Source organism: Argopecten irradians, chromosome 10 (genome assembly GCF_041381155.1).
Source record: "Argopecten irradians isolate NY chromosome 10, Ai_NY, whole genome shotgun sequence".
In the NCBI taxonomy this organism is placed as follows: Eukaryota; Metazoa; Mollusca; class Bivalvia; order Pectinida; family Pectinidae; genus Argopecten; species Argopecten irradians.
In genome coordinates, this window is record NC_091143.1 from 402,096 (window position 1) to 546,274 (window position 144,179).

Below are 144,179 nucleotides of genomic sequence, written 5' to 3' on the forward strand. Positions count from 1 at the left end.
ATGGTTCACGCTGGGTGGATATATAGTTAAAAAATAAACAAATCAGTCTAACAGAGTTATCAAATACATTATCAAATTAAACGTTTAGTCAACTTTGTTGCACAGATCATATAAAGTCATTTACAATTTAGATGGAGTAAATGCAACAAAAATGCAATAGAATCAGAAATGTATATATAATGTATATAATATATCTATATATGTATATTTAACCCTGTTTATTTCTAGATGCTTATGTCGTTATTATACTGTGGATAATTATGTATTTAAGAGATCTACATTGTTTTTCTTTCGTTATTCTTATCAAGATTTTAAACCTATTTTTTTTCATTGCACTTTGCGCACCAAGGACGTTATAAATCCTTGTTTCGCACTTACCCAAAGTATCAAACGGCACTTCGACTGGGGCAATGACGTATATGAGAAGGATAAGTCACATTGAGTTTTGGGCAAAGACAGCGCAGGCGCTTTTGTGTTTGTGCACTGACCGTGACGTTGGGCGACGACTGATTTCCTTTGATATCCGCCGTCGCAGCCTTTGATGTAGCATGGGGGTGCGAGGGTTACCGTCTTACTTACTGAAGCGTGCTGCCATTTCATGAGCGGTCGTATTTTTTAAACGATAGTTTAAGACATTTCTTCTAAATCTTCCGTCTTTAAAGCAAGTTATACAGTAAACGTTGTGAAATTTAATTTACTTTACATTGGCGTTTCGTTTGACTCGAGAAGACAAGTATTTGTTGAGAAAAACGGTTTTTATTCCCGGTTCATAAGCGTCTCGCGTGGTGTTTAGTAGTGTAAAGAGACAGACACGAATCCTTCTCACTTATAAATCCTTGGACTGGGGCAACTCAAACGGCAGAAGCAGAAACCCCGGATCGTTTTCCTGACGATGTTTCTCCATTTAGTTTTTCAAGCGTCCAAGTGATATAGAGTAACATGGCTACCGCCGAAGACGATTGCGAGAATGACCTTACAGAATTTTGTAATTATCCTATTGAGGACGAAGTGGTTGAATCAGAGAGGAGATCTATGTGTTCGAGATGCGGGTAAGATGTTCATCGTTTCATACTTCGATAACGTCTGTACATGTACTGTATGTGTTGTACGATATAGAGTCAGTGAAGAGGGTTCGATCATACAGTAACGTGCCAAAAGTCTTCGTAATTTTTATTTTTCCCTATATATTCTATGTAATTTTACATGTTTTCTTTTATTTTTCCTGATCTCATCTATTGGCAGATTTTAACCAATTTTGGCATACTTGTAGAAAATTATCTACACTTTCAGCTCAAAATATTTGTATAATTTTCCGATATTTTGTTTTCAAAATATATTTTTTTTTGTGCACCACTTAAACTTTTGACGTCATTTTCTTCTTTATTCTTACCAAAATGGCAACGATAAAGTTATGAAATATGGTTTTCTCAAAAGTGCATAAAGGAAAATTATGTAAATATTATGAGCTGAAAGGGTAGATAATTTTCTACAATAATGCCAAATTTGATTAAAATCCACGCCTAGATGAGATCAGGAAAAATCTAAGAAAAAATGTAAAAGATACATAGAATACATAGGGAAAAATAAAAAATACAAAGACTTTTGGCACAAGGCTGTACATGTATCAGGTCGGGGAAAACCACCAACTTGCGTATTATACACAAACTAGAGTATTATACCCCAATTGGAGTATGGATTTGTTCCTAAAAATAGCCTAAATCGCTGAAATCTCAACTTTTGCTATACTTTTCAAAAAATCGCATTAATATATGCCAAGATAAAGTACATATTACTGAAATTTATGCAGCAGAAGCGTTTGTTACTTCTCAAAGTATTGCATCTATTTTCAATACTTTCCGACATGCACATAAATATGATTTTGCATTTGTATTCTGTTTCAAAGTTAAATGAATGTGATTTGTGAAAATATTTGGGAAAAATTCATTTTAGAGCATTTTTATCTATTTTTAGTAACAAATTGGGGTATAATACTCCAGTTTGCGTTTAATACGCAAGTTAGTGGTTTTCCCCAACCTGTGTATCTGTCTATAGGCCGACTGCAGCTGGCCCACTGTACTGACAGTTTTACCTTCAGAATATCATACATTTGTATGGACAGGTCAGGGAGCTCGAGAAAGTCCTGATTCAACCAAAATAGTGGAATAAACCACCTTCTAAATACATCTATATGATTCTTTCAGAAGAGGTAGAGTGAGGCACAGGGACTTGTAACAGTTTTGGGACACTCCAGTATATGCAGGATAGTCCTGCATTTGAGTACGTAACAGTCCTGTATATGAGGGATAATTTTGTAACGCAAATGCAGGATTCTGTGAAATGAAAACGGATTAAGTTGTTTTAAACATGTCTATCAAAAAAGGGCATCATAATTTTCACATGGCAACATCACTTATACAACTTTCCACATTATTACTCAAATGGAAACAAATTTCATTATCTAAATGTTTGTACAAGTCACAAACAAAATCACCTCTATTGCTTACTATGGGGTTAAAAATAGAACACAGGTAAAATTCAATCAATCATGACATTTGTACTAAATTCCCCTAATGGCTATACACTGGAGAGCACCTAAATTGTCATTTTGTGACAAAGTGAGATAATAGAATTCAATAGTTCAGACACAAAAACATGGAGTCTTCCATCAGTTATATGTCTATCTAAAGGTTATGATGCCCTTTTTTGATACACATTTTTTTAAAACAACTTTATCCATTTTCATTTCACAAAATCCTGCATTTGCGTAATAAATGTATCCCTCAAATACAGGACTATTACTCAAATGTAAGACTATCCTGCATATACGGGAGTGTCCCCAACCTGTTGTAACATAGGTTGCAGAGCCTATATATATATTAAAGTAAAGCACCTAATCTATCATTTTTAGCTCACCTGGTCCGAAGGACCAAGGTGAGCTTATGCCATACCGTGGCGTCCGGCGTCCGTCGTCCGTCGTCCGTCGTCCGTCCGTCGTCCGTCCGTCCGTCCGTCCGTCAACAATCGACTTCTTCTCCATAACCGCTGGTCGGATTTCAACAAAATTTGGCTGGTAGCATCCTTATGGGCTACTAACTGAAAATTGTACAAATGATGGGTCTGACCCCCCAGGGGCCTGAGGGGCGGGGCCAAAAGGGGTCAATTTGGCTATTTCCATATAAACGACTTCTTCTCTGAAACCAAGCATGGGATAGCACCCATAATGCAATGGTAGCATCCTTATAGGGTGGGGATTCAAAATTGTACAAATGATGGGGCTGACCCCCCGGGGGCCTGAGGGGCGGGGTCAAATGGGGTCCATTTGGCTATTTCCATATAAACGACTTCTTCTCTGAAACCAAGCATGGGATAGCACCCATAATGCAATGGTAGCATCCTTATAGGGTGGGGATTCAAAATTGTACAAATGATGGGGCTGACCCCCCGGGGGCCTGAGGGGCGGGGTCAAATGGGGTCAATTTGGCTATTTCCATATAAACGACTTCTTCTCTGAAACTAAGCATAAAATAGCACTCATAATGCAATGGTAGTATCGTTATAGGGTAGGGATTAAAAATTGTACAAATGATGTGGCTGACCCCCCAGGGGCCTGAGGGGTGGGGTCAAAAGGGGTCAATTTGGCTATTTCCATATAAACGACTTCTTCTCTGAAACCAAGCATGGGATAGCACCCATAATGCAATAGTAGCATCCTTATAGGGTGGGGATTCAAAATTGTACAAATGATGGGGCTGACCCCCAGGGGGCCTGAGGGGCGGGGTCAAAAGGGGCCAATTTGGCTATTTCCATATAAACGACTTCTTCTCTGAAACTAAGCATGGTATAGCACCCATAATGCAATGGTAGCATATTTATAGGGTGGGGATTCAAAATTGTGCAAATGATGGGGCTGACCCCAAGGGGGCCTGAGGGGCGGGGTCGAAAGTGGCCAATTTGGCTATTTCCATATAAACGACTTCTTCTCTGAAACTAAGCACGGTATAGCACCCATAATACAATGGTAGTATCCTTATAGTGTGGGAATTCAAAATTGTGCACATGATAGGGCTGACCCCCGGGGGGCCTGAGGGGCGGGGTCAAAAGTGGTCAATTTCCATATAAATGACTTTTTGTCTGCAACTAAACATGGGATTACGCTCATAATGCAATGGTAACATCCTTATAGGGTTTGGATTCAAAATTTTGCAAATGATGGGGATGACCCCCCGGGGGCCTGAAGGGTGGGGTCAAAAGGGGTCAATTTAGCTATTTCCATATAAACGACTTCTTCTCTGCAACTAAGAATGGAAGAGCACTTATAATGCAATGGTAGCATCCTTATAGGGTTGGGATTTGAAATTGTACAAATGATAGGGCTGACCCCCGGGGCCTTAGACGGCAATAGATGCGAGGTCAAAAGGTCAATTAGGCTACTATTTTCATATAAATTACTTTGTCTCTGAACCTATGTATTGGATAGCATATTTGTATGGTATCAATAGCATCATTGTATGGTTGTGATTCAAAATTAAACTTTGGGAGTCAATTTTGCTTATTTTTCTAATTGTCTGAGTCTTGTGATAATTACTAACAAAAAACCAGGTGAGCGATACAGGCCCTCTGGGCCTCTTGTTTTGTTTGTTTTATAAACAATTACCAAATGAAATAGTTGTATAATAATTATATACATGCATTGTTGAATGCAGTTTATATGACAGATAAAATGAAGAGTTATGCTATCAGACGATTTTTCCTTATTGATGTACATATTCCTTTTTGTATTGGTAATATTGTGTGCATTGAATTACTGCAAGAAACCATTTTTTCATGACAATCATAGCCTTGCTGAATTGCTGATATTGAATACATAAAAACAATATAGCCTAGAATATACTTTTACTCTTCACTTTAAAGCAAGACAATGCAAGTTAAAAAATATATGCATTTGAGATTAAAAAAATTATGATAAAGTTTTCTTTCTTCAAAATTCGTTCCGAGACTAGCCTACCCCTTGCGTTTCAAAGGAAGGGCAGTCACCATTTTCTTTTAACTTTGCTTGGATACAAAATGTACAACACGCCTTCCAACCCCTATATAAAGTGTGTGAATCACACACATACATGCAATCAGTTGAACGATCGCTGTTCAAGGTGTAATAACTAACACCTGACCAGCTCTAGATCTACTGTACAATATTCCCAAGATGACTTTTTATGTGTAACCTGCGGCTGTGCCTTAAGAATAAAATGATTAGAATGTTCAATGTTTTCTCAAATAAACTTTCCATAAAAAAATCATAGATCTATATATATCAGTTGAATAAAAAGTAATGAATGAACTCATACCTTCTTTCCACGTGCAAGATCCCTTTTGATTATAATGTAAACAAACTTGAAAATTCTAATAGCAGAAAATATTGTCAAACTAAAAGTAAACACTGCACTCACCTGACAAGGTTTCATTAAAGTAATATTGTCAGCTAGATCCTAAAATATGTCAATTACAAGCTAATAAAACACTGATAAATATACACTAGATTTCACATGTACATGTACACTTGTGTGTCTTCGGTAGTTCAAGGATTTATAAGCGAGAAGGATTCGTGACTGTCTCTTTACAATACTAAACACCACGCGAGACGCCTATGAACCGGGAATAAAAACCGTTTTTCTCAACAAATACTTGTCTTATCGAGTCAAACGAAACACCAATGTAAAGTTTATTAAATTTCACAACGCTTATAACTTGTTTTAAGGACGGATAATTTAGAGAATATGTCTTAAATTTTCGTTAAAAAAAATATGACAGCTCATGAAACGACGGCCCGCTTCAGAAAGTAAGACGGTAACCCTCGCACCCGCAAGCTACATCAAAGGCTGCGCCGGCAGATATCAAAGGAAAATCAGTCGTCGCTCAACGTCACGGTCAGTGCACAAACACAAAAGCGCCTGCCTTGTACTCCCCCAAAACCCAGTGTGACTTATCCTTCTCATATACGTCCTTGGGTAGTTTATATATAAAGTGTCACTTGTGCGAAACAGTTGGGCACGTGCACGTGGCCAGTTGAGTACATGTACATTGGGTAAGATAGTATACGTGGAGATGTGTTGATGGATTATTTTTGGATTTCTATTCACTTGTGTGGAAAGTTCATTTTGTGAAACATCTAAATGACAGCCTTCAGCTTTGAGGAGTTGACATGTTTTCTTGCTAAAACAAGCCACACAGCTTTATAGGTAAGACCTTTGTTTACGTATAAGTAGGTGATACACAGTGAACAACAGCTAGGTGAATATATATGTATACATGACTGAGCGCACGTGTGTCAATTAATTCAAGCGCTTTATATAGGGGTCGGTGAGCGCGTCTGAATACTGGTAGAGAGAAAAACAAAAATGGCTGACCTCAACAGGGGAATGTCTCATTAAACGTTTTTGAAATACAAGACTTATTATATTTATTTATTTTTTTTAAATCTAATTGAATACTTTTTAACTTGCATTGTCAGCTTTAAGCAAATTAAAACATGTGACTGCGAGTGCAACTACAACGTCATTCTCCCTTGCCAGCAGGTGGAATATTCTAAAGCTATCACTGTTCACTATACCTTTCAAGGGTTTACTTTTTATGAATGTTTTTAGTAATGATTTTTAAAATGTTATTATTTTGTAATCTCCTATAAGTGTGACTTTGAATATGTCTTACACAACATAGGATCCCAAATCTTGTTGTGACTTGTGGGTTTTGATTTACTGAGAATTTTTTTCACCTAAAACATTGATTTATATTTTACTGAGACATCTCTAACAATAAGTATTATTTTTGAGGTTTTTCATGTCTCTGACAACTGTTAAAAATGATGGAGGGGGAGACAAAATTTAATTATTTCTATCCCAAAATTGCATTTCATATAGATTAGATTTGACACATCTGCTAAACAATATATTTTACATATGTTTTAATGTAAAGTCCAGTTTGCAAAAGCATGCAATATACAAATAAATACGTAATGCTGTGTATGTTGTAGCCGCCCCATAACTGTTTGTTGGTGTCCTTATCTACCTAAAGAGCGACTGGATGTGAAAACAAATATCTACATTCTACAACATCCATACGAGGTATTTCTTTTGATGATATTCTACCAATTAAATGTTATACATGTATATAAATAGAAAATCTCCAAGGAATGTCAAATTTAAAATACCTAACTGCATAAAGAATAGGAGTTAATATACTGTATTTATTATAGTGTTGTGTTGGCAAACTTTGTGAAAACATGGAACAGTTAATTATTCTTTTGTAACACAGATAGAAGTCAGCACAATTCAAATGTGACATTTGAATAATTGGTAGTTTATATACATGAATGAAAGCTGATTATAACAGGTTCGTAAGGATCATGTAAATGTGTTCTCCAATCTCTCAACAATTTAGACATTGATAGTAGACCTAGAGTAATTCTCATTTTGTATGTTGTAGGATGAGTAGACATTGACAGTAGACCTAGAGTAATTATCATTTTGTATGTTGTAGGATGAGTAGACATTGACAGTAGACTTAGAGTAATTCTCATTTCGTATGTTGTAGGATGAGTAAACATTGACAGTAGACCTAGAGTAATTCTCATTTTGTATGTTGTAGGATGAGTAGACATTGACAGTAGACCTAGAGTAATTCTCATTTTGTATGTTGTAGGATGAGTAAACATTGACAGTAGACTTAGAGTAATTCTCATTTTGTATGTTGTAGGATGAGTAGACATTGACAGTAGACCTAGATTAATTCTTATTTTGTATGTTGTAGGATGAGTAAACATTGACAGTAGACTTAGAGTAATTCTCATTTTGTATGTTGTAGGATGAGTAGACATTGACAGTAGACCTAGAGGAATTCTCATTTCGTATGTTGTAGGATGAGTAAACATTGACAGTAGACCTAGAGTAATTTTCATTTAGTATGTTGTAGGATGAGTGGACATTGATAGTAGACTTAGAGTAATTCTTGTTGGATGAGTAGACATTGACAGTAGACCTAGAGTAATTCTCATTTCGTATGTTGTAGGATGAGTAGACATTGACAGTAGACCTAGAGTAATTTTCATTTAGTATGTTGTAGGATGAGTAGACATTGATAGTAGACTTAGAGTAATTCTTGTAGGATGAGTAGACATTGACAGTAGACTTAGAGTAATTCTCATTTCGTATGTTGTAGGATGAGTAGACATTGACAGTAGACTTAGAGTAATTCTCATTTCGTATGTTGTAGGATGAGTAGATATTGACAGTAGACCTAGAGTAATTTTCATTTCGTATGTTGTAGGATGAGTAGACATTGAAAGTAGGCTTAGAATAATTTTCATTTTGTATGTTGTAGGATGAGTAGACATTGACAGTAGACTTAGAGTAATTCTCATTTGGTATGTTGTAGGATGAGTAGACATTGACAGTAGACTTAGAGTAATTCTCATTTCGTATGTTGTAGGATGAGCAGACATTGTCAGTAGACCTACAGTAATTCTCATTTCGTATGTTGTAGGATGAGTAGACATTGACAGTAGACTTAGAGTAATTCTCATTTGGTATGTTGTAGGATGAGTAGACATTGACAGTAGACCTAGAGTAATTTTCATTTCGTATGTTTTAGGATGAGTAGACATTGACAGTAGACCTAGAGGAATTCTCATTTCATATGTTGTAGGATGCGTAGACATTGAAAGTAGACCTAGAGGAATTCTCATTTCGTATGTTAAAGGATGAGTAGACATTGACAGTAGACCTAGAGGAATTCTCATTTCGTATGTTGTAGGATGAGTAGACATTGACAGTAGACCTAGAGGAATTCTCATTTCATATGTTGTAGGATGAGTAGACATTGAAAGTAGACCTAGGGTAATTCTCATTTCGTATGTTAAAGGATGAGTAGACATTGACAGTAGACCTAGAGTAATTTTCATTTCGTATGTTGTAGGATGAGTAGACATTGACAGTAGACTTAGAGTAATTCTCATTTCGTATGTTGTAGGATGAGTAGACATTGACAGTAGACTTAGAGTAATTCTCATTTGGTATGTTGTAGGATGAGTAGACATTGACAGTAGACCTAGAGTAATTTTCATTTCGTATGTTTTAGGATGAGTAGACATTGACAGTAGACCTAGAGGAATTCTCATTTCATATGTTGTAGGATGCGTAGACATTGAAAGTAGACCTAGAGGAATTCTCATTTCGTATGTTAAAGGATGAGTAGACATTGACAGTAGACCTAGAGGAATTCTCATTTCGTATGTTGTAGGATGAGTAGACATTGACAGTAGACCTAGAGGAATTCTCATTTCATATGTTGTAGGATGAGTAGACATTGAAAGTAGACCTAGGGTAATTCTCATTTCGTATGTTAAAGGATGAGTAGACATTGACAGTAGACCTAGAGTAATTTTCATTTCGTATGTTGTAGGATGAGTAGACATTGACAGTAGATTTAGAGTAATTCTCATTTCGTATGTTGTAGGATGAGTAGACATTGACAGTAGACCTACAGTAATTCTCATTTCGTATGTTGTAGGATGAGTAGACATTGACAGTAGACTTAGAGTTATTTTCATTTTGTATGTTGTAGGATGAGTAGACATTGACAGTAGACCTAGATTAATTCTTATTTCGTATGTTGTAGGATGAGTAGACATTGACAGTAGACCTAGAGTAATTCTCATTTCGTATGTTGTAGGATGAGTAGACATTGACAGTAGACCTAGAGGAATTCTCATTTCATATGTTGTAGGATGAGTAGACATTGAAAGTAGACCTAGGGTAATTCTCATTTCGTATGTTAAAGGATGAGTAGACATTGACAGTAGACTTAGAGTAATTTTCATTTTGTATGTTGTAGGATGAGTAGATATTGACAGTAGACCTAGAGTAATTTTCATTTCGTATGTTGTAGGACGAGTAGACATTGACAGTAGACTTAGAGTAATTTCCATTTCGTATGTTGTAGGATGAGTAGACATTAACAGTAGACCTAGGGTAATTCTCATTTCGTATGTTGTAGGATGAGTAGACATTGACAGTAGACTTAGAGTAATTTTCATTTTGTATGTTGTAGGATGAGTAGATATTGACAGTAGACCTAGAGGAATTCTCATTTCGTATGCTGTAGGATAAGTAGACATTGACAGTAGACCTAGGGTAATTCTCATTTCGTATGTTAAAGGATGAGTAGACATTGACAGTAGACCTAGAGTAATTTTCATTTCATATGTTGTAGGATGAGTAGACATTGACAGTAGACCTAGAGTAATTTTCATTTCGTATGTTGTAGGATGAGTAGACATTGACAGTAGACCTAGAGTAATTCTCTTTTTGTATGTTTTAGGATGAGTAGACATTGACAGTAGACCTAGAGTAATTTTCATTTCGTATGTTGTAGGATGAGTTACACAAAGGCTACACTACCACTAATATTTAGTACAAATACATGTATATTAAATACAATATTCATTTTAAACTATGAAAAGGGACATCTTGTCCTAACGTTTTGTCGATTGTGTTTATTGTTAAATATCGTTCAGTCAGGACGTCATACTGTACTGTCATAATATTAATAAAGCTGCTGTTTTATTTAGCACACACCTGATGGATATAAAGATTTGACAATGTAACTGTATCCTGTTCATGATCAGTCAGAAACATGCAGTCTAGGTTTGTACCTATGATGTAGCAGTATTTGTAATACATTATCTATTATTATTTAGTCACCTTGACAACTGAAGACAACTCCTGTAATACAAAATGTACATTGTTTATTATCATTCAGACATCCAGACGACTTAAGACAACTCCTGTAATACAAAATGTACATTGTTTATTATCATTCAGACATCCAGACGACTTAAGACAACTCCTGTAATACATTGTTTATTATCATTCAGACATCCAGACGACTTAAGACAACTCCTGTAATACATTGTTTATTATCATTCAGACATCCAGACGACTGAAGACAACTCCTGTAATACAAAATGTACATTGTTTATTATCATTCAGACATCCAGACGACTTAAGACAACTCCTGTAATACAAAATGTACATTGTTTATTATCATTCAGACATCCAGACGACTGAAGACAACTCCTGTAATACATTGTTTATTATCATTCAGACATCCAGACGACTTAAGACAACTCCTGTAATACAAAATGTACATTGTTTATTATCATTCAGACATCCAGACGACTGAAGACAACTCCTGTAATACATTGTTTATTATCATTCAGACATCCAGACGACTTAAGACAACTCCTGTAATACAAAATGTACATTGTTTATTATCATTCAGACATCCAGACGACTGAAGACAACTCCTGTAATACATTGTTTATTATCATTCAGACATCCAGACGACTTAAGACAACTCCTGTAATACAAAATGTACATTGTTTATTATCATTCAGACATCCAGACGACTGAAGACAGCTCCTATGTTATGTCAAGGACTGGTTCCTGGAAAATGTCGCATCTTTGTGGGCAAGAAGTTCTCTGAACATAGGTAAAAACAATTTTTTTTTAAAATTATTCAATTACAGAATTAAAGATATTAAATTGTATAATGACATAATTAAAATATATAGGATCTTCAATGAGTGTTCATTTCATATGAGATTTTATGAAAAGAGTCTAAGAAGTCAATTTATTGTTTTTTGTCTGACGTTACAATGGATTGCCATCCAATGGCAATATTGCTGCAGGTTATATTACACAAGTGACATACACAAAAATATTACACGGGCGAAATCACTGGATATCAAGGGGATTATGAGATAAATACCGGTAGATTTATTACAAAATAAAATGATAGCTTTTGAAGGCAGATCCCCCTCTTGAACTGCATATACAGTACTTGAAGCGTGTAACGTTCCCTCGAAACGAGCGCGAATGCAAAACGCAAACGAAATGTTAAACGAAAAAGAACAAAAATGAATAGCGTAAAACGAAAAACGTGTTTCTTCAAGCGCTAAACGAATAACACAAATGGAAAACGAAAAACGTAAACAAAGTTAAAGCGTGACCGGAAGGCCAGAATGTGATCATAAATGTCGATCGGGACTCTGGTAGCTTAGTGATCCGGATTCTGAAAGCGATGTCTATTTCACGTTCGCATATGAAAAATATATCTTGTCTTAGAAAATATGTAATTGTTATAAATATATTACCAATAAGCATGTGATTACGTATATATATTCAAGCATTTCTACATTTTTAGGGTGAGCGTACTCTCGCTCTATTGTTTTCCTTGTCGGATGTGGAGTCTGTGTACATCCGCTATGCGCAGGTTCCAACTGCGCACGTGATACCGGAAGTCACTGTCTTATACCGTTTAATAGATTTTGCTGTGATTTAGTGACACCAACCTTTCAAAAATAAGAAAAAACTATCAGCGATTTTCTCCTGTAAATACGACATTAAACAGTGCTAACCACGTTCATTTTGTGTAAACTTCAAGGGGCGTACAAACTCTTGCATCGATCACGATATTCTAAGCATCTGATCGAATTTGGAAACCTCCGGAACAATACAATGCGAAATAGGTTTATGTAGTCAATAAAAGAAAGTGACGAAACGGATAACTTTTAGTACCAGTCAAAGACATTACAGTGTTACTCAGCAGATTATATTTAAGTTATTTCACATCATCCTAGGTCGTAAGTATTTCACATCATCCTAGGTCCTAATTATATAAGTATACATATACATTGCACTATCGCTTCCTAACCCAAGTGACCATAGACTGTATTTGCTATGGTTCTAATAAATATTTATAAAATCACCCAGCCTTGCGTAAGAGAAACAGAATTAAAAAACATTATACAATATCAGTCCGGGTGCCTGAGCACTAGATCTAATGTACGCAGAACGGCATTCAAGCATGACCTAGGTATTAAGTCACAACGTGCACGCATACCAAAAATACAATGATCAATCATATCATTGACGAATACGTGTATAAATACAGAAATACAGTTGAATGTATCAACTGTCAGTTCATGTTGTACGATTATGTATATATATACGTCAATTATGATTTAATATCTATTGACTTTGGTCCGTTCTTAATTTTTCATAAAATATGTAAAAAAAATATTCATTTTAAATACTATATTAAGCGATGGTTGAGATATTATTAATTGTGTTATTTTATTATCAAAATAGTGTGTATCACTAGAAAATAATGTGATCCAATGCTTACAGTGCTGAGTCGAATATGATTTTTAATACAATGCGACTAGCGTTTGTATTAATGCTATCCGGTTTACCATGATGTGTAGAACTGAGTAGGACATGCCCTATAATGACATCTAGTGGTGACCTCTTAAACCATTCCATTCATAAACTTCCATTCATAAAATCCCTATTTATTGAACAATATTCCTTTTGGCCAATCAAAATGTTGCATTCCCTTTACTGCAGTATGCTGTCATGGGAAGCTTGCCTTATGATTGGTGGAATTGACACAGCCTCTGTATAATATACACACACATACTCCCTAACTGTGTCTACATCTGTATACATGTACATACAATCAACATCTGGTTGTGACTCCTCCTTCGGACCAATCAAAATGTGGCATTCCCATTACTGCATTTGTGTGTATGCAGTCATGGGAAGCCTGCTTTCTGATTAGTGGAATTCACACAGCCTCTGTGTAGAATATACACACACCTACTCTACATGTGTACACACTCCTATGTCCAACTTACATAAACACTGTTAATGACAATACAAATTGGAATTACTTAAGGCTTACAGATCTAGATCTCAGAGTTAAAAGTAAACTTATCTGAGTTTCTTTCTGTGTACATTATAGTTATGTTTTAAAATGATTATTGATAAGGCTGCCCTCATGTGTGCATGGTTTCACAATACATACATAACTGTGCAACACAAAAGTCAAGAGTGTAGGACAAAAACTCATTTTTGATGAATATAAGACTTAAATGCTTTCTTTATTTTGAAATTGTTTAATTTATGTAGGAATTTTTATTAAGAAGAATTTCAAACAAATTATATACATTAGTTGAATATTCTTGAAATAATTGATATCAAAGTCGGTCACCCTACCACCAGACATTAGACTGCTGATAGATATGCAAAAAGCCTTCAATCAAACTTAATTTTCCAGGACCTACAGTATCTGTTTTCTGGAGAATGGTGCATCTGCCTAACAGCTTGATGTTTTTATATGGATTGGTCAAATATTCATCAAGAATTAATTATTTTTTTCACAAAACCAGAGTGGTGTATCAAATGTCATATAATCAACAGGACTTGATGGCAGTACTGAATTCATCAAATTCATTTAATTTCATTCTAATTTTTCTGTATCTGCATGCTGCGTTGTATTTGCAGTACTTTGAGTACTTTGATTTTATAATGTATGCACCAGTGAGTTATTATGACCAGCAGAACGACGTCCTGTGGTGTGAGTTCACACCTGTCTGTAATCCTTCATTCCACTTTATCGAGCCCTGCGAGTGTGTTTAACAAGTGTACATGTACAATGTACCTATCAACCTGGAGCAGAAAGGTATACAAATGATCCTTACTATTAAACAATGTGTGTACGTTACATGTACCAAATTTAATTAATGTCTTGATACAAAAGGAATTTTTTTTTTAAATTTTATTTGTGTATGTTTGCTATAATGTCTAGAACATGTAAATTTATTGGCCTACACCTTCAATGGACTCCACTTTTAGTTAATTAGCCAACACATGCACAGTCAACCATTCCTTATCCAATATCAATGAATAAAATCCAGTAAATGAATTGGAACGCAAACACACGCAAATGCAAAAGAACGAAAGCTCAAACGAATCAAAACACAAACGAACGAAAACGCGAAATGCAAACGAAAAACGGTCGACCAAACAAAACGCAAACGAAACTAAACGAAAGAAACGCAAACGAATCTGGAACGCGTTTGAGGGAATGTTAGACGCATTCAGTACTGTAGCAGTTATTATCATCAGTGCCATTACTCATGATGACAGTCAACACCCATGTGTGGAGTGGATCGTTGGCACCAGTGATTTGGAAATAAAGAAGTAAATATTTTGGTGTTTTAGGTATCCTGAAGTTAATGAGATTCTGAAAGCTGCCAACACTCTCCTCCTTTACCCTGGAGATGATGCTACAGACATCCAGAATCTTCCCCTCCAATACCACACTTATAACCTGGTGATGTTGGACGGCACCTGGGCACAGGCAAAGAATATTTATTGTGCAAACAAAATACTGTCCTACCCAAGAAAGGTGTGATAAATCTTTTACTATCTTAAATGTCCATAACAGGGCCTTAGAATTAAATCTGCTACTCATTTAACTTCAATAAATTGTATTATGTACATTGTACATGTATAAAACATATATACATATAAGTGTAAGATACCAGACTGGGTCTATATAAATACTGCAAAATATTCTCATATTATGTCAAAGATGTATAGCTTATCTTTATTAATTTTAAAATAAAAAAAGATTTATGTAATACAAAGAAACATATAAAATCTTAAAATGTTGTAGGTAATACAAAGAACCATATACAATCTTAAAAGGTCGTATGTAATGCAGAGAAACACATACAATCTTAAAAGGTTGTATGTAATACAAAGACACACATACAATCTTAAAATGTTGTATATAATACAAAGAACCACATATAATCTTTAAAGGTTTTACGTAATACAGAGAAACACATACAATCTTAAAATGTTGTATGTAATACAAAGAACCATATACAATCTTAAAAGGTTTTGTGTAATACAAAGTCACACATACAATCTTAAAAGGTTGTATGTGTTACAAAGAACCCCATACAATCTTAAAAGGTTGTATGTAATACAGAGAAACACATACAATCTTAAAAGGTTGTATGTAATACATAGAAACACATACAATCTTAAAAGGTTGTATGTAAAACATACAATCTCAAAATCTCAAAATGTTGTTTGTAATACAAAGAAACACAATCTAAATCTGATTCTGTTTTCCAGGTACAGATTAATGATCTAATTAATGATCTGTCTGTCTGATATTGTAGGTACAGATAAATGATCTAATTAACGATCTGTATGATATTGTAGGTACAGATAAATGATCTAAATAATGATCTGTCTGATATTGTAGGTACAGATAAATGATCTAATTAACGATCTGTCTAATGATCTAATTAACAATCTGTATGATATTATAGGTACAGATAAATGATCTAATTAACGATGTGTTTGATATGGTAGGTACAGATAAATTATTTAATTAACGATATGTCTGATATTATACGTACAGACAAATGATCTAATTAACGATCTTTCTGATATTGTAGGTACAGATAAATTATCTTATTAACGATCTTTCTGATATTTTAGGTACAGATAAATGATCTAATTAAGGATCTGTCTGATATTGTAGGTACAGATAAATGATCTAATTAACGATCTTTCTGATATTATAGGTACAGATAAATGATCTTATTAATGATCTGTCTAATGATCTAATTAACGATCTGTATGATATTATAGGTACAGATAAATGATCTAATTAACGATGTGTTTGATATGGTAGGTACAGATAAATTATTTAATTAAAGATGCTCCATCGCCGACACAATATAAATGATATTCATTATTTGAACAATAATAAGTGTTTAATCGTATATACATAAGTCTAATTAACACAAAAAATAATATAAAACAATTTATTTTGCCTTTGGGTCATGCGCAATCAGTACTTCATTTCATATAGTATATAGTGCCACGGAATTTTTTCGGGATGCAATTAATTATTTTCTTATATTTTTAACTTGAAGCAAAATTAGAAGCTCAAACTTTTCAAGGGCGGTAATGGTGTAAAGTAAGTAACTTTTGTAACTGAAGAAAAGTACTAAATCGTCTGCTGCTGTTTTTGATAGTGAAAAAATACTATTTGTCAGCGGTGGAGCATCTTTAACGATATGTCTGATATTATACGTACAGACAAATGATCTAATTAACGATCTTTCTGATATTGTAGGTACAGATAAATTATCTTATTAACGATCTTTCTGATATTATAGGTACAGATAAATTATCTAATGAACAATATGTCTGATATTGTAGGTACAAATAAATTATCTAATTAACGATCTGTCTGTCGATATTGTAGGTACAGATAAATGACAACCCTATCAGTAAGTATGTGATCCGGACACAGCCCACAGACTCTGCTCTCTCTACGCTGGAATCTGCTGCTGTAGCTATATCAGTGTTGGAAAATCGACCCGATATATTTGAGGTAACTAAATATCCGAGCTTTCTCTAAAAATGTCTTCGTTTGGTATTTTTAAAACCAACATGCTATATTTGACAAGAATACAGAGTAAAAATATTTGATGAATTAAAATTTTGGATTAGTTAAAGGATTTCTATGATTTCTAGGTCATCTAAAGGGTCAGGATGACCTATTGTCACCATGCTTCATCTGTTGTCGTGCGCCATCAGCTGTCCGCCATGCGTAGACTTTTCATTCAAACGATTTTTTCTCAACAACCGAGGATGAATGTTCAAATGAATGACCTTGATCTCCATTCAAGATCACAGGGGTCAAAAAGGCAAAAGTCTTTAAACAACTTCTTATCAAGAACCAAAAGGCCCAGGGTACTCATATTGGGCTTGTGACATATGATGGGATGAAGGGCTAATAAGTTTGTTCAAATGAATGACCTTGATCTCCATTCAAGATCACAGCGGTCAAATAGGCTAAAATCTTTAAACAACTTCTTGTGAAAAACCAAGAGGCCTACAGACCTGATATTTGGCCTGTGACATGCTGGGATGAATGGCTACGAAATTTGTTCAAATGAATGACCTTGACATTCATTCAAGGTCACAGGGGTTAAAAAGGCTAAAATCTTATAACGATTTCTCAAGAACCAAAAGGCCAAGTGTACTCATATTGGGCTTGTGACATGCTGGGATGAAGGGCTAATAAGTTTGTTCAAATGAATGACCTTGATCTCTTTTCAAGGTCACAGGGGTCAGATAGGCTAAAATCTTTAAACAACTTCTTGTGAAAAACCAAGAGGCCTACAGACCTGATATTTGGCCAGTGACATGCTGGAATGAAGGGCTACCAAGTTTGTTTAAATGAATGACCTTGATTCTCATTCAAAGTCACGGGGGTCAAAAGGCTAAAATCTTTAAACGACTTCTTCTCAAGTACCAAAAGGCCCAGGGTACTAATATTGGGCCTGTGACATGCTGGGATGAAAGGCTACCAAGTTTGTTCAATGGAAAGATCTTGATCTTCATTCAAGATCACTGGGATCAAATAGGCTAAAATCTTTAAAGGACTTTTGTAAATAACTTAGAGGCTAGAGAATGGATATTGGACTTGTAGCATGGTGAGGATCAAGAGACCTTCATTCATGGTCTAATTTATCAAATATATCAGATCCTGAACTTCTTCTATTAAAAGAGTTCTTTTGTTATATTGCTTTAATTGTTTCTCATAACTATTTTCTTTAAGGTGTTGCTTTGTGCCAATAGTCAGATGATTGTTAAAGCCCATGGGCCTCTTGTTAAGATCATATGATCATCCAACATCAAAACTTCCATTAATTCATTTAGAGCTTTATTTGGTTTAAAAAAATGGCTGTGATGTCAAATACTGTAATAGCTTGAGGTATAGTTGGAGCAAAGTCTACTATTATCACCTTCTGCGATGGAATACATGTAGTTACCTTTTGCTGTGAAATAGTTTGTGAACTATTCCACGGAAAAAGGTGACTATACTATCACAGTGCTACAGCTCCAAAGATGATATTTTCTATATACTGATTTATTACAGTCGGGTGCGGAGCGGAGAAATATCCAACTCTACACTTCAAAACCTAGGCCTAAAATGAATATACAAGTAATACAAAATGATAATATACCAAATATACAGGAACAAACATGTAAACAGCACTTAGTCTAAACGTGATATACAATCGTCGCTAATTAACTGACGCAAGCGTTACCGGTATTGAGAACTGCTAAGAAGGATTAGCTAAAAGAAACACAGTTAAATACGTTAAAGCAATACATCACAATAAAGGAGCGGCTATTATTTTCAAAATGAAGCTTTGTATTTTACTTCTAAACATAGAATATTAAGTATGTTCGAGTAGATTAAAACAAATAAATAACATCACAAATGTCCGAATAGGAACCTGTCATAAACCGTGTGACAATTTCACAGCTAAAAGTGAATGTAAAGACTGGTGAACAGGATCCAGGATTGACAATATTAAGATTAAATTCCATGAGATAATGCTGAAATGCCAAAATGAAATTACAGATTCTTGACATGATTTTCCCTTATTTCGTATATCCAAATCACTTCATATTCCATAAAAATGGCATCTTTTACAATGAAAACAAATTATACAAGGAATACTTTCAAAAACACTCTTTTGCCACATGATTTCACTTTTTTTGTGTATATGTACTGGTAGTATTATGATCCAAAATATTGGGGAATAATTTCTTGTTTTTTTTTTCTCTCTAAATTTTGATTAGCTCCCTCTAAGGCCTGTGCTGCATGGGAAAAGATGTTTGCCCAAATCACTTGAAATATATATACAAAAATCATCACTATTGTTAGTCCAGTAAAGATAGGGTTTTACCCCAAAATAATTGCAACAGAATTTTTTCTTTGTTTTTCATACAGATCTGACTTTGTTTTATACAAGAAGAAAAGTCGCCACAAATAAAAATTTGGGAAAGTGTTTTTCTTGACCCCTAAAAAATCAGAAAAATATGGATATTTGCATAATTTGTCAACTTTGAAGCCAAATATAAACTTACATGGTTATTATGAGATACTAAAAAAATAATGTTTGACAAGAACGTTATAAGGGCAGTACAGATTGCCAAAAACAAAAGTTGAAATCAACACAGGGAAAAAGTATGACAGCATGAAATTTGAATAATTATGTCCTTGCAACAGCCAAATATACTTTTGTTGGATTGTTCAGATAAAAAATTGTTATTATCAACAATACCATTGATACTCATTTTGGTGGAATATTTTTAAAGTAAAACATTTTACTTTCACTACCTGTGATAATATGGTTGCTCAAAGTTGGTCTTTTGGCCTTTTCCAAGGACATTTTGAAGTCCAAATTGAATAATGTCTTTTTCATTCAAGAATTATTCAGTAAGTACCGTCTCAAGTGTTTAGATAGTTATAAATTCAGATTCTATGTAGGCTATACTCGCCCAAAATAGACTACTATATCAAGATATCACCAAATATAAAAGACGCGAGGTCGATTAAATCCTCATTTAGTGCCAATTTGACTAAACATCTCTAATTGGCTAAGTCCTTAAGTTGAAATGTCAAAAATGTGAATATCTATTCTGTGACTAATCAGATTGCAAAATCCTTTGGCAGATATTACCACCATAATGGAGCGCTCTTTATAAAATGAGATTGAAGTTTCTTTTTGATCAAATATTTGCATACATGTAGGTCAGTTTTTCATTTTTCCATAATGTAACTGGATGGGGGTTATATAATTTTCAACGAGATAAAGGAATAAGATAAAAGTTCAAGTTCAATTTTTTTGCTGAAAATCATCACAGTTCTGATTTATTTACTGGCAAAATTTTATGACAAACGAATAAAGCATATTCGAAAAATTAAGATTTTTGTATTGCAGATTTATGGACTTTGACATATTTTGGTATTAGCCAAATTAACGTGAAGGAAGTTTTTAGGTCATCTGACCGAAGGTCAGGATGACCTATTGTCATCGTGTTTCGTCCGTCGTCGTGCGCCGTCCGCCGTCCGCCGTGCGCCGTCCGCCGTGCGCCGTCCGCCGTGCGTCGTGCGTAAGACTATTTATACAAAAGCCTACTCCTCCTTAACCCTTGAGCGGATTACATCCATATTTGGTGTGAAACATCATTGGGGAAGGACAATCATATTTTATATAAATGAGCCTGGTCCGACCCCTTGGGGCTGAGGGGTGGGGCCCCAAAAGGGCAAATTTTCTTAATTTAAGCTTTAAAATCCTACTTCTCTTTCATCCTTGAATGGATTTCATCCATATTTGGTGTGAAACATCATTGGGGAAGGACATTTATATTTTATATAAATGAGCCTGGTCCGACCCCTAGGGGCTGAGGGATGGGGCCCAAAAAAGGGCAAATTTTCTTAATTTTAGCTTTAAAAATCTTACTCCTCCTTCATCCTTGGATGGATTTCATCTATATTTGGTGTAAAACATCGTTGGGGAAGGACAATCATTATTTTATATAAATGAGCCTGGTCCGACCCCTAGGGGCAGAGGGGCGGGGCTCCAAAAGAGGAAATTTTCTTAATTTAAGCTTTAAAATCCTACTCCTCCTTCATCCTTGAATAGATTTCATCCATATTTGGTGTGAAACATCATTGGGGAAGGACAATCATATTTTATATAAATGAGCCTGGTCCGACCCCTTGGGGCTGAGGGGTGGGGCCCCAAAAGGGCAAATTTTCTTAGTTTTAGCTTTAAAATCCTACTCCTCCTCCATCCTTGGATGGATTTCATCCATATTTGGTGTGAAACATCATTGGGGTCCTCCTTCATCCTTGGATGGATTTCATCCATATATGGTGTGAAACATCATTTGGGAAGGACAATCATATTTTATATAAATGAAATAGATCCGACCACTATGGGCAGAGGGGCGGGGCCCCAAAAGGGCAAATTTTCTTAATTTAAGCTTTAAAATCCTACTCCTCTTTCATCCTTGGATGGATTTCATCCATATTTGGTGTGAAACATCATTGGAGAAGGACATTCATATTTTATATAAATGAGCCTGGTCCGACCCCTAGGGGCTGAGGGATTGGGCCCAAAAAACGGCAAATTTTCTTAATTTTAGCTTTAAAATCCTACTCCTCCTTCATCCTTGGATGGATTTCATCCATATTTGGTGTGAAACATCGTTGGGGAAGAAGGACAATCATATTTTATATAAATGAGCCTGGTCCGACCCCTAGGGGCAGAGGGGCGGGGCTCCAAAAGGGGAAATTTTCTTAATTTAAGCTTTAAAATCCTACTCCTCCTTCATCCTTGAATGGATTTCATCCATATTTGGTGTGAAACATCATTGGGGAAGGACAATCATATTTTATATAAATGAAATAGATCCGATCACTATGGGCAGAGGGGCGGGGCTCCAAAAGGTCAAATTTTCTTAATTTAAGCTAGATCCTACTCCTCCTTCATCCTTGGATGGATTTTATCCATATTTAGTGTAAAACATCATTGGGGAAGGACAATCATATTTTATATAAATGAGCCTGGTCCGACCCCTAGGCCGAACAACATGCAAACATTTTCATTAAGTCTTTGGTTTTCCAAGATGGCCGCTGGCCCACTTCCTGTTTTCAGGTTTCAGTCTCCAATCTCAAGGAAAATTGGTCTATAGGGGTTTTAATTGATTCTGAAGGGGAACTTTAGGTGAGGACAATCATATTTTATAAAGGACCGAGCTAAGACCCATGGGGTAGTATGGCGGATGTCCAAAATGGAAGCTTTGCTGAAATTTGGCTTTAAAATCCGTAAATGGGTTACAACCATATGTGGATGAAGGGCTACCAAGTTTGTTCAATGAATGACATTTACCTATTTCAGAAACTTACATATTCAACTAAGGAGTTCCTTGTATTGTTTATATTAATCGTTAACCAATACTTTATACTGTGACTTTGTTGTTTTGTGCAATGAGTCAGATGACCGTTAAGGCCCATGGGCCTCTTGTTACTACTAAATAAGATGTGCATATTTATACCGTTTTTACAACAAATGATAAAAATAACAAGTACAAAATATGCAAAAAAGGATATAGCATATATGGAAGCATTTGCTTTTTTATTTTCTGAAATATTAACTACCAAATTGGGTGTTTTGCCAAAAATCTAAGTATAAAAACACTTCAAATTGGCACGATCAGTCAACTTGACATGTTAATATTTAGGTTTTTTCTAGCCAATATATTATCGATCATGCATTAATATCAAAGAAAATGTAATTCTTTAAGGCATAAAGCATAAACTGATATAGTTCAGGGTAAGATTTTAAAAATGTTTGTATCTAAAAAGAACAAAAACGGTAATGCTAGCTAAATTCAAAAGGTTTTGAGCCGTTTTCATCCTTCTTTATTTCTTAGATTGACTGAAATTATTGTATCATTCAACTGATTTGTACTAACCTAAAGTTTGTCTTACTATATACCCGAATTCATATTTCAAGTATTGCAAAAATAGCAGATATTGTACTTTAAAAGTGGTCAAAAGTGTAATTTCTATATATTTTCTTATTTTTCGGGTGTTGAAAAAACGACTTTCCGAACATATGTTTTTTAAGGACTTTTTTTCATGGTAAAATAGTAAGATCCTCCAACATAAAAAGCAGAAAACAAATTCTGTTGCAATTATTTAGAGGTTAGGCATCTATTTTTCGTATTTTTACTGGACTATGTGTTCAAATCTGTATACAGAGCTGCATATTTATGGTCCTCCATGTTGAACAGTGAAAACTAAACTGAGTAAATGATTCACATGTGAGTACCATATAGTAGTGGGGGAGGAGAAACAGGTTCCCATGTACCCCTCTGGCAGTTTTTCGAAACATGGTTTTTTAGGACCGGTATGATGTCTAGTTTCATTTTATGCTTGTTGCCATTGACAACTAATGTCCCATGGGGTTCATATGGCGGCCATCTTGGATTTCAGTCATCAAAAATGGCCAAAATCACACCTTCGCATATACGCGCATATATAGAGAACCAGACAACACAAAAAGACAAATAAACACATTTTTTAATATGATTGAAACATGCTGAATACGATAAAATCATAATTATGACTTTACGTCTTCTCAATTTTGTGAAATGGCGAAAAAATCATGAATTTTTCAGCTTTTTCACTGAAAAAATCGATAAACTACATAATTTTCACCACAAGAAAAAAAATTATTGAAAAAAAACACCTGTAGCGGTCATTTCGAATTGGAACTAACCTTTGTCTAAACATATGTGTACTATGAAAATATAGATCACATGACTGAGGTAGAAAATAGATAGGGACCCCCCCCCCCCCAAAAAAAAAAAAAAAAAAAAAAATCAAAAATACATATATCTTTTTAAATTAATGAACTGGTTGATACTGATCGTTCCAGCACGATACTTTTGAATAATTGTTCAATTTTATTCTGTTTAGACAGAAGTCTGATCTGAATGATAAATGTGAGACGCTATGAAGAGGACGGCAAAGAGAAAACGGGTTCGCCATTCAAGCGAATCGGAATCGCCTGCTGAACTTTGTGTTTTGCACCGTAAAACTGGATCTAGTGGACATTTTATATCATTCCAATCTGCGAAGCGCGATCCCAACGAACAACTACGTCATTTACTTGGCATTCGTGATCGAAGACTGAAGGAGGATGTTGGTTCGCCTGGTCGTATGGAGGCTATCTGTGATCTTTTTACCGGAAACACTGGGATGGTGTCGATTTAGATAACACTGGCTATCACAGGAACTGTTATTTACATTTCACATCGAAGTTAGATCGACTGAAAACAAGTGTATTAGATGAACCTTCTGCATCACAGGCATATTCGCTCCGGAATCAAAAATCTACATCAAGCACTGGTAGCCTTTTCTCCAAAGAATGCATTTTCTGTGACAAGTTTGAAATTAAAATACACGGAAAAACCACCAGGACCATCAGATTTCAAACATGGAAAAACAAAGAGCCTGCATGGAAACGCATTGAACATATGGCTAACGTCCTTGGAAAAGAATATCTTGTCCGTAAAATCAAGGGGGAGGACTTGTTTGCCAAAGAGGCTCGATATCATGATGCATGTCGTAATGCATTGAACTTGGAATACTATCACCATACCCGTGTAGAAATTGTAGATGCAGAATATATTAAAAACAGGAACGCGCATAGAAACGCTTACGGCGTTATCAAAGAGTACGTACAAAAAGAAATTATAAATGACTGCCAAGTTTTGAAACTCAGTTCACTGCGTTACATGTATGTTCTCGAGATGCAAAATCAGAGCGAACCAAGTCCTGGATATAGAGCCGAAAAGCTTATGAACAAATTACAAAAGGATGAAACTCTTGGCAATTTCTTAGCCTTTTCTAAAGTTACACTGAAAAGTAGAGGATCATTTTCCTTCTTTCTGGTCTACAACACTAGTATCACACTGCAAGATGCCATGGCATGTGCCTATCAAGTTAGAACGTCTGATTATATGAAGGTGTCTGCTACTTCCCTCCGTTGTATCATCAGAGAGGCATTCATGGATTCAGAAGCTCTTCCGTGGCCACCGACTGCAGATGATATGAGACATCAAGGAGAAAACCTGTTACCCGATGAACTCATAAGATTCCTTACTCTAGTTTTGACCGGTTCCGAATCCTGTCAGCATGAAAGGGCTCATCGATATGTTCTATCCATAGGCCAAGATATCTGTAGAATAGCCACGGATAGCGAATGGAAACTCCCTAAACACATTCTGCTTTGCGCCACTATCCGTCATTTGTATCGCAGCAAAGGTCTGACCACCATTCTCCAGAGACTTGGCCACTGTGAATCGTATGACTTTGGACTGGAACTTGAGACGGCCGTCGCTAAAGCTACCGACGCAGTTTCGACAAACATCACACCATCTATAGTGACAGGAGATGCAAACGAAGTTTTCCATAGTGAATGGGATAATCTGAACAAGATAACAACAAATGTACATGAATCTAACATTATCAACAGTGCGGGCGGCATCATAATCCAGGAGACAAAACCCGACGTAGATGTAAGCCACCATAGGACTCTACCAACCTTCAACAGGACCAAAGAACGGCGCCTTACATCGGACACAACAGAGACTCTCCCGGCAATGAACTTGGGTATAAGAGTGGGCCCAAAGTTTCCAGCAGAGGCATCATTCACAACTCCAGTGGAAAATAACGACGCATTCAAGAAAGGTCTTCATGTTTACTATATCTGGATGCTCAGCAGGTAAGGTTGTTCCGCTCACGAAAGTGACAGTAATTAGTTTTAAAATGTCCTAAACACTACAGGTCCTATTTTCATTATTTCAGGGCGATGTCCAGTCAAGACAAGCAAACGATTCCAGGCCTTGGGGGTTTCATATCATGCACCGGTGTTCCTCCTCAAAGGAAACCCACCATAAACTATTATGTACCAATTAATCAGCCCATCACACAATACGAAGTTGTGCAAGAACTACTGCGGAAATCCGAGGAAGCATCAGCAGAAGTTAGACAAACATACACAATCAACACATTTGACCTAAGTGTTTGTATGAAAGCGCTCCCACTACTCTGGAAATTTCCGGACAGATACAGCAATCATCTGGTCCTCATTGGCCAATTCCACACTGCCATGAACTATATGGGGATGCTAACTAATCATAAGTGTCGCGGTTCAGGGTACTCAGAAATTCTCCTGGAGGCCCAGTTGGTCACGAGTGGATGTCTGAAGAGCGTGTTAAGTGGAAAAGCATATGCCAAAGCTCTATTTTGTCTGAAAACTGTCTGTGAATCCCTTGAGCGTCTCTTGTTGGAACGCTTCATCCAGGAGGAAGAAATCCAGCTCACCCCTGAGGCGCTCCTGAATCTTATCTCGTCATGTGATCAAGAAAATCTCGACCTAGCACTTCGGGATGAGTCCACACACAATGTCATTAGTCGTTTGTTGGAGTATCAGGACAAAGTGCGACAGGGACATCTCGGCAAGACGGCAGTCTTCTGGTTATCAGTCATGGATCATAGTTGACTGGTGTTTATGCTTCTTCTCTCAGTGAAAACAAACAACCTGGCCCTTTTCCACAAGTGCAACGGAGACATGGCACCCTTATTCTTCGCATACGACGGACACAACTATTCCAGGTAGCATCGAAAGGAAAATGTTGTCAATTATTTTGATATTTATGTACTTTCTGTATTTGTATAAATTACGTTCACTTCTTAATTCAGGTATATGACCTGGTTCGAGATTTTCCTCACTAACCTGGAAGTGACACATCCTGGAGCCACAGATCTCATCAGGAAAGACGCCATCGCTGTCGCCCGATCCCTTATCCCAGGAGCCCTCAGCGCTGTTGACAAGACAATGGAGGAAACTTTCATGCGGGTTGCTAAGTCTTCAGGTAGGCAAAGTACATCAGAACAGCTAATGCTATGTTTCATAATTACTATTAATAAAAACATCACTATGAAAATTTGTCTCAACAGGAGGCTTGTTTGGGATCAATTTTCCGGCCTATCAGCGTTGGTGTCGAACGACCTCTGCCCGGGCAGAGTACTATCAAGCCCTTTTGGAGATGTGTGGACTCATCGACGATCCCGAGAGTCCGAAGTCGGGACAGCATCATGACCTAGACCAAGCACAGATTCAGAAGAGTGAAGACGCCGTCAAGCGCACAATTACTGCCATACAGAGTTTCACAAATCCCTTCCAAATGGTTGACAAGGACCGCCTATACTCGCTCGCGTCCGGTGCCCCTGTACCCGAGAAAGTTGAAGTCGATGTTCTGAACGCCGAGATTGTTGGGCATAATGCTAAGGTGAACTTTATCAGAGATCGCATTAAAGGCGGATGTGATACAAGCTACTTCGACCCCATCAAGAAAAGCAAACTCTTGACAATGGAGGCAAACAACAAGATAGTGAAGTTAACCTCTACAGCTGGGAGGTAATATAAGTACAAAGTCATTCACATATTCTAGGAAAAATATAATATTCATTACATTCATTTTACAACTTAAACTAACATCTGTGTCTGTTTTGAAGCTGATCCAGTACCAGGAACAGAGCAACCTAGCATTCCAGTTACTTGTGAAGTCACAGACGCAGGAGGAACCACTTGACCTAGACGAACTTATGCGCTACTCTCTATCACCTGTTCCACACGCACTGGGTACCCCTGATGGTTTCTTCGCCAAAACTAACAAGGCCGCGATGATGCACTTCATTCTGGATGACAAGATGGAAGAGATATCTTATCCCAAAGATACACTATTTATCCAAGATGGGAACGCTCTTTTCCATGCTCTCACAAACCTTGCGCCAACATTTGGAGCCATTTGCTTGCAGCTCTTGGATCAGATGGTGGCCAAAAACACTTTATCTTTTCGACCGACTCCTACCAACCCGACTCCATCAAAGGCCAGGAGAGACTAAGACGCGGCTCGTCCGAAAAGTTTATTGTACAAGGGCCGTCAACGAGAAAGCCACAGGACTTCAAACTATTCTTGGGAAACGACGATAACAAACGTCAATTCTGCCAGCTCTTGCTGAGGACCTGGAAAAGCAACGACGCTACATCTCGATTGGCGACTTCAGATCGACGTCAACGAAATCCATAATCTTCGATCGGACCAGGAGGAAACTGATAGTCGCGTGATACTGTATCTACACCATGCCGTGATGCTTGGATTCAAGTCAGCAGTAGTTAGGACACCCGATAGTGACATATTCTTCATCATGCTGCATCACGCTGACAAGATCAACCTGGACATCTACCTCGATACGGGAACCGGTAAATATCGTCAGCTTGTTAATGTCTCTGAATTAGCAGCATCCCTTGGACAACCGTACTGCAGCACGTTGCTCGGATACTATGTCTTCAGCGGCGAGGATTGTACCAGTTCCTTCAAGGGTAAAGCCAAGTGGCACCTCTAAAAAAGCTGCAAAAGAATCCAAAATTCCAGAAAGCCTTCAGGTTTGTTGATAATATATTATGTTACTCCATGTTAATGTGTTTGTTTTCAGATGACATTCAACTCACATTTCAGGCTAAACTTTCAATTTTATCTTATCACATTGCTGTTCCTGTTTTAGTCAGCTTGGTAACGACTGGGAGGTGAGTCATGAAGTTGAAGAGAATCTCGAGGCCTTCACATGTATGATGTACAATCAGGGACGCGAGAGATCAGTAAATCAGGTCAGGACCAAAATACTCAAGAAAATGGTTGGAGAAGATGAAGCCTTGAACAGTAAGTCAAAAATAGACTTCGCTCGTCTACCACCCCGCAAAGATTCACTTACCCCACATATTCAGCGTGTAAATTACAGGGTGGCATGTTGCAAACGCTCGGCCGAACCCATCTTCTGGAAACCGAAACCATACGACATGAACCAGGGTTGGGAAAAAAAACCAGGATGGGACATTGGAACCGGTCTGGTCTTGTGGTCCAATCTTTCCGCCATCTCTCGTCGACCTTCTGGCTACTGATGAGGAAATCGAGGATGATAGTAATAGTGAGGACGATGAGGTCGATGAGGTCGACTTTGAGGTTGATATGGACGACGATGATGACTATTAAAGAATGTGATTGAGAATAATTCGAACTCGATGGAACTTTTTGTTTTCTATTCTTTGTTTTTCAGTTGTATTCAATAAAACAAAACATGGATTATTACGGTACTAATCACGTTCTAGTTATAATTGGGAACTGTCTGAATCATGGAAAAACATATGAAGTGGCCTTTGGATGTTTACTTGATCCGGGAATATGTATTTTTTTTAATTATGTGATTTTTCTCTATGAACGGTTGTTTTTTTGTTGTTTTTTTTTTTGGGGGGGGGGGGGGGTTTCCCTTTCTTTTTTCCACCTCAGTCATGTGAGATATATTTTCATAGTACACATATGATGTTTAGACAAAGGTTAGTTCAATTCGAAATGACCGCTACAGGTTTTTTTTCAATAATTTTTTTTCTTGTGATGAAAATTATGTAGTTTATCGATTTTTTTCAGTGAAAAAAGCTGAAAAATTCATGATTTTTTCGCCATTTCACAAAATTGAGAAGACTTAAAGTCATAATTATGATTTTATCGTATTCAGCATGTTTCAATCATATTAAAAAATGTGTTTATTTGTCTTTTTGTGTTGTCTGGTTCTCTATATATGCGCGTATATGCGAAGGTGTGATTTTGGCCATTTTTGATGACTGAAATCCAAGATGGCCGCCATATGAACCCCATGGGACATTAGTTGTCAATGGCAACAAGCATAAAATGAAACTAGACATCATACCGGTCCTAAAAAACCATGTTTCGAAAAACTGCCAGAGGGGTACATGGGAACCTGTTTCTCCTCCCCCACTATAGTACCTGTGCATGGATCTTTAAAAAAAAATCATGCAAATCACGATTCTTGTTCTCAGAGTGAGGTAATGAAATAAATGATGAATGGTCTCGAGATTTACTTTCTACACGGGTATGGTGATAGTATTCCAAGTTCAATGCATTACGACATGCATCATGATATCGAGCCTCTTTGGCAAACAAGTCCTCCCCCTTGATTTTACGGACAAGATATTCTTTTCCAAGGACGTTAGCCATATGTTCAATGCGTTTCCATGCAGGCTCTTTGTTTTTCCATGTTTGAAATCTGATGGTCCTGATGGTTTTTCCGTGTATTTTAATCTCAAACTTGTCACAGAAAATGCATTCTTTGGAGAAAAGGCTACCAGTGCTTGATGTAGATTTTTGATTCCGGAGCGAATATGCCTGTGATGCAGAAGGTTCATCTAATACACTTGTTTTCAGTCGATCTAACTTCGATGTGAAATGTAAATAACAGTTCCTGTGATAGCCAGTGTTATCTAAATCGACACCATCCAGTGTTTCCGGTAAAAGATCACAGATAGCCTCCATACGGCCAGGCGAACCAACATCCTCCTTCAGTCTTCGATCACGAATGCCAAGTAAATGACGTAGTTGTTCGTTGGGATCGCGCTTCGCAGATTGGAATGATATAAAATGTCCACTAGATCCAGTTTTACGGTGCAAAACACAAAGTTCAGCAGGCGATTCCGATTCGCTTGAATGGCGAACCCGTTTTCTCTTTGCCGTCCTCTTCATAGCGTCTCACATTTATCATTCAGATCAGACTTCTGTCTAAACAGAATAAAATTGAACAATTATTCAAAAGTATCGTGCTGGAACGATCAGTATCAACCAGTTCATTAATTTAAAAAGATATATGTATTTTTGATTTTTTTTTTTTTTGCTGGGGGGGGGGGGGTTTCCCTATCTTTTTTCCACCTCAGTCATGTGAGATATATTTTCATAGTACACATATGATGTTTAGACAAAGGTTAGTTCAATTCGAAATGACCGCTACAGGTGTTTTTTTCAATAATTTTTTTCTTGTGATGAAAATTATGTAGTTTATCGATTTTTTTCAGTGAAAAAAGCTGAAAAATTCATGATTTTTTCGCCATTTCACAAAATTGAGAAGACGTAAAGTCATAATTATGATTTTATCGTATTCAGCATGTTTCAATCATGTTAAAAATGTGTTTATTTGTCTTTTTGTGTTGTCTGGTTCTCTATGTATGCGCGTATATGCGAAGGTGTGATTTTGGCCATTTTTGATGACTGAAATCCAAGATGGCCGCCATATGAACCCCATGGGACATTAGTTGTCAATGGCAACAAGCATAAAATGAAACTAGACATCATACCGGTCCTAAAAAACCATGTTTCGAAAAACTGCCAGAGGGGTACATGGGAACCTGTTTCTCCTCCCCCACTATAGTACCTGTGCATGGATCTTTAAGAAAAAATCATGCAAATCACGATTCTTGTTCTCAGAGTGAGGTAATGAAATAAATGATGAATGGTCTCGAGATTTAAATAGTAGTAAGGGTTTACCTGGAGCTGTAGAATAGTTAAACAATACCCAGTGTAATAGTGGAGAGCACCAGTGACATTCGGTGCCATGTTTTACATATGATAAACATCTCAAACTGCTTTCGATGTTTCTCCTATACGTAAGATCTCACTTTGTCAATTACAGTTTTACTAATCATACTGAAATTATGCATGACATTTATCTTCCAAATTGATACCAGAAAACTTCACGGAAACTAATGAAGAATAATTTATGTACTATATACTTTATTTCAGATATTGACCAAACCTTTAGAGGCTATGTGTGACTTCCAGATGAAGTTCGGTGCAGTCCAGCATCAGAGCAAGACTTATAAAATTGAAAATGGACTCTGGAACAAACCTCTGTCTAAAAAATTCCTAAAAAGGAAAGAGCAAGAAAAACTAAAAAGTTCTGAACAATCCAGCTGACTTGAGGTCGTGATGCAATCCAAACTTGTGATAACTAACTCACCTCTGTAACATTTTTGTCAAAGATTCCTTGCAAACTGCCAAACAGTCAGAGTATAATGGTTTGTCAGGGAAAATTTGACTGCGAACAGTTGTGATTTTGTATAAAACTTATTAAAGTATTAAAGTATTGAATACTAACATGTTTTCTTTGTGTTTTGTTTATATTTAAAGCAGCACTGCTAAGGGGTGATTATTGTATGAATGAAGTTTGCGTTATCGCTCTCTGGAAAGCTGGACGGATGGGCCATGGCTATTTTGATACATTTCTGATTATATAGCTAAAGTTTGTTACCTCTATTTTCCAGAAGAGATCTGTATAATTTTGTATGTAATATCTCATTGAGCTTTAGTTGTGCAAATTGTATTTTCGGAAGAATCTGTCTACACGTTGGCCGACACACAGCCATCTTGGATTATGATAGTTAGAATTTGTTTGTTAGTGCTATTTCTCAAACAGTGCTGGAGGGATATATCTCAATTTTCACATGGAGGATCTCCTGGATCATGGGCCCTAGTTGTGTACACAATTGTGTTCAATTTATTGTATTTTGGGACCGATTCGTAAACACGATACAAACTTTCTGTTAGATTGTCAATTTTGAATTTTGGTCATTTTATGAATAAATGAAAACAACATCACTGATAAGTAGCCATCTTGAAGTTTTCTCAGCAAGTACTGAAGACGTCTAATTCCATCAAATTAAAAATGTGGGGCCTTGGTCCTAAGGACATTGTATATCCATTTGGTAACACATCCAGTGGCCATATTATATAACGGAAGTGTGTGTTTTTGTTCAGCTTACCTAATGTCAAGTTTCTATGTGTATTCTATAATTCAAGAGGAAAAGATGAGATTTAAAGCTAGTAAGAAAAGATCCATGTTTTCATTGTCCGACATTCTTTGGTGGGTGCCAAGATCCCTCTGGGATTTCTTTCAGTATTCGAATTCAAAATTGTTCCCTTTGTCAGATAGCCCTTAGGGATTAGGACGATTGCCCGTTGTCAGTAAAATGTGACCTGATGGGATGTGCTGTCCGTTGATAGCAGTATAAAAGGGCAATTGTTCCACAATTGCTTAGAGTCACAACATGGACATACTACAGTCTTCCAAAACACGCACGCACTTCACATACACAGCATACACGAACATACTACAGTCTTCCAAAACACGCACACACTTCACATACACAGCATACACGAACATACTACAGTCTTCCAAAACACACACGCACTTCACATACACGGCATACACGAACATACTACAGTCTTCTAAAACACGCACGCACTTCACATACACGGCATATACGAACATACTACAGTCTTCCAAAACACGCACGCACTTCACATACACGGCATACACGAACATACTACAGTCTTCCAAAACACGCACGCACTTCACATACAAGGCATACACGAACATACTACAGTCTTCTAAAACACGCACGCACTTCATATACACATCATACACGAACATACTACAGTCTTCCAAAACACGCACGCACTTCACATACACAGCATACACGAACATACTACAGTCTTCCAAAACACACACGCACTTCACATACACGGCATACACGAACATACTACAGTCTTCTAAAACACGCACGCACTTCACATACACGGCATACACGAACATACTACAGTCTTCTAAAACACGCACGCACTTCACATACACAACATACACGAACATACTACAGTCTTCCAAAACACGCACGCACTTCACATACACGGCATACACGAACATACTACAGTCTTCTAAAACACGCACGCACTTCACATACACGGCATATACGAACATACTACAGTCTTCCAAAACACGCACGCACTTCACATACACGGCATACACGAACATACTACAGTCTTCCAAAACACGCACGCACTTCACATACAAGGCATACACGAACATACTACAGTCTTCTAAAACACGCACGCACTTCATATACACAGCATACACGAACATACTACAGTCTTCCAAAACACGCACGCACTTCACATACACAGCATACACGAACATACTACAGTCTTCCAAATCACGCACGCACTTCACATACACAACATACATGAACATACTACAGTCTTCTAAAACACGCACGCACTTCACATACACGGCATACACGAACATACTACAGTCTTCTAAAACATGCACGCACTTCACATACACGGCATACACGAACATACTACAGTCTTCTAAAACACGCACGCACTTCACATACACGGCATACACGAACATACTACAGTCTTCCAAATCACGCACGCACTTCACATACACGGCATACACGAACATACTACAGTCTTCCAGAACACGCACGCACTTCACATACACAACATACACGAACATACTACAGTCTTCCAAAACACGCACGCACTTCACATACATGAACATACTAGTCTTCAAAAACACGCACACACTTCACATACACAGCATACATGAATATGTCTTCCAAAACACGCACGCACTTCACATACACAGCATACATGAAAATACTACAGTCTTCCAAAACACGCACGAACTTCACATACACAGCATGCATTAACATACTACATTCTTCAAAACACGCACGCACTTCACATACACAACATGCATTAACATACTACATTCTTCAAAACACGCACGCACTTCACATACACAGCATACATGAACATACTACAGTCTTCCAAATCACGCACGAACTTCACATACACAGCATGCATTAACATACTACATTCTTCAAAACACGCACGCACTTCACATACACAGCATACATGAACATACTAGTCTTCCAAAACACGCACGCACTTCACATACACAGCATACATGAACATACTACAGTCTTCCAAAACACGCACGCACTTCACATACACGGCATACATGAACATACTACAGTCTTCCAAAACACGCACGAACTTCACATACACAGCATGCATTAACATACTACATTCTTCAAAACACGCACGCACTTCACATACACAGCATACATGAACATACTAGTCTTCCAAAACACGCACGCACTTCACATACACAGCATACATGAACATACTACAGTCTTCCAAAACACGCACGCACTTCACATACACGGCATACACGAACATACTACAGTCTTCCAAAACACGCACGCACGCACTTCATACTACAGTCTTCCAAAACACGCACGCACTTCACATACACAGCATACACGAACGGCCGTCATTATTAATGACTCTGGATGTTAATAGGACGTTAATCTAATCAACCAACCATTGGACCCCCAGGGGTCAGGGGTCGGCATGGCTGTTACAGGTTTTATATCTACAGACGTGGAGAATGATAATTAATGCAATAAGAGGAGAACATCATTTATGTAAGAAAATGGAATAATAATCAACATAGAAAATTATATTTACTTCGATTAAAAGTACAAGTGTTATAGGTAGCAGGTAAGATTTTGAAAGATACCTACAATAGGCCAGGGGATCATGTTAGTTTGACAGTTGTAGGAACACACATGATGATAACAACACGTATGCAGTAGATAGTGATCTGATAAGGTGTACTTTAAGCTGCATATGTTCCTTTAATTATATGATGCACAAAGTAGATATTAGTAACCTCATGCGAGAGTGTAGAGCTGGAGAGAGGAATGGCTCCGGAATGTAACCTGAAGTATACGGGAGAGTAGAGTTGGTGTTAGAGAGAGGAGGGGCTCCGGAATGTTACCTGAAGTATGCGGGAGAGTAGAGTTGCAGATAGAGAGAGGAGGGGCTCCGGAATGTAACCTGAAGTATACGGGAGAGTATAGAGTTAGAGAGAGAGAGAGGGGGGGGGCTCCGGAAAGTTACCTGAAGTATACGGGAGAGTATAGTGTTAGAGAGAGAGAGAGAGAGAGAGAGAGAGACGGGGGGCTGAGGGATGTAACCTGAAATATACGGAGGAGTATAAAGTTAGAAAGGGGGGGGGGGAGTTCTAGGATTTCGGGGACTGGCAAGGATTCTCCCTGCGTGGGGACACCATGATATAATAATAATGCTAAAAATAGACTATATTTAGTGTCGATAACACTTTGAGTCTCGTCTTTTAAGTGGTCGATACAAAAATATGCAATATTTACAACATGGAATATATCATAGACAATACATATTACATATTACAGCGTTGCATGTATTGTTATAATGGATATCACAGTCAGATTATCACAGAAAATAGTATTAAGAATTAAAAAAGGCACTCATAACTGGGGGACAGAGAAAGACCCCGGGACATAGAGATACCAGTATTGGAGGTTTTCTAATGTTCAATAGTTTAATTTATAAACACAGTGCGAAGTACTCTGTAATAAATGTAAATACCAAGTGATATGATATACTATTGATATTATACACCACGATATTTATTTTTACATTGCTTACTATAAGACCTTTCATATGTGGATATGAAGGATAAGGATATTCTACTGGAGGTTCACAAAATAATGTAAAACTCTAGGCTTCCCGAGGGTTGAATATCACTATCCTTCATATCCACGTATGAAAGAGTATTATTGCAATTTTACTACTATGATTTTCCGGCCTTTTGAAAAAAAAAAATCGAAAAGAAACGTGTTTGCAATACAAATTTCCATAAATGAAAATTGCGTGATATTTTCAACGCTAATTCCGTTGTTTGTATGTTTTAAAGTAAATCCAGCCTTTTTCTGTAAAAAAGTTAAAATTGTACCTAGTAAGTAGTAATTTTGTTGACGTGACATCACGAGACTTTATTGGATGGGAACCCATGCAATACAGCCTCAGTCGACATGAGTGCATTGCCCTAGACCAGCCAGTATTACAAGTGAAGGTATGAGGGAATAAACACATTTCTATCGATTTGATTTTTGCTAGTTTTCATTAGGATAAGTCTTGTTTAGAAGTACATTAAACATTTTAAATGTGAATGTCAGATAATTAGAATTAAAAGATTCAAAGGCATACATGTATACAGTGAATTAAATACACACAAACGGTGAACTGAATACACACAGTAAACTGAATACATACATACAGTGTACTGAATACTTACAGTATACTGAATACACACATACGGTGTACTGAATACACACAGTAAACTGAATACACAGGGTAAACCTAATACACACATACGTTTAACTGAATACATACGGTGAACTGAATACACGCATACGTTGAACTGAATACACACATACGGTAAACTGATTACACACGGTGTACTGAATACACACATACGGTTAACTGAATACATACGGTAAACTAAATACACACATACGGTGAACTAAATACACACATACGGTGAACTGAATACACACATATGGTGAACTGAATACACACATACAGTGAACTGAATACATTCAATAAACTGAATACACACATACGATGTACTGAATACACACAGCAAACTGAATACACACATACGGTGAACTGAATTCACACTTACGGTGAACTGAATACACACATACGGTGAACTGAATACATACAGTAAACTGAATACGCACATACGGTGTACTGAATACACACAGTAAACTGAATACACACATACGGTGAACTGAATACACACATACGGTGAACTGAAAATACACAGTAAACTGAATACACACATATGGTAAACTGAATACACACATACGGTGAACTGAAAATACACAGTAAACTGAATACACACATACGGTGTACTGACTACATACAGTAAACTGAATACACACATACGGTGTACTGAATACATACAGTAAACTGAATACACACATACGGTGTACTGAATACATACCATAAACTGAATACACACATACGGTGTACTGAATACACACAGTAAACTGAATACACACATACGGTGTACTGAATACACACATACGGTGTACTGAATATACACATACGGTGAACAGAATACACACATACGGTGAACTGAATACACACATACGGTGAACTGAAAATACACAGTAAACTGAATACACACATTCGGTGTACTGAATATATACAGTAAACTGAATACACACATACGGTGTACTGAATACACACATACGGTGAACTGAAAATACACAGTAAACTGAATACACACATACGGTGTACTGAATACATACAGTAAACTGAATACACACATACGGTGTACTGAATACACACATACGGTGAACTGAATACACACATAGGGTGAACTGAATACACACAAACGGTGAACTGAAAATACACAGTAAACTGAATACACACATTCGGTGTACTGAATACACACATACGGTGAACTGAAAATACACAGTAAACTGAATACACACATACGGTGTACTGAATACATACAGTAAACTGAATACACACATACGGTGTACTGAATACACACATACGGTGAACTGAATACACACATACGGTTAAATGAATACACACATACGGTGAACTGAAAATGCACAGCAAACTGAATACAAACATACGGTGAACTGAATACATACGGTGAACTGAATACACACATACGGTGCACTGAATACACACATACGGTGAACTGAAATTACACAGTAAACTGAATACACACATACGGTGTACTAAATACATACATAAAGTGAACTGAATACACAGAGTAAACTGAATACACACATACGTTTAACTGAATACACACATACGGTTAAATGAATACATACGGTGAACTGAATACATACATACAGTGAACTGAATACACACATACGGTGAACTGAATACACATATACAATGAACTGAAAACACACATACAGGAACTGAATACACACATACGGTGAACTGAATAAATACATACGGTGTACTGAATACACACATACGGTGTACTGAATACACACATACGGTTAAATGAATACACACATACGGTGAACTGAAAATGCACAGTTAACTGAATACAAACATACTGTGAACTGAATACATACGGTGAACTGAATACACACATACGTTGCACTGAATACACACATACGGTGAACTGAAATTACACAGTAAACTGAATACACACATACGGTGTACTAAATACATACATAAAGTGAACTGAATACACAGAGTAAACTGAATACACACATACGTTTAACTGAATACACACATACGGTTAAATGAATACATACGGTGAACTGAATACATACATACAGTGAACTGAATACACACATACGGTGAACTGAATACACATATACAGTGAACTGAAAACACACATACAGGAACTGAATACACACATACAATGAACTGAATACATACATACGGTGAACTTAATACACACATACGGTGAACTGAATACACACATACGGGAAACTGAAAACACACATACAGGAACTGAATACACACATACGGTGAACTGAATACACATATACGGTGAAATGAAAATACACGTACGGTGAACTGTATACACACATACGGTGTACTGAATACACACATACGGTGTACTGAATACATACATACGGTGAACTGAATACACACATACGGGGAACTGAAAACACACATACATGAACTGAATACACACATACGGTGAACTGAATACACACATACGGTGAAACGAAAATACACGTACGGTGAACTGTATACACACATACAGTGAACTGAATACATACATTCAGTGAACCGAATTCATACATACATACAGTAAACTGAATACATGCATACCGCGAACAGCATACACACATACAGTGAACTGAATGCACAAATATATAGTGAAACGAATACATACACACAGTGAACTTAATATACACACTGAACAGAATACACGCATACAGTGAACTGAATGCACGCATACAGTGAAATGAATGCACAAATACAGTAAACTGAATACACACATACTGTGAACTGAATACACACATACATACAGTAAACTGAATACATGCATACCGCAAACTGAATACACACATACAGTGAACTGAATACACCCATACCGTGAACTGAATACATACATACAGTGAACTGAATGCACAAATACAGTGAACTCAATACATACATACAGCGAACTGAATACACACGAATATCAGAATGATAAAAAGTACGTGGTGTCATGGAGATAAATGGAAATCGCTCGAATTTGTTATAATCGTATATCACCTTAATGTTGCAATAGTAAAATAACAAGCTATAGATCAGAGATAGGTGTCTGATACAGAAACAATGTAACAGTGACAACATGTATACGATAATTCCAACATCAACCTTTTGAACTTAGGTAAAGTCACAACTGTAATCTGCTTACGCAGTCACTTCCGTCTTGCTAACACTCCTGGTAGACTGACTCCGGGAAACCTGATCAACAGAAAACAGACGGTTCATGAGAAAGTCACATCTGTCTGAAAATGTATATCTTGGTCAGTAATTCAACCAGCGGGACACAACCAAAGCTTTAGGATGATTTACCAAGGCCTAACCGTGCTCCTCATACTGGGCCAATTAGGTGAGTTTTGTAAATCAAATCCTGTAAATATCCTTGATCCTGAAATGGGCTACAAACTATTGCTGTAACATCTTTGGTTTTCAGGTATTCCTATTAGATTTATATCTAAAGTCACATTGTGGTTTTGTAATATTTTTAATTTTCGAAATGATAGAGTTGATAATCCTATGTCGATATTAGTTAATGTTAATGGAAAATACAGTAATTTGGTTGTAATAAGACATGTGGATATCAGAAGAATCCGTTAATTCGCTTTGTTGTTGTCACATTTCACATGTAGGTACATGTATAAACACACATGAAGACCGCTTTGCATAACCTTTGACCTCAGATATATCTCTTAACAAATAGATTCATCTTATTTTAACTGGATTTAATTTTTTGAAGAAAGTCTATATAAAATTACTCAAAATTTTACTTACAAGCTTAAAATCCTTGACAAAGTATTATCTTAGATTCATCACATGGAAACAGCGAACGAATTCCCCATAACATGTCAATATTACAATTTGCATTGGTATCTTTTGAAATATGATCTAATTTGCCATGAAATAATTGACATCCACCGTTTTGCATCACCATTCCAAAAATAAGACTCGATGTCTATGCTTTCCTATTGGAAATTTTAAGTTAAGGAATTAAAAAGTTAAGAAATGTTCTAAAAACTGGTCCCAGATTGTTTCCCAATCCACTTCTGGTCACTATGTCTTTATTGAGCGTCCCTCTCTTGGTTATATATTGTAAGTTTTCGTCACGGAATTGTTAGCTTCTACATCTCAAAACATTATGATGTATTGTAAACACATATCCTTCACTCGTGGTCTGAAGACAGTTGTAGTAATTATTCTATTCTTTCCCCACTATTCCTTAGGCAGCATATTTTCGATATTGTTATCTTTGTCATTGTCATTATATGTGGTTAACCACCAACTCCACTGTGGAACAGCTTAAATCATAAACAAAAATCCAGTAATTCAATCTCAAGAATGTTTGTATTCCTTTGATTTTGTTTGTTATTGTTCATAGGAGATGCTATTGGGAAGCTGGATCCGCAGATCGTATCCGCCATAACAGGAGGTATCAAAGATGGAACTTCGCTTCAAGGTACCCACCTCAGCGCCCTGATGGCCGACCTCCATTATAGGAACGTAGTTGGCATGGAGATAGACAATTACAGTAAGTGGGCAATGACCAGTCCAGTCGCCTATCCAGACCATGGCGTGATAACTCTCTCGCCACGTGAGGTACATCCGGGTCAGAGAGAAGCAATGCTTGCCCGAAAAACTGGTTTTACGGCCACGGGAACACAAGGCGATGTGTCATGGTTGATTGACGGTCGTCGAGTGATTGTCATGTGGGAGGCGCCATTCAACTTTGACTTCTACTCAAACAAATTAGCTGTAGGAATTGTGCCAGCCGACGCCCATACCAACTCCATGTTTGATGTCATGAACAAAGGTACGGGCAACTTTACCCGCGGTGATTATGACAATAGCGTGCACACCATTGAGTATTGTGACGAGGCTCTGTGCGTGGAAGGTACCATGGGAACCAGTCACAAGACCCAAGTTCACATACAAGTCATCCCCAAGTCGGTCGATAACATTGCCAGAACCCTGGAGACGTACATACCAGAGGGATTGCTCGTCGGCTAAAGCTGAATTTAACTACCTACACGTATGTCTAACATATTGATGCAATGAAAATTAAAACGGATTACATTGTCTTTGATTTATATGTTCGTCCAAATTTGATGAGAGTCTAGTTCATTTCCTATAAAGTCATCAAGATAAGATATATTAACTCTGAAGCCATATGTACTTCTTAGTGTTCGGTCTACTTTGGCCAAAGAACACCCGTGGTGATATTGAAGGTCGTTTCAGGAAAAAATACCAAAACTACTTAAGTACACAACTTTAACAACTTAAGTAACTTTTATGTCCACTTAAGGGTCACTTTTTTGCACTTAAGTACCTTCTTTTCGTACTTAAGTACTAAAATATAAACAATGTACGTACATAATGTCAATTATGTACGTAATGGTCAGTTTTTTTCGCACTTAAGCTTTAAGTAAAATGTATACATAATGACATAACGTCATGTAACCTTGTTTAACGTCATTATGTGTTTGCAATTATCCATTATATACGCTGTCAACATAATGAAAAATATTGTACATGACATGCATATAACTCTGCTGTTTCATCTAAAGTTTACATTTCTACTTAAGTGTTTTAACCAACTTTTACATGATTAGTTTTATATATCTACTAAAGTACTTAAGTGTTTTTATCAACTTCTACATAATTACTTTTACATTTGAACTTAAGTGCTTAAGTGTTTTAACCAACTTCTACTTAAGTAGTGAAATGTTTTTTTTTACTTAAGTAGTTTAACATATCTACTTAAGTAGTGAAATGTTTTAACCAACTTTTACTTAAGTAGTTTAACATATCTATTCAAGTAGTGAAATGTTTTAAACAACTTCTACTTAAGTAGTTTAACATATCTACTTAAGTACTTAAGTGTTTAACCAACTTCTACATAATTAGTTTTACATATCTACTTAAGTAGTGAAATGTTTTAACCAACCTCTACATAATTAGTTTAACATATCAATTTAAGTAGTGAAATGTTTTACATATCTACTTAAGTAGTGAAATGTTCTAAACAACTTCTACTAAGTAGATATGTGTTTTAACCAACTTCTACATAATTAGTTTAACATATCAATTTAAGTAGTGAAATGTTTTAACCAACTTCTACATAATTAGTTTTACATATCTACTTAAGTAGTGAAATGTTTTAACCAACTTCTACATAATTAATTTTACATATTTACTTTAGTAATTGAGTGTTTTAACCAACTTCTACATAATTAGTTTTATATTTCTACTTTAGTAGTGAAATGTTTTAACCAATTTCTACTTAAGTAGTGAAATGTTTTAACCAACTTCTACATAATTAGTTTTACATATCAACTTTAGTAGTGAAATGTTTTAACCAAATTCTAATTTAGTTGTTTAACATATCTACTTAAGTACTGAAATGTTTTAACCAACTTCTACTTCAAATCTGTATACAGAGCTACATATTTATGGTCCTCCATGTTGAACAGTGAAAACTAAACTGAGTAAATGATTCAGTGTGAGCACCATATAGTACCTGTGCATGGATCTTTAAAAAATAATGCAAATCATGATTTTTGTTCTCAGAGTGAGGTAATGAAATAAATGATGAATGGTCTCGAGATTTAAATAGGTAGTAAGGGTTTACATGGAGTTGTGGAATAGTTAAACCATATCCAGTGTAATAGTGGAGAGCACCAGTGACATTCGATGCCTACTTAAGTAGTTTAACATATCTACTTAAGTAAGTAAGTGTTTTAACCAACTTCTTTTTAAGTAGTTTTATATATTTACTTTAGTAAGTAAGTGTTTTAACCAACTTCTTTAAAAGTAGTTTAACATATCTACTTAAGTACGTAATTGTTTTAACCAGCTTCTTTTTAAGTAGTTTAACATATCTACTTAAGTACGTAAGTGTTTTAACCAACTTCTACATAAGTAGTTTAACATATCTACTTAAGTAAGTAAGTGTTTTAACCAACTTCTTTTTAAGTAGTTTTATATATTTACTTTAGTAAGTAAGTGTTTTAACCAACTTCTTTAAAAGTAGTTTAACATATCTACTTAAGTACGTAATTGTTTTAACCAGCTTCTTTTTAAGTAGTTTAACATATCTACTTAAGTACGTAAGTGTTTTAACCAACTTCTACATAATTAGTTTTGCATATCGACTTAAGTGTTTACTCTAGATTCTTGAACATCATCTAATTAAAATCCATAGTATCTGTGGCCACAGGTTTACGACGCGCGCGCGCAAAAAAAAAAAAAAAAAAAAAATAAATAAATAAAAAAAAATACTAAAAATACTGAAAGGTTGTTTACTTAGCCCTGTATCCCATTTTCAGAAAATGGGGTAATTAGTTTTAAAATGCTCTGAACACCACAAACATCATCCGATCTGAATATTTTTTTAGCTTTCATTGAAGACAATTCCTTACTAGTCACTATGGTATATGATATGATGGGATTACGGGCGAATTTTATTTCATATCGAAAGTTGAATTACGAGGATTCGTGTAAAAATCGTTAGTAGGAAAAGTACACGCTACATCCCCAGGTCACGATTCCCTAATGAGCACAGACCTAATAAAATCGCCATCTATTCAACGAATGCATCCCTGAAGTGCAGATCCTCAATATAAACTCACTTACTGATAAAAATTGCACATAAGTATCCCTTAGCGATCCCCACGCTCCATTTATTGTCATGCAGAACAGATGATCACCGATCTCGGCCATTTTTTGTCTGTCGTCTCCGATTTGATACAAGCTCTCTGATTGACTCCTAGGAGCGAGTGGAACAATCAGATAGCTATTTTGCGTATTAAATAATTTACTCTGTTAGCAATGTCACTGTCTATAGATGTTTACAAGGATTATATGTAATGATATATGAAAAAAAATACGTAAAGAATCTCCTGTGGATGGGGAGAGCGCAAGAGGGGGGGGGGGGGGGGTAGTTACAAAAAATTGGGGACCTTTGCACCCCCATAACGTTTCATCTTCCTACGCCACTGAAATTGATATTTTCAGAGACATCCATTGATGGACATTTTTAGTCTAGTTTGTGTGTATTGAATTTTTACTATTTAAGGTTTGACATTATGTGCTTGAACGTTTTAGGAAATGCGCCGCGCAGCGGAAAATTTTGTAGAATGAAGTACGAAAAATGTGCAGGAGGACCCTTTTTTCTTTCAAATAAGCATTTTTAGAAAACTTCAGTTGGCGAAAATGGGGGGGGGGGAGGGGGGGGCAAAAAGATACAGTGTATGTTTGCCCCCCGTCCTGGGGAACGGGGAGGCAGTTGCCCCCCGCTTTCTACGCCCCTGACTACGATGCGTCCCGAGAAGACAGACATTTTATAGCCAGCCAATGAGATTGCAGCGGAGACCTCGCTCATGCGTATTATATCGGCCACAGACACTATGAATTTTAATAAGATGATTGTCAAGAATCTAGAGTAATGTTTGTCATAATGGGGCTTAAATCGTCTTAGTGGTGGCACTTTGTATAGATGTGTAGGATGATTTGAAAGGAGAATTATCGTTCTTTTTAACGGTAGTAACCGTTTTTATCAAGATGTGCTAGAAATGAGTTTTTATAGCTGCTAAATGTAGGCGGATTAGAAATTTTAAGTCTTTGAGCTCGCCACCCTTTTCATATATAATACCATGTACATGTAGAGTATGTTTTTTTACCGTTTTTTATTTAGACCGCTTAAACGTCTAAAATGGTCTTAGGGCACTCTGGTCGGTCCATGATTATGTAATCTGTAACTAATTCTCAGATCCCTGTGTAATGATCCTATCAAGCACAACGGCACCATTCTAATGACCGCGCACTTGTTACCGAGCGCAATGGCTACTAACCACTGTGTACATGTCGATCGCAGCGGTAACCAAGATCACCACTGCGCTGCACATTTGCTACTTTTGTACTTGCTCTCGTTATCGAGCGTAGACTGGCCACCAGTGTCTAGAATATTAAAAAAACACACTAAAATTTTGCTTGATTATTTTGGTCTCTACTACATGCCTGATTCTAAGTTTCAAACTAGGGGAGATAATTTAGTAAAGAATTCTGCTGAGAAAGTCTTAACAACTTAGGATCTGGTGGCCAGTCAATGTCGAGCGTAGCGGTAACATATCAGAAAAGATGGCGATGACGTCACACAAAGGAAGATCCGGGCGCTCAAATGTACAACTCTACATATCTGTACACATTAACATGGTGGGAACACAGCCGCTTGCGATGTTTCTTTACATTTTTTTGTAATAAATAGTATATTAATTTCAAAAAGTGTAAATGAAAATGTGTAACAATAATATATGGATATAAACATATGGTATTAATATATTTTACTATGTTTAATTCAATTTTCGACCGCCATGAGTAAAACACTACATAATTTGCATAATGCAGTCACGATATGTAAAATCGAAAAGCATTCCGAGAACAAAATGAACATGGGGGTTAAAGTAAGTGAGCACCATGATGTTTAAATGAAGTTTCTACACAGTACGGACATGACACCCCCAAAGGAGATTGTGGATGAACACAGCTATGGGTACTGTTTACCTCCACAAGCGCAGATTTTGTGATTTCGGCTAGGTTTTTGAGGTACCCATTAGAGGCGAGACGACATTTCGAGCGGACAGGGAAATTTCCAGATTCATCAGGCAATAACTTGGTCAATACTTGGTCATTTTTTTCATCAAACACTCATTGGAAAGATAAAGTATTTCTCTCTGTTAAGACAGGCGTCAATGGTGTATAGTACGATGGCCGATAGCGGAATGTACAAAAAATGAAATAACTCTTTGTTTTTTGTACCTTTATCTATATTCAGTGTTGTTTCTGTAAGAAAAAAAAATGCTGCCAATAACTCTTTTTTGTCAAAAAGAATAAGGTTGTGTTTCAAGTACAAAAAAAGCCTTGAGTAGCGTTTTTTGTACATTAAGAAAACAACTCGAGTTACTTGTACAAAACAAGCCACGAGTAACAGTTTTTTTGTACATTAAGGAAAAACCTCGAGTTACATGTACATATTTACTTTCCTTCAAGGTCACTGTCAACAAGTGCATTTAAAAAATAATTGCATTTGATGAAAGGTGTTGACCTTTCACCGGTTATCAGTACGCGGAGGAATGCAGAGATCGTGAGACCGCAATATGCTTTATTTCAGTATTAAGGATGGAAGAAAGCGGGGTAACAGGTATGTTGTTAATTTTCTATGCTTAAAAATCACATAAGGATACTAATAGTACAGTTACAGTTTTCATGCCATTCATTACATAATACATTGAGGAATTGTGAAAAACAACATTTAAAAACAACCATAACTATCTGATAAAATGAAACTACGTACTTAAACAAATATTTGTAATGTCAGAAAGAAAGATTGGTCATTTACAACAATTAAATATTAATAAAGAAAATGTGTTCATCAATGTTGTATACAGTATATTATGTGTATTTTGCTTCCTGCCAGTTGAAGAGTTATTGCTGAAGTACTCAAACCGAAATCTAACATACAAAGAAATATCTTATGCCCTAAAGAAGCGTTATGGATTATGTATAAGGTTCGTTTTATTTCTTTATACAATTAATATCTCATTGTATTTAATCTACTGTCCCATTGTGTCATCTCAATGTAGTAAATCGATCTTTTTATCACATGTTATCGATATCATATGTTCATCATAGTAATCATGTTATTATATCTCATATTTTACATGTACAGTGTATATTGCCGACAGTCTTGTTGATATCGCATTGTATTTTATCTAATGCCCCATTAGTTATCAAAATGTGCAATATATATACAGGTATAACTATTACAAAATTAATTTGTATACTAATATAGAACATATGTGATCATTATAAATGTTTATATTAATTTGTATTTACCATTCTTTGTGATAATTGTTTTCTGTATGACAAATTAGGAATTATCATGTACAATTACTTACAAAATACTAACAGAAAATCATATCTATATAGATTTTGAGTAAATAATATTGTGATTAATACGTTTTGTTAATTACAATGATGTAAAGTAACATATTAATTATATTATCATGTCTTCCTATTATTAATAAGATAAAACATATTCCTTTTTATGAAATGTATTACACTTACAAAAATATATGATTTTGATTAGTCACGACGCAATAAGGAAACGACTAAAAAAGATTGGCAGTCCCTCAAGAAGAGGACCGACAATCAACACACAGGATGAAGTAACACAAGCAATACAGGTATAAAACATGTTCATTCGGCTTCATAACTTGAATATTCCTTTTCATGATTAGACCACTGTACATACATTTTCAAAATTCATATTCAAAAGAAAGACGCCTATCATAGTGATAAAATTGAATTTTGTAATGTCTAGTCTGTTGAGCCATGCCACACGGGTTGGTTAATATATCACGAGACTCAATTGTGGCGTCACTATTAATTATGACGTCAACTATATAAATAAGTACCTTCATGAAATTGTTATCCACTGTACCACATTTATATTTGACGTATTACAGGCTGAAATATTAGAACATCCAGTGACTGTTGGCTACAGACATATGACGTATACTTTACGTCATAAAGGAATTCATGTCCGCAGGTATGTATGTAAGTACTTGTATAAGCATTTATTAATTGAAAAGAAAAAGATAAGTAACTGGATTTTTCAGGTCATTTGACTTAACCCTTGAGTGAATTACACCCATATTTGGCGTGAAACATCAATGGAGAAGGACCATCATATTTTATATAAATGAGTTAGGTCCGACTCCTTGGGGCAGAGGGTGGGGCCCCGAAAGGGCAAATTTTCTTCATTTCAGCCTTAAAATCTTACCCCTCCTTCATCCTTGGATGGATGGCAACCAAATTTGGTTTGAATTATTGTTAGGAAAATGCAATCATATATTATACAATTGAGCCTGCTCCGACCCTTTATTTTAGCTTTAAAAACCTACTCCTCTTTAACCCTTGGATAGATTTCATTCATATTTGGTGTGAAATATTATTGGGGAAGGACAATCATATTTAATATAAACGAGTTAGGTTCGATCCCTTAGGACAGAGGGGCAGGGCTCAGAAGAGGGAACTTTGATGAAAGTGTGCTTTAAAATCCTTCTCCTCGTTAACCCTTACAACCATATTTGATGCGAAAAATCATTAGGGAGGACACTCATATTTTATAAAGGACCAAGGTTAGACCCATGGGGATAGAACGACAGGGGTTCTAAATGGGAGCTTTGCTGAAAGGCTTTAAAATCTTACTCCTCCTTATCCTTGAATGGGTTACAACTATATATGTCGTGGATCATCTGTAGAAACAAATTATTGAAATGAATGACCTTGACGACCATTCAACTTCATAGGAGTCAAATAAGCTAAAATATTTAGGCAACTTCTTGTGAATAACTAAGACCTAGAGACTTGATATTTGGCCTGCAGCAAACTAGGATATAGGGCTACCAAGTTTGTTAAACAAATGACCTTTACCTATTTTAGAAACTTACATATTCAACAAAGGAGTTTCTTGTATTGCTTTGATTAGTTGTTAACCACTACTTTATACTCTGACTTTACTGTTTTGTGCCATAAGTCAGATGACTATTACGGCCCATGGGCCTCTTGTTTTATACTTCGATATTCTTTTTCGTCTTCTTTTACCAAAGATTTGGTCCATCAGTAGTTGTTGGAACTTAGCATATCATGCTAAAGAGGTCTACATGCGACTTTTTTCCCCAATCGATTTGTCAGCCACCAGGCCACTATTCCCACGGTTTCTGATTGGTCATTTAACGTTTGACAATTTAAAAACTGTTACTTTCACATATTTCAGTGAATATTGGGATTAAAGGGGTTGTGAGGGATGCCAAAGATAATGGTACGCTTTTCAGAAGCCTCCGTTGCCATGGTAAGGGAATAGATGCTTCTGATTGGTCAACGTTATATATTGTCTGATTTCAGCTAAAATCATTATGTAAGATATGAGCCGATTTTAGTGTAATCTGTTATTCAAGGATTGTGAAGGATGTTTTTTTCTAATAAGCGTGTTTTATTTTTTTACAGAGACACTGTCATGAAAATAATGAAAGAAATTGATCCCGAAGGAGTGGAATTTCGACGCAAACGGAGGATTCGACGAAGGATTTATCGTTCACTTGGTCCGAATTACACGTGGCATGTAGATGGGTGAGTTAATGATAGCGCAATTCGATTGTTGACTTAGGAGTTGAATTTGTTTTGAGTTGTGTTGTACTATGGATATAAGACTTCACGTTAAGTGCCTTTTGTATTTGCAGTTATACACATTCCAATCTGATTAAAACCAGCTCTTCAATACGCTTACGCTAAACGTATTGAAGAGCAGGTTTTAATCAGATTGTACACATTCTAGTTAATTTGCAATTAAAAAAAATCAATTTTCCTTCTTCCTAACGTCTTCATTGTTTGGCCTTCGCTTGAGCATTCATTCCTCTTAGGAAGGCTCTGGTAAGTGCCAATATACAAAAAGACAAAACACTAATATGTCGCAGTCTCTCAGAACACACACCTTGCACTTCACGCACGTAATACTCACTTATATTGGAAGTAGTCAGTTAATAGCACTGAATGATAATATGGAGTAAATATAATAAATCAAACCAAACCACTAATGTTTTGTTTAACAAACGAATATGCATTAGTTTTACTTGTAAAATGCAGCATTGAATAACATTATATTTTGTCCTTTTTAAGCTCACCTTGGCATTAAGCGTTGTCCGTCCGTTACTAATTCCCATAAAAATAGCCATAACGTGAGCATTGGCGAGCAAATGTTGAAACTTCGAAACTAGTTTCATTAAAGTTCATGCAAATAAGACAAATTTAAGATGTTTGTATGACAAAGCTATAACAACCATTATTTCAACATTTGGTACTGCAAAATCCCGCGGAGACTCACTTCCTTGGATTCCTTATGTTACGTCATTTTTCCTGGTGTCACTTTATTGTATATGTCAAGACGTCAAAGTTGATGTCCTGCTCAGCACAGCCAATGAAATTTGCTCCTGTTGTTATACTTCACTAGTGGCATATGTAATTTCCTGGGCGAAATAACTGATTACGGGCTGATTATATGAATGTGTACATGTCTATACATTTGATATGAATACGTGTGATTTATATTCTGATGCGATGTGACAAACTACAGATACTTTTATCTGTAGACATCCTCAATACTCAAGGGGTTTCTATAATTGACATTATATCCACCCCTGGACTATCTCATAGTATACTGATGGCGGCTCAGCAGAACAAATCTAAAACAATCACAGGCCTACAAACATTTCCTTCCAAAACGACAAAAAGAGCGGCGCCCAAATTCAAAGCCAAATCGTCAATTACAGTGTACCGTAATACCGATCTTTTGATGTACATCAAAGGACTTAGTTACCTGTTCTGTTGCCTCCAGTTTTAATATGAGATAGCCCAGTGGTAGATATAAACGACTGTTACAGTAATCCCTGGAGTATCAAGGATTACCTGATCATCTGAAGATGGTATCATTTCATTAAAATTTTGTTTCAGGTACGATAAGTTGAAGCCATTTGGATTCGCCATACATGGTTGCATAGACGGGTGAGTATCAGAAGAATTTGCCAAGTATTCAATATTATAATGATTTTGTTCTATTTGGTTATATTAAGAACATGTCCGACGCTCCATCCACCTTTCATCATGTATTCTACTACTGTATTTAAATGATAAATTATTACTAGAAATGAAACTAAAAACTTTCTTTTGTTCAGGTTTTCTCGGAGAGTGATGTGGTTAAAAGTAGGCCCAACAAATAACAACCCTGGGGTTGTTGCAGCTCATTACGTTGAGTGTGTGGATCTGCTGAAAGGTCAGTCTAGTTTTAATTCTTCACAAAAGAATGTATCGTAAGATATAAACTGTACAGTTCCCATGTCGTATCTGTAACTTAGCTAAACACGAAATGATTTTGTCGATAGTCGAGCTTTTATACAATAATAAAATAAATTAAAAAAAATAATCCTATTAAACATACCATACCCATTTATAACATTTAAGTCTGCGCACAAATTGTGGTGATTTAAAAAAATATCATTTAGGTTGTCCTAGGATTTTACAGGCAGATCCAGGAACTGAAAATGTTATCCTTGGAGTAATTCAGTGTTTAGTAAGACAAGATGATCATGATGTTTATGCAGGAGAAAGAAGCTTTCGGACTGTACGGTCTGTTTTCAACCAAGTGAGTATAACAAGAAGACAAAAACATGGTTTAATTACTATTACTACCGAAAACGCAGTTTTCAAATGCTTCATGTAAGACGTATATCAGGGCGTTTTTGATACAACCTTCAAAATGTCCCAATACATGTATACTCTTTCCGAATAGAATAACAAAGCTTTGCAATTTAAACATAAATGCAACTTGCATGATGATCAATGTCTTGTGCTATAATGGTATCTTATTCGAAATTTCCAATTAGCGTTGTTGTTCAAATCAAAAGATAAGGTCTTACTTACAAGACACATTAACATTATATCAAAATTCAGATTTCCATTGTCGCATTTTTCCCCAGAGAATCGAAGCATGGTGGAGTATGTTTAGGAGGCACGAGTCTCAGTGGTGGATGGACCTCTTTAAGGGTCTCGAATTGTTTGGAGCATTTGACCGGAGGAATACCATTAACATGTAATTATATATTATTTGTCCTGAAACAGAACATGCAGTCGATGTTCATCATTCTTTATCTTTTGGCAATGCTGCACATTATTGTAATTGATTATATTTTACTTTATATTCCATTTAGATATTGTTTGCGGTATTGTTTTATGCCGCTTCTGCAGGAGAATCTCGACATGTTAAAATTTCAATGGAACAGCCACCATATCAGTAAAAGTCGACGGAGGGCGCCCTTTTATGCTATTTGATTGTCCAGAGTTAACAGGTAAAATTGCTTTCAAGTGTTTTTTTTTTATTTAGTATACAATTTTGTATTAAACACGTATATTGTATATCATTAGTTATGAGCATATCATCAGATAACCAATTTATGTTCACTAGTTTTTAAGTACCTCAACTTTATATTCTAACAGTGCTGAAACAACAACCATAGTTGACTATTTTCACATCTGCTGATGACAAAATATATCCCAAATCAAACTTTTCTCACTCCCTGTTGGTGAAGAAAATAACTTTCCTGAACATCTTTCCCAATCTTAATATAATGAGAGTTATTTTCTGAATACCGCCTAAGCACTGGATCAACTCAACATGGCAATGGAACAAGGTCTTGACCTTTACTCACCATTATTCCGGGGAGTTGTTTCCAGACCGGAAGTTTCAGTTGCGTTCATTACATGGTTACAACACTTTTTGTAACGACGAACATGTTCACTTGATTTCTTAGAGGATTTACTCATTGTGAAATCTTATTTTGCCACCTGATTGTTTGTAACAAGTCGTTTCGGTAATAAAGCTGAAGTCGTTTCGGTAGGCTACATTGTACGGTCGTTTCGGGGCACATAGAAAAGTCATTTCGGTACTTTTGTGTAGTTTCGGTAGGGTTATTTTATGACAAAATAATACTATTTACGTCACTGCCTCTGGCACAATTGGAAAATGACGAAATAATGTTATTTCTGCCAGAGATTTACAACAAACATATTCATTTTACAATTATTTTGCCTTTATCAGGGATATATATGTACACTATTTACGTCACTGCCTTTGGCACAATAAGAAAAATGTAGTTTTCTCGAGATCTGTTCATAACTTTCACTACGAATATACTTGTGTTTAAAAAATCCCAAGTGTGTTAATTTATTATATTGATATATATATAAATTATCCATGTAGCAACCAAAACGCATGTTATCAGTTCGCTTTCTCAAAAATAATTATTTCATGTTTATTTAAAGATCGTCAGTTATCTCTGATATCATACACTAATTTAGTTTACGGCAAATTTGGCATACTTGTAGCAAATTACCTACCCTCGGGCCAGATGAGCTAAAAAGTACATAAAGGAAAATTATGTAAATATTATGAGCTGAAAGTGTAGACAATTCACTATAAGTACACCAAACCTGGTTGAAATCCGGTGATAGATCAGGACAAATTAATGAAAAAAGTATATATACATAGAATATATAAGGAAAAACAATAATTACGAATACCAAGGAATCGTCTTTGCGAATACTTTTGGCACCTAGCTGTTTTAATGGTAAAAGATGCATGGAATGTATTATGTCGTCGAAAGACTTTAAACACGTGTAGTAACTGTTACATGAACGAACAACAGAAATGAGAAACCAGCAGCTAAATTCAAAACACAATTTAATTATATATACAATATTATACAGAGATGGTTTACAATATCTAAAGTAATTGGTGGTGGTACAAGAGTAATACGATGATTTAAAGTGTTACTTATCTGTATTCGAATGTCCTGGTATAGTCCTTGATCCTTCCAGGTTTCAAATTAACAATAATCACAAATCCACGAGGAAAATGAACGTCCACAGATGATTTGTACAGTTCCAGGCAATATGAATAAATCCACACAAAATGTTGTAATAATCCACAGATAAAGTCACAATAGCTCTCCCAATATAATCTAATATGGCACTGTACAATTCTTGATATGTCTCATTACAGGTCTCATTACAGTTCTGATTAGCCTTGGACAGCTGGAGTATATAAAGCTAAACCCTAATTCAAGAATATTGGAGAACCTTCTACTTCTAGAAATATCTAACTAAAAACAGTAAACAAATAAACACACAGAACTTTCTGGAAATAGATCATTCTAGATCTCTACTTATAATCAACATGTTTACAAACATATTTGTTTATACATGATAATATTCTAGAAAGTTCTATAACCTGAATCAATGATATGAACTTTATAGAATGTATTGATAATAAAGCTATAGGAGTTATCTCCCTTATCTCATAACTACATGTATTTAGTGTCATACATAACATAACTTACAAGATATGGACTAAATCCCGATCTCGAGTACTAGTTAATCGGTAAGAGAATGCAAAATGCTTACATTTCTTGATTTTTTTAAAAAATAAATAGACTGTAATTCATTTTTCTTATTGTCCTATTTATAACAGGAATATTTGCAGCATATTGATCATCGTATTGCTATAGGTTTATAACAAGAAGATTAAAAGGTAGTGTATTTGACACGAACCAAGAACGTATATGTCTCACTTATAAATCTTTGATACGAACACATGCAATATAAGTATGGCTTTTGCGACTAGACTTGATGTTTACATGTTAGTCAATTATAATTACCACCTGATTGGCGAGGCGAGTTCCTTATTGGTTACTGAAACTGTGCTCCATGCGATTAAGCTCAGATTTATTTTTGTTACCAAACCGAAGCAAATGATAGGCAATATGTTGCTATAAAAAAAATCTTAAGTAATATTTTGAAATCACGTTTATTTACTTTCCGTCCTTATATTTTGGAATAACCAGAAATGAATACCTATCACTGTAAAATCTACTTAAATTTGATGCATACTCCGTATGAACGGAGTAGATTGCTGTAAAATCTTGCGTGCAAAATTGGAAATTAAAGCTCAGATATGTCACTGTCATAATGATGCACGTTCATGTCTTCTTATCAGTTCTACCGCAACAAAACATTGTTAAAATAACCTAAATGGAGTTTGCATCTACGAGTGTGTTATAAAAGTTTCGATTATTAGTTTACAATAAAATTCGTTACAAGAAATGAAAAACATATTAAAATAAAGTGATTCTATCAGCAACTTTATCAAAAGTTTTATCTATCGGCGCATTTCAAGTTATGAGATGTTGTGGAAATGTCAAACAATGTTCAGGAGGATTATGATATTAATGAAAACCAAAAGAAAAAGGGCACATAATATTGTATATTAAAGATTCGTATTTCCTTTTCCTTTCAAACTTTATTGTTAGTCCCTTTACAAAATACATTGTGTAGAGAAACATATTTACATTCAATAAATCCAACATAGATAGGGGACAAATGATAAAACTTTTTAAACAAAACTTTGATAATTTACATAAATCTCTTAAAGAGTGGAGTTCATAAGCTGTGGAAATTTAATCATATTTGATCTCGTGCAGTAGTACTCTTTAACACATAATTTTCTAAGGTCAAATATGGACACTTTCATAAATACTGCATATGAGCCAGTTTCACAAGATGCGTTGTAAAATAATCTAGATTATTTTTTTAGCCCAAATTGTGTGTTGATGTTAACTTATACGATTTTGATACTGGTTAATGCAGTATTACAGCGGTTTATAGTATAGTAATATCAACAAAGGGGCATATGCCATATATCAATTTCATTGCACTTCCAAATTCAGTGTGACAACACCATTCAAAGATACCATATCAACCAACCATATTTTACTTCACTATACTTCATTCAGTTTATTTTTCAAAACTCATTATTACAAATAAAGTCCAATAAGTATGGTTCAAATATTGGTTTCGTTTTCTGAATTACTTCAGCTACGTATCTTTTTGAGGACTTGAGTTCCGATATTTTTGACGATGTTATAAAAACATTCATAGAAGTAATTCAGAAATGCGTTTAAGTGATTCCAGAAAATAGTAATTAAGTAATTTATCCTTGCAACTAAAACGCAAAATTTGTTTCAGGGTCCAAAGACTGTCTTTCTTCAGTATCTGAAAAAGTACTTATTGGGTGTTTATATAGACCTCCAGACTCTCTAGTTGATTATTGGAACTTTGATGAAGCCATCGAGAAAGTGTCACATTTAATAAAAAAAAATCTACTTGGCGATATCAATCAAGATATGTTTTCCCCGAGATCTATCAAATATTACTATCACTGAACAAGACATACTTGACCAGCTTCATCTCATCAATGTAAAAAAAACTCTAGGTCCTGACTCAATTCACCCTAAATTTATCAAAGCTGTATCTGAATCACTTATTAAACCGTTACATATTCTTTTAAGTAAATCAATTGAACTTGGGCATCTACCTCAAATCTGGAAAAAAAATAATGTTAACGGTAAACGAATAAGAAGAGACCCATCTAATTATTGACCTATTTCTGTTACACCATTATTTAGCAAAATGCTTGAGAAAATATTTTTTAAATATCTCTTTAAAGGGACAATTCAGCGAGGCTAATTCTGTTACATAACCACGAAGGAAAGTATGACATAAATGTATTGTTCTACATTCGTTATGAAACATAAAAAAATGACGAAATTCCAAATCGTTACGATTAAGCAAGTACAACATGTACGCTGTACCCATTCCCCGAGCCAAAGTCACGCACATTAAACAAATGCAATACATAACCACTGAGGAGTTGATGAAATTATTTTTAGACAGAATATGCATCTAATAAGGTAAACACACTACTGGAAGAGCGATTCGAGTAGTTCTAGACAAAACATGTCTTTACTGCACTGACAAGGACCAGGGTTTGGCATAAAAGACATCCGACCACTATTTGTAATGGAGGACAGTAACCGAGTTTGAACATTTCACATACATTTCACTGCAGTGGGCTTTCCTGGCATATCACAGTAAAACCAACTAATCGTATTTCTATTAGAATTGGTTTTTCCCGACATATATGCAAATTTTAATGTACTCTTAGACTGAATAGTCCCTTTAATTATCTGTCATCTAATAACATAATTTCAAAAAATCAGTCAGGATTTCTTCCTAAAGACTTCACTGTAAATCAACTCTTATCTGTTTATGATACAATACTTAAGCAACTAGATAAAAGGAAAGAGGCAAAGTTAGTTTTCTGTTATATTACATGTAGTAAGGCATTTGATAGGGTTTGTTTGAATTCAAAAAGTTTGGGGCCGCGGTGGCCGAGTGGTTAAGATGTACCGACATATTACCACATGCCCTCCACCTCTGATGCCGATTGAATTGCATTGTTCATATGTAACGCTATTAAAATGGCTGGCGAGATAACTGTTAGTGTAATTGACAGCAAGCTGACCCCACTGAAAACCTTTTACCGAAGTTCCTACACGCAAGGGCATTCGAATAGTTACTTTACCAGTCAAACCAAATCAACAAAGAATTATTGTTTTAGTACCTTAATTATAATACATACTACTTCTTAAACGGTATTTTTAATACATGTTACTTCTTAAATACACCAAGAAGATACTTAAGTGTGTATTTGGGATAGTGCTGGTTTAGGCGCATTGTTTATGGGTAAATATAATCTGGTGTATACATGGCGGGATAAACTACGAGTGTAATTGACAGCAAAGTGACCCCACTCAAGACCTTTTACTGGGCGCCACTCTACACTATGAGTATAGACCCGTCTTAGAATAGAGATGTTAATTCTGTAGAGGATGGCGAACTTTAGTTTGGAGTAGTCGATAAAGTTGGTTAATTCATACACGAAGTCAGAGGATAGATAAAGTGCATTAAAAATATAGTTAGTTTCATAGAAAAGTAAGGATACTTACTAAGGTCATCTAAGGTGAATTCGGCTCCATTTACAGGAAATAAAATAATATCTTCTGGGTTTCCAGAGTTCTTTATTCTACGATGGCCGACAAGAGCCTGGCAAAAAGATATGAAAAAACTGTAACGCTTTTTATCATGGTACAGTTTTTTCACATGTTTGTGTACCATGAATGGTACAAAAACATATGAAAGCATGGTACTCAAAGATGTGAAAACAGTATTTATGTGAGCAGTCACTTTTATATCTTTCTGTACCAAAACAGCGGCCGAAAACAGCCATGGTACAGAAACATGTAAAAGGCGAGAGACTCAGAGGTTACCGAGTTTGACAAATGACTTCCCGATAAAGTTGTCAACAGTTAGATTGTATACAGCTTCACGGGAAAAATACCATAAAACAATCAAACAGATACTTTAATGTTGGAATACATGTTTCATTTATTTATCTATTTAATAGGAATGCCCACATCTTACAGGTTTTATTTAACAATCGTAGGTCCTAAGTTACACCCGAAAAATAGCAATATAGCTTTGTTTCTGTTTGTCCTAAGATGTGCTAAACGACATTTTACGCTTGTTGTGACGCCCTAATCAAAGTGCTGCTATTCGGGGTCAGCTCTGTTCATGGTGTTTGATAACAACATTCCAATGCTCCTTTCACATCTTTGTGTACCACAGTTTCGCGTGTTTTTGTACCACTGATGGGACAAAAAGATGTAAAAGCTCAGATCCTTTCATATGTTTTTGTACCACGCTTTCACATGTTTTTGTACCACCGATGGTACAGAAAGATGTGAAAGGTAAATCGTTTCACATGTTTATGTACCATGCTTTCACATCTTTTTGTACCATCAATGGTACACAAACATGTGAAAAGAAATTAGCTTTCACACCCTTTTGCTGGCTCATTTCGGCTATTGGTACATAAACATGTGAATGTAATCTGAATTTTCTCGAAATGTTCATAATCTTTCTGTACCGCACTTTCACATGTTTTTGTACCATATCGTGGTACAAAAAGATGTGAAAAAACTGTACTATGATAAAAAGCGTTACAGTTTTTTCATATCTTTTTGTCAGGCTCTTGTCGGCCATCGTATTATTCTGATAGTAGTCCTGAAACAAATTTAAATCTGATCAAAAATAGTTTCTATCTTTTCATTAATAACACTTAGACAAACAAATTTGCAAAAAAAAAATAAAGTTTTAATTAATGAAACAGCAAAGTAAAATATTGGGAATTTGTAATTATTATGTGGATTGGACGTATGTCCTTCGTTCTATCGGCATCATTGCTGTAGACTGAAGTAATGTTATACCTTGCTTATATATTTGCTTACCATTAATATTACAAAAATCAGAACTGTTAAATGTAAATAAATAACGCGTGTAGTCTTATGTTTCTCGGCGTCGTTCCTAATTACGGGGCGATATATATAGTTAACGAGGCTCTCGGCCGGCTTAACACATAACATTCATTTTCCACCGACTTTGCTTTGTATATATATTGCATGTTGATGTATACGTTCGTTGAAATAACGGGATATACTATATTCAAAACATTCATTCTCCACCGACTTTGCTTTGTATATATTTTATTACTGATTTATTTATTTGCCATACAAATTAAAAATTGGAAATGTTATAATGTATAATCCGTTTCAAAATTCCTTGTTGTGTTGTGATCATCATCCAGGTGTAAAACATTGCGCATACAATCATATATTTGTTACGATCTGTTCATGTAATAGGTATTTATAAAACGGTCAGGTGTATTTTTTAAATATTAAAATTCAGCGGTGCTTTTAATTTTTATATATTTATGTGCGACTACGAAACGAATAATACTTAAATGATACGGGCTGTAACTGAGAGACGGCGGGACAGGTTACCCCCCTCCTTACTAGACCAGCTGCTTGCGGCATTTATATAGTCCGTTTCGTTTTAAATTTCCTTATTGCGATTTTATTTATAAATGTATACCCGTACGCTTGTTATGATTATTCATATATAATGATGATAAAGTAAATAGATGGTAACATATATCTCAATTCAGCGGTACGCATACATCATTTTTTTTGTATATACATTTAAGTCTATGTAGTTACGGAACGCCCAATGCAAAATTAAATACTTTAATGATACGAGCTGTAACGGGGAGACTCGGCTGTAGGTGACTAGCGACCTGCACTAGCTGTCGGGACATGAACTCCCCCTCCTTATTACCTGGGTCAGCTGCAAATAACTAACATTTGTTTAGTAATGTTCAATCAGTTAATTAGGACTATGAATACAAGAGCATTCTCCAAAAGTTGATGTGCACTAAGTCGCACGCATTACTATAACTTGTCAAATGCACAAAATTCTACGCGTTATACTTTTGCCGAAAAATCTGCCACAAAACACGAGTTTCGATTCCCAGTTCGGCTATAGCCCCTCGGCTATCGCCAAAAATTACTATACTTGTTTGAAGTTGTACCTTCATGTCATGCCAATAGTAGCAATGATCTGATATTACAATTAAATGACTAGTTTTGTTCTAAAACAAGGTTACCGTCTTTATGCCACTCCAAAATACAATCCAAATTCTATTTTTGTGTTATTTTAGTATCTGAATAATATCAAAAATGGTTACAAGTCATACCTTAAATAAAATATAACTTGTGAATTACAATCTACTTCGAAAAGGTGGCAAAAGTTATGGAGTTTTGTAACTTATTCATCTTTCAACGATGTACTTACATTTCAGACGATCCATACACCTCCAATAGTCATTCGCAAAACAGCTTAATTTCTAATTTCGCGAGCTGTTGTTTAAAAGATCATAAATAACACACGTGGTCTTTGCATTCCTCCGCGTACTGATAACCGGTGAAAGGTCAGCACCTTTTATCAAATGCAATTATTCTTAAATGCACTTGTTGACAGTGACCTTGAAGGAAAGTAAATATGTACATGTAACTCGAGGTTTTTCCTTAATGTACAAAAAACTGTTACTCATGGCTTGTTTTGTACAAGTAACTTGAGTTGTTTTCTTAATGTACAAAAAAACGCTACTCAAGGCTTTTTTTGTACTTGAAACACAACTTTATTCTTTTTGACAAAAAAGAGTTATTGGCAGCATTTTTTGTCTTACAGAAACAACACTGAATATAGATATAAAGGTACAAAAAACAAAGAGTTATTTCATTTTTTGTACATTCCGCTATCGGCCATCGTACTATACACCATTGACGCCTATCTTAACAGAGAGAAATACTTTATATTTCCAATGAGTGTTTGATGAAAAAAAGACTAAGTATTGACCAGGTCATTGCCTGATGAATCTGGAAATTTCCCTGTCCGCTCGAAATGTTGTCTCGCCTCTAATGGGTAACTAAAAAACCAAGCCGAAATCACAAAATCTGCGCTTGTGGAGGTAAACAGTACCCATAGCTGTGTTCATCCACAATCTCCTTTGGGGATGTCATGTCCGTACTTTGTAGAAACTTCATTTAAACATCATGGTGCTCACTTACTTTAACCCCCTTCTTAATGTACAAAAAAACGCTACTCAAGGCTTTTTTTGTACTTGAAACACAACTTTATTCTTTTTGACAAAAAAGAGTTATTGGCAGCATTTTTTGTCTTACAGAAACAACACTGAATATAGATATAAAGGTACAAAAACAAAGAGTTATTGCATTTTTTGTACATTCCGCTATCGGCCATCGTAGTATAGAGCCCGTTTATTAAATAAAATCACGGTTTTAAAAAAATAGGTCCGTTTTTCTCGACCGCTGAGTTCATACCCTTGATGCTATGATATTTATATGTATACTGTTGGTTAAAAAAATTCATGCCAGGTCCCCGTGATCAAAAGTGAAGTTATTTTGTAATCATGCGATTCTATAGATATATTTGACTGGTCCGATGGCATACATGTAAAAACAATACAATATTTTGCATAAACTACATAAAATATAACTTGTCGCTGAGTGGCCGTCAAACGTCCCAAAGGGATACCCCTCTTTGACCGCAGTGTCATTATTTAGACAGTTAAGACGAAACATCAGGAAAAGATATTAATAAAATATCGATTGATGTATATGTTACGGACCAGTAGCTACTATTGTGCTATTTTTTGAATATTGATAAAGAGCTATATTCTGACGCATTTGGCTTTAAAGTAACTAAATAGATGAATTCTGTCCTATTTCCAGGATGGAGTAGCTTGGTTGTTTTAAGCTAATTTTAAAAATGCATGTACTGAACAAATAGTCATATCATACAGTGTTCATTTTCCAAATAGTCTGCAGTGCTCCTGTTTACGGGGTTCCGGCAATTAATCTTTAATTAGTTCATTCTGTTTTGTGATTGGCTTTGTGTTCAGCGAATTAAATACACGTAGTTTTGCCGATGGATGTACCGACTACACTCTCATTTTCATTAGAAACGATTCATTTCTGATATATGCACATTTCAATTCACTCTTCGAATAAATTGTCCCTTTAAAGGGATTGAGAGTATAAGCGGGAGATGCATAGATGCCCGCCGCCGATTTTGATTTCATGCATATTATGGTGGAAAATACCAAATATTTGAAGTTATATGTGCCGTAACTGAGATATATTTATTTATCGGCGTATTTTTTATTGGAAATTTGATGGAATTGATAAATATTAGTTTTTAAATTATTCGCCTCATGTAGTCTACATTGTACCTATAATAATTTGAATAGAATTGTTTATGTTATGGAGATATAACACAAAAATCTGAGTGTACTCTTAATAAACCGCTATAATCGCGTGAAAAAAGGTATAACTAACGCGTGAAAACGAGATATTAATCGCGTGAAAACGAGATATCAAACGCGTGAAAACGAGATATCTAACGCCTTAAATCGAGATAACTAACGCGTGAAAACGAGATATCTAACGCGTGAAAACGAGATGATTAACTCTTTAACTTGAGATAACTTACGCGTTAAAACGACATAATTCTTTCTTATCTTTTTAAAGGCCCCACGTGATTCTTCAATATGCGTTTAGGGTTTATTTCTTAACCACCTCCAGAAGCGATAAAGATCACTCGCCTATACAATGGAGAACAGTTCAATAGTAATAATAATTTACGAGGTATACCTGTCTTAATGATCGATTTTACAAAACTCCAGATATAACCAGTGTTACTTAGAGATTATGGCTTTAATGGATATTAACCTTAAAGTTGGTATGCATCGGTATACAATGTACAAACCTGGGGACGTGCAGGTTGACTTACGGCAGAACCGAAAGTTCAGATGTCCCGATTTACTACCACAAATCATTCACCTCTGGGTCGCGAGTTCAAAATTTCCTCCCTATACAACTGTATAGCACAAAGAGGTTTTTACCGATTTCAATCTAGACCCCTAAAACATATATGTCCACTATTACAGGTCAAGTACATGGACCATCAAGTCCCTGTGGTCAAGGATTTACGTCATTGCTGTGTTTCACCACGTGTACAATGACAATCGCTGATAGTGTGTGGTGTATAGAAAGGAGGCTGTAAAGAATGGGAGGCTGAAGTTGGTTCCGAGTTCCGAGTTCCGAATTCCCTTTAAAGAAATTCTCTATCATTTTGGATAAAAATTGTCGATGTGCTTTGCACATATTAGAAATGTTGCCTGTTGGCTTTTTTAATGGATTCATATTGGTAAATCCACTTTAATTTAGTTTTCGATCAACTTCCATTTCCGAGTTCCGTTTAAGTAAAGCGTTTAAGGAAATTCTCTATCATTTTAGATAAAATCATTCTATATGCCTACGACATATGACAAATGTTGCCTGTTGTCTTTTTTCATGGGCTACTAGTGATGAACTGTTGTCTTTTTTCATGGGTTCCACTTTAATTTAGTTTTCGATCATCTCCTATTTCCGAGTTCCGTTTAAACTAAAATGATAGAGAATTTTATTAAACGGAACTCGTTTTACTTCAACGGAACACTGAAATAGGAGTTGATCGAAAACTAGAATAAAGTTGATTTACCAATATTAATCCATTAAAAAAGCCAACAGGCAACATTTCAAATATGTCTAAAGCACATTGACTGTTTTCATCTAAAATGATAGAGAATTTCCTTCAGCGTTTTACATAAACGGAAATAGATGTTATTTGAAAACGTATTTAAACTAGCTCTATCACAAATTATCCAAGACAAAACACAACAGAGAACATTTGTAATATGTTCAAATTACATAAACTGAATTTTTAAAATTTTATTTAAAAAAAAAAATCTTTAAACGGAACTTGGAACTGGTTCCGATTTCCGTTTTACTTAAACGGGACTCGGAACTCGGAACTCGGAACCAACTTCAGCCTCCCGTAAAGAATCACTTCACATTAAACAGACTGTAGGTTGACGAAATACAAACACGTGCTTCATGTTCTCCTTTTAATCAATCAATATCCTATCTTTGAAAAAACACATAAGACTTTCTACAAGAGAACCTATTAATCTCTCCTCATCCTCGATGCTCCAGGAGTTACTATGACGTTATATCCATCGTGAATATAAGGTCAGTGATAGTAACCCCTGGAGTATCGAGGATGATCTCCCCTCAGTGATCAGCCGTTTCTTGCGCTGAACCATGCGAGTGCATTGGGTCTCTTGAAATCTCAAAGTTCTACATTTTCTCCCTTAAAATGATTTTGCATATTCAGCATTGATGACCAAATAATAATGTAGAAAGTTATGTCATTTGCAACAGATAACAGCAATTCACAACTTGCACCAACGCCTAATCACAACCAAAACTGACGCCGACGCCAAGATGATTCCATAAATCCAGCCTCTCTTCGAGAGTTGAGCAATTTATTATTTTTGTTTATAAAATATACTTCATTCTTTATTTTGTAACCATTTATAATGATATTTACTAATTATTTTTGCTATAAATTTATTTTCAAACGGAAAAAAATTCATTTTCGTCAGAATAAAACTTGAATCTGAAGTGTTGACATGAAGTGATTTTTGAGCTACCCATTAGAGCCCTAGCATATCTATCGGAGGACACCACAGTGTCCGACCAGTTAAAATCTCTCTGTTTTCCGATGTTTCTGGATACTTAGTGACATTTATACGGCATGATATATATTGTGTCATATACCAAAGTAAAGATAAATTATCTGGCTGTCGATTGAGAGTATTCCCATTGTCACTTCTTATACGGTTTGTTAATAATTCTTTTTTTTTCTGAAATTGGGAAGTGTTATATGGCCGACCAAGTTATATACATTGATACAGTATACATATAAATTGCAGAGAAAAAAGTTTATAGAGCTAAACGCCTGTGTTCAAACAGCCCAAATCGTGTATGGCTAGTAGCTAAATTGAAGAACAATAAAATATATTTTCATAATTTAAGTGTTTATTTTTCGTTTATGCATTTATATTTATACTTAAATCGATTACAATATTGCAAACACGATACCATATAAATACATGTAGATACATCGAATATATTAAAGTTAGAAAATTATAACACAGGAGTGGCGGTGTCAAGTGTTTAGCGAATAAAGATTCATGTGAGGCGAAAACAAGGAATTGATTGTATACCGGCAGTTTTTGTGTCCGGTACTCAGGATTTCCTACATCTACTACATATGGTACGTACTTAATGACATAGCTATATACGTATACGCGTACGGATATGCAGACGTATTTGACAGGGATGGATAATTATAAGTAATTTAGATCAATATATACAGGTACATAATTATAATTAAGCACAGAAATGTGTTTTATTTGAATATATACATGTACCAATCACAACGTTGTGTGCAGCGAATTTTGTAAAAGGTGGTGTTCAAGCTAATGTTAAAAATCCCATAAAACTGCCCACAGCCCAATTTTCATGAAACTTTGCATATTGAAAGTACAACTAGTTTTCCCTTTAAAATGACATTAATTTTTCCTTCTGTGATTTTAAAAAGGCCCAAAGGGCCTGAATTCTTCGTATTCATTTTCATTAAAACTACCTCCACAAAAATGCCAAAATAGGTTGGCCTTTGTTACATATTCTACATTTTGTATTTATAAATCATTTGAGTAGATTGTATACTTTATATTTAAGTCATTTCTTTTATATTTTCAACGGAATATTTTGATTGAAATAATGATTTTTTACGAAAAATTAACACTTTGCGGAAAAAACGAAAACGAAACATTTCTCTTTGTCATATCTTTTCACCTTCTTTCGGGTTTTGTGCACAATTTCACCCCCCCATTAAAATACTCCCATGACATTTTTGTCTATGTGTAAATTAATTTCGAAATTAAAATTCGGGAAAACAGTTTTTGAGTGCCTTAAAAGTAGCAAGTGCAGTTAACAACGGACCACTTCTTTGTAAGCATATACTTAGCTATACATTTCTAATTTATGATTCCAGAGTCCGATGTATGTAATTGAAGAGTACAGTAATAAGTTTAGATGCTAAATATCATGGTAACACCTTTGGAAATATTGGTTGGCATGGTAACAAAACGGATGCCTCTGATTGGCTGAAATTAAAATGATGTCAGAATTATGTGAAAATTGGTATATAGAGGTTACAAGGTATGCTGAATAACATGGTATCAGAGATTTATAATCTCTTTCAAAAACATCGGTTGCCATGGAAACAAAATGGAGGTCTCTGATTGGTTGAAATTTAGATATTATTAAATGTATATGAAAATTGGTACATAAGGGTTATGGGGTATGCCGAATGAGATAGTAACAGATTTAAATACATTGTTATCATTATAACGAAATAAAGGCCCCCTGATTGGTCAAAATTAAGATTATAGCCTTTGTGGTGCAGGTATTGTTTTTAGATTAAATATATTTTATTTGAAAATCAATTGTAGCTCTGTTTCCCTCTTTAATCATTTTTTTATTCAATTAAAATAGTTTTTATCTACATAAGAGAGATGGATAATCTCAATTTGTATCTTTTGATGTTTAGTTGCTGACGAAAATATATTTCTTTCCAATAATCATTTGATTTCTGATATAAAAAAAGAAACTATTTTAGGCTTTTTTGTACTGTTACAGGAAATGCAAGAATAAAAATGCACTAATTTTAGAGTACACAATAGTTTTTTTTGTAATTCTTTATTTTTCCAGTTCACATTGTACATAAAACATGTTACGTATATATATATACACATTGTTGGATCATTCACCAGTATGAAGATATATTATTCAATATACATATTATTCTAATTGCAGTGCAGTTGTGATTTCTGACCAAATTGAAGTAACTTTTGCTGCTTTTGACAAGGAGTATGATTTAATACACTGGGTTTCTATTTTCTTATAGTATAAGCACATATTTTTGACGCCTTCAATAGTAGGTACAGAATACTTTGCTCTACACGAGTAGATGTATTTTTTGGTAATTAAGATACAAATATTTATACAATCACTCAGGGTTGTCTCATTTACACCAAAAAGTATAGCTACAGCTGTTACTGGAAAGCTTAGATTACAATTTGAAGTAAACTTATTATTAATAAAATTCCACAGGGAGCGTACATGTAGACAATCCCAAAGGAGATGCAAAATGGTTTCTTTGTGTACACCGCAAAAACTACATGATTCTGTTTCAACGATTCTCATTTTTAGTAATCTCGAATTAGTATATAGAATTCTATGTAAGATTTTAAACTGTAGAATCTGCAGACTATTATCATCGGTGATGGAGAAGGCTAGATTAAAAATGATTTTCCAATTTTCTTCAGATATATTTTGACCAATCTGTTCTTGCCACTTAACAATATTATTAAGTGGTAATGTTTGCTGCTTTTTAATTAACATTTGATAGAAATCTTTTGTTACCTTCTCTTTTGTTTTAAAGATTTTTATATATCTATTTTCTACCTCAGTCAATTTACATCCTTTTTGTATAATACTAGTTTTCCAATGTTTGGGGATAGCAGTTTTTAATCCATAGTAGTCTAAAAATGGTATTTCAATATTGTATTTACCTTGAATATCCTGAAGGTCTAATAATTCACCTCTTTCATTAAATAAGTCATTTATAAAGAAAATATTATTATTGATCCAATTATAGTATATAACATCTTTACCTGCTATTTTAATGTTGTCATTTAACCATATTGGTTCAGAAAGGAATTGATCTGGGGTTGTGGGGGAAACGTCTACCACGTCTGCCCAAATACAGATAACATTGCACCAAAATGTATTGAATTTTTTAGCCACAATAGTACACAATAGTTCACAAAAATTATATCACGAAATATTGTGTTATTATTGTGTTTATGATCAATTTTGAATTGACAGTCATTTAGGGCAAATATAGATTTTTTTAAAAATTCTCCCGGCTACATTTCAGCCTAAGAAATGCTATTTTCCCGGATTTTAAATTTTTTGAAAAAGTATCTTGTATAAGATTATACCTATAGCATGTTTTTAAACTGGTTTAAAATTGTGGCCAAAATCGATAACATGCCAAATATTTCGAGAAGACCCAATATCCTAGGGTAAGAGTTATAGACCTTGATACAGTACTACATATAGATATAGAGAAAAATGTCTATAGAGCCAAACGCCTGTGGTTTGACTCAGACAGATGGCAATTGTTTAGTTCTAGAACAGATAGTCTATTCGTCTTCAACATCTACATCATCATGAGAAAGGGCAAATGTACGATCATAAACGATGGTAGGTTACACAATATAGGAATAATATATTATGAAACATACGATTCAAGATGCTCCTACGGCGACAAATGGTAATTTTTCTCTATCAAAAACAGGAGCACACGGTTTAGAATTCTTCTTCAGTTACAAAAGTTACTTACTTTATACCATAACCACCATTGAAATGTTTGAGCTTCTAATTTTACTCGAAGATAAAAATATTAAAAATAATTAATTGCGTCCCGAAAAAATTCCGTAGCACTATGTCCTATATATAATGCAGTACTGATTGCGCATGCATCGAAACAAAATAAATTATTCTAAATTATTTTTTGTGTAAATTATACATATATATACACGATTAAACACCAATTATTGTTCAAATGATGAAAATCATTTATGCTCTATCAGCGGTGTAGCATCTTTAAGATATTTTTCGTAAATATAATTCTTCCAATTTATCTATTGATACTTTATATGTGAAGTTACGTCTAATGTACCCAGATGGAACCTCAGTGGGGTTTCTTCAAGTGCACCCAGATAGAACCCCAGTGAAGATTCTTCCGGGCTGAAAGGAGGAATTGCCGATTTTGGGATATAAAAACTCCTTAGAACCCTAAAAGCAATTTGACCGCAATATATGCTGCATTTGAAATGCTATTTCATATTTGACTTGGGCAAAAACATAAGCAGTTTTTCTCTGTGTACAACAGTATGTGATTACTTTATTTGATTGGTTTATTGAAAAGAAATTGCAGATTGCTGTTTATAATCTTAAGGGGTATCTAAATACTCTCAAATAGTGTTAGACGAGACGTAAATGGTCAACTATTTGTCAGTACAATGATGGCTGCGTTAGAGCAATTAAAAACCTCTTTTTTCGTTATTGCTTTTAGTATTACATAGTTTTATAATAAGAAATATCTTATGGTAACTAACCCACAGTGGTTGCATTGTTCATGTAGTGAGAGCTAACGTTTGATCCGATAGTTCCATCTTATTCATATATTGAAATGGTCAAATTTAAATCCAATCAATAACTACATGTAAATTAGCAACAAACTAAAGATAATGATTTGAAAATGATATTGACCAAGCTATGATTTATTATTAGGAGACTGGAAAATAACTTTTACACTACTTATATACACGTAATAAACAGCTCCTCTCTCATGCCTGTCATTCCTATACGGTAAACACGCCATGCTTCTAATTGGTAGCTCAAAAACCACCTCAGCTTCATGAGAATGAAAATTATGTAGAAACCAAACTTAACTGTATATTAGTTTCTAATTAAAACCTTGCTATAGTGTCACCGTTTGTTGTCATCGGTACTTTATTTGGGATATTGTTCAAGTACTCGTTCTGTCTGTAGATAAGTACTATCACTAGAGCTTCTTTCAGAATGATGTGAATTTAAACTCACAAGTAGTTATCTGGTAAGAATATATAAGTAAGGAATTTCATGAATTTCACGCAATGAACAGGGTACAGAGATTACAAGTTTGTTTTAGCTTGGCCCAATTTCATGACCATTCCTTAACTTTAAGGAATTCCTTAAATACTCATTAGGAAAGGATTACAGATTTTATGGAAGGCTCTTTAACTCCTCTATGATGTTTGAGACAGAAATCCAATATATTTTGATCACGGTAACCACTAGAATTGATATCATGGACTTAGTCGCTTTTTACGATCATACAATGGGGTAGCAGGCACAATTCTGACATTATACTTTCAATTTAGGCGACGCTTAATTTTTTCTCATAAAACTTGCTTTAAACATAGTCAACCCAAAAGATACTTTATTGTCAGACGATACCATTCAATGAATATGACCTATTTCTGCAACTGACTCAGCATATATGACCCTAGAATATACTTATCTTAAGTAGATCGTGACAAAATCCAAAAAAACATTACTCTAAAGATTAGAAATGGTTTTAAAAAAAGAACTTTGATCTAAGATTTAAAATTAAGTCGCTTTCTGCAGTTTTTATAGAGTTTTTGTTGGTTTCTCTGTAAAATATAATGGAGACACCTTTTCAAATTGATGTTTCTGTTTATTCGTCCAGTCCGAAAGTTTTCAATAACAAATTCACACAAGATACAAAGATAATAATGACAAACTGTATTTATATAGTAAAAGTCATGATCAACAATATATAGGCCTATATTGTTATAGGAGACCAGAGACTAAGATACAACAATGATTGTACATGTATATGGGGAAAATTAACATATAGCTTAGGATGTTTAAAATGAAGACCGCTAAAGATAATTATTACAAGTTTGATAAGAAATTATTAACACTTGAGTAGGTATGGAGGAATATGTGTTACCAGTTATACTACGTTGCATGAACTTTGCAGATAAACGCGAGAGAGAAAACATGAGTGAAAGTGAAAAAATATAATATTGAAAAGAAGAATATTTGTATGACGTAAGATGATGTAAGTATGATGATGAGAGGGTTGAAATGAAAAGAAAAAATAGTAGTGAAAGAAGAATATTTGATTTATGTAATTGTTGATACCAATAGAAAGTTAAAAAGTTTGAGTCAAATAGTTTAATAGATCTGAAAGTGACGAGAAAAGAATCTAAATCACATGCAAAAAGGGTGCGAATGTCGGACGAGAGTATTGGTGCTTAGGGTTTGGACAAATACGATGCTGACACTGAAAACGTCTGACATGTCTGATGTCTCAGCTCTGAGTGCTAAAAAATTTAACAGGTCATCATACACAATAAAAATACAAAGATTATATTTATAAATATAACAGAACAAATGCTCAGAGACAATATAAATATACATGCATTGTGTCACAACACATTATCATTAAAAATAAATCTACATGTATTTGAAATTTGTGAAACACATTCTACTCAAAATTGCATTCGATAATTATTCGACCAACAATCACCTTCTTAACTTTACATAGTAACTAATCTATTAAATTAGTGACAGTCATAATTGTAAACTTTTTCAATCAGTTCTTTCTAGTCTCATCATTCACGTAAAATGAAGTTGACAAGTTAACAAGGGGGTAACTCTATATGACAAATTGTATAATTTGATCAAAACAAGGGAGGTAACTCCTGAAGAATTTAAGGTAGCAGACCACAGAAGAATAGCATGGCGACGGTCCATATTTGTATTAAGTTTTGAACCAAGCGTAAACAAATTAAAAATCAAATATATTCTGAAATTGGTACATTCAATATGGAGGGTTTGATTTAAATTTCATTTTTTTAAATAAACATAACTAAATTGAAGGAAAACCATAGCACTTGTTCAGGCAAAACTATTGAAAAATATAGACAATTGACCTATGAAATAAACTAGCTCATTTTGCCATTGTGATAAAAATGCTAAATTTAAGTCAGGTCTTACAAATGTAAGAAAAAAAATATGTGCAACTTTTTTGCAATTTTGGACACAAATTCGTGATATTTTGTAATTTTTCAGGCATTTTTTTTGTTGGTATTCACATGCATGAATAAGCGCAGAATATGGCCAAATCTTTATCTGAATATCATATTGTAATTGCAAAAGTTGTGCAGATTAATTATAGAGAGCGCAGCGAACTCTTGTGATAGCAACTCTGGGTAGGGTGGGGTGTTTACATAGGGATTAAGGTGTGTTGATAGGGAGTTATAGTCCATCTCAGAATTGTTCTCATTGCAAGATCACTGGTAAATCTCAGGTAAATCAACTCATCTGATAGGTGATCAGTAAATCAGTAACAGTTAATTATTGCCAAGCTGTTGAAGAATAAGTTATAAAACAGTGGCATATTTAAGAAAAAATCATACTTGCTCTTGTATTTGAATTGTCAACATTTTACATTGAATTATCAACTTGTCTTTGTATTGGTAGACTTTGTCTGAGTCTATACATTTTTGTGCTACATTTTTCAACTTTATAAGTGTAAATATTTAATAGAAATACAGTACTAAATTTTTTAATTTCTCATTATTTTCTTAGAATTTCTGACTTGTTTTAGTTTTCAGTTTTAGGTAATATAGATTTTGTAAAACATCTGTACTAGAATTTTCCAATTTACTGTTTCTTATTGATTTATACTCGTGTTTCTTTTCAGCTTTAGTGTAAATATATGATAGAACTACTGTACTAGATTTTTTAATTTCTCATCATTTTCTTAGAATTTCTGACTTGTTTTAGTTTTCAGTTTTAGGTAATATAGATTTTGTAAAACATCTGTAGTAGAATTTTCCAATTCACTGTAATTTCATTTTATCACACACGGAATGGCAAACGCACAGATCAACGTGAAGTTCATCATCAACAGAAGAGGCGGACGTAACCTATCCCATGCACTCACATCCCAACATATACACCATTATACAGATGTTCAAGGAATGCAGAACATGAACGACATCAGTCGGATACAGAGAGATGCTGGAGCTCCAACCAAACCCCGCAAGAAAAAGTATGTAAACATCGACAGACGCCTGGCAACCCTGAAAGACCGCTACCAGACTGGAACCATCGACTTGATGACATACGCCGACTCAGCATCACAGCTCCTGCATCTTGGTTAAATTAGCTAGAAATGAAATATTTTGCATACCATATGTACATCCAAATGTATATGAGACACTTTGATAACACATCTTATCATTATAGATTATTTTGGAAACCATTGAATGACCTTAGTGCTTAAATGATATAATAAAATATATGATGATTTAATAAAAATTTAAATTTTATTGATTTATGTTTTTTTTAAAAAATAGGCTTTGTGTAAAATAGTGCTTAAATTAATTGCTATTGTAAAATATAGATATTGTGCAGTGTGTATTATCATATGATTATTTTTGGAAAAATAGTAATAATTGATACAAATACTAAAACTAATACTTGCAATTAATTAACAAAATTGTACATTTATTGTATCTTATACATGTAATGTATCTTATCATATTAGTTAAAAATTACCTAGTTCAAAAGTTACCTCAGTTGGTGTTAGATTTTGAAACAGACTATAACTAAACTTCAAAGGGTTCCCTACATAAACACCTCCCTTTGTCTTTACCAGAGTTGGTGTTCGGGGAATTGGTTCGCCGTCTCGATAACGTTATTCTATGTAAATCATCCAATATACATAACTTTCACGAAAACCGGAAACCGGTAGTCAAACAAGATCCAGCGTTGCACAAGACAGTAGCCAAAGTCACACTCTCGCGTGATTACAAAATCACAATCTCGCGTGATTCCAAACATGTTATTTTTGAAAAACTTCAAAATGAAAACATTAGTGAACGATAAACATTCCAATTTATTCTTACCTGAATCTAACATTTACATTTTCTCCTGAATCTTAACTTAAAAGTCGTTTTACGTGATCAATCGCTTCGGATTTTTCCGCCTGGCAACGGAGAATGACGTTGAGATATATTTTGTAGCCGCAGTCACGTATTTTTGCAGAAATTAGAAAGTAGAATCCTGTGTAAAATATTGTTTTTCTTGTTAAAAACTCAATTCCAGTAATTCAGCAAAGCTATGATTCTAACAATTAATAATTCTATAAATGGTTTCTATCAGTACAGTTAGTCAGCGCACACAATTAGCAATTAGAACAAAACACATGTCAATATCGATAAGACTGATGGGTCAGGGGAGATAATTCGTTCGCCGTTAGAAATCCTTTATTTACCTGACATATTTCTATTTAGTTATACAGTTAAAAAACAACAAACGAAAGAATAGATTAACTGCTGCGCTCTCTGATAGGCTTTAACTAAAATTATATTAAAGTATTATGGTTTCCAAAACGAAATATAAGGGATTCGAATGCCATCATATTTTGGTTTTAACAAAAATAACCAAAATGATAATTTGCAATGAAATGCATACATAGTACTAGGGAGAAGAATACTTGAACGATAATTTAAAGACAAAAAATCAGAATTGTTGAAGATTTATTAAAATGTTACCATCCATTTCTTTCCAAAAAAAAAAAAAAAAAAAAAATTAATAATGTGTAATGAAAATACATGAAATGCTAGAAAAACAATACTATATAAGAACAATCATTTTAGAAGAACAATATAGACTGTTCATAAGAAAACATAGAACAATTACGATACAAAATCATATATACAATTAAGATTGTAAAATAAAACATTTTCTCACATGTAAAATATAATGGAGACAGCTTTTTCAAATTATGTTTCTGTGTATTTGTCTAGTCCGAAATTTGAGGACCTGGGCGATTTTTCGGAATGTTAAATATCGCTGCTTTAAGGTGAGAGTTAAAGGATATTATATACTTATTGACATTAGGACAAAGAAAGGTGTCACTCTGCAGTCAAAGGTAAGACCTTAAAATAGTATAGGTAAATAAGAAATCTCTCAGAACGGAAATACACAATTTATCTACAAAGCGATGTTTGTTCATTAATCTTGCTTGATGAAATATCAGTGTCTGTCGAATCAGCTGATATCTTTTACATGGACATTACAACAGGAAGGTAAAATTCAAAGGACTGTCTTTCTAAGGAAAGTAATCCATGTACAAGTTTTCTCAATAACTTGTTTACAAAATACTGCAATATAAAGACGAAAACTAGACTAGTTAAATTTGACCAAATTGTTTCCTGAATATAAATAGGAAATTAAAGATTCAAATTCAAATTTTTAAAACGAAATAAAACTCTTCTCTCATGATAGTAGGATGACCAATCATCACAGGTCTTGAAACACGTGATTACATTCTGTTCAGGGCAAAGATCATTTTGTCCTCGAATTCAAATCAAATTAAATTGATGCAACAGTTTCAATCGTTATATATTGCACAAGGGTGCACTTAATAACACTTACCCTTAGTAGCAGAAAAGATCCTTTTCTCCAAATGAACGAGAAAAAGGGAATGATAATAATGATCAAAACATCCGGGAATTTCTGAAGGGTAATGAGAGTAGTACATCATTTACAGCAGAGACAAGGTAGACTATTGATGTTCATTTCTGTTTTAAGTCGAATGTGAACATCCAATTTAAAGGCTTGATGACCACTGAACAACGGCCACAAATCCTCATTACGATCTACTCCCGTAAACGTATAGATTGTCGTGTTTCTAATGATATCAAACACAGAAATTGTTCCGTCCACTCTGTTAACGAAAAATCCCAGCGTTAAGTGCTTTTCTGTACCGGAAGTAATTTGACCGAGTGTCTGTCTGTACCTTTCAGAACCTCCATCACTTTTGAAGAAGAGAGCCACCTCTGTGTTTGACTTGTAAGCAATGACCGACCATGCTCCTTCTTGTCTACTGACGTGATCAACTTTTTTATTGATGGCATCTTCTGTTGCCAGTGCAATCTCGAACACAACATTGGTTGCGAGTAAGTCGTGTTTGATTCGGTAGTAAATTTGCGTTTCGAAGTAAATGACTTGTGTGTTTGTGATAACACGTGACGCTTGCACCCCTTCATAGAATGTTACGTAATTGGTCCCTTTGACGTAGTTATTTGTGCTGACTTGACCCCCATTATACACAGTCAGGTTGTCTCTAGACATATATCGGGTTCTGTGTAGTGTCACTGGATCCATGTAAAACATAGGACCTAAAAATGAAAAAAAAAACATTGTTAATATCTGAATATTCTTAATCGTTGTGAAAATATTTGATTTGGTTCACAAGCCTTCTTACTAGAAAACAATAACTTCAATCTGCACACAACTGACATTTTCATTGGATAACATTATCATCAAAGTTTGTTACGTCGCTCCTGAGTGGCGAAGCCAAAATAACACATGTACTTTATAAAAAACTGAAAAACCTTACACTCTAGGTCCTTTATCACGCAATCGCCAGTTGAAGGGCAGCCATTCGGTTTACCTGTATAAACGAGAGGAAGGCAAGACAATTCAATAAGCGATCAAACTTATGCTGAAATGGCAAGATATGACGAGATATCTAGAATGTTTGTGCAGGAATAACACTGCTGGCTAGGTAAGATAACATGAATAATCGCCTTATTTTTATGAAAACAATTTCTGTGTTCTATCACCTTGTCCCCTACATCCAAAATTCTGTCCCGGAAGTCTCTCGAGTAATACTCCGTCTAGGGGATGTTGCGTTGTCCCCTATACTGTACGATACACTGAGCATACAACCATTCTCTAATATATCTTAGTGCATCTTTATACAGATACGTTTGAACTTACTTGAGCTCAGAATTATGTCCAATTACAAAACTATTATGCGAATTATAAAGTGAGTAATACTGAGTCTAGAGAGTTGCCTTACTCACATGCATCTACATACAACTGATTCTACTCAAAACCTACATTACAAATATAGGACTATTTAATAATACAACACTATATCAACTGTACTACAAAGCTACAATGAGTAATAAAGCTATGTTACAATGTGCGGTAACGTTTAGCTACAATGAGTATTAACGTCCAGTTACGATGAGCAGTAACGCTCAGCTACGATGAGCAGTAACGCTCAGCTACAATGAACAGTAACGCTTATTTATAATGAGCCGTAATGCTCAGTTATGATGGAATACCGCAGACATGCGCTACTCACACACTGTGTAAAGGGTACAACCGCTACAGCTCTCACTCACTCACTCACTCACTCTGCAAACAATCACTGTGGACGTGCAAACCCTAGGCTATTCACGCGGTTATTTCCGTCAGTGTGTAAAAACCCAAGCGGTGAGTCATGTCGACGCGTGTAACAGGTATCTTGCAGGCTGACGATAAGGCACTATTTCAGCCCTATCCCTAAAAAATGCTAACCTGCACAACTATATATCGTACACGAGCTCAATGCTAATAACAATGAACACACCGGACGTCTATTTATGGACGGCCGGAGTAGAACTCAAGGCTATTAGCGCTAACTGTACACTGTTAGCGTGGGACAAGCGTCGGTTACTAATACGGGAAATGAAAACGGAGAATATTATTATGCAGCGTCTGTGTGAGGCTATAATATCGGGACATTTTAGGGAAACTGTTTGAATGTGTGCGTGTTAGCGAGGGTGTGTGACTATTTTGTATAAATTTATCATATACGTCGTTTTTTAAATAAACATCATATTTGTCTTGTTTTCAATATTCTCCGTTTTCATTTCCCGTATGAGCGACCAACGCTTTTCCCAAGTTAACAATTTGGTGGAAGCGGTGGAATAACCAAAGTTAGTTTGTATGGGAATGGAAATCTGATTATTTTGACTACGCTGTTAGGTTAGATTGTTTGACGGACTCCAATTAGGAACTACTTCTTACTTCGCTTCTTTTCTGCACGTTAGTTTTTTGTGAGCGTGGTCTTCGGAAGGAGGTAAGTTGACGGCCAGACCTGTTCTCAGATTACCAAATTTGGAACAAGAGTTCATTTGCAGGACAGACGCATCAGACACTGGTCTAGGCACTGTTCTGTTGCAGAAAGAGGATGGAGAAAAGATGCCGATTGACTATGCCAGCAGGAAGCTTCTTCTAGGACAGAAGAACTACGCTATCATCGAGAAGGAGTGTTTGGTAATTGTGTGGGCAGTCCTGAAGTTTGAACCACATATCTATGGCCAGGAATTTATTCTTGAAACGGACCATCAGCCGTTAACTACCTGCACAGATCGAAAACTACAAACGCAAGACTTATGAGTTGGGCGCTACTCATGCTGCTATATAGACTGAAGATTCGCGCCATCAAGGGATCTGACAACGTTGGGGCAGACTACTTCAGTTGACTATAGGATCTACATGCATCGTGATTGTTGCAGAAAGTGTATCACTTTCTTCGGAAGCCCGGGGATGTGTCACGGAAGCATGTATAATTTGGTCTGTATGTGTATTCATTATGTTGTTATTTTGTTGTATTTGAAATAGCGCGGTAATTATGTGTTTTTAATAAGTAAGTACTTATATTCCATAACTTATGAGCCAGGCACATACAGACTATGGTAAGTAGTCTTTTTACCTTACTTCTATTCTGTTTTAGTTGGTATTATTGTGTTGTACCTGATATTATCATGTCAGACAATCTAGTTATCTGTGCGCTCCAGTTCTCCAGTCAACCGTGACTCTTGTTTACCGGTTAGGTAAAATATGTTGTATTTATGTTAATTTTTCATGTCATATTTCATATGTAACCCTATATATTATAATATACTTACTTAATGCTTGTGTTTGGTAACTATATTTGTAATTCTTCACTCTATATTATGGGTTTCACTCGGTTATGAATCAACGGTATAGCGTGGTGTGTTCGCGCGGGGTTGAAAACAGTATGGAAGCCGATGAGAGCTACCCTGAGTGTTATACCGTTTTAGAGTATTTTTGTACATTTTGGAGCCGCACATTATTGTTTAATATTTTCTAACAGTTTAATGTGTTATTTAGTAATCGGTTTACATCGTATTAGTAATAAACCGAATACTAAGTGTAATTTCATTATAGTTCTATAATAAGATTATGTATTCGAAAGGTATGGAGTTTGTGTGAAATGGAAATAATAATTGTTTATAAATAACTTGTAGCTTCGCCTCACATGATGAGAGTTTGAAGCCCAAGGAACCAGCAGCCATGACCAAGCTATATATATACCAGCAACACCACAAGCAACTGGACCGACCGGGAATATATATGTATCCTCCATCAAGGTCAAGCTCAGCTATGGTGAGCGAGGGTGGTCTTACAGCGAAGGTTGTTTGTGAACAACACAACTTATGGCTATACCTGTTGTGTCTTAGACACTAAGGAATAGAGTAAGCTACTACTCTATAAGCTCTGGATTGAGCGGGATGAATGGCGGATTGAGGTTGTGTTCATCACCTTGACTCTGAATAGAGTTGTATACCTTTACGGTGCATACTGTCTTGCCTAGGGAAATTTCGTCCCTGGAACTTTGTTATGGGGCGTCTGTGTGAGGATACAATATCGGGACATTTGAGGGAAACTGTTTGCATGTGTGCGTGTTAATGAGGGTGTGCGACTAACTTATATAAATTTATCATATACGTCATTTTTTTCATTGTAAATAAATATCATATTTGTTTTTTTTCTCAATATTCTCCGTTTTCATTTCCCGTATAAGCAACCGACGCTTGTCCCAAGCTAACAAACCCATTTATACTTTCTAAAATTGCGGGAAATTAACTGGAATGAAGCGCGCTCTATATAATCTGGGTCGCTTTCATTATACGACTGTAACTAATGTCATTAGCCAAAACCCTTTTTGACATCAATCGTAAACAGGACACGGAAGTAAATTACAATCGGTCTAAAATACATAATCACCATCTGTCCCCAAACCTTATGCTTTGCTGTGATATCACGATGGCCTCAATTGTCATTGATAATTAAGTATTACAACATCCAGCACAGCTCACAACATTAGCTACACCACATCATTAATCAGATATGGTTCACATAATCCACAGTTCCAATGATAAACAACAACAGTTTTATACTTCCTTATATAGTACATAAAAGTCACCAAAACCTAACTAAACACGTAACAACATGCAAGTATAGTATGCACAGCCTCACTTAGTCTTGCAGCCGGTGGTAATGGCACCGATTCCAAAGTTACGTCCGCAATAGCATCACACCGCTACATTAATTGCTATATAGTCCACGACTACCATAAGTCTGTACTTCCCAACTTTAATAAATCCACCGCTCGAAGTACATGTAGTTGTAATTCCATCCTCGAGGTTGCTACACCCCTGGACTATCTTATGGTAAAACTGGGATAACATGACAGAACAGGTAATTTAGTCCTTTGATGTACTGTGATTTACTGTGTGGCTTTGAAGAAGGACTTCCTTCTCTCTGTATTTTTCAAAGAAAAGATTTGTTCCCCTGAGCTGCCTTCAGGTTTACTATGAGATAGTCCAGGGGTGTAGAGATCGTATGTGGGTCGCTAAGGAACAAGTCCGAACCATCATTAAACAAAATAACAAACAGCAAACCCCACAAGTCCGAACCCAACATGTCCGAACCATCATTAAACAACAATAACAAACAACAAACCCCACTAGTCCGAACCCCACAACTCCGAACCATCATTAAACAACAATAACAAACAGCAAACCCCACAAGTCCGAACCCAACAAGTCCGAACCATCATTAAACAACAATAACAAACAGCAAACCCCACAAGTCCGAACCCAACAAGTCCGAACCATCATTAAACAACAATAACAAACAACAAACCCCACAAGTCCGAACCCAACAAGTCCGAACCATCATTAAACAACAATAACAAACAACAAACCCCACTAGTCCGAACCCCACAACTCCGAACCATCATTAAACAACAATAACAAACAACAAACCCCACTAGTCCGAACCCCACAAGTCCGAACCATCATTAAACAACAATAACAAACAACAAACCCCACAAGTCCGAACCCAACAACTCCGAACCATCATTAAACACAATAACAAACAGCAAACCCCACAAGACCGAACCCAACAAGTCCGAACCATCATTAAACAACAATAACAAACAACAAACCCCACAAGTCCGAACCCAACAACTCCGAACCATCATTAAACAACAATAACAAACAGCAAACCCCACAAGTCCGAACCATCAAACCCCACAAGACCGAACCCAACAAGTCCGAACCATCATTAAACAACAATAACAAACAACAAACCCCTCAAGTCCGAACCCCAAAACTCCGAACCATCATTAAACAACAATAACAAACAACAAACAACACAAGTCCGAACCCAACAAGTCCGAACCATCATTAAACAACAATAACAAACAACAAACAACACAAGTCCGAACCATCATTAAACAACAATAACAAACCCCTCAAGTCCGAACCCCACAACTCCGAACCATCATTAAACAACAATAACAAACAACAAACAACACAAGTCCGAACCCAACAAGTCCGAACCATCATTAAACACAAATAACAAACAACAAACACCACAAGTCCGAACCCAACAAGTCCGAACCATCATTAAACAACAATAACAAACAACAAACCCCACAAGTCCGAACCCCACAAGTCCGAACCATCGTTAAACAACAATAACAAACAACAAACCCCACTAGTCCGAACCACACAAGTCCGAACCATCATTAAACACAATAACAAACAGCAAACCCCACAAGTCCGAATCCCACAAGTCCGAACCATCATTAAACAACAATAACAAACAACAAACCCCACAAGTCCGAACCCAACAAGTCCGAACCATCATTAAACAACAATAACAAACAACAAACCCCACTAGTCCGAACCCCACAACTCCGAACCATCATTAAACAACAATAACAAACAACAAACCCCACTAGTCCGAACCCCACAAGTCCGAACCATCATTAAACAACAATAACAAACAACAAACCCCACAAGTCCGAGCCCAACAAGTCCGAACCCCACAAGTTTGAACCATCATTAAACAACAATAACAAACCCCACAAGTCCGAACCCCACAACTCCGAACCATCATTAAACAACAATAACAAACAGCAAACCCCACAAGTCCGAACCCAACAAGTCCGAACCATTATTAAACAACAATAACAAACAACAAACCCCACAAGTCCGAACCCCACAACTCCGAACCATCATTAAACACAATAACAAACAACAAACCCCACAAGTCCGAACCATCGTTAAACAACAATAACAAACAACAAACCCCACAAGTCCGAACCATCATTAAACACAATAACAAACAGCAAACCCCACAAGTCCGAACCCAACAAGTCCGAACCATCATTAAACAACAATAACAAACAACAAACCCCACTAGTCCGAACCCAACAAGTCCGAAACCCACAACTCCGAACCATCGTTAAACGACAATAACAAACAACAAACCCCACAAACTATCCACAGGTTGGTGGTAAGCCAAATGAACAACCCTGAAACACATACTCTGAAAATAATACGATGGCAGCGAAAAAGAACCAATAATAAATAACACAAACCACGGAAAATGTTGGTTAACAGAAAAAACCCAAAGCTATTAATCAGATAAATGCAGACACGCTTAGTAATAAACTTTCTTATATAGGAAACATTACATATGATTGGAGTAGTAGAGTAATCGAGATTCATAATTGATAAGTCTTCAATGTATTCGCCGGTAAACAGGACCAGGAAAAGGAAAATGAGGGATAAGTATTATATAGCAAAACACTTGAATGCTACCGAAATTTCTATGGGAGTAAACTTCAATGAGTTATTGTGGGTTAAAATTAATTTAGATAAAGGAAACACCGGATCTTAACAGTTTGATGCCTATACAATTATGACCAAACATACGATTGCACCGTGTAACCTGATGGAGAACATAGTAAAAAAAGCAGTAACACATTTAGTGATAATTGGGCATTTTAATCTTTAAAATATACACTGGGACAGCTGGGACCCTTCAAGATTATTGAATCAATCAGAGATTCCTTTTTAGTTCAAAACCAGCAGTCCAACAAGAGAAAATTTGATAAAAAATCTATAAACCAATAGGGGACTTGGCAAAACCGACCATACTACCTTAATTATTGATGTTGGGTGTACAAGATATTATGAGATCAGCAAAACAACGGAGTATAATCATAAAAAGGAAAAACATGATCAAATACGAATCAATATATTAGGTGGATGGTTTAGAATCGACAGAAGACTCAAATTCAAAATACGAAATATTTAGTTAACTGTTAAAGTCTTCTATTGATCGGCATACACTAAAATAATTCAATCAGAAATGAAGAAATAAACACCATTTGATAGTCAAACCATACAGGCTTTAAAACGGTAAAGCACAAATGAATCAAAGATACATAGAGTCAGACGAAGTTTCAAAATTCAAAGAATATTCTCCAGCCAGTAACAAAGTAAAAGTATTAGTTAGATGTTAGAAGAACCTTGAACACGATATCGATCGCGAGGTAAAAGTAATCTTAAGAAATTTCGGAAATATGTGGCCTCTAAAGCTAAAAAAGAACCGTAATCTCGGAATTACATGCTATTTATGATATATATATATATTTTACTTTATGTTTTTTTTTTTTTTTTTTTTTTTTAAAGATTTTACATGGGTACAAAAATGGCATTCATATTCACATTAAAAAAATTAAATCGTCGTATACATATATATATACTTTTAATGGACATTTCCAATAGTAAGCGTGAACGTACTAAGCGCACGGACTCGGACACGTACTAGGCGATTTCTGGGGGTCGTCTTAAAATCAAACATGTAAAACAAATGTATAATAGGAAAATGTATATTGAGATCATCTACATTAAATTTTTATGGTCTATAACTTTTGCTCTTTTTGTCATAGTGAAAACTGATAAAGTGTTATACACGTTTTTCTCCGTCTGTCTGAGGTTTAAACTTTCTAAATTTACCACCTTTTATAAAGGTTGCAGCACTGGAAGTACTTTCAATTATAAAAGTAAAAAATCTCTTTAACGTTTACACGTGAAAAATAGGCTCGGAAGATGCCGAATCATTCCAAACTCTTCCGAACATCGTCGCGACAATCTAGAAGTAACACGAGAGTTGAGTTGTGAAACCAAGAGAAAATGTCAACAACTTTTCATAAACAAAACACTTGTTCGACCTCAGCAGACTGGATCTTCAAAGAAAATACACATTACAATATTTGATACACACAATATTTTACGGCAATGTGTGAATTAGATGTTTCAAATACTCACTGTGTGGACATATACCGGCATGATTTGCTCATATTAGCCAGAAGGAAACGTAAACAAACACATGTGCGCTTACGCTTGTTACCTGGCTCACCACGTCACACGAAGGTACTGAAAATGGCGGTGATTGAAGGCGCCTTATTCAAAATCAGGAATAATTATTCCTAGATTTCGGCTCTCTTATAGGCCGACATATGCTTTTGGAGAGCTAAGTCATCAAGTTACATGTCCACGTTCATATATCAAATGTTAAAGCGACATATCGTTACAGTGAAATTTGCAGGAAATATAACTTTAAATACAAACAATCAAATATTCACAACGAAAAAACGATATCATGATTTCTTTAATTAAGGAACATTTGAGTCTTCACAATGCCGGAGATTTAGATACTATCTAATCTCAGATAATGTACATTATATATACCTAACATATATATATAGATGACGCATACACTACTAGTTTACTACATATTTTAAGTTTTTGGTAAACGAAATAAATTATTTATAGAACCATGTGAATAAAATGGTATTTAACATGCAATGACTTTTTGAATATATTTCATACGGTTGTCAAGGTATGATATGAAGAGTGATCATGACTTACGATTAAATCAGTGTAATGTACCTGTAGGTCAAACATGCAATATCGGCGAAACGGATTGGTAAGTCCCCTTTCATTTTGTAGTAATTAAAACATAACATATTACTGTATCTCTGCTGAGATATATATAATATACAACTGTATATATTTGTAACTTGCTACATAATGAAAACAATAAGCGTCCGAGTTAGTTATTTGGGAATGAATACGAGAACCAGATAATTTATACAAAAATAGACAATTTATTAATTACAAACATTAGTAACTTTAGATAGACATCTATAAAAAAAACAAACACACTCAACTCTTGCACTCTCTAACATACATTCATAAAGTTTATCGGTTTCAAATGTAACGGCTCAACTGCTCAAGCACAGATCTCGCGGTAACTCCCACGCTACACCTGGGTCCTACTGTCTGCCATAGTATTATATATATATAAGAAAAAAAACCAATAACGACTGACTAGTGAGCGCTTTCGCCCCATTCAATGGAGCTCTTCATTTTTTGCACGATAGGAGGTAAACAACATTTCTTGTGTCCTTACACAGAATCAACTAGCACATTTAAATGCGGATTAGACAACACAATTTATAATATTTTATAAAAATTGATATGCAAGTCAAGAAATGTTGTTTACCTCCTATTGTGCAAAAATGCAATATGTCGGAGAAACCAGCACTCCGCTCAACATCAGGATGAACGGCCACCGCTGTTCTATCACCAAAAACAAACCAGACTATCCGGTGACTAGATATTTCAACATGTCGAGTCACAGTTGTCACGGACAGGCCATCTGGGACGACTTTACATGGGGCAAGTTGTCCTAATCAGTATTTTTTTCACTTGTTGACATATTTTATGGTACTTCCATGAAATCATATCGAACAACGCTTCGCATAATTTATATATACAAATATTTTTATTGGTTCACTTGACTTTGCACAGTTCCATTTTGGTTCTCGGACCCATATAGCAAGGACATCCTTATATATACCGAGATCCTCACTGCGGGCGAGTTGACTCATTAGACGTTTTGTCCATATTTTATTTATAAACAAACAGACTGACACCTTCTCTGTTTGATACGCCAAGCGTTGCACACATTTATTACATAAAGTGTCTACGTATGCACAAATGCAAATAATTTCTAATTTCAAACTAATTTTGACTACACACCTTTTTGATATGCCCTTCTATAGATGAACAAAATAAGCCTTCGGCGATCGCAACCTATAATAGCGACTGACCGAAGGGATCATTCAGACAATATGCCTAGATATTGTCCCTTTAGTTTATCTGTATATTTAATATGTGTTCATAGTTTATGTTTTGTGTACATCCGTGACCGTCCTTAACATGTAATGTTATTTGTTCTTCTTGTGTCTTGACAAAGGGGCATATCGCCTCGAAATTTCGACAATCTTTTGTCCACACCGTTAGAATTACTTCTTTGTCATATATATATATACTTAAAAACAACGTATTTTGTTTTAACGACATTTTTTATCACCAGAAAAAGGGTACTGCCATGGGTACCAAGGTCGCACCTACATATGCAACTTTGGAAGTAGGTTATTTAGAGGAGAAACTATACGACGCTATGGAAAATAAACATGGTAGAGATTATCGTATTATGCTTGAAGAAAGTTTTTTTAAGATTTCTTGATGACTGTTTTATCATCTGGCCAGAAAAAATGAATGTAGATGATTTTTTCAATGACCTCAATTCCTTACATCCTTCCATTTGTTATACTATGGAATCTAATGAATATTCATTGCCTTTTTTAGATGTTCTTGTTATTTTGAAAGACAACATTATTTCTACTGATATATACGCTAAACCTACCGATTCTCATAATTATCTTAACTTTTATTCCAGTCATTCCAAACATATTAAAGTTAACATTCCGTATAATTTGGCATCACGAATCGTCACTTTAGTAAGTGACGAAAGTAACATTAAGAAAAGATTTGAAGAACTTTCTACTCATCTGAAATCACAAGGATATCCACCTCAATTAATTGAGAACGGTATACGTATGGCAGTAGAAAAGGGACCTTTTACATCCCGTTCTCGAGATATTGACAAAAACAATAACGTAATTCCATTTATATCTACATATAATCCTCGTAATTTTAATATGTTTCCTATAATTCGTAGTAAATACGAAGACATGAAAAGAGGTAGTGATCGTATGAGAAAAGTTCTAAATAGTACTGTTTTAATTAATAGTAAACGACAACCTAAAAATCTGAAACGAATCCTAACTTGTTCTAAATTCGGAAGTTCATCTTATGGTTGTGTTTCTAAGTGTCACACTCCTCGTTGCGGGATTTGTAAGTACATTGTAGAAGGAAGTGAGATAACATTAAAAACTGGTTTTACTTTCAAAGTAAAAAAGAATATGAATTGTAGATCTAGTAACGTAATATATGTAATGATTTGTGGTAAATGCTCCGAATTTTATGTCGGTCAAACGGATACTGAATTACGTACAAGAATGACAGTGCACAGACAGCAAATACGGACTGATCATTTACGATTTTTACCTGTAAGTAAACATGTACATGAATGTTCTAAAGGAGAGTTCAAAATTTACCCTTTATATCAGAATAATGATGCGGATGTTGTCAAACGCGAGGCTAAGGAATCTGAATTAATCAGACTTCTAAAACCTAGTTTGAACAGTGCTCATTCAAACTGCTGCTGAACTACTTTTGTTTTATTAACAATATAGTTGAATGTTGACTTCATGGTACTTTTTTTTCGAAAGCAGTTTATATATGTAGATGTAGATCAATCGGTTAGTGGCCCTGTCTTTTGCCTAGCACATGGCGTGTTCGAATCCTACCGAGCACAGGAAATATTTTCATGTTTTGTCTTTTATTTAATCCGACATTGTATTCTTTGTATTCTTCCTCATTGATTGTTTATATCTTGTCTCTCAGCAAATGACGTCATAATACGTCTTCAATAAACAGTCTGAAGAGCTCCCTTGAATGGGGCGAAAGCGCTCACTAGTCAGTCGTTATTGTTTTTATTTTAGATTTCGTCCGTAAGGATTTTTCTTTAAATTTATCATATATATATAGGTATATACATCCGACCAGCTCCATCAGTTCCAATCACACGGATTCTGGAACATTGGCACTAACACGTGCCATCACCTCCTATGAGAACATAGGTATATGTCGGTGTTGTTGCCTCGTTGACCTGTCTGGTGTCCTCTACTTCGCTGAGGCTCTGATGCCACATCTTGCCCGAGTTCAGAGTTCAGGTCCTGCTGGCAACGTCACTTTCGGTATCAATTCCGGCATAGGAAACTTAAATTACAGAACATGGCCGTGATGAATTACAGAAAGTTATAATAATTTCCTAGCACACATTTACATCCATTGATATCCTAACATTTACTTTATCCCTTTGGTATATACAATATAAGAATCCAATAAAAATTATCAGTATATATCCAATACTAATAACTATAATAAACAACTATTCAATAGGTAATAGATATTTGATGGCCCGCCTACTCTCTCGCGAATCAGTATACTTTACAGAGGTATTCTATTTTACCACATGTATGGCCTTACAGGGCTTCCATGCTTTCACACCCCATTCAATAACCTGTTGCCAACAGACACTATTAAACATGATAATAAACTATATTATTATATATAAATACATGAATAAATACATCAATAACGTTACTAAAGTTGTAGACTATTACTTCAATATATCGCAAACAACGTACACACACATACATACACCCAATCGAACGTCACGCATTGACCGGACCGTAAGGTTATGATATATACAAAAACGCATTTACCCGCTATAGAAAACACCACAAAATATAGGTTAATGAAATAACAGGTAAAGTAAGATTAGTGACTTACCACAGTCTGCTATCCGTGCCTGATTCCCTGTACTATATCCATGTCCGACTACAGATGGCTAAACACCATTATCATGTCGGCGTACTCCAACTCGCCAATTTGCACGTGACAGTACATACCTTACCTATAGTGCAGAACGAGGCTCCGTTCCCGCGTAAATATGAACTACCGGATTACACGTCATATATACATTATACAATATACAATAACACAACCAAAATCAAAATACTAAATAATACCAACACAAAGCGAACGTGACAGTGTGATCGCACGACGTACCAAGAACAGCGTGCGCACACCGTGCAGACATCGTGCGTACATTTTGCGCCCAACTGTGCTATGTGCGGCACTCATGTTGAGTTTTACGAAACCATTAGCTGGCGGAATCTCTTATCGTAATTAAATAACGTAAATCCAGTAAATTGCGGGTATTAATTCTTGTTTTATATCACAAGTTATAACATGAGGTACAACATTAACTGCAATGTATGTTATCTGCATATTGTGCATGAAGTATAAAACAAATATATACATTGTAAGTCGGCTCAATTTTATACTGACAGAATACAACGTAATGACTGAAGAATGTCTGAATTAAGTGTTCAAAATGTATTCAATTATAATTCTGTTATAGTCCTGTTTAAAATTACGTTCATTACAAATACAAATAATGGAACTTTTCTTTTGAGACGATCCCCAGAAATCGCCTAGTACGCGTCCGAGTCCGCGCGCGAACAAAATGTAGGACGTTCACGCTTACTATTAGAAATGTCTATTATGTTCTCTAATACTGTAAATAGAGGCTACAGAACGAGTGGTTGTTGGAATTTATTTCACACTCATGGGTTATTTTTTTAAAAGTTACCCTAGCGAGTGTCTCTTGATGTTTCACAGCTGGAATTTGAATATCTTGTCGAGATTCGGAATTCAGTTTGACATGGTTATAGACAAAGAGATAAGGTAAGAGACTTACCAACCGGTATAACACGTGAAGCGAAATTTAAATGACCTAGTAACTGTTATAGGTCTAACTTTGTAATTGTTTTTAGCTCATGAATATTCATCTTTGAACGAAAACGAGGCTTAGTGAGCATAGCGGTTGTAGTAATACATGTGCATTAATGGGATAATGTGTTGAAATACTTACCTTATCATTAAATTTAAATTCACATAATATTCCCGTAGAGGTACATGGATCAATTTGATCACATCAGTGGCTGATCGAATTATGGCATAAACATGTATAATATATCCCAGAGGCGAGAGGAAAGAAAATGCAGGTATCCATGTCAACGATTTCCTTTATTGAGGCCAAACTGAATTACAGTATTGGTACTCGTTGCCTAAACTGGAATAAGGCTATATATTATACATGTATGATGCCAAATAAACAAAGGACATGAACCAAACAATTAAATAACATAAATACCATTCCTAACCTTCATTATCAGAGTCTCAAGTTGCCTTCCCCATATTCCCTTTAGGTCAGTATTTGGGTCCCAGTCTGTTTATATTTAACAGCTGTCCCCTCTGATCACATTTTGCCATTAATTTCCCTATTAAGGTATACATACATTAAGTTGTTATCACAAATTTCACCTAGCTCTGGCTGTCCCCTTTACCAATCCGTATTTACTCCAATAAACACCCTTTGTCTATGACATGTGAACAATTACAAACACCAATTATGTTCACGATATTGCAAACAAATGATATTTGTTATTAGAATAAAGCATTCCTTAATGACTATTTCTGTCTAATGATCACCTTCTTAATAAGATCAATTTCTTTATGGCGCATACAAAATGGTAAACTTTACATTATATGACCTTTTGTTGTGACCACTTGGCTACAAAGCCCAATTTCTCATTGCACTTTTGGGTTTAGATAGACTTCCCTGAATATACGTGTTTTCCTCATTTTTATGTATCACAAAATAGAAGTACATTGTACTTGATATATTGAACCTGCTGCAAGGATCATTTTATTTGAAATATGTGTTGGTCACTTTTAAGTATTTGACAATTCTAGAGGGGCTATTAACAAAGAAATATTACAAAATTTCCTGAAACATAGGGATCGTTTTCAAAATCTGAGGATCGTAGTCGAAAGGCTACTCTAAAATTATCCCTGAAGTTGTGATCACAAAACACATATCCTATAAAATCAGTGCACAGATCATAAGCATGATAAAACACATAAACATACATCAGTATACCACCCATTTAAACTTAAATAAAATGATTAATAAAAAGTGGAGTTGCGATTGAAAGCCTTATTTGTTCATGCAATTATAGAAAATATCGCAAATGTGATCATTTCAGTAAATATATTTGGTTTTCTTGAACCCTTGTTCAGATTTGATTATTGATGTCCATAGATCATTATATTCAGTTACTTTATTTCAGTTTTTCAATATCTACCAGAAATATGAATTTATGATGTTAGTTTTAGAAATAATTCACTCTAATAATTAACATTTAAATATATCAGCTTTTATCAGCTATGAAGTCAGTGTCCTCGTGATAATGCACAAAAAGTGATGTTTCATTTTAGGAAAAGGTTATGCATGTATCTAACAACCGGCACGTTCACTTAGAAAGTTACGGTAAAGAACTAAACACTTAATTTGATATTTGTTTCATTTATGTAAAACACATGTATAGAATTCTCCACTCTTGTACTTAAATGTGTGGAAACAAACTACACATGTAAACAGATACAGTGTAAATAACTGATGGTAAAATATAGAATGTAATGTTATAAAGATAGATCTACAATGATCTTCAACATTATGTACCCTTTTCTCTGCCTATGTTGATAATCAACCTTCTTTTACACTTCAGTATTAAGAATTTGATGAAAATGAGCAATTAAAACTATTTTCATGACATTGAACAGCATTGTGGTTTGTTTTTGTAAGATATGTTGCATTAATTGTATATACGTTGCTACGGTGCCTGTGCTCACTAAGCCTCGATCTGAATTAGGAATGTCAGGCATGCATATAATTTGAGAAAGGTCTATAGGTCTAACTTTGTAATTGTTTTTTGTCCCTGAAATACTTTCAACATCTCTACTAAACGCTCCAACTTATTAGAGGGAAATCCAGCTTCCATTTTATTGGAGTCCAATATAATTCCTAAGTATTCTACCACACAGCAAGGACCTGCTGTTTTATGAGGAGCTGTCGGAATTGTTAAGGTTTTAAATATGTGTATTAAAACGTCCATAGTATGCACCCCGTCGACCTATGGTGAATTTGTAGTTAAAAATCATCCAAGAGATGCAGAATGGTTTCCACCTTGTAGTTTTCCTGTGTTTTCCAGCATATCGCTAACAACAAATTTGGGGCTTGACTTACATCCAAAAGCAAGACGTTTGTAATAATAACACTTTTTGTCTCATTTCACACAAAAGAGATGCCACGGTGACGGATGAATCGGAATCAGTTGGAAGGCGTCTGAAATGTCTGTTTTAAACATCACTGCCCCGGGTCCAATGTTTTCATAACATTAATGGCATCCTCAATCTCGACATAATGAGTTCACATGGATTTTGTTCATCCTCATAAGGAGCAGACAGGGCTGCTAGCTATGAGCCGTTTTTTGCCAAAGTATTTACCCGTTGCTAGGCCTATAGGACTGATTCGATAGCTATCGAATGGTGGATGCTGGAAAAATCCCGCCAACAAACCTTAACTTATTTCTTTTTGAATTAATTTTGTCACGGTAGAAGTTTTCTGAATAGCAGATATTAAATTTGTACACACTTTAGTCTGTAATTGAGAACAAGGTCTTATCTTAGCCCAATTCTAGACAATAGCAAAGATAGTTAAAGCTGACAATGCAAGTTAAAAAGCATGCATTTGAAATTGAAAAAAAAAACAACAAAATTATGAATTTTTTTCAAAACTTGATTCTGAGACATCCCCCAGTTATGACAGTGTCGTATCCAAGGAAGTTGCAGCCATTTTTCTTTTTGCTCTGCTTAACTTCACTGGCCAACCCCAATAAAAAGCACGGGACCTGACACACGTGCGTCATTCCAAACATAGCTTGTCTCGGATACATATGCCCCAGTATTGCAAATAACAATGTCAAACTGAAAATAAACACTGCACTCACCTAAAAAGATTCAATTGAAATGATACAGGAATTTATTGTCAGCTAAATCCCAAAATACATCCAAAACGAGCTAATAAAACACTTCATTATACACTAGGTTTTACATGTAAACCGACACGTGTGTGTAATTGGTAGTTGTCGCTTGTTCGGGATAGGTAGTCACGTGCACATGGCCAGTTGAGTACATCGGTAACGATAATATACGAGAAAATATGTGGACAGTTAATCATTTTGATCTCTATTCAGTTGTGTGAAAATTCTAGTTTGACAGCTTCTAGGAGTTGACTTATTTTGTTGCCCAAAAAAAAAGCCCCATATACCTTTATAGGTGGACAACTACTAGGTGTGTATGTACGTGTATAGACTGAGCGCACATGTGTCGATTCACGCGCTTGATACAGGTAGAGAGAAAACAAAAATGGCTGACCGTGACAGGGAATTGTCTCATAAAAGATTCTTGAAACACAAATCTCAACTAAATGCTTTTTACCTTGCATTTTCAGCTTTAACTCAATATTTGTCTAGGTGATTAGAGAGTTCTACCCTGAGTTTAATGACAATTAATTGGAGTGCTAGCTCAGTTGAAGAGAGTCTGAGGTCTGTATTATTTGATTCTAACACTTCATTATCCTCTAGTTACCGTTTCTTTTGTGGACAAGATACTGAAGGATGGGCTCCATTCCTACATAGTTTACAAGCATGTTTCAATGCCCTCCGCGACAACTCTCGATCTGCCGTCTCTACCTCGGAGTGTGGTAGTGTGCAATCTGATTAAAATACAGATCCTTATAACCACTCCGTTAAATAAAGGACCTGACAAAATCCACTACTACGTCCAAATGACCTCTATACCACGTGGTCTTCATATCAGATAAATTTTCTACACCTGTCACATCAATTGAAATCGATATTTCGTTCCAGTGTACAAATAAAATTAGCTTTGTTGTGCTCTTTGGGCGAGATGACTACGTAAACTAAAATCAGTCTGACAGCTTTTTCAAACAATTTCGTCCCAAGAAATTCACTGTCAAAATTTTGTAAGTAGCAATTTGATTGGCCATTTCACCTGGACATGACCCCTAATGGGATTTTCTCAGATCCTCTTATCAAATGTAGTGATCATAAGGATCTGTATTTTAATCAGATTGGGTAGTGTGTTGATCAGTCAACACTTGATGACAGCGTGACAGTTGATTTTGCTTATTCCCATGTGATAGAAATTTAGCTTGTATAGAATTGCCAAGCGAGATCAGCAGTCCTGCATGACGACAACCGTGAATGGCTGCTGGGGAATGTGTTTTCGCGTCAAACGTCGATATGTGACGTCACGAACTCGTCGCAATATAAAATGTCGCTTGTGCTGTCGTCTATGCTCTACAAAATTGATAGATTCCAAAATTTTTAATTGCATGGAATTCGTCACTTCATTAATAAATCATTTACATGTAAAGGTTTGATAATGAAGTACATGCTAAAACTAGGTTAATACTTTGAACAAACTTGGAATACGCCGTTTCCAGAATACAACATTCAGTCAGTTTAGTCATTTGACTTTCATCACCACGTGACGTTATTTAGGACACATTTGAAACAAAATTTACGGCATATGTAATGATTGTACACGGGAAGAAAATTCCTTATTATGACAGAACGCTTAAAAACAATTATCAAAACATATTGTATTAAATACAATCTAAATATGCACGAAAATTGAATGAGGACACTTCACAAGGAAATGACAATATCAATTACGGCATCAAATGGATCTGTCGCCAAGCAGTTGGAAATCTACGGTATCTGACGTCTCACTCACACATATTTCATGATTTACAAGGGTACTTTTTTTCTCTCCAAAATTTAATAACAAAGAAGAAACACAAAATATAACAATTTATCTTAGTTTCGCGGTCACATGACCAAATCAACATTTTTTTTACCTTCTACCCAGAAGAGTTCCTTGTATCCCGGAATTGGCGTATTCTTCGCATTATGCATTATTGCGCATTGATAAATTTTATAAACATTACGATTGAAAATTGCCGTTATAGATATTTTAAATGCTGGAAAACAATACTTAAAACGTTATTACGTTATTGACATGCAAGATTTGTCACAGACTGTGGCCAGTACACATGGTACATATGTAGTAGGACTGTGCCTACGTATATTCAAACCCCGATTCTGTTTTGGGTTCCTCAATGATAGAAACAACACAGTGAAACATTTAACGCATATTTTATTAGCAAGTATAAAACACGATATAATTCTCGAGACAGAAAGCCCTAGACATAGAGGCTACCGGAAGGACATACAGTACATAACGCAACGTTCACACCTGCCAGGTCAGCCATTGGCTTCGCCTGTGTATAGAGATTACACACACACACGGACACATATTACAAATAGAACAGAGGAACAACACACCCACCTCACGTGCGGACAAGTCAGGAAATAGACAGAAAGAAAGGAGAAAGAGAGTCTGACCAGCTCTCGGAGCTTTGTCCAGACTACTCGAGAGAAACAGAAAGTCGGAATTTATACCAGAAAAGACCAATGAGAATAGAGAACAGAAAGTAGCCAATGAGAAGAGAGATAACAGATTGAAAGTGAAAGTAGAACACAAATAGAAGTAACACTCCTTCCGGTAGCTGTCAAAGATATGTACAACAATATTCAACAAAGACTGCACTCTCACACCGCCACGGCCGGGTCTACAATCTCACAACTTCCACACACCTCCCTCTCTTTTAAAGAAAAATACTAAATATGTAAGTATTTTTCCAAATCAATACAAAATTTAATACATATATAAATCGTCATCAACATTTGGCTTCCAAGCTAAATCGATATAAAAAATAAACAACAATGTAAATGCTCTGTACAAAAAAAATATTATCAACAAAACAAGTAAATAAATCAAAATCGAGATCAACGATAACAACCTTACAAATAATCCAGGGGCTCATAACACATTCAAATACACACAAGTGTCCCTATAAATTCAAATGGAACTGGTCGCTAAACATTTCCAGCAACTCGGCATCTCCTATCTCCTCACGCTGCCGCTGGGTCCTCCTAACAGGTATCCGAATGCCCCGAGGGGGAACATAACGGGTGTTCTCTACCCTCTTTGTTGGCAACGTGGCGCTCAGCCTTTGGGCTTCTGCCACTTGCATTCTGTGTCTCCTCCCCAGGTGCCTCATGATTTGGTTCCTCTTAATATGAAAATATGAACAATGGGGACAGTTGATCCGGCTAACCGTCATGGCATGACGCTCGGCCCAGTGCCTTAACATGCCTATATATGTCCTGAAAACTCTGGCACCGCATGCGGGGACAGGGTACTGCATCCCTTCCTCCTTCCAGGTTGAGCGCATGTCAATATCCAGAGTTGACGCTTCCTGCGCCGACACCTTGACTTCTACCTCCACAGTCTCCATTGGCTCTGGGTCCATCTTTTTTTTTTTTTTTTTTTTTTTAAAGAAAACAAATAACAAGTGAAATCAGTAGCACTTATACCCAATTACAGGAATACAGACTCTGCCTTCTTATTTCCTTTAGAGTATGTGCTTAACTGGAAATACAGGCATCTGCCTTCTTATTCCATTTAAAATATAGGTAAATATAAATCATAATCAGATATTGTAATTATTAGGGACACGTACAACACACAACAAAAAGACAAAGACAAAACAGGACTGACAGTGACAGGTCCGCACATCAAGTGGGACTGTAGATGACCTTGGGCCTGAGTCTCCTGCCAAACCTACTGGTCAACATGGACTGTAATGGGTCTTAAGTTTGGTTTACTCTGTATTAAATGGGTTAAAAGGGACACAACTCCGACAACCTTATACGGACCTGTCCAACCCTTTCCTAACTTGCATGATAAGGCAGGGGGGGGGGGGGGGGGGGGTAATATCTCCACACGTAATCACCTACATCATATGTTCTTGGTTTTAATCCATGGTCATAATGATTTTTCTGTCTCTCGGCAGCTACTTCTAGATTCTTAGCTACAAAATCAAATGTTTTTCTCATACTATGCTGTAACCAATTTACATACATGTTTGGACAAACTGGATATTTCTCAGGGGTGGGCACTCCCATTACTACATCCAATGGACAGTTATTTTCCCTTCCCAACATTACAAGATTCGGGCTACACCCAGTACTCTTCTGTGCAGTGGCCCGATATGCCATGAGAACATAGGGCAAATGGTCATCCCAATCATCATACTCGGTATTGACAAAAGTTGACAACATCTGGATTAACGTCCGGTTGAATCTTTCAACTAAGCCATTGGATGGGGGATGATATGGGGTTGTACGACTTTTCTCCACCCCCAACTTCTCACATAATAGGGTAAACAATTCTCCCTCAAACTCACCCCCGCGGTCTGTTAATATCTGGTATGGCACCCCAAATCTACTGATGAATTCAGAGCACAACTTGTCGGCTACTGTATGAGCTGTATGATTAGGGAGAGCATAGGCTTCCACCCACTTTGAAAAGTAGTCACAAACAACCATAATACACCGCATACCGTTAGAGGTTACAGGTATCCCACTAAGAATATCTATAGAAATTCTGTCTAAGGGACGGGAAACTTGATGAATGGAAGGCTATAAAGGGGCCTTACCCTTCCCAGGACCAGGTTTACGTCGTGCGCAAATTTCACATTTTCTGCACCAGCGTTTAACATCATCAGATAATCCAGGCCAGTAAAACCTTCTTTTGATCTGAGATGTAGTTTTATCCCTGCCCAAATGTCCTGCAGTATGACTACTGTGTAATTGATACAAAATCTGTTCCCTAACACTAGCAGGGGCCAAGACCCTATAATGCGTATTACCGTCTGGTCCATTGTCTTTGACATACAAGAACCCGTCCTCTGCCTCAGAAATTCTATCCCACATTTGACAGTATACCTTAACCTCATAAGCCAAACCAATAGTCTCAATCTTCTTAGGCTTATCCTTCCTATCAGCCTTAAGCTGCTTAAACACTGAAATATGAGGGTCAGCACTCTGCTCTCTGTCTAAGCCAACTACACCCCAAGAGTCTATCCAATTGGAAAATTTCTCCTGTATGTCAATGGAGGGGCTATCATCATCTTGGGAGGGGAGTACGGTATTCACCGTTCTGGTTGTCTCTACACAGTCAGGGCATAACTCCCTACCACACTGCTTCTTGGGTCTGCGTGACAGCCCATCAGCATTACTGTGTTGACTACCCGGCCGGTGTTGAATTTCATAGTCAAACATATCAATAACACTGATCCACCTAGCGAGAATACCTTCTGGCTCCTTAAAATTCTTTAGCCAGGTTAAAGCGGCATGGTCGGTACGAATGATAAAATGGGCACCGGCGATATAATGTTTAAAGTGTTTTACAAAGGTAACTACAGCTAGTAATTCCCTACGCGTAGTGCAATAGTTTTGCTGAGCCCTGCTGAACATTTTACTAGCATAACACAAAACCTTTTCCTCCCCTTCCTGAATTTGAGATAGAACACACCCCATGGCTGCACTACTGGCATCACAGTCTAAGATGTATGTACCTGTACTCCGGGGATATGAAAGTATAGGGCTAGTAGTCAACAGAGTTTTAAGTTTTTCAAAGGAAGCCTGGCATTTTTCATCCCAATGAAATACCTTCCCTTTCCTTGTTAATTTGGTCAGAGGAGAGGACAAACTAGAGAAATTTCCTATAATATCCAGCTAATCCTAAAAAACTCCTAACATCTGAGATTGATGAAGGGGGAGGCCAGTCCTGGACAGCCTTGACCTTTTGGGGGGTCACAGCTTACTCCAGCTTCTGACACCACATGACCTAGATGCGAAACATGGGTCTGGAATAGGGTACATTTTTTTCCTTTTAGTTTTAAATTAGCTGTCCGGAAGCAGTCAAAAACACTTTTCAGGTTTGTCATAGCGATATCAAATGTAGAGCCGAAAACAATCACATCGTCCAAATAGCATAGGCATTTTGACCACTGTAAGCCCCCTAACACCAACTGCATCAGTCGGGAAAATGTTGCTGGGGCATTACAGAGACCAAAAGGCATTACATTAAATTGAAAAAGCCCTTTATGTGTGGCAAAGGCTGTTTTAGCTTTGTCCTTTTTGTCCATACGGCACTGCCAATAGCCGCTTGCTAGATCAAGGGTCGAAAACCATTTCGCACCTGAAAGTGTATCTAAAGCTTCATCAATTTTAGGCAAAGGATAAGCATCTTTCTTTGTTACTGCATTTAGCTTCCTGTAGTCTATACAGAACCGAATAGAGCCATCCTTCTTAGTACATAAGACTATGGGAGCTGACCAGGGACTTGAGCTAGGCTCAATAACACCCTTCTCCAGCATGCTATCAAGTTCTTTTTCCACAACTAGTTTTTGATTGGGAGAAATTCTTCTAGGGGCCATTTTTATTGGTGTAGAGCCCTGAGTATCTATAGTATGTTCCACTAGTTTAGTGTTGCCCAATGCCCCATCAGGACCTGAGAAAATGTCTTGGTAATTAAGTAGCAAGTCCTTGACCTCACCCTTTTGGCTATCTGTTAACTTGTCAGAAGTCCTATTTAGCACATCTTGTAAATGAGGAGGTAAATCAGAACACAAGGGGGTATCTGTATCCTTAATCTCATGTATTTGAGAGACAGGAGAAACACAGCCTACAAAAGTATTACCATGTAGTTTTATATCATTGGCAGTAAGATTTAGCACTGACAGAGTTATCTCCCTTCCCATCTGAGGGGCTATTACTGTTTTGGCCATAAGCAAACCTTGGTTAGTCACTAATTTGTTCGGTTCAACAATACCTATTCCACCGTATATTTCTCCGTCAACATACCCCGGAAAGTAACACTCAGAGTTTCTCGGAATGGAAACAGTTTCTGTTACCCTAATGTGTGCACATTTACTGACAGGCTCTGCATTTAACTCTACCCTGTGGCCTTCTAACTTCAGAGTTTTTTCACCAAAATTCAACTCTCCCCCATGCCTAGAGAGGAAATCAATACCCAAGATACCCTTGAGTTCCTGAAGCGTTACCACAATAGCTTCCTGTGTGAAACTACGGTTACCGATCTTAAATACAAAATCTGCCTTTCCAAATACCACTAGATTACTCCCGGAGGCTGTTGTTAGCTTGATATGATAGCTTTTCAACTCAGGCTTATACCTTCTGTCTAATTGGCTGTATAAATCAACATCAATTAATGTAACTGATGAACCCGAGTCTACTAAAAAACTAGTATTGGAACCACAAACGCTGATACCAGCAAATAAACTAGCACTATGACGGGCCCTTCTATCTCAGATTGAGGAGCTGATACTCTGGCCCCGAGACCAGCTCTGTCTAGTTTCCCTGAATATTTTTCTGCCCATTTTTAGCATCCTGTTTGTTTGAACAATCATATGATAGGTGCCCTACCTCACCACAGATATAGCAATGTCTCTGTTGAGAGTTACCAGAGTTATTCCCCTTGGGACGATTTCTGTACCTGGAATTTAATTTCCGATTAAGTTTCTGAAACTGCTCTAAGATTAAAGAAGCCAAGTCAGAATCTGATCCACTTTCCGCGCCTTTTTCTGAATCCGCAGCCACAGCCTGTACGAAAGCTGGGGCCTCAGGATTTAGCTCCCTTGGTTTCTAACTGGAATCTGACCTACATGCCTAGCGCTAAAGGATTCGAACTCAATCGCTGCACTTACTGCTTCATCTAAAGTTCTAACATGACGGAATTGAACATGTCTACCAAGTTCGAAGTTATTTAACCCGTCTATAAACTGGTCAATGATATCTCCTTCTAACAGGTCTACCTGCTTGTTTGGGTATGCTTTACGGGCAGCTAGTCTCAATGCTTCTCCGTAAACTACCAAACTCTCACCATCTTTTCTGTGCCTACTCCTAAATTCTGATTTGTATGCAGCCTCTCTACCAGGAGGATCAAATCTGTTGGTTAACACTACCTTTACTTTGTCAAAACTGAACATTTCCGAAGGCCTTATCTCTGACAAAACCCGTTGGGCTGCTCCCCTCAGACACATAGTGATTTGTTGGGCTTTTTCTAAATCCGTCCACCCATTCCAATTTGAAATCTGTTCAAAGTGTATTAAAAAGTCTTGAAAATTGGTCGTACCATCATAAGTTTGAGGATCTTTCTCCTTTCGCTTAACTGAGATAGTAGCACTAGATGGAGGGACTACCCCTGAATTCTGGCCATTCATATTCCCTAAACCTGAGGAAAATGTAGGAATTGTACTAGTAATAGTGTTCAAAACTCCCTTTGTATTTGAGTAAAGAGGTGTAAATCCAGTAGTACTAACAGATAATGACAGAGTGGGTGAGTGGGGTACAACACTAGGCCTATAACCCAAATTTGGTTCATGTGACATGACTAGGTGACCAAAATTATCACTCCCATAATAATTCATATTTGGAATAGGGGTACTATGTACTGGCTGCTTTAAATCTGCTTGAAATGACACCTTACTGGAGGGCTTGTTCAATGGGGACCCAAACACGTGGTCATTGTTTACGTTAGTGTCAATGTGCCGTGTCGGGGCCTCAGTTGACCTTTGACCTACACCACCTGTACCTACTGGCAGAGACATAACTCCCGACGCATTACTAAGTAAATGTCTACCACGACCTATACCATTAAGTAGAGGCATTCTAACATCTTCACTACGTGTGTTATGCTCTATTTCCCCTTCATGTTGTCTAGAGTTATTAACAGGCTGTACATGGTACGTTTTAGGTATAGCTCCACTACCGTAAGCTCCCTCCCCCAACTGTGGGCGATTGTCAGACATATTGGTTATACAGCAACCCTATAAGTGTCAAGATAGGCAGGAAACAGACCCAAGTGACAACACAGCTATAAACGAACACAATACATAAACAATTTATACACAAAACATCAACACGGATTACCCAAACTCGTATCACAGCACCATTTTGTAGTAGGACTGTGCCTACGTATATTCAAACCCCGATTCTGTTTGGGGTTCCGCAATGATAGAAACAACACAGTGAAACATTTAACGCATATTTTATTAGCAAGTATAAAACACGATATAATTCTCGAGACAGAAACCCCTAGACATAGAGGCTACCGGAAGGACATACAGTACATAACGCAACGTTCACACCTGCCAGGTCAGCCATTGGCTTCGCCTGTGTATAGAGATTACACACACACACGGACACATATTACAAATAGAACAGAGGAACAACACACCCACCTCACGTGCGGACAAGTCAGGAAATAGACAGAAAGAAAGGAGAAAGAGAGTCTGACCAGCTCTCGGAGAGCTTTGTCCAGACTATTCGAAAGAAACAGAAAGTCGGAATTTATACCAGAAAAGACCAATGAGAATAGAGAACAGAAAGTAGCCAATGAGAAGAGAGATAACAGCTTGAAAGTGAAAGTAGAACACAAACAGAAGTAACACTCCTTCCGGTAGCTGTCAAAGATATGTACAACAATATTCAACAAAGACTGCACTCTCACACCGCCACGGCTGGGTCTACAATCTCACAACTTCCACACATATGCCTTTTTCTGACTATCGATGGCGAACCTCGGATCAGTCGAATACCCTGTATTCCTCTAACAATGTACCTTGTCCCATGTAGTTCGAGTTAATGGGGTTTTACTCTATGTGTGTGTGTGTGAGTGTGTTATTTTCTAGTGTAACTGACTATTTTTTTCGACAGAATTTTTAGAGTTTGGGCGCGTGGTATTTGTGTGTGGAGTGCGGTGAGTGGGGACATAATTTATATTGAGTACTAATTAATAATACATGGCCCAAACCTTGGCAGCCCTCCAATGTTTACATGTCTGGGTGAATAGAATGTTTTTGTTAATAAAAACCAAACAGTATAAAAACATCGAGTCAGAAACAGGCATATGTACTGGCCACAGTCTGTGACAAACCTTGCATGTCAATAACGTTTTATGTATTGTTTTCCGGCATTTAAAATATTTATATGGGTGATTTTCAATCGTAATATTAATAAAATGTGTATTTTATAAAAATGCACGTTGTGAATTGCTGCAGAGAATTTGAAGTATAAATGAGGCAAAGCGAATGTCTAGTTAGCGACCTACATGAAGGTGAAGGTTGAGAGGTACAGTGCAGCATATTGATTAAAATTAGCCAATTCGCTGATGATTAAATTATTATGCTCATGTAGGTTATTTTGTGTAGCGTATTGAACATGAAATTATAACTGCAATTGTTAGGGAACATACATTTATATATATAACGGACCACACAAGTATGTGTGGAGTGGATTCTAGGATATCTTTCTCACGTCTCCATTAATCGTTGGTAATGTAATGTTAAACTATCCCTTTTGCTCTATGAGTCCACTACTCCACCTCCACACTTGAGTAATCTGGCCGTCGTGCGCGGTTGTCTCGTCCCTCGGCGCCCTAGGTTTAGCCTTGCTTGGCAGTGACATGTTGTTGGATTCTTCGTTTTGTCTATCTTCTCTGTCAAAATATCATTCAATATACATTTCTCACATCTTGGTTAATCGTTTGCTATACTCACGGCAGTTTTGTCACCCGTGGTGACCTACGTTTGTCCTAATTGCTGTTAGTGTTGTGATGTTTAACTCTCTCTTTGCTCTATGCGTCTATCATACTTCTCAATACAACTTTGAGCACCACCACACCAAGCACCAAATCAACAACACAAAAACCAATCACAACACATTATGATAGGATAGTATAATGTAGCATAGTCTCTCCTTCGAGAGCATATAGTCCATGTTCATCTACATCTAACGCGTTATAAATATATTAAAACAACACTAGGTTCGTTTTTCCTCCGAAAGCATGCAGTCCATGTTGATCTACATCGTTATAACCATATTGAAACAACACCACATCATTCATAGCATTCCACGACAAGACGTCACGTATATTATGTAGGTTCGTTTTCCCTTCGAGAGCATGCTGTCCATTTTAAATATATTAATATTAAAACAACACTAGGTTCGTTTTTCCTTCGAGAGCATGCAGTCCATGTTGATCTACATCTAACGCGTTATAAATATGTAAAAACAACACCACATCATTCATAGCATTTCAAGACAGGACGTCACGTATATTATGTAGGTTCGTTTTTCCTTCGAGAGCATGTAGTCATGTAACAAACATGTTATATGAACCCCCCCCCCCCAACACTCTTTTATTCTGACCCCAATCTTTGCCCTGTTCTATCATACTATCCTATATATGCGCGTACTTAAGATAGCCAAATTTCGTTAAAACTATGGTATCTAAGATTCCCACTTTAAAAGAAAAACATGCCTTTTGGAAGTGGGGACGTTAATCCGGGGCGTGGTGCACGGTCAGTCACGCCGTACACGTTAAAGACTCTCTGAAAGTATTCGAAAACGCGAAGGCTTATTGCAAGTCGCAGCAGAGTTGGCTGTAGGTTTTGTTAGGTTAATATAGATTATAGGTAGGGTAATGTGAGCATAGACAAATATATCACAAGCCAAAAATACCAAGGTTATTTTTTATGGATTTATCATTATTATTACTTATTATCATTTATTATCATTCATATTAGTTAAGGCACAGTGTTAGTGTTTCTGGCCCAAACGATTTGGAACTTTTATGATATATTAAATTGCGAAATTGCCTCCCATAATTAAACCGAATCATCAGTGTCTTAAAATGAGCTCCTTTTCTTTTTGTTGTCGTTTATTAAAGTGGATAAAAGTATAGCAAATTACAACCTAAGGCAAGGTTAGTCAAATGTATTTTTTTTAATCTAATAATGAAATAAATCCAAAATGCTGACGATATATGCAATACAAATATGAAACCCCAACGCGTCCATGGTGGCTGCATCTCTACCACATTTATGAAGTTGTCCGTTCTGTCTCTTAACTGACTGGGTTTTCGGGGAACACATGATTTGTTTGAGGGTCCAACAAATCATCTGTTGCCAAAAAACCCGGTCGATAACTGTTTTGTTATACCTATTGACTCAAACCAATGCATGACGTCACGAATTGTAGGTATGACGTCACTCCGGTCCAACAGCACATTTTAACAGTTCTTTGGACCCCTCGACGGAATGCTTCTTTTTTGGCATTTTTGTCAATAGACTTTATATAGAAACTTTGTGTAGGGATATAACAAATACATATAAGATCTTACGTGAGTGTTTATTTCATATGAAATTTTATGAATCGAGTCTTAGAAGTATTTATTTTGCGAGCCTTGGCGAGCAAACATTAAAACTTCGAGAGGAGTTTCATAAAATTTCACATGAAATGAACACAAATTTAAGATACTTTTTATCACATATCTTCAAATACCTACATAACAAAGAATTTCACGTCAAAATGTATTCCGAAAATCCAGCAGAGGCCGCCATTTTGTCCCGCCGTCCTCGAAATCCTGACGTCACGTCATTTTTCCTGACGTCATTTTATTGTTTCTGTCTGACGTCACAATGAATTTCCAGCCAATGAAAATCGCTCCAGGTCATATTACACTAATGACATATGCAAAAATATTACACGGGCGAAATCACTGGATATCAGGCGGATTATGTGATAAATGTACTTACTACTAGTATGAACTGTAGAATGAAAACAGTTCTGGTGCCAGATACATGTACTTACTACAGGTATGAACTGATGCATGAAACAAACAGTTTGGGTGACAGATACAAGCACTCACTACAATTGAAAACTGTAGCATAAAAAACCCCGTTCGGGTGGCCGATACATGTACTTACTAAATTTGAGAATTGTAGCATGAAAAAAACCCAGTTCGGGTGGCTGATACATGTACTTACTAAATTTGAGAATTGTAGACTGAACTTACGAGAGGTGTGATCCGTAGAATGAAACAAACTTTTCGGGTGACAGAGACATGCACTTACTACAAATGTGAACTGTAGCATGAAACAAACTGTTCGAGTGACAGATACATGTACTTATTACAACTGTGAACTGTTGAATGATGCACTTACTACAATTGAAAACTGTAGCATAAAAACCCCGTTCGGGTGGCCGATACATGTACTTACTAAATTTGAGAATTGTAGCATGAAAAAAACCAGTTCGGGTGGCTGATACATATGTACTTACTAAATTTGAGAATTGAAGACTGAACTTACGAGAGGTGTGATCTGTAGAATGAAACAAAGAGTTCGGGTGAAAGAGAAATGCAATTACTATAGGTGTGAACTGTAGAATGAAACAATCAGTTCGGATGACAGATACATACACTTACCACAAGTAATAATTGTAGAATGAAACAAACTTTTCGGGTGACAGAGACATGCACTTACTACAAATGTGAACTGTAGAATGAAACAAACTGTTCGAGTGACAGAGACATGCACTTACAACAAATGTGAACTGTTAAATAAAACAAGCTGTTCGAGTGACAGATGTACTCACTAAACGTGTGAACTGTAGAAAAAAACAGTTCGGGTACGTGACAGATACATGTACTTACTACAAGCGGAGTCGTCACTCGTCTTTGTATACATCTGTATGACAGAGGACAGGTTCACATTGTGACCTTCGCACATAGCTCTGGTATACGTCTTACACTCTTTTGTGTCCTTGTTGTAGGCATATGACAGACAGCCCGTCTGACATTTAGATGAACACTCGATCACAGTGGTGTACACGTTTTTCTCCACAGCCAACATGTTGTCTTCATAGTCGGAGAGAGACAAATTTTGTACTCGTTTGAACGATGAATATCTTATTGCCGAGTGAGTTGTATGCCAGAAGCACATCAGCAACATGTACACATTCATTTTTGAGAAATGTAGAATCGCAGTATAAAAGTTAAAATAGAATTCTGATACTATATCTGGAAAATACGTGATAGTTCTATATTCCACAAAATCTTCTATTGTATATCAGCTATTCAAATAATTCGCTAATAAAGAATTGGAACTTCTACTAGCAATGTCTGAACTCAATACAGGTAAAGGCTGGTCTACTGATCATGATGCGAACAAGTTTGTTTTTCTGGACTTTCCTTTCGAACCTCATAGCAGGATATGCGTAATATCGAACGTGTAAATTTGCATGATTAAAAGCGAATTGGACCAATCAGATAGTCGTAATTGAAGCGTTCTAAAAACCATCCGTATGTGACTGTTGAAATCCATCGTACATGCAGGCTGACATGTAAATCAGGTTCACGTTACACCAGTATAACATAGCTTTAGAGTAGCAATATATTTATCTATTTGTCTGAACACCGACTGATGATTTTAGCCCTAAACATTTTGATATAGGATTTTTCTCTGCTGAATGTTACCAATTTGTTAACCAATCATCTTTCCTAGCCTGGATACCAACTATTCAAGTGTTGTTACACGAAATTATGAAGTGTTTTATATTATTTGTTTACAAAAGGCTAACTGGATATGAGACTTTGCTTTTTGTGGTTTATTATGCTTTTAATGTCTTCTTTATACTTAACAATGTGTAACAGAGCACAATTAGCAAGTATGTTTATGAACATGCTCATCATGTCAGAGTTTTAGCTGGGGTAAAACATCGATAATTTCAAAACTAGGTGGGTGCCGATGCCTATGACTACCATTCGTCAGATGGATAATCAATAAATAATAAATAATAAAACAGAAATTATGTATCCATAGCCGGAAACATGAGCGTAGTAATTCAACTTCAACTATGGCAAATTGTTAACATATTAACTATTTAATATAACGATGAGAGTTTGTGTTATTCAAATATTTACATATGATCGAATCAATTGTTTTTATTCACTATATATTATTCACAAACGGTACATGATGTGCCCATACACAGCATTCCCAGACACTTTTGAATGTGCTATCAACAACAGAGCATACAACATCCGACAGAAACTGACGTGCAAATCCAGCAATGTCATCTACCTCCTCTCGTGTAGGAAATGCTGGTCTATCAAACAGAACAAACCTGACTATCCGGTTGCCAGATATTTCAACTTACCCAGCCATAGTTTGAAAGACATGCAGGTGATTGCAATTGAGCACTGTTCCATTTGGACACAAACCAAGCGTCGATCGAGAGAGAGATTCTGGATTACCTATCTACAGACCCGCTATCCCAAAGGCATTAACGAACGTTAAATATACTAATTGACATCAATTCACCACTTGCTTTTCAATCAATTATTCCTACTTCCAGCATTTTCCCATTCTGTTCTACGCGTTTTTGATCCTTTATTATTATGCTGCTCAGCAAAAGGCGACTAAATTTGGGACTTTGCTTCTTTGCCAACACAACGAGAAGATAGGCGACTTAATATATAAATTTCGCCACACATTTGACGTCCTACGTGGCACGCTTTCCATTCATCGCTCAAATTTTAGCGTTCTGCCGAACAGCATGGATACATTTATGTAGATTCGGCCTTCGTCTGCCACTTGCCGAAGGGTAAATCGCGCTCCATTGTGCTGTATAGTTTAATATTTGCCTACTTTGTCCCGTATTACTGTTCGCATCCTATTATGTAATCGTGTTCGTTTTGTATGTCTTGATAAAGGGGCAGATCGCCTTGAAAATTTGTTAATTTTGTTTTGTCCACACATTTGGAATTACTTCCTTGTCCCATATTTACCATTTGAAGTAATTCGTATCCAACAGACTTACGTTTGATTGGATCCCGTGTCATCTGGAAAATCCTGTTGATATCACTTCTTTGACCCCTATTCATTATTATATGATAGTAGTTGAGGATTTGTTGGAAAGTTATAATCAGGTTTATTTGTCGAAACATAAAACTTTGTTTTATTGTTTTTGATTGTTTGAAACATGAAGTGATTGATCGACTGCGGGTTTACTTGGCTGGCAATGTACCTTACACAATATTTTACATGGCTGGACAATGCAGACGATGTACCTGTACATTACACAATATTTTACCTGGCTGGACAATACAGATAATGTACCTTACACATTATTTTACCTGGCTGGACAATACAGACAATGTACCTTGCACAATATTTTACCTAGCTGGACAATACAGATAATGTACCTTACACATTATTTTACCTGGCTGGACAAATCAGACAATGTACCTGTACATTACACAATATTTTACCTCGCTGGACAATACAGATAATGTACCTTACACATTATTTTACCTGGCTGGACAATACAGACAATGTACCTTACACAACATTTTACCTAGTTTGACAATACAAACAATGTACCTAACACAATATTTTACCTAGCTGGACAATACAGATAATGTAACTTACACAGTATATTACCTGGCTGGACAATACAGACAATGTACCTTACACAATATTTTACCTGGCTGGGCAATACAGATAATGTACCTTACACATTATTTTACCTGGCTGGACAATGCAGACAATGTACCTTACACTATATTTTACTTAGCCTGGAGACCCTACCAATAATTCCTAGCGATGAGTTAGAGCCTGGTACACGTCCGATAATGGCGGCCTGTATCACCTTAAACAACATGACGGCAGTAGACAGGTATAGGAATACGATAAAGAAACGTGTTTTCCGTGTGTTATATTGGTGACATAGGGATACTGGTGTACACATGATTTCTCCATCATATAATCTGACAGTACAATGCGTTATTTTATTATGTCATGTCTGATAGTTGTAATTTTTGATGGATTTGTAACGTTATGAAGCATGCAGTCGTTTTGTACTTTTGACAGTTACCAGTAGGCCATGTAAAGTTAAGTTATATGGACGACATAGTGAAACTGATTGACAAATATTTTATTCATTACCTATTTCACCAGTGCAGAGTGTTATTTTAGCATGTCATGTCGGATACATATGTGCAATATTTACATTATCTATATCGTTCTATGTGTTTTGTTTACTTTTGACAGTTACCAGTATGGCGTAACGTTATCAATTATGACAGAGACAACAAAATAGCAACCTTTATCTTTATATAATTGTTTCCTTTAAGTGTATAATGATACGAGACGCACCCGGGCTTCAGTCTATGAGGTGAGATTCAACCTCATTAATTCTAATAAAGGTGATCAGGCTGATCAACAACCACCTAACTTTATTAAACCCACGGCACTCTATATTAATGAAGCGCTGATGAAACAACGGATGGATGTTTACAGCAAGGCCCTGTGGTTAAAAAAGAACAAACACATATCTGGTACGTGGACAATTGATGGCCGTATTGTTATTCGTGATAACCAGCAGCGTAAGACCTATGTCACTTCTCTCCGTGATCTGCATAGCTATCCCGAGCCCCCTCCAAGACGGGCCGGGCCCAGGACCCTCGATCAACGTGCCAAGGCATCCAAATAAACTCTTTTAACAGAATCTAAACTTAAAGAATGCTACTATCATAATTTGATATTAATGTTTAGTGATGTTTGATTTATACTCTCAAATTATATGTTTTAGAAAATGTACAAGTTATAAATGTATATAGCTAAACACAAAAGTGCCAGTATTTCTAATTTTGTTTTATTTTTGTGAGGAAATCCTAGTAATTGATAATATTTGGTAATTACGCAGCTACACTTATAATTAGAAGTAAGTTCACTGGTTCATTGGATATCTATGTATGCAACTATATAGCTACATGCACAAAGTGTATTGTATCTGTTAAAAGAGCCATACATATCATAAAAGAAATGTAACTTCTTGTGCCATTGTTCCAATTATCTGTTTTCTGTATTATGTTTCTGTTAATCTAGTTGTAAATCGAAATTTAACTTCTTGATCAATTGTTCCACTTTATATATATATATGTATATGAGAAATAGTAGCAATAGCGGCTGGCTGGTGAGCGCTTTCGCCCCATTCAGGGGCTCTTCAGAGCGGCGGGGGCGCTCACTGGTCGGTCGTTGTTGTTTTTGTTTCTTATAGATTTCGTCCGTAAGGATTTTTCTTTAAATTTATCATATATATAGAAAAAATGCACAAACAACGAAGTCTTCGTTAAGCATTAGCGCTTTCACTTTATCTTCAGATGCTCAACTGTAGTTACATGGTAACAATAACAACAACAATACATGATGACGTCATAGGTTTGTTGACGTCACAATATATAAAGTGGAGGTAAGTCTTAAATTAGACTAGTTTAGGTTTAAATAATTTGATAAAATACTTTTCTTTCTCTTTTCTTTCTAAAGTAGTGTCTGTGAACATTTTGTAAAATGGAAATATTTTAAAGTTCTTTTGTCCACATACATCAAGATGTTCACTTAGTTTGATTTTCCTATATTCAGGAGAATGTATATGTTGTTTGTGAACGCGGACCCTGCCTCTTAATTGGTCTCCTGTTTCTCCAATATAGTACTCATTACAACCTGGGCACCTTCGTCGTTTGTGCATTTTTTTTCTATATTATTACACCAGACAATGTGAAGATTATTTTTTCTGTATACATATATACGCAACACAACACGGAAAAAAGCACAAAGGGAGAAGGAAAAAGAAGATGATACGGAAAAAGATACTACGAGAAATTCTTGCGAAAATGAACATTTTTATTTCAATGACCGATTTTACAAACGGTCTACTACGTGAACTTGTTGAAATTTCCAGACAGAATCGCGTGCAACCAACGCGTATCGTGGAGATACCAAGAAGAGAGAGAACATTAAATACCTCGATTGGAGAGGAAAGTATTCCAGAAACATCCGAAACGGGATATCGATCTCCGACACAGGCAATTCAACAAGAGATAAATGAACTGGCTCTCAGAAATGAAGGATCGAAAATTAAGAAAAGGATCAACAAAGACTGGAGCCTGATTCTGAACAGCAGAAAACAGACATTTTGGAAACAAATCAACCACGCCAATCTTGCAGAACAGTACGAGAAATGGCTAGCTGAAGAGGAACCAATATTCCCGCGTAAGTTCAGAATAAAATCCATTTTGAATGAACCGACCGAACAAACGAAAATCCGTGTCGGTGTAGCGGTAGAAAGAGTCAAAGGAGAAATCGAATTACTCAGATTAAGATCATCTCTATGTCAAGAGAAAGTAATAGCCTTTGATGAACAACTGAAATCCAAAATAAAAAATGTCGCTTCTGGAAGAATTTCAGAAATATTACTGGAGATGTGGCAAAAGGAATGTGACTTGGAAGAAAACAAGTCAAGAGATCGCTGGAGATATAAAGAGGTATGGCTTCTGGACTATAAAAGAAAGTATGGTACAGAAGTAACAAAAGAAAAGAGAAAGAAAACCAAGCAAAACAATAACAAGAATGAAGCGGAAACTGTCCTGCCATCTGGACAAATGAACTATGCATCAGCGGTAAGGATGCGACCCAGATCTCGAACACCAGTCAACCGACTTCTGCCACGACAGCCAAGAAGGACTACCAACACCAATAGAAACGTACCTAGGAGAACCGCAAAGGCAATAATTCCCCATATGAAAAATACCTACCGCCAAGGGTATAATTTTTCCCAGTACGGAAGACGAACGGCGGCAATTATCATAATCCTAGAAAGTGCATGAATAGTGAGAGAAGGATAGCATTTAAAAATAACACACAGGGTTACTACAGAAACGGTGGTACTACATACATCGGTCATGGAGCCAGAAACTATTTTTTAGGAGGAGGCAAAGCAAACCGAGGACAAAAGTTCCAATTTTAAGAAGTGGAACCAACACCTGTTTGATACCAAATGAAGACAAACGTATTGATCCAAAAGTAATAAATCTGTCCAATAGACAATTAAATGATTCCCAAATTAAATTGTTATCCAAAGGTCTCAAATATACTCCAACGCCAAATTCCAATAATCAAGAACTCAAAACGGATATTAAAACCTATACTAGAAGATTAAGATTAGCGGAGTTTTTTCATCAAGAGAATGAAAATGAAGATAATCAAATTAGCGATGAAGACCTTGTGAGAAATAAATCATCATTCAACCCCAGAAAAGGCAGAAACAACACACTAGATGCCGTGTGTGAAACGCTGGAAAACCTACCTCTTAAGAATGAACAAACAAATCTGAGGAGCAATTTAACGAAAGATGAAGAAAATGCCTTAAAAGCCTTAGCAAATGACAACACCATAATTATAAAAGAAGCAGATAAAGGAGGCGCGATAGTAGTAATGGACAGAGAATTCTTTAAAACGAAAATTACGAGCATACTGCTGAATGAGGAATATTACGTCAAGGTAGATGGTAATCAGGACAAATATGCAATGCAGAAAATAAAAAGACTCATCAGCAACAACTTAAATACTACGAAAATAACCGGAAATGAACAGGATTACCTAACACATTTTGAATTCAAAGAAAGCTGCTTTTATGGACTACCGAAAATTCACAAATCAAAACAAATTAAAGAAGCAATACAAACACAAAATTCAGAATATATAACTTGTTTAAATCCTGATGATTTAACATTCAGACCAATTGTGGGTGGACCGAATTTCCCCAACCCAGAGACTCAGCAACTTACTAGATATCCTGCTTAAACCATTCTGTAAAGAAGTAAATAGTTATGTACGGGATGATATGGACTTTATTACCCACCTCCCGAAGGAAATCAATGAAAATTCGAAACTTGTAACGATGGATGTCGTGAATCTCTACACAAATATCACCAAAGAACTGGGACTGAAGGCAATTGAATACTGGTTAGATAATCACCCAGAGAAAATACATCATCGTTTCAAAAAACAATTTATCCTAGATGGGATAGAACTAGTATTATCTAACAATACTTTTATGTTCAATGACGAACATTACCTACAAATCAAAGGCACTGCTATGGGCACGAAAATGGCTCCAACGTATGCGACCCTTACACTTGGATATTTAGAAAAAGGACTTTACAACAAAGCTGAAGAAATGTGGGATACAAACTTCAAACTGTACCTAATTAATAACTGGAAACGATATCTGGATGATTGCTTTATCATATGGAACTTCGATGAAGAACGTCTGACAACATTGTTCAATCAACTTAATATGCTGGATCAAAGCATAAGTTTTACTATTGAAGTTGATGACAAAAAAAATACCATTCTTAGATGTTCTAGTTCTGAAAAAGGATGATACCATAATAACAGATATTTATTACAAGCCAACAGACACACACCAGTATCTTCATTTTGGATCATGCCATCCGCGACACAATAAACGGGCAATCCCATATAATATTGCTCGAAGGATTTGTACCATAGTTAGTGAGAGTGAAACAAGAGACCTCCGCTTGAAAGAATTAACCAGTTATTTGAAATCTCAAAAATATCCTACCAAACTGATAGAAGATGGAATCCGGAAAGCAAAAGAATTAGACAGAACAATGCTCCTCAGTCCAAAAGAGAATCAAGGAACAGAATCTTTAATATTACCATTAGTAACCACACATAATCCACGGAATAAAAACATAACCGGAACAGTACGCCAACTAAACAATGTACTCCAAGCAGATATACATATGCAGAGAGTGCTGAAAAACACAACCTTCATCAATAGTAAACGCCAACCCAAAAATCTGAAGAGAGTACTATGTAAATCTAACTTCCAAACCGAAGAAAATTTCACCGTAAGAAAATGTATGGACCCACGATGTGGAACCTGCGACTACATTACAGAAGGTCAATCTTTCAAATTCCACTCCAGAACATTCGTAGTGAATGCAAATATGTGTTGTGATTCGAAAGACCTTATTTATGTAATAACATGCCCCGGATGTAAGGAATTTTACATTGGAGAGACCAGTAATACACTGAGGGCCCGTGTCCGTGTACATAAACAACATATTAATGTACCGGAGTACAGGAAAATAAATTTAAGTGAACATTTGGACATTTGCGGAAAGAAAAGGTTTACTATATTTCCGTTCTATAAAATGTTAAATAATAATACCATCCAAAGAAAAGAACAAGAAAAACAATTTATTAGAACTCTGAAACCGAAACTGAATCGTTTGTTGTAATTGTATAAATCAATTGTTATATGTATAATTACCTCCCTTAATATGACGTCACAATACACAATGACTATACTGTCATGACGTCATCTTATGTTGTTAAGCATCTGAAGAACATGATGAAAGCGCTAATGCTAAACTAACAACGTGTTTCATTTTTTTATTTTTCCATATATATATATATATATGTATATTCACTATATCTATATCTGATACTAAGTTCACTTGATCAAGTATGTTCACCATATTAGATGTCTTACATATTTTTTTTGGTTATAAAAATGATACTTTCTAATGATTTTTACAATGGGAAAGTATAACTCTTCTGCATATGTGTACACAGAACCAACTCATTGCCCTGTTGAATCTGCGTGTAAATATAGATATGCAAATTTTGTTGACAAGCATTTTGCCCTATACGTTCAGCTATGAGTACATGGCGGGTCGTGACGTACGCGTGCGGGTCGTCGCGTTCACGGTTGGACCGTTACGATTGTACGTGTCTGTGTGGTACATGTATGTCCACGCCCCTCACGTACTCATTCACAATAGTAGCATCAAAACTGAATCTTTTGTAAGATTGTTTTATTATTTTTTCACAACTTTAAACTGCTATAAAACTGATGAGTCAAATGTAGATTCTGTAATTAATTATTATAGTTTTGAAGTTGTACTTTTGATTATTCCTCTGTGTACATATGCATTACGCAACAGTGCATCATCTGCTGAAAATCATGTTTAGATTTATTCATCATGCATGTTCACTTCTCTAATGTTATATACAACATAATTATGACTATTATAGTTTGGACTTCCAAATATTACAGTGTATTTTCATGTATCTATAGTAAACACATGGGTATGCCGTCACGGTCGGTTTCATATAAGTATACGCTAGCATTACACAAGCTATCTTACATGTACCTTCTCAAAATGGAATCGCCTGGTTTTTTGTTAATCGCGCAGGAAATTTCACTGTGATGGCAAACGCTGACACTTGTATGTCTTGAAATCACATAGCCTCTGTATTTAATTATTTGTGTGATGATGTTAAAGATTTACCCCGTAGAATTAACCCGGATACAACTGTTAACGATTTCGGAAACAGATTGATCAGTTTATGTAAATCGACTGGCCTTCGTATTATGAACGGCAGAGATCCTGACGGTACTTCGAATGATTTTACATTTTGTGGGTCAAATGGAATGAGTGTTATTGATTACTTAATTTTGCCTTTTTCTTTGTTTCCAGTGGTAAAGAAATTTATTGTTGGTAATTTTACTGAATTCTCGGACCATTCACCTTTGCATATTCAGTTATGTGCTAAACGTAATGTTAATGCTGATATCTTAAATGATTCTTATAATGGCGTAGATCGTCCTAAATTTGTATGGAACGATGAATCAAAACATTTATTTATGGAGTCATTAAATGTAAATTTAGACAGGCTGCATAATCATGTACTGATAAGAGGTGACCTGAATCAGATTTCCATTGATGAAAGTGTTAAAAATTTTACGCTTGAACTACAGAGTATAATGAAACCTTTTTTTTATGAAATCGTGCTATGATACTAGAAAAAATACGTGTGATAAGAGGCAAAGGTTAAAGACAAGAGAAGACAAACCATGGTTTAACGACGAATTAAAATTTTTACGAACGCAATATCTTGACGCCCTATATAATTTCAATTATGATAAAAATTATTTAACTCGCGATGTACTCAAAACTAAGAAAAAGCAGTATAAAGTAATGGAATGTAGACTAAAGCGTCAATATGTGTGTGAAGAGGGTGGCATGATGGAGTACTTCAGAAAAAATAATCCAAAATACTTCTACAAACTTTTTGCAAAGAAAAAAACAAAAGCTCCTCAAATGCCAATGGATCAACTTTTTGATCATTTCAAAAACGTAGCAGGTCACGGTAATGAAGATGGTAATTTCGTGTCCGATACTGATAACAGCGATTGCGAAAATGACGTCATCTATAATGAATTAGATTCTCCAATTTCTATGGAAGAAATAACTCTTGCAATTTCTAATCTTAAGAAGGGTAAATCTCATGGTCCGGATGGTCTGCTCATCGAATGTTTTATCTTCTGTAAAAAAAAGCTGATTCCATCATTACACACTCTTTTCAGTAATATCTTAGAAGCTGAATGCTTTCCAGCAGACTGGTCGTCAGCACTTATTGTCCCTATTCATAAAAAGGGTGTTACTACAGACCCTTACAATTTTAGAGGAATAAGTTTAATAAGCTGTTTGTGTAAATTATTCACTTCTATTCTTAACAAACGACTTGCAAATGTTTGTTCTGATCAAGACATTCTTACGGATGCGCAGTTTGGTTTCCGATCGGGTTTAAGTACAGTTGATGCAATTTTTGCTTTACAATCTATGATTTCCAAATCTTTATCAACCAAAAAAAGATTATATTGCTGTTTTGTTGATTTTCGGAAAGCATTCGACTTTGTTGATAGAGTAAGTTTATGGTATAAGTTAATCAAACTGGGCATCAGAGGGAAATTCTTGAAAGTTATAAAGGGTCTGTATTCATTAGTAAAATCATGTGTTTTTGTGAATGGGAAATGTTCTGATTTTTTTTACTAGTCATATTGGATGGATGCAAGGGGAAATTTTATCCCCTCTACTCTTTTCCATGTTTATAAATGATTTTGAAAATAGTTTTATTGAAAATGGTGCAAGTACATACGAATTCGGTGATCTCAGTCTATTTTTACTTTTATATGCCGATGATTTGGTTCTTTTCTCTGAATCTGTCGAAGGTTTACAAAGTTTGCTTAATTGTTTATGTGACTACACTAAAAGATGGAAGCTAACTGTTAACACTGAAAAGACCAAAATTGTAGTTTTTCGAAATGGGGGGATTATTAAGGAATCGGAATCATGGACATATGATGGAAACGGTATTTCAGTTGTTGATGAATTTTGTTATTTAGGCGTTTTACTACGATTTAATAACAAGTTCAAAACCACTATTAAACACGTAGCTAGTCAAGCTCGCAAGGCCGTTTTTGCCTTGCGGGCAAAGTGCAATCAAGTAAATTTCAATATTAAAACTTTATTACATTTATTTGATACATATATTGTTAGCATCCTTCATTATGCTTGTGAAACATGGGCGGGATTTAAAGCTGATGAAGTTGAAAAGGTTCATTTAGAATTTTGTAAAAATATTTTATGTGTAAAAAAATCAACTTGTAATGCAATGGTTTATTATGAACTTGGTCGTTTTCCTTTGGTAAATCAACAAATCTTCAAAGCCTTCAAGTATTGGTTTAAACTATTGAATAGTAATAACTGTATTTTGAAGGAAATATATCAGTTCTTTTTTAAGGAAACTGAAAAAGTACATCCAAAACATAATTTTTTAGTGTTTATTAAACAGAAACTATCTGAACTTGGGTTAGGTTTATATATGGTTAAGGCAGTCTCCTGCTGATATCATTTTACTTCCGTTAATTAAACAACGAATTGATGATCAGGCTAAACAACTGTTGTTGGCATCAATAAGCACTTCCAGTAAATGTGATCTCTTTAGATATCTAGTAGATGACGTAACATTACAATTTTATTTAACGAAGTCTCTTTCAAAACAACGTAGAATTTCTGTATCCAAACTCCGTCTTTCAGCTCATAATCTTGCAATCGAGACAGGTAGATATAGAAAGGTTGAAAGGAATAATAGATTATGTAGAAACTGTGAACTCTTCGAAATAGAAGATGAATATCATTTTTTATTTATTTGTCCAAAATTTTCAGATATTCGGAGAAAATATATTAAAAACTATTTTTGGGTAAAGCCATCTGTTTACAAAGTTATTGAATTGCTAAATACACATAACATAAAAGATCTTAATTTATTAGGCAAGTACATAATTGAGGCAAACAACAGCAGAATCACTTAATCACATATGTGCATTTCAATTTGTCTATGATAATTTAATGTTTACCCTTGTTGATTGTATATATGTATATTTTATGTTAATATTCCAATAAGTTGTATACTTACGGAAATAAAGAATTTCGAATTTCGAAATTTTATTTTGAATTAATAATATCCCGTTCTCCACCTAACCATGTGGTTACTATAAGTATATAGACCTGCTATTTTGATAAAAGTATATTCATTATCTCCTTGGAAAAAAAAAAGAAAAAATGTAAATGAAATCTTAACTCTACCCCATACAGGTAAAAAAAACCCTTTCTCATGTTAATTTTAGTTCTGTATATATTTGTTGATGTTATGTTGTTGATAGTGTATCTCCTCCCCATGTCCTGTCTATTTTGCAATACCTTTTCTTCCATGTATTTCATGTACCGCCATACTTTCTTGATACCGGTTAATGGATTGTAAAATTTCTATCAAGCTATGGGCACGTGATATGCATGGAAGTTACAAATCATATCTAACATTCAAGCAATTTTATTCTGATATACTTTATATTAATATTTTTTCTATTGTTGGAAAAAATTTGGCATTCAAATTATTTTTTATAAAGTTTCTATTATTGTGTAATGATATCGAACAAAATCCCGGTCCTCTGCGCACTCTCCAAATTTCACATCTTAATGTAAGATCACTCAGAAATAAATTAGATATAATAAATAGTGAGCTGACTGAAAATGATATAATATGTCTTACTGAAACACATCTTGACCCGTTAGTTCCGGACTCTGACCTTGTTTTAGACAGTTTTAGTAGATTTCATCGAAGGGACAGGCAGGTAGGATTTGGTGGTGGCATTATTATATATACAAGAGATACTGTAATCTGTAAGCGAAGAAGAGATTTGGAGTCTAACAATATTGAAATTATTTGGATAGAAGTTTTAGTAGATAGCCATAAGTTCTTACTAGGGTGTATATATAGACCAGAATCTAATGTAGAATACTGGCGAAAATTAGATGACATGTATTGTTTAATATTGTTTTTGATGATAATATTACTGATGTAGTTATAACTGGTGATATAAATGTTGATATGTCAAACCTTCAGCCACACTCTCATCTAGGCCGATTACTTACAAAACATAATCTAAACAGTTTTATTAAAGAACCCACTCGCATAACTCCTACCTCTTCTTCTTCTATTGACAGTTCTTTATAAAGTATATCATGGGAGGTACCTCTGCGGAATCCCGTTATAATCCTAGTGGCTTCTAAGTGGACAGACTCTAACAGAAGTTTACATTGTTCAGTACAGTAATCCCATAAAACGTCAGCATATTCTAAAATAGGTAAAATATAACTTTTATAAATGTTTAAAAGAGTTTTACGTGACACTCTTTTTTAATGTTTTTAAAATATTTATCCTTTTAAATGCTTTCTGGTATACATAATCTATGTGATGAGTCCATTTACAATCGTCAGAAAGTAAAACTCCTAAATGTCTATGTGTGCTAGCTGTATGAACCGTGTTATTGTCAAAGTATATATCGGGATGAATGACGTTTCGATTCGTTTCCTTGAAAAAATTAATGATTCAGTTTTAGTGGGGTTAAACTTTATGTCCCATTTCAGAGCCCAGGTACTTATATTCGAAAGATTTTGTGAAAGTGTATGGGCAGCATAGATTTGGTTATTATCAATTACTTCACTAATCGAAGTGTCATCTACAAACAATTTGCAATCACTGGTAACAATAATAGTTATGTCGTTAATATATAATAGAAATAAAAAAGGGCCTAAGACAGATCCCTGGGGAACTCCAGCGTTAACAGTTTTAAATGTAGAGAAAATGCCTTCAGTTAACACACGTTGCTTCCTATCAGTAAGATAATTTCTAAACCACCCTAATAATTTCCCTTTAAAACCATAAGATTCTAATTTATATAATAGTCCATCATGCGACACTCTATCAAAGGCTTTACTTATATCACAGAATACAGACCGAACTTCTTTTCCTTTGTCTAATGATTCAGTGATATTATTGTATATCGAAAGAAGTTGGTTCACAGTTGAATCACCGGGAATGAAGCCGGACTGATGTTTGGTGATTACTTCACAATCACGTAGGTAATTATAAAGATACTTAAAAATTACTTTTTTTTCTATTATTTTACTGAAGCAAGAGGTGATAGAGATGGGTCGCTAGTTGGAAATATCATTTACATCACCTTTCCATTTGTATATGGCATTAATGTATAATTTGCTGTTTTTATGACTTTCAATCCATGAAAAGATGTCCCATGTCAAGTTTGGTGATAGGACTTTTTCCTTACTTCATACAAGACATACGCCTTCTAGGTTTTACATGGAATGGTTTCAAGTCCAGCAGGTCTTTGCAGATAAGTTGTTCATCTTTGGCAGAACTTTGAATATTGTGTTTGTTATTCCTAACAATGACATCCAGGGTGGAGGACAGGTATATGAACATTTTCTGCATTTCTGCAAATGCTGAACTTCTAACAGACATACTTTTGTAAGACTTGTTAGCACACATTGCTCTTAGCTGATCTTTAGTATTGCGTACTTGGTACTTCATTTCCAGGACTGCTGAGATGTTTGAGTCTATTTTATCCCGTGTATTCATAAACAAACCATGGAAACTTTCATGGGCACCTTTCTCAGAAAGTATTGCTATCTGCTGAAATAAAAATCTGAGAATTTCCAATTCATAATTAGACCTGTTATTTTGACCTTTGAAAACTAGCATGAAGTACTTTAAACATGGCAACAACCTGTTCCTGCTTGGTACATGAATTATATCATGGAGCTCATTTATCAGCAATCCGAGTTCTAGACCATTGTTTGCATATAAGTTAACACTGTTCGGTTCCTCACTTGGTAGAACTTGTTGTGTAGGGGTGACCTGAACAGTCAGAGTGTACAGGCTATCATCAGAAAGTGGAACAAAGATCTGTGTGTATTGGGGTTAGTTCTGTGTACGCTGGATGTGTTCAACTGATTGTTTCAAAATTATTTTATCAACAACCGAAAGTGTGAATCATCCATGTGGAAATTTCCTTTTCGGAAGCCTTGGTGCTAAAAGGTGTTGTGCTCACTGTGGGTGAGGTCTGTGTGTCTTCAAACCCAAATAGGAACGAACACATTCAATGATATATGCATCAATTACAGATGATGCAAGTTCCTTGCAACTGTCGTAATGCTTTTTTTTCTTACATCTTTGCCATTTGCGTGTCGTCTGTTGAGTTTGTTTTTCTGAGAGTGAACAGAACCAATATCGGTGGTGTTTTCACTATATAGAACTTGGTAAAATAATGTTAACAGTGCCATTTCAGTGTGGAAAAGCTCAAAGGTGACTGGGTTGAGAATAGAACACTTTTCATCTACTGTAAGAGACGCAGAACCTAATCGTTTAGAATTAGAAAAGCATTCATGATTTAGCTGATCCCCTCCAACATGCACACTATTTAAAACCTGCAAAGTTTACTCTATCTGTACATATATTCATATATACATGCATTCTATATAATAATTAGTTATTAAGTGTGTCGCGTTTTCTTCATTTTATATATAAACAATGTAGCCATATATATAATCATTCGACTGAATTATATCATATCTGAAAAGGACCCATTGATAAAAACCAAAAAACTAGTTGCCGTGTAAACAAAGTGGTTTACAATACCAGGTATTCCCTATACAATACAATAGTAATTTTCTTGAGTTTTAATGGAAAGATTTAGGACATTAATTTGCAAGTTGCACCCTTTTAAAAAAGCAGAAGAAGAGATTAAGTAAAAAGGAAGAATAGTAGAAAGAACTGAGAAAAACAAGAAGTGGCAATGGACAGAAAAGACTCATTATTCTCAATGAGATTAATAAACTCATATGTAAAAAAAAGATTAGATACCACACAAAGATCATGACTATTTCAAAAGCTAAATATCAAATTGGGACTTTATATAGTGATGATTGATGAGCAGACAGTTAAAGCACATTAAGAGAAAAGGTTTAAAAAGTAACATTATTCTAATTGCCATTAAAATCTCGCCCCATGTTAGAATCCATGATCATGAGGAACTCCTTGTCCTCCGTAGATAAGCTTGGTACATCATTTTTCGGTCCTTTCAAGAAGAGTGGAAAACGATTCCCGGGATGATCTTCTCTGAATTCGAAGCACTTCGGACAGGGTTTCGACGGAATATCTGCTTCAGATGTCATTGTTGTCCGGAGATGACGATTGTAGGTCAATGATTTCTTACTGTGGTGTTTCAGATTTTATAACTTCAAATTCACAGGACCTACGGAGAGGATAAGAAACTAAAAGATAAACAAAAAAGGACATTCTACAGGTGGACAGCATAAATGCATACAGATATGATTATGTACCGCCCGAAGGCTTATTTGTAAACACAAGTGTTACGATTAACCCACACACTGTGTATGTGTAAACATATATATAATAACCAATCGCGCAAGACCCAATGAATGACATTATCTTAATTTGACAGAATAACACTGCATCCTTGACTGGGGACACGATTTTAGACCTGATTTTAAACATATTGTAAACTTTATATGGAATGGTAAATCTGAGAAGATAAAAAGAGATATAGATAATAAAAGAGAGCCAAGTCTTTAGAAAGAAGTCTTCACAGAAATCTGAAATATGGCGAAACTCCAGAACTATGGCATGTGTAACGCGCAACCTCTCAATTTAGACAGAGCTACCTGCTCCAGAAGCGATTGGGATCCCCGACTACCTGGTCGGACAGTTGATCAATATTTACAACAATATCAAAAATGACTATATACAAAATACAGGCTTGGACAGTGCCTCTGTCCTACTAGCCACCCGTCGTACCTACGACGTGTACCGCGTCCTGCGATATGCACGACACTGCCTAGGTGTCGTGCCCACTAACACTGGCTTTACAACTCGCCAGCAACCTTAACTCACTACAACCACGTGTCTCTAAGGACCACTACCACAGTCCCCACTCCGTGACAAACCCTGGCAAAACTGCCAGTACAAGCCGGACGTACAGTGTCCCGCTCCGAGGTTAACTTATAACCTGTCACGGCTGTGACTACCCCTGGCACAACTGCCAGCACGAGCCGGACGGACAGTGTCCGGCTCCAAGGTAAACCTATTACCTTGTTACTGTAGTGAATAAACCCCTGGCACGCTTGCCAGTGCACGGCTGACGGACAGTGTCTTGCTCCGAGGCAACGTTTCTACAAAACCTCTGACACACACTTATCACGACCACCAGTACCAGTATGCTGCTGGTCTGAGCGTACCAGAGTAGCCTTTTCAGGCAACCCCTTATGCAGGAGCTACTGGCGTACCCAGGACCTTTCACACACTGACACCGACACCACCCCACAACGTGCACGCCACCAGACTGCCTTTGCAGGCAACCCCTTATTCAGGAGCTTCCAGCGACAATACACAACGTACCGTTAACCAATGTAGCCTTTTAAGGCAACCCCTTGTTCAGGAGCTACTGGCACAGCACTTTGTACAGTGGCTTACCTGTTGTCGTTAAATAGATTTCTATCTCAGGCGTCCTCAGCAAAAAAATCCAACCCAATGTAATCTATCTCACTTATATTTATTTCGGGCCTGGAGTATTAATCATTCGTGACGCTGATTTGCATATTACAATTAAAAGATATAAAATAATGACTGCCCTTTCATCTATCTCCCGTCAAACTATTAAATCAAATAATTCTGTAGAATCATGAAATTACCATTAGGTGTGATCGGCAATTATCACTAATTAAATGTCCTATTACAATCAAATATAATTAGTAGAGTAACAAAATAACATATGTACCATACGTTTACCTAACGTAGTGCAAAGCGGAATAACTCTAATAGAAAATAGAAAACTCCGTCGCAAGGGACGTAACTCTAACCGAAAATCATCACATCACCCCCTCCTTAAGCTCAAACGTCCCGTTTGAGTGTAGATGTTATGTCAATTACCTTGAACACAATTAACAAAGTTCAATAATAAAACAAAAGAAAAACATACAGATTTGAACTCAGTTTTTGGCACCGCACACGCCACAGAAGGATTCTGTCTCGGTCATCTCCACAATTTCAATGTCCCTTTCACCCTCGGTGTACTTAGTTGTTTTCCACACAACCTGCCGTTGTACCACCGAACTTGTCTGAACATGTACGCTGCGGGAGGTAGTTACTGTGGGTTTCCGTGTCTGATGTACATTTGCTGGAGGCCTGTCAATCCTTGGTACTTTTTGTGAAACGCAGTTCTTTGGGTCTTTAGGACCAAATTTCTCGGCGTCTCTCTTTGGTGCAAACACATGATCTGGGCGAGTGCGCTTACGAACCGTGGGATCTGGATTGGCCGGCGCATTTTGTACCTTAGGTACCGACGGCTCTTCATTACACTCAACATCGGAGTCTGATACGTTCCCGATGATGCTGGAAAGATCCCCCGGGTCGTTGTCCCTCCATGACTCCTCGTCATCTATATCGGACTGTTGATCGTCCTTATCAGCTGAAGGCCCTGCTTGTTCTGTTGAATGCCTACGTTTAGCATGCCTGAGAAGATTGCTAGTGGAGGTAGTGGCAAATTGGCAAATATCACAAATGAAGGATTTCTTCTCCATCTCGCGCATTCCGCATTGCACAATATGTGTTTTCATAAAGTCCATATCTGTACAAGTGAACGTGCACATAGGACATCTCTGCTCCTTCCTCGGAGTAGTCTTTGTCTTAACCATGTATGAAACAAACAAAACGTCATTTACTTTAATATCTACTTTGTACATATCTAAAAAATTCACATGCGCGTTTACCGAGTTCAATTTTGCGTCTGTTGTATTTCAACTTTCATATGTATGATAGCGAGGATAACTAGAAATCGGTTTCGTACTCGGCTAGCCAGCGAGGTGGTCGCCGTGCACGTTGTGGAGGTGCAACACTTTCACACTCACTATCACTACCATCCACTTCCTGTGGACTATCATCTACGAAACCCATTTCAACTGCAACATTGCCCTCTTTCTCCTCTGGTGTACGATTCAGTGGCTGATCATCTACTTGGTAAGCGGTGATTTCACCTGACAAGTGTTGCTTTTGTCTTCGCCGCATTCGGTCGACATGTATTACTTGCGCTGTCCCTCGGATACCACAAAGTACCTTATAGGTGACGTCAGAACATTTGCCAACCACTTCGTAAGGCCCCCGCCAGTAACTGGTAAACTTGGGGGAATGACCTGGTAGATACCTGGGGAAATACACGTACACTTCATCTCCAACAGAAAATGTCTGCCAGCTAAGCTTTTGGTCATGCCAAACTTTTTGTCGCTGCATAGCGCCGTTGATATACTGTCGGACATGGGTATGGGCTGCCTCCAGTTTCTCTTTTAACTCCCATGCCCAGCGATTTGCTGGAATGCTCTTTGCGCAGCTCGGCATCTCGTACATAATGTCTAGAGGAGTTGATACCTCACGACCAAGCATGAGCGCATTAGGACTGCTACCGGTAGTTTCGTGTACTACCGATCGGTATGCCATGGTAACATAGGGTAAGTGTTCATCCCAATCGTTGTGATGGGCGTTCACATAAGAACTCAACATCGCAATTAAGGTGCGATTGAAAAGCTCCACCATACCATCTCCTTCTGGATGATAAGGTGTGGTCCGAGTCTTTTTGATGTGTAATACTTCACACATTTGTGAAAAGAGCTGGCTTTCAAACTGCCTGCCCTGGTCAGAGTGAATCGCAGTAGGAACCCCAAACCGGGTAACTACCTCTCGGACAATTATATCGGCTACAGTTCTTGCACTCATGTCAGGCATTGGAAATGCTTCTGTCCACTTCGTAAAGTAGTCAGAAACCACCAGTACATACTTATTCCCGTTGTTGGTAACTGGTAATTCACCGAGAATATCTGTCGCAATTCGCTCCATCGGCATGCCTGCACCAACTATTTGCATAGGTGCCTTGGGAGTTCTGACCGGAACTTTCTTCTTTGAGCATACTTCACATCCCGCTATGTATTGTCTTACATCCCGCTGTAGTCCAGGCCAGTAAAATTTTTGCCTTATCTTGCTTAAGGTTTTCTTCACGCCAAGATGACCAGATGTTCTGTGATCATGGCACATTTGCAGCACTGTTCTGCGCTCTGCCATAGGTACCACAGCTTGTATAGTGTTGGTGTTTTTGTCTTGCCATCGACGGTATAACAAACCGTCCCGCACTACCAGCATGTTACGTTGCGACCATAAGGCCTTTATTAGAGCCCCTCCCATATGGACTTCGGTGCTGTCGGGCGTCACCGAAGTGTCTACCCATTTCCTTATGAGGGAAATGTCTGGATCACTCTGCTGAAGTTCGGCCAAGGATTTTTCTGTCAATTCACCCTGTCCATCCGCCGTATCGTGCCTTGCAAGACTGCGATGTAAGGAGGGTTTTGTTGCTGTTTCCCAATCTGGATCAAACTTGCATTTCATACAAGGTCGTCGACTAAGTGCATCAGCATTGGTGTGCTGGGTACCTGGTCTGTGTTCAACTGGCATGTCGTACATGCCAAGAACCTCGATCCATCTTGCAAGCTGTCCTTCGGGATTTTTAAAGTATAGCAGCCAGCGAAGGGATCCGTGGTCAGTACGCAACAGGAAGTGTTTCCCGTACAAATAATGGCGAAAGTATTTAACAAAGTAAACAACCGCGAGCAACTCTTTTCTGGTTACACAATACTTGTGTTCTGATTTTGACAAGGTTCGCCCTGTATACGCTATCACACGTTCTTGGCCGTCATGTACCTGAGACAACACCCCTCCAATAGCCTGGTCACTGGCATCCGTGTCCAGTATAAATGGTTTCGTAAAGTCAGGGTAAGCAAGTATCGGGGAACGGCATGCCTCCGTCCATACAAAATGCTGGTGTTTTTTCGTTGAGCCTATGCAGCGGTTTTGCTATTGCGGAGAAGTCCTTGACAAATCGCCGATAGTAGCTACACAAGCCCAGAAACGACCGGACCTCCGTTACAGTAGTTGGTTCTGGCCAATCCCGAACGACTTCTATTTTCTTCGGGTCTGTGGAAACTCCTTCTGGCGTTATGATATGGCCTAGGAATTCTACCTCTTTTGCACATAGTGTACATTTTCTGGCTTTGAGCTTTAAGCATGCGGCTGCGAGGCGTTGGATGACCTTCTCCAAATTGTCCAGCATTTCCTCAAAAGTCTTACCGGTGACAATCACATCGTCAAGGTAGATGAGGCAAATGTCCCATTGTAGTCCCCGTAATACTGTCTCCATGAGCCTCTCGAAGGTGGCCGGGGCATTACACAGCCCGAACGGCATTATCTTGAATTGATAAAACCCACGCTTGGTTGAGAATGCAGTCTTTGACTTGTCACTTTCTTCTAGCTCCACCTGCCAGTATCCTGAGCAGAGGTCGAGTTTGGAGAACCAGCAGGCTCCAGACAGTTGATCTAAGGATTCATCAATCCTGGGCAGTGGATATGCGTCTTTGATTGTAGCGTCATGAGACGGCGGTAGTCTACACAAAACCGTGTGCTACCGTCCTTCTTTTTAACAAGGACTACGCCTGATGACCAGGGACTGGCTGAAGGTTCGATAATTCCTTTGTCTAGCATGTCATCAATGTGATTCTCCACTGTCTGATTCGTGTGCATAGGGAGCCTACGAAGAGGCTGCTTTATTGGTGGGTGCCCTCCGACATTGATCGAGTGTTTTACAACACTGGTCTTTCCAATATCCGTATCATCTTTGTATCAAATGCACTGGCGTGTCTGGTAAGTAATGATCGGATTTGCTTAACTTGGTTCTTTGTATAACATAATCAGTTTTATTTTAGAGATCCATAATAATATTGTCATTGTCTAGAACTAGACCGGTAATTAAACAGGAAGAAATATTGCTATGTACATGTATGTATGTCCCAAGGCCTAATGTCTGTAACAGTCAGACCGGCCAGTCTAATGTCGCTTCCTATACTAGCTGTCAATGTCATAATGTTATGTTGTACTAACATGAATAACTTGTCATTTGTATACGTATGCGATATCTGATCAGTACATACGGAGACATACAGACGGGGACGCACACTATAACATAATCAGTTTTATTTTAGAATTATTATTTCAAATTATATCTAATTTAAAAAAATTATTAACAAGGGACGTAATATAACATAATCAGTTTTATTTTAGAGATCCATAATAATATTGTCATTGTCTAAAACTAGACCGGTAATTAAACAGGAAGAAATATTGCTATGTACATGTATGTATGTCCCAAGGCCTAATGTCTGTAACAGTCAGACCGGCCAGTCTAATGTCGCTTCCTATACTAGCTGTCAATGTCATAATGTTATGTTGTACTAACATGAATAACTTGTCATTTGTATACGTATGCGATATCTGATCAGTATATATATTGGACTGGCCAGTGATACATACGGAGACATACAGACGGGGACGCACACTTGTGTGTGTGGGCTCATTGGGTCCATAATGCCTGGCACCTTCTCACCATATGTATATTATATTGTAAAATGTACCACAACAGAATAAAACGTCGACAAAACATTGCAGTCCTTTCTTCAGTTACAACACAACATCGACGTGAACCTCACCAGCCATGGAACCAACAAAGCTACATCCCACTTCTGAAAACAAAAATAGAAATATTCATTTTATTATATTTGTCAAACCCTTTTTCGTTCGGGTCAATAAGTCCTGCAGTGCAGGAGTCAAATTGCTGTTTTCGTCTGGACCGTTGTCCGGCTCATCTGACAGTACTTTATCCACTGGCGTGAGGGAAGCTACAACGGTTCCTGCGTGTACCACCTTCACTTCGGGTGAAACATTCATTATCCTCATGGGTACCGTTTGGTTATTGCATACCAAGGTCTTTCCTATCAAGGCTCTATCAGTATCAAGAAAACTTTGTGTCGGTTCTACGATGCCAAGCCCTCTAGGTATTACGGAGCCGGTAGGTATAAGCACCTGTCCATTGGTCACGACCTCTGACTCTGGAGGGATATTCATTGTATCTGCAACTGTTATTCTGTAACAGCCAAACCGGCCTTCGGTCAGTAAATCTACACTGTGCTGGCCTATCGACAAAGTTTTTCGTACCATGTCAACTACACACGCCTCCTGTTTCATGAAGTCTAACCACAAAACCCCGTCAACTGATAATTTAGCAACAACCATATTTGTTTTGTACGTGAATTTATTTATTGCTATTATAAAATCAGTCTGTCCCCTTACTACCAGGGGTTCGCCGCTTGCGGACAAAATTTCACGCGCTTCCACGGTCGTGTACTTTTTACGGTCCGTTTTGTTGCACAACTCCAAAAACATTTCATCAGATATTAGGGAAATAGGTTGCTCCTGTGTCTACCAAGAACTTGCCAATGACACCGTCTATTACTACTTCTACATAAATCCCTGGTTCCCCAACTTGTTTATGTACACCTATCTTTTCCTTTGTTTGTTCTTGATTTGGCTTTCCTTTCTTTCCATCGGAGTTTTTATTCTTTAGCTTTCTGCAGTCTCTTTTGTAATGCCCTTCCTTTCCACAGTAATAACATTTACCGCGAGCACCACCTCCGTGTGTTCCACTCTTTTGCCCTTTGTTTCGACCGGTCTCTAGTCCTTCCACTTTAGTTTTCAAACCTGCCAGCGATTTCTGTATCTCTGCCATGACTTCCGTCAAAGCCTTACCTTCCCTGTCGTTTGACTGATCATTAGCCTCTGCCTGTGCTATTGGTCTTATGAATCCTTGTGATTCTTTGTGCTTTTGATCTGCTTTAACGAATGCCTCTAATTCAACAGCGTGTCTGATGGCTTTATTCAGGCTGACAGGTCGAGCTTGTTTTATTCGTAACCTTATGTCAGAATCTACCAACGCATCTATAAATTGCTCCTTTGCTAAGACTTCTATAACATCGGCGGGAGCAGTCGGGTATGCCTGGTTTGCCAGGCGTCTTATACTTTATCCGAGCTCCGGCAAGGACTCTGTTGCCTTTTGTCGTTTCTCCCGCAACTGGGCTCGGTACAGCTCGGTCTGGTTTGGCGGTGCAAACCTTTCGCTCAGCATATGTACTAAGTCCCTATATTTTTTAAGAGGTCCACAAGGGAGGTTGCCGAGCACACCCTGTGCCTGACCGCGCAACGACACAGCAAGGTACAAACCCATTTCTGTCTCCGTCCAATTGGCTAGCGCAGCGCAAGATTCAAAATGAGCCTTGTAGTCCAGCCACGAGCCACTGCCATCATACGTTGCTGGCTTAATGTTAAATGTCGGTGTTCTCATACCACCTCGGTCACCGTCGTTCCTCCGCCGCGATCTGTATGTGACCCCATCATCAATCCCATCATCCGGATAGTGTGCCACTGGCTCCCTTCGGTCATGACTTTCAAACCTCTGGAGATCTGGCAGCGAACTCTGCCTTTGGGGTCCACGGTTAATACCGTCCCCTCCAATGGAACCTACACCAGCACCTAATGTTGAGCTACCAAAATGTACAGACTTGCTACGATCATCTGTACCCCGCTGGCGGTCTTCACCATTCTCGAGCTCAGAACGCCTTGCAGTCGCCATTCCGGAATCAGCCACCGTCCTGTCTAAATCATACTGCCCGGAGCTGGTACTCCTTGGTGTAGAATGCCTGGCCAGATTACCGTCGTCTAGCCTCTGTCCGATTCCGTATGCTGCCATACGAGCTTCTAGCTCGTCTATTGTGATGTTTATATCGTCCATGATAAATACAATCTATTCAACTGTGATCCCACCGCTGCCACCAATAACATGTAACGTGCAACCTCTCAATTTAGACAGAGCTACCTGCTCCAGAAGCGATTGGGATCCCCGACTACCTGGTCGGACAGTTGATCAATATTTACAACAATATCAAAAATGACTATATACAAAATACAGGCTTGGACAGTGCCTCTGTCCTACTAGCCACCCGTCGTACCTACGACGTGTACCGCGTCCTGCGATATGCACGACACTGCCTAGGTGTCGTGCCCACTAACACTGGCTTTACAACTCGCCAGCAACCTTAACTCACTACAACCACGTGTCTCTAAGGACCACTACCACAGTCCCCACTCCGTGACAAACCCTGGCAAAACTGCCAGTACAAGACGGACGTACAGTGTCCCGCTCCGAGGTTAACTTATAACCTGTCACGGCTGTGACTACCCCTGGCACAACTGCCAGCACGAGCCGGACGGACAGTGTCCGGCTCCAAGGTAAACCCATTACCTTGTTACTGTAGTGAATAAACCCCTGGCACGCTTGCCAGTACACGGCTGACGGACAGTGTCCTGCTCCGAGGCAACGTTTCTACAAAACCTCTGACACACACTTATCACGACCACCAGTACCAGTATGCTGCTGGTCTGAGCGTACCAGTGTAGCCTTTTCAGGCAACCCCATATGCAGGAGCTACTGGCGTACCCAGGACCTTTTACACACTGACACCGACACCACCCCACAACGTGCACGCCACCAGACTGCCTTTGCAGGCAACCCCTTATTCAGGAGCTTCCAGCGACAATACACAACGTACCGTTAACCAATGTAGCCTTTTCAGACAACCCCTTGTTCATGAGCTACTGGCACAGCACTTTGTACAGTGGCTTACCTGTTGTCGTTAAATAGATTTCTATCTCAGGCGTCCTCAGCAAAAAAATCCAACCCAATGTAATCTATCTCACTTATATTTATTTCGGGCCTGGAGTATTAATCATTCGTGACGCTGATTTGCATATTACAATTAAAAAATATAAAATAATGACTGCCCTTTTATCTATCTCCCGTCAAACTATTAAATCAAATAATTCTGTAGAATCATGAAATTATCATTAGGTGTGATCGGCAATTATCACTAATTTAATGTCCTACTACAATCAAATATAATTAGTAGAGTAACAAAATAACATATGTACCATACGTTTACCTAACGTAGTGCAAAACGGAATAACTCTAATAGAAAATAGAAAACTCCGTCGCAAGGGACGTAACTCTAACCGAAAATCATCACAGCATGGATACGCGGAGATTGCTCCAGTCTTGAAAGAAGAAGAAGAAACCTGGAAAACAAAAGCAAGCTACCAAGGGCACGAGCTAGCGACTTCTACGTGGAGAATCGTTCGAACCTATTCGATCCCAGAGTCGTTTTCTGATGTTAATCAATGACTTAAGGGTTGTTACAAATGGCCGGACTTCAGCGTCAAGTAACGGCATGACAAGAGGAAATTCGTGTTTGGGAGGAACATCATCATTGAGCAGGAAGATAGGACCATCGCCCACGCGCTTTTCTCTAGTCGACATGCCTCGTTGCATCTAGTGCCGATATCCTCTGGGTTCAGCTCGATTGGAACATATTCTCACTGCGTAGGCTTGCTAACATTCAAAATCCTATAAACGCGGTTGGCTTCGTATGTATAAAAGCGTCGGATGTATTAACGTATCCTAGGACGACGTTGCTGACAGATTGATAGGTAATTTTTCTGGGGTCGTTGTCCAATTGCTCGGAAATAGTTTGTCCAAGTTCAGTTGCCAGGACGGCAGCATAAAGTTCAAGGCGAGAAATCGTGTGCCCGTGTCGAGAGGCCACTTTCGCTTTCCCAAGAATGAAGCTAATTTGAGAATCTGTACCTTCTTCCTCGATTTTGAAATATGCTACTGCAGCAATAGCGTCTTTGGAAGCATCGGAGGATATGTGGACGGATCTTTTTGTCTCATCTCGAAAGCCTGTATCCGCGAATGTTCTTAGTACTCGAAAGTTGCTGAGCTCTTTCAGCGAGTGTGACCATAATTCCCAGTTGTGTCGACTTTCCTCAGGGCTATTTTTTCGGTAAATCGGTAAATCTTGTTGTGAGCTAGAGCGCTAATTTTTTGTACAAAGATAGACAATTGCAAGCTGCACCACGAATCCTAGTCACATTTGCGAAAATTTCAAAAATGGCCGATATTTTGACCGACAAAGATTTTTGCCGGCTTCCTGTTTAAAGGGGTTTTGATATATCACTCTGATGTTTTGCATATTTGTAGTCGGCATAAAAGTCTACAACACTGCCAATTTTCAGGGGCATATCTTTCAAAATGGCTGAGTATTTTCCCGCCAAATATGACAGAATCTTAATAAGTCGGTTTTGCCGCTTAAAAAGGTTTCCGACTTCCGGTACAAAGCGGTTTAAAGTTATGGTTATGATTTTTTGTACATTTATTGTCCGTAATATGATCTACAAAATGGCGGATTTTCAGGTGCGAAGTATTCAAAATGGCAAAGTAAATGCCCGCGAAAGTTTAAAACGATTTAATTTACAACACAACTTTGACCGTCTAATTTCAGACGATTTATCCATGTTGTTTTGAAATATTGATACGATTTTTTGCACAACCGTACACACGTGCATGTACTACATAATGGTGGTTTTATAGATGCACATAACTGTAAATTAACCTAAGTTTTTACCCGCCAAAAGTTTGACACGGTAAGATTTGAACATTTTTTGCGTTCAACTTTGGCCACTTCCGGTACAAAGTGGTTTTTTTATATATCGCTTTGATTTTTCAATCGCAAAAAGTCTGGAAAATGCCTGACAATATGGCGTTTTTATGAAGTGGGAACCTCCCATAATGGCCGAGATTTTGCCCGCCAAATTTGACACGATTTATCAAGTTCCGTGTTAGGGCTATTTTTTCGGTAAATCTTGTTGTGAGCTAGAGCGCTAATTTTTTGTACAAAGATAGACAATTGCAAGCTGCACCACGAATCCTAGTCACATTTGCGAAAATTTCAAAAATGGCCGATATTTTGACCGACAAAGATTTTTGTGAAAAATGCTTTTGTGAGCTAGAGCGCTAATTTTTTGTACAACGATAGATGGTAAAAAATGATGACAATTCCACAAAGTCCGCGTTGCATAACTTTAAAAATGGCCAAAATATGGCTCCGTAAAGTTCGTCACGTATGAGACGCGTCTCTGCACATCACTTTGCCGGCTTCCTGTTTAAAGGGGTTTTGATATATCACTCTGATGTTTTGCATATTTGTAGTCGGCATAAAAGTCTACAACACTGCCAATTTTCAGGGGCATATCTTTCAAAATGGCTGAGTATTTCCCCGCCAAATATGACAGAATCTTAATAAGTCGGTTTTGCCGCTTAAAAAGGTTTCCGACTTCCGGTACAAAGCGGTTTAAAGTTATGGTTATGATTTTTTTGTACATTTATTGTCCGTAATATGATCTACAAAATGGCGGATTTTCAGGTGCGAAGTATTCAAAATGGCAAAGTAAATGCCCGCGAAAGTTTAAAACGATTTAATTTACAACACAACTTTGACCGTCTAATTTCAGACGATTTATCCATGTTGTTTTGAAATATTGATACGATTTTTTGCACAACCGTACACACGTGCATGTACTACATAATGGTGGTTTTATAGATGCACATAACTGTAAATTAACCTAAGTTTTTACCCGCCAAAAGTTTGACACGGTAAGATTTGAACATTTTTTGCGTTCAACTTTGGCCACTTCCGGTACAAAGTGGTTTTTATATATCGCTTTGATTTTTCAATCGCAAAAAGTCTGGAAAATGCCTGACAATATGGCGTTTTTATGAAGTGGGAACCTCCCATAATGGCCGAGATTTTGCCCGCCAAATTTGACACGATTTATCAAGTTCCGTGTTAGGGCTATTTTTTCGGTAAATCTTGTTGTGAGCTAGAGCGCTAATTTTTTGTACAAAGATAGACAATTGCAAGCTGCACCACGAATCCTAGTCACATTTGCGAAAATTTCAAAAATGGCCGATATTTTGACCGACAAAGATTTTTGTGAAAAATGCTTTTGTGAGCTAGAGCGCTAATTTTTTGTACAACGATAGATGGTAAAAAATGATGACAATTCCACAAAGTCCGCGTTGCATAACTTTAAAAATGGCCAAAATATGGCTCCGTAAAGTTCGTCACGTATGAGACGCGTCTCTGCACATCACTTTGCCGGCTTCCTGTTTAAAGGGGTTTTGATATATCACTCTGATGTTTTGCATATTTGTAGTCGGCATAAAAGTCTACAACACTGCCAATTTTCAGGGGCATATCTTTCAAAATGGCTGAGTATTTTCCCGCCAAATATGACAGAATCTTAATAAGTCGGTTTTGCCGCTTAAAAAGGTTTCCGACTTCCGGTACAAAGCGGTTTAAAGTTATGGTTATGATTTTTTTGTACATTTATTGTCCGTAATATGATCTACAAAATGGCGGATTTTCAGGTGCGAAGTATTCAAAATGGCAAAGTAAATGCCCGCGAAAGTTTAAAACGATTTAATTTACAACACAACTTTGACCGTCTAATTTCAGACGATTTATCCATGTTGTTTTGAAATATTGATACGATTTTTTGCACAACCGTACACACGTGCATGTACTACATAATGGTGGTTTTATAGATGCACATAACTGTAAATTAACCTAAGTTTTTACCCGCCAAAAGTTTGACACGGTAAGATTTGAACATTTTTTGCGTTCAACTTTGGCCACTTCCGGTACAAAGTGGTTTTTATATATCGCTTTGATTTTTCAATCGCAAAAAGTCTGGAAAATGCCTGACAATATGGCGTTTTTATGAAGTGGGAACCTCCCATAATGGCCGAGATTTTGCCCGCCAAATTTGACACGATTTATCAAGTTCCGTGTTAGGGCTATTTTTTTCGGTAAAATCTTGTTGTGAGCTAGAGCGCTAATTTTTTGTACAAAGATAGACAATTGCAAGCTGCACCACGAATCCTAGTCACATTTGCGAAAATTTCAAAAATGGCCGATATTTTGACCGACAAAGATTTTTGTGAAAAATGCTTTTGTGAGCTAGAGCGCTAATTTTTTGTACAACGATAGATGGTAAAAAATGATGACAATTCCACAAAGTCCGCGTTGCATAACTTTAAAAATGGCCAAAATATGGCTCCGTAAAGTTCGTCACGTATGAGACGCGTCTCTGCACATCACTTTGCCGGCTTCCTGTTTAAAGGGGTTTTGATATATCACTCTGATGTTTTGCATATTTGTAGTCGGCATAAAAGTCTACAACACTGCCAATTTTCAGGGGCATATCTTTCAAAATGGCTGAGTATTTTCCCGCCAAATATGACAGAATCTTAATAAGTCGGTTTTGCCGCTTAAAAAGGTTTCCGACTTCCGGTACAAAGCGGTTTAAAGTTATGGTTATGATTTTTTGTACATTTATTGTCCGTAATATGATCTACAAAATGGCGGATTTTCAGGTGCGAAGTATTCAAAATGGCAAAGTAAATGCCCGCGAAAGTTTAAAACGATTTAATTTACAACACAACTTTGACCGTCTAATTTCAGACGATTTATCCATGTTGTTTTGAAATATTGATACGATTTTTTGCACAACCGTACACACGTGCATGTACTACATAATGGTGGTTTTATAGATGCACATAACTGTAAATTAACCTAAGTTTTTACCCGCCAAAAGTTTGACACGGTAAGATTTGAACATTTTTTGCGTTCAACTTTGGCCACTTCCGGTACAAAGTGGTTTTTATATATCGCTTTGATTTTTCAATCGCAAAAAGTCTGGAAAATGCCTGACAATATGGCGTTTTTATGAAGTGGGAACCTCCCATAATGGCCGAGATTTTGCCCGCCAAATTTGACACGATTTATCAAGTTCCGTGTTAGGGCTATTTTTTCGGTAAATCTTGTTGTGAGCTAGAGCGCTAATTTTTGTACAAAGATAGACAATTGCAAGCTGCACCACGAATCCTAGTCACATTTGCGAAAATTTCAAAAATGGCCGATATTTTGACCGACAAAGATTTTTGTGAAAAATGCTTTTGTGAGCTAGAGCGCTATTTTTTTTGTACAACGATAGATGGTAAAAAATGATGACAATTCCACAAAGTCCGCGTTGCATAACTTTAAAAATGGCCAAAATATGGCTCCGTAAAGTTCGTCACGTATGAGACGCGTCTCTGCACATCACTTTGCCGGCTTCCTGTTTAAAGGGGTTTTGATATATCACTCTGATGTTTTGCATATTTGTAGTCGGCATAAAAGTCTACAACACTGCCAATTTTCAGGGGCATATCTTTCAAAATGGCTGAGTATTTTCCCGCCAAATATGACAGAATCTTAATAAGTCGGTTTTGCCGCTTAAAAAGGTTTCCGACTTCCGGTACAAAGCGGTTTAAAGTTATGGTTATGATTTTTTTGTACATTTATTGTCCGTAATATGATCTACAAAATGGCGGATTTTCAGGTGCGAAGTATTCAAAATGGCAAAGTAAATGCCCGCGAAAGTTTAAAACGATTTAATTTACAACACAACTTTGACCGTCTAATTTCAGACGATTTATCCATGTTGTTTTGAAATATTGATACGATTTTTTGCACAACCGTACACACGTGCATGTACTACATAATGGTGGTTTTATAGATGCACATAACTGTAAATTAACCTAAGTTTTTACCCGCCAAAAGTTTGACACGGTAAGATTTGAACATTTTTTGCGTTCAACTTTGGCCACTTCCGGTACAAAGTGGTTTTTATATATCGCTTTGATTTTTTCAATCGCAAAAAGTCTGGAAAATGCCTGACAATATGGCGTTTTTATGAAGTGGGAACCTCCCATAATGGCCGAGATTTTGCCCGCCAAATTTGACACGATTTATCAAGTTCCGTGTTAGGGCCGTGTTAGGGCTATTTTTTCGGTAAATCTTGATGTGAGCTAGAGCGCTAATTTTTTGTACAAAGATAGACAATTGCAAGCTGCACCACGAATCCTAGTCACATTTGCGAAAATTTCAAAAATGGCCGATATTTTGACCGACAAAGATTTTTGTGAAAAATGCTTTTGTGAGCTAGAGCGCTATTTTTTTGTACAACGATAGATGGTAAAAAATGATGACAATTCCACAAAGTCCGCGTTGCATAACTTTAAAAATGGCCAAAATATGGCTCCGTAAAGTTCGTCACGTATGAGACGCGTCTCTGCACATCACTTTGCCGGCTTCCTGTTTAAAGGGGTTTTGATATATCACTCTGATGTTTTGCATATTTGTAGTCGGCATAAAAGTCTACAACACTGCCAATTTTCAGGGGCATATCTTTCAAAATGGCTGAGTATTTTCCCGCCAAATATGACAGAATCTTAATAAGTCGGTTTTGCCGCTTAAAAAGGTTTCCGACTTCCGGTACAAAGCGGTTTAAAGTTATGGTTATGATTTTTTGTACATTTATTGTCCGTAATATGATCTACAAAATGGCGGATTTTCAGGTGCGAAGTATTCAAAATGGCAAAGTAAATGCCCGCGAAAGTTTAAAACGATTTAATTTACAACACAACTTTGACCGTCTAATTTCAGACGATTTATCCATGTTGTTTTGAAATATTGATACGATTTTTTGCACAACCGTACACACGTGCATGTACTACATAATGGTGGTTTTATAGATGCACATAACTGTAAATTAACCTAAGTTTTTACCCGCCAAAAGTTTGACACGGTAAGATTTGAACATTTTTTGCGTTCAACTTTGGCCACTTCCGGTACAAAGTGGTTTTTATATATCGCTTTGATTTTTCAATCGCAAAAAGTCTGGAAAATGCCTGACAATATGGCGTTTTTATGAAGTGGGAACCTCCCATAATGGCCGAGATTTTGCCCGCCAAATTTGACACGATTTATCAAGTTCCGTGTTAGGGCTATTTTTTCGGTAAATCTTGTTGTGAGCTAGAGCGCTAATTTTTTGTACAAAGATAGACAATTGCAAGCTGCACCACGAATCCTAGTCACATTTGCGAAAATTTCAAAAATGGCCGATATTTTGACCGACAAAGATTTTTGTGAAAAATGCTTTTGTGAGCTAGAGCGCTAATTTTTTGTACAACGATAGATGGTAAAAAATGATGACAATTCCACAAAGTCCGCGTTGCATAACTTTAAAAATGGCCAAAATATGGCTCCGTAAAGTTCGTCACGTATGAGACGCGTCTCTGCACATCACTTTGCCGGCTTCCTGTTTAAAGGGGTTTTGATATATCACTCTGATGTTTTGCATATTTGTAGTCGGTATAAAAGTTTCCGACTTCCGGTACAAAGCGGTTTAAAGTTATGGTTATGATTTTTTGTACATTTATTGTCCGTAATATGATCTACAAAATGGCGGATTTTCAGGTGCGAAGTATTCAAAATGGCAAAGTAAATGCCCGCGAAAGTTTAAAACGATTTAATTTACAACACAACTTTGACCGTCTAATTTCAGACGATTTATCCATGTTGTTTTGAAATATTGATACGATTTTTTGCACAACCGTACACACGTGCATGTACTACATAATGGTGGTTTTATAGATGCACATAACTGTAAATTAACCTAAGTTTTTACCCGCCAAAAGTTTGACACGGTAAGATTTGAACATTTTTTTGCGTTTTTTGCGTTCACTTATACAAAGTTTCATTATTACCCATCTAATCATAAATACTTTTTCTAACCCAATATATGAGTGGGCAATGGAGGTTTCCTTGGTTCAGTTAATAAAAGTAGGGGTAGGGAATAGCTATCTATTTACCTCGCATAATACTGGGGGGTAGGGAAGAGCTATCTATTTACCTCGCATAATACTGGGGGTTAGGGAATAGCTATCTATTTACCTCGCATAATACTGGGGGGTAGGGAAGAGCTATCTATTTACCTCGCATAATACTGGGGGGTAGGGAAGAGCTATCTATTTACCTCGCATAATACTGGGGGGTAGGGAATAGCTATCTATTTACCTCGCATAATACTGGGGGTTAGGGAATAGCTATCTATTTACCTCGCATAATACTGGGGGGTAGGGAAGAGCTATCTATTTTACCTCGCATAATACTGGGGGGTAGGGAAGAGCTATCTATTTTACCTCGCATAATACTGGGGGGTAGGGAAGAGCTATCTATTTACCTCGCATAATACTGGGGGTTAGGTAATAGCTGTCTATTTACCTCGCATAATACTGGGGGGTAGGGAAGAGCTATCTATTTACCTCGCATAATACTTTTGATAGACTTTATGGATCCTCCTCTCATGTTCAGAATCTGCATAACCCTCGTTTTAACCTAGAAGACAATTGAAGAAGAGAAAAAATAAACATGGTTTCAATGAATAGCTTTGCCCAACATGTGGCTGACAGTATAATATGTATATAGTACAGGTACATGTGTGTCTGTCAAATGTAGCAGGTTTAAGTTGTAAATATTGAACATAGTGATACAGTCATTTTTTTTGTGAAATGCGATAAGCGGAAGAAAAGATGAAAAAAACATATCAAAATATCTCAATTTAATTTCTTTATGTGTTTGAGATTGAACAAATGTGTCTTGAATACAAAATTGAAGGAAATCCTTGATTTATTACGGTGTCCGTCAGACAAAATAATATGCAAATGAAGCTGCGATGGATTGTGTTGTCGAAGTTTGGCGCATGCGCATTGTCGCGCACTAAAAGTAAACAAAATGGCTGAACGAAAGTGTGTGCGATGAAAAAAATATATCTGAATCGGCAACAAAGTGGAGGAAATTATAATGGATTCGGTAGCACCCTAGGATATCTATAGGGAATTAAATTCAGAAATGGCATGTAGCAATAAAAGAAACAGAAGCCACATTTCAAGCGGAACTTGCCGGGATCTGTTGGGACTCGTGTAACGGCATTGCACGTGGTGAGTTAAATTTCAACACATAGACTATGCCAGCGCACAAACAGCCGCAGACTAACTTCATGTATATTTGGTGTACAAAGTTAGCGAGCGTATGTAAGTAACATGGAGTGTTTTAGATTATATGATATGTATAAACAGTCCCTCGCACTTCGATTTGTTGTTGTTGTTTTTTAACTAAACATGCCGTGGCAAGACTGTCACTTCTATCTGACATTTTGTTGCACGACATTCGTATGTTGCTGCGGCCTATCGTTTGGAAAGAAAATAACGGTATGTTCTATGTAAAGCTTGACTTTCGCTGTCTATTTTTAGTAGAGGAGTATTTTCCTGGTTCAAGCTAGGGACTTAAGCTGACACCCATATTGTTCGCTGTATTGCATTGAAAATGTGTTTCTGAAGATTTGATATCTATGTATGTAGTGTAAATTTCAATTTTAGTAGTTCTTTATCTTTTCATTGGGCGAAACCTGACCTTTAAGTTTGTAAATTATTGAATATCATGTTAGTGATACAGTCAATTGAAATTTTTTCTTGTTTCTTTGAAATTATCGATAATCTCATTCAGCTCTTATATAACTTTCCAAAAACTCATTTAGCTAATCCTTGCTGGGTACCAGGTAGTGGATGGCACAAGTAGATTCAGTGTGGTGGAAGTTGTTTTTATGTATGTTAAAATTTATTATTTTTACATGAAGTTAGTATCGATTGTATTTCTCACGTATCATTTATAACTTTTTAAAAAAACGCGAGTGTTACGATTATGAATCATATTACTTTTCTCATAGGGATAACTAGTTCTTGTTATCCTCTTATTTACTTTTGTATGACGTATTACAATCTTCAATGTTAAAATTATGAATGTACCTTAGAAAAATGATTATCATTGTATCATTTTGATTCTGCATTGACTGACTATAACAATCTTGTATGTGTGAAATTATAATGCTCGCATTTTTTATTCACTTCATGATCTTATCGGACTTTGTGATAGCCAGTAGGCAGCAAAACTTCAAACTATCATAAAGGTCGGCAACAAGGTTTAATGATGTAAAAAGAGTCCGCAGCCTCTGATATCTGTTCGCCTGATTAAAAATCATGGCCTCTACCTCATAGACAAGTTTCCTCCTTCCAACTGCACCTTTTATTTTCTACCAAAAATTGAGTAGTGTATATTGTAACACTATATGATAAACCCCTTGGTTTGGTGGGATATAGGTTGGTGTATATACGAAATTCAATTTATGAAATGGGGTAGTAAATTACTGTTAAATGAATAATTTGTAAACTGGTCTAGGTTTCAATATTCTATTTATGTCTTGTAACATAGAACTACAAGACAGATGTATATAGAATAAACGTGCTTAAATTATTTCAGAAATTTATTACACCACTTAAACGTGTCAAAGTTGTTTTAGTGTCAACTGTATTTTCCCAATTGTAAGACCAATTTTCAAAAGTATTGTGAGTATAACAATTATTGATATTAAACTTGCCTATGACGGGTACTCAAGATAGAAAAACTCTGACACTCGTTAGCGTTTTTAGCTAGTGTATGAAGTGTCTGCTTACAATGTGTTGAGGGTTTACATTGTAATAATTTTTAAAATGCAGAAGTCACCATTGGCAGCATGAAGCGCCTGCTGACATAAAATACATGCATTAGTAAAAGAATTTTTGTTTAGGTAAGTGTCAAACACCTGTAATACTTTTGTAAACAATAATGTGAACTTGCTGGAAGATACTCTCTCGATCCTTATATTTTAATGTCTCTCATTAGGACCATGGCCTTTGGCGCAGTAATACTTAGCTACA

At 36.5% G+C, this 144,179-nt stretch overlaps 5 protein-coding genes and 1 pseudogene across 9 annotated transcripts; 4 read left to right on the top strand and 2 right to left on the bottom strand.

The window, feature by feature from the left end:
* The first annotated feature begins 899 nt into the window (after positions 1–899).
* LOC138332856 (tRNA-uridine aminocarboxypropyltransferase 2-like) lies at positions 900–32,372 on the top strand. 4 transcript variants are annotated; one of them, XM_069280819.1, is made up of 6 exons: positions 900–1,049; positions 7,025–7,115; positions 11,447–11,541; positions 15,120–15,306; positions 17,194–17,322; positions 32,019–32,372. In XM_069280819.1, the coding sequence occupies exons 1-6, from the start codon at positions 940–942 to the stop codon at positions 32,190–32,192; spliced, it is 786 nt and encodes a 261-aa protein (XP_069136920.1). In that variant the 5' UTR covers positions 900–939; the 3' UTR covers positions 32,193–32,372. The 4 variants fall into 4 exon arrangements, 2 of the variants coding, with proteins under 2 accessions (XP_069136920.1, XP_069136919.1); XR_011209896.1 differs by lacking the exons at positions 900–1,049; positions 7,025–7,115; positions 11,447–11,541; positions 15,120–15,306; positions 17,194–17,322 and adding exons at positions 24,576–26,095; positions 26,179–26,988; positions 27,076–27,248 and having other exon boundaries at positions 32,019–32,150; XR_011209895.1 differs by lacking the exons at positions 900–1,049; positions 7,025–7,115; positions 11,447–11,541; positions 15,120–15,306; positions 17,194–17,322 and adding exons at positions 24,576–26,095; positions 26,179–27,248 and having other exon boundaries at positions 32,019–32,150.
* An 8,020-nt stretch (positions 32,373–40,392) lies between these two features.
* On the top strand, positions 40,393–42,267 carry LOC138332857 (tereporin-Ca1-like). Its single transcript, XM_069280821.1, has 2 exons — positions 40,393–40,551; positions 41,578–42,267. Exons 1-2 carry the CDS (start codon positions 40,506–40,508, stop codon positions 42,204–42,206), a joined length of 675 nt encoding a protein of 224 aa, XP_069136922.1. The 5' UTR covers positions 40,393–40,505; the 3' UTR covers positions 42,207–42,267.
* A 4,939-nt stretch (positions 42,268–47,206) lies between these two features.
* On the top strand, positions 47,207–55,223 carry LOC138332858 (uncharacterized). 2 transcript variants are annotated; one of them, XM_069280823.1, is made up of 10 exons: positions 47,207–47,394; positions 47,671–47,761; positions 48,343–48,439; positions 48,722–48,804; positions 50,265–50,387; positions 51,765–51,815; positions 51,986–52,083; positions 52,313–52,452; positions 52,787–52,899; positions 53,018–55,223. In XM_069280823.1, the coding sequence occupies exons 1-10, from the start codon at positions 47,373–47,375 to the stop codon at positions 53,136–53,138; spliced, it is 939 nt and encodes a 312-aa protein (XP_069136924.1). In that variant the 5' UTR covers positions 47,207–47,372; the 3' UTR covers positions 53,139–55,223. The 2 variants fall into 2 exon arrangements, with proteins under 2 accessions (XP_069136924.1, XP_069136923.1); XM_069280822.1 differs by having other exon boundaries at positions 47,207–47,761.
* A 19,129-nt stretch (positions 55,224–74,352) lies between these two features.
* On the bottom strand, positions 74,353–107,633 carry LOC138332504 (uncharacterized). The gene is made up of 3 exons (XM_069280510.1): positions 107,215–107,633; positions 77,199–77,252; positions 74,353–76,977 (listed from the first exon to the last, which is right to left on the bottom strand). The coding sequence occupies exons 1-3, from the start codon at positions 107,522–107,524 to the stop codon at positions 76,337–76,339; spliced, it is 1,005 nt and encodes a 334-aa protein (XP_069136611.1). The 5' UTR covers positions 107,525–107,633; the 3' UTR covers positions 74,353–76,336.
* Positions 107,634–117,420: 9,787 nt separating this feature from the next.
* On the top strand, positions 117,421–120,233 carry LOC138334012 (uncharacterized; annotated as a pseudogene).
* Positions 120,234–125,652: 5,419 nt separating this feature from the next.
* LOC138334013 (uncharacterized) lies at positions 125,653–126,357 on the bottom strand. Its single transcript, XM_069282734.1, has one exon. It carries the CDS (start codon positions 126,355–126,357, stop codon positions 125,653–125,655), a length of 705 nt encoding a protein of 234 aa, XP_069138835.1.
* Positions 126,358–144,179: the final 17,822 nt, after the last annotated feature.

What these genes read in the sequence shown, in the direction of transcription:
- LOC138332504 (XM_069280510.1), bottom strand. Translation starts at nt 107,524, where the DNA reads ATGAATGTGTACATGTTGCTGATGTGCTTCTGGCATACAACTCACTCG. An exon ending in GAGTGACGACTCCGCTTGTA is followed by an intron (nt 77,253 to 107,214) that starts GTAAGTACATGT and finishes TCGTTTATACAG; the next exon opens with GTAAACCGAATGGCTGCCCT. An exon ending in CGTGATAAAGGACCTAGAGT is followed by an intron (nt 76,978 to 77,198) that starts GTAAGGTTTTTC and finishes TTTCATTTTTAG; the next exon opens with GTCCTATGTTTTACATGGAT.
- LOC138334013 (XM_069282734.1), bottom strand. Translation starts at nt 126,357, where the DNA reads ATGGTTAAGACAAAGACTACTCCGAGGAAGGAGCAGAGATGTCCTATG.
- LOC138332858 (XM_069280822.1), top strand. Translation starts at nt 47,565, where the DNA reads ATGTCAGAAAGAAAGATTGGTCATTTACAACAATTAAATATTAATAAA. An exon ending in AAGTAACACAAGCAATACAG is followed by an intron (nt 48,440 to 48,721) that starts GTATAAAACATG and finishes GACGTATTACAG; the next exon opens with GCTGAAATATTAGAACATCC. An exon ending in TACGGTCTGTTTTCAACCAA is followed by an intron (nt 52,453 to 52,786) that starts GTGAGTATAACA and finishes ATTTTTCCCCAG; the next exon opens with AGAATCGAAGCATGGTGGAG.
- LOC138332856 (XM_069280818.1), top strand. Translation starts at nt 24,846, where the DNA reads ATGGCTAACGTCCTTGGAAAAGAATATCTTGTCCGTAAAATCAAGGGG.
- LOC138332857 (XM_069280821.1), top strand. Translation starts at nt 40,506, where the DNA reads ATGATTTACCAAGGCCTAACCGTGCTCCTCATACTGGGCCAATTAG. An exon ending in CCTCATACTGGGCCAATTAG is followed by an intron (nt 40,552 to 41,577) that starts GTGAGTTTTGTA and finishes TATTGTTCATAG; the next exon opens with GAGATGCTATTGGGAAGCTG.